Genomic DNA, 144179 nt, shown 5'->3' with positions numbered 1-144179 from the left:
TGGAACTCTCGATCTATTCTGCTCCCCTATGTTTCTAGGGTATATGGATATATATAGGCAAAAAAATCGGTCAGGGGGGCCACGAGGCGGCCACGAGACAGGGGGGCGTGCCTAGGGGGTAGGGCACCCCCCCACCCTCGTGGTGGCCTCGGGACTCTTCTGGCCCACCTCCGGTACTCCGTAGGCTTCTTCTGGTCCAAAAATGATCTCCGTGAAGTTTCAGGTCAATTGGGCTCCGTTTGATTTTCCTTTTCTGCGATGCTTAAAAACAAGGAAAGAAACAGAAACTGGCACTGTGCTCTAGGTTAATAGGTTAGTCCCAAAAATCATATAAAATAGTATATAAATGCATATAAAACATCCCAGATAGATAATATAATAGCATGGAAGAATAAAAAATTATAGATACGTTGGAGATGTATCAGCATCCCCAAGCTTAATTCCTGCTCGTCCTCGAGTAGGTAAATGATAAAAACAGAATTTGTGATGTGGAACGCTAGCTAACATATTTCTCTAAGTACTTCTCTTTATTGTGGCATGAATGTTCAGATCCATAAGATTCAAGACAAAAGTTTAATATTGACATAAAAATAATAATACTTCAAGCATACTAACAAAGTAATTATGTCTTCTCAAAATAACATGGCCAAAGAAAGTTATCCCTACAAAATCATATAGTCTGGCTATGCTCTATCTTCACCACACAAAGTATTTAAATCATGCACAACCCCGATGACAAGCCAAGCAATTGTTTCATACTTTTGATGTTCTCAAACCTTTTCAATCTTCACGCAATATATGAGCGTGAGCCATGCACATAGCACTATAGGTGGGATAGAATGATGGTTGTGGAGAAGACAAAAAAGGAGAAGATAGTCTCACATCAACTAGGCGTATCAACGGTCTATGGAGATGCCCATCAATAGATATCAATGTGAGTGAGTAGGGATTGCCATGCAACGAATGCACTAGAGCTATAAGTATATGAAAGCTCAACTAAAGAAACTAAGTGGGTGTGCATCCAACTTGCTTGCTCATGAAGACCTAGGGAATTTTCAGGAAGCCCATCATTGGAATATACAAGCCAAGTTCTATAATGAAAAATTCCCACTAGTATATGAATGTGACAACATAGGAGACTCTATATCATGAAGATCATGGTGCTACTCTGAAGCACAAGTGTGGTAAAAGAATAGTAGCATTGTCCCTTCTCTCTTTTTCTCTCATTCATTTTTTTATTTGGGCCTTCTTTCTTTCTTTTTTCTTTTGGCCTCTTTTTTTCGTCCGGCGTCTCATCCCGACTTGTGGGGGAATCATAGTCTCCATCACCCTTTCCTCACTTGGGACAATGCTCTAATAATAATTATCATCACACTTTATTTACTTACAACTCAAGAATTACAACTCGATACTTAGAACAAAATATGACTCTATGTGAATGCCTCCGGCGGTGTACCGGGATGTGCAATGATGCATGAGTGACATATATGAAATTATGAATGGTGGCTTTGCCACAAATATGATGTCAACTACATGATCATGCAAGCAATATGACAATGATGGAGCGTGTCATAATAAATGGAACGGTGGAAAGTTGCATGGCAATATATCTCGGAATGGCTATGGGAATGCCATAATAGGTAGGTATGGTGGCCGTTTTGAGGAAGGTATATGGTGGGTTTATGGTACCGGCTAAAGTTGCGCGGTACTAGAGAGGCTAGCAATGGTGGAAGGGTGAGAGCGCGTATAATCCATGGACTCAACATTAGTCATAAAGAACTCACATAATTATTGCAAAAATCTATTAGTTATCAAAACAAAGTACTACGTGCATGCTCCTAGGGGGATAGATTGGTAGGAAAAGACCATCGCCCGTCCCCGACCGCCACTCATAAGGAAGACAATCAATAAATAAATCATGCTCCAACTTCATCACATAACGGTTCACCATACGTGCATGCTACGGGAATCACAAACTTTAACACAAGTATTTCTCAAATTCACAACTACTCACTAGCATGACTCTAATATTACCATCCTCATATCTGAAAACAATCATCAAGTATCAAACTTCTCATAGTATTCAATGCACTTTATATGAAAGTTTTTATTATATCCCTCTTGGATGCCCACCATATTAGGACTAAATTCATAACCAAAGCAAATTACCATGCTGTTTAGGACTCTCAAAATGATATAAGTGAAGCATGAGAGTTCATCTATTTCTTCAAAATAAAACCACCGTCGTGCTCTAGAAAGATATAAGTGAAGCACTAGAGCAAATGACAAACTACTCCGAAAGATATAAGTGAAGATCAGGGAGTAGTCGAATAATTATGCAACTATGTGAAGACTCTCTAACATTTAAGAATTTAAGATTTTGGTATTTTATTCAAACAGTAGGCAAAACTAAATAAAATAAAATGACGCTCCAAGCAAAACACATATCATGTGGTAAATAAAAATATAGCTCCAAGTAAAGTTACCGATGAACGAAGACGGAAGAGGGGATGCCTTCCGGGGCATCCCCGAGCTTAGGCTCTTGGTTGTCCTTGAATATTACCTTGGGGTGCCTTGGGCATCCCCAAGCTTGGGCTCTTACCACTCCTTATTCCATAGTCCATCGAATCTTTACCCAAAACTTGAAAACTTCACAACACAAAACTTAACAGAAAATTCGTAAGCTCCGTTAGTATAAGAAAATAAATCACCACTTAAGTACTGTTGTGAACTCATTCTAAATTCATATTGGTGTAATATCTACTGTATTCCAACTTCTCTATGGTTCATACCCTCCGATACTACTCATAAATTCATCAAAATAAGCAAACAACACATAGAGAACATAATCTATCAAAAACAGAACAGTCTGTAGTAATCTGTAAGTTTCGAATACTTCTGTAACTCCAAAAATCCTGAGAAATTAGGAAGTCCTAGGAATTTTTTTTAATGATCTACTGCAGTTAGAATTGGTATTTTATCGCTCTCTGGTAAAAATGAAAATTATTCTCGTGAGCGCATACTTTTTGTTTTTTACAGCAAGATCAAATAACAATCACCCAAGAAGGTCCTAAAGGCTTTACTTGGCACAAACACTAATTAAAAGCATAAAACCACATCTAAACAGAGGCTATATGGATTATTTATTACTAAACAGGAACAAAAATAATAAAGTTGGGTTGCCTCCCAACAAGCGCTATAGTTTAACGCCCCTAGCTAGGCATGATGATTTCAATGATGCTCACATAAAAGATAAGAATTGTAACATAAATAGAGAATAATGAAGAATATGACTAGCACATTTAAGTCTAAACCACTTCCTATACATAGGGATTTTGTGAGCAAACAACTTATGGGAACAATAATCAACTAGCATAGGAAGGAAAACAAGCATAACTTCAAAATTTTAAGCACATAGAGAGGAAACTTGATGTTATTGCAATTCCTACAAGCATATATTCCTCCCACATAATAATTTTCAATAGCATCATGAATGAATTCAACAATATAACTATCACATAAATCATTCCTTTCATGATCTACAAGCATAGAAAATTTACTACTCTCCACATAAGCAAAATTCTTCTCAATCGGAATAGTGGGAGTATCATAAGAGACTCGAATACTATAAATTGTTTCCACATTAAAAGAGTAATGTTCAGAAAAAGGGTAATCATAATCATGACAAGTTTTATAAATATAATCATCACAGATTTTTATAGCATATGTATCATCACAATAATTATCATAAGTAGCAACTTTGTTCTCATCATAATCGATTGAAACCTCTTCCAAGATAGTGGAATCATCACTAAATAAAGTCACGACCTCTCCAAATCCACTTTCATAATTATCATAATAAGATTCAATATCCTCCAAAATAGTGGGATCATTACTTCCTAAAGTTGACACTCTTCCAAACCCACTTTCATCAATATAATCATCATAAGTAGGAGGCATGCTATCGTCATAACAAATTTGCATATCAAAACTTGGGACACTAAAAATAGCATCTTCATTAAATGTAGCATCCCCAAGCTTGGGAAAAACATTAATTGCAGCAAATATATTCTCAAAAACATCATCTTCATCAAACATAGCATCCCCAAGCTTGGGCATTTTCATATCATAAGCATAATCACTCTCATCATTAATAGTATGGACAGCACCAATAGTATAGCAATTATCATCATCACAAGGAGTAATAGGAGCAACATCATTTGGGGTAGATACCTTTTTACCTTTGCTTCTCCGTCTTTTCTTTTTCTTCTTCACATCATGTGTGGGTTTAATCCTCTTTTTGGAGCTCCTTATTAATGAGATTGGTTGAATAGGAGGCTCCTCCTCGTTACCTGATTCATCATAAGAAATAATAGGAGGATATAGGGAAGTCTCTTCCCTTTCATTAGTATTCTCTTCATCCTCTATTTTTTTTCTTTTCTTGATGTAATTGGCAATATAAGGATTTTCAATGCAATTCACCGCATAATATCAATTTCCTCTAGATCAAAATTAAGAACTCTATGAAGGGAAAATTCTGGAATAACCTTAGATATACGTTTCATTTCTTCATAAACCAAGAGAAAACTAAGTTCATTATGATGTGCAAGGGAAATCAAGTCATCACACTTTTTGGACACGATACGATCATGAAACAATTTGCATTGGGTACTGAAATGATCACGTTCATTGCAAAGTTCACAAGTAGGGCCAAGAAAGTTTAAATTTTCAGCACAAACATCTAGCCTTTCTTGCAACCATTTAGTTTCCAAATACTTATGCCTCTTGCAAAATCTATCTTCCCTATTTGGTATGTAATTGCAAACTCTATGCACTCCACAAAAATCGACATGCTTATAAGAGATATGTTCATCATGACTAGTGCAATCATCATTAGTACTATGGATATTCAAAGATTTCATACTAATAACATTGCAATCATGCTCATCATTCAAAAATTTAGTGTCGTGCATTTTATAGACTTCTTCTCCTAGCACTTGAGCACAATTTTCCTTTCCATCATTCTCGCGAAAGATATTTTAAAAACATGAAGCGTATGAGAAAAACTCAACTCCATTTTTTTGAAGTTTTCTTTTATAAAGTAAACTAGTGATAAAACAAGAAACAAAAGGATTCGATTGCAAGATCTAAAGATATACCTTCAAGCGCTAACCTCCCCGGCAACGGCGCCAGAAAAGAGCTTGATGTCTACTACACAACCTTCTTCTTGTAGACGTTGTTGGGCCTCCAAGTGCAGAGGTTAGTAGGACAGTAGCAAATTTCCCTCAAGTGGATGACCTAAGGTTTATCAATCCATCGGAGGCGCAGGATGAAGATAGTCTCTCTCAAACAACCCTGCAACCAAATAGCAAAGAGTCTCTTGTGTCCCCAACACACCCAATACAATGGTAAATTGTATAGGTGCACTAGTTCGGCGAAGAGATGGTGATACAAGTGCAATATGGATGGTAGATAACGTTTTTTTTAATCTGAAAATATAAAAACAGCAAGGTAAATAATGATAAAAGTGAGCACAAACGGTATTGCAATGTGTTAAAACAAGGCCTAGGGTTCATACTTTCACTAGTGCAAGTTCTATCAACAATAATAACATAATTTGATCATATAACTATCCCTCAACATGCAACAAAGAGTCACTCCAAACTCCAAAGTCACTAATAGCGGAGAAAAAACGAAGAGATTATGGTAGGGTACGAAACCACCTCAAAGTTATCCTTTCTGATTGATCTATTCAAGAGTCCGTAGTAAAACAACATGAAGCTATTCTTTCCGTTCAATCTATCATAGAGTTCGTACTAGAATAACACCTTAAGACACAAATCAACCAAAACCCTAATGTCACCTAGATACTCCAATGCCACCTCAAGTATCTGTGGGTATGATTATACGATATGCATCACACAATCTCAGATTCATCTATTCAACCAACACAAAGAACTTCAAAGAGTGCCCCAAAGTTTCTACCGAAGAGTCAAGACGAAAACGTGTGCCAACCCCTATGCATAAGTTCACGAGGTCACGGAACTCGCAAGTTGATCACCAAAACATACATCAAGTGGATCACATGATATCCCATTATCACCACAGATAAGCACGTCCAAGAAATACATCAAGATTTCTCAAATCCTTAAGGACTCAATCCGATAAGATAACTTCAAAGGGAAAACTCAATCCATTACAAGAGAGTAGTGGGGGAGAAACATCATAAGATCCAACTATAATAGCAAAGCTCATGATACATCAAGATCGTACCACCTCAAGAACACGAGAGAGAGAGAGAGAGAGATCAAACACATAGCTACTAGTACATACCCTCAGCCCCGAGGGAGAACTACTCCCTCCTCGTCATGGAGAGCACCGGGATGATGAAGATGGCCACCGGAGAGGGATTCCCCCTCCAGCAGGGTGCCGGAATGATTATAGATTGGTTTTTGGTGGCTACGGAGGCTTCTGGCAGCGGAACTCTCAATCTATTCTGCTCCCCGATGTTTCTTGGGTATATGGATATATATAGGCGAAAGAAGTCGGTCGGGGGGGCACGAGGTGGCCACGAGGCAGGGGGCGTGCCCCCCACCCTCGTGGTGGCCTCGAGGCTCTTCTGGCCCACCTCCAATACTCCGTGGGCTTCTTCTGGTCCAAAAATGATCTCTGTGAAGTTTCAGGTCAATTGGACTCTGTTTGATTTTCCTTTTCTGCGATACTTAAAAACAAGGAAAAAACAGAAACTGGCACTGGCACTGGGCTCTGGGTTAATAGGTTAGTCCCAAAAATAATATAAAAGTGTATAATAAATCCCGTAAACATCCAAAACAGATAATATAATAGCATGGAACAATCAAAAATTATAGATACGTTGGAGACGTATCAGTCCTTAAGGGATCCCGCATTGTAGAGGGTCAGTGTTCAAAAGACATTATCTTTGATTGAGTACCTTCATGTTATCCCGCCCTGTATGATGAAAACAAGACTGATATGTAATATAATGCTTGCTATTTATTTTGGAATTTTACCTCATGTGCGGTCGTTTTTATTAAATCTGAGAGTTGGCCAGTCGTCAGCTTCAGCCCCCACGTAGGTACTACGGGGGTGTTCGGGATGGAATGTAAACACTCTTGATCCTAGAAATTGGTCCTTGAAAGAGGTGGTTAGCGCAACGAACCAAGCAATCAGACTATGTGGCTTTATCACCCTCACTTAGCCATAGGAGTTTGATAATAGAAATGTAGGCGCAGTCCCTAGTATTCGTTAGTCCAGACTAGGGTGATGTAGACACCTGATTGGGTGAAGGCTGATCCGTCACATAATACGGAAAAACACAAGAGATTTTAACCTTCGAAGAGCTGACCGGCTCACGTTGCATCATGACATTCAGTTTTTGGCTTTCTCTACTAAGGTGCTCATCTGGATAAACCAGGACACAATCGCAGTAGTTCTCCCTTTACTAACCCTAGCCGATAGAGCAGAATGTAAGGTAGTAAGCACAGGAGTCGGGCAAGCCAACTATTGACCAAAGACATGATTCGGAGCCGATGCATATAATGCTTCATTCGGGGGCCAAACTATACTCTAAAAGTGTTCAGACTTGTTGCCATAGTATGGGGCGCAATAAAGCCCCTGGCGAATTATGGCGTACCAAAGTGTATGGATGCAAATAAGAATAGAGAAATAAAAATGAAGTAGTAAGCAAGTGCCACATAAGTTGGGCCGCAAACAGTTTCCATTATAATTTTGATTAATATGTCAAAGCGTATTCGTACAAATAGTGTGATAAGCAACCGTGGCTATTTAACATGCCGAGACCAAGGGGGGCTGCGTACGGGTCCTAAAAACAGGTAGAATGATCGTTAAGAAGAAAATCTAAAGATTTCCCCACACGTCTGTGCTACTTGCCACCTTGGTATATCCGTCCTTCAAAAGGACCAATTATCAGGCCATCGAGAGGGGCGTGTGAAAAGAAACCTGAAAAGGATAAAAAGAAAAGTAGAAGTATGTGTTTCTCAGGAAGGTCGAGCCGTATTGTGGACCATAGTCTGGTTATGCCTCCGTCTCTGCCCATGGTATTTTTAGTGCGTAGTTATGTACGCGCGGTACGTATGCCGCCACTTGGTCGGGACTAAGATGGAGGTCGAATTGCTAGTATAACTCCTGATGAGCCGGACTGTCATGCTGCAGAGTAGTCCGGACTCGTTTGACAGTGTCTAGGAGCTTGGCCGCTGAATTAAAGTTCTGCCTTAAAAGGCCGCTCTATACTTCCGCTGCCAGGGTCACGGCGTGCTCCTCAGTACAGAGGGAGCGCTCTGTGCTTCCATTAACTATTATGACACCACGTGGTCCGGGCATCTTGAGCTTGAGATAAGCATAGTGTGGCACCACATTGAATCGAGCAAACACGGTTCGCCCGAGTAGTGCGTGATAGCCGCTACGGAAGGGGACGATATCGAAGATTAACTCTTCGCTTTGGAAGTTGTCCGGAGATATGAAGACGACCTCCAATGTGATTGAGCCCGAGCAATGGGCCTCTACACCTGGTATAACTCCTTTAAAAGTATTTTTGGTGGGTTTGATCCTTGATGGATCGATGCCCATTTTGCGCACTGTATCCTGATAGAGCAGGTTGAGGCTGCTGCCACCGTCCATGAGGACTCGTGTGAGGTGGAATCCATCAATTATTGGGTCAAGAACTAGTGCGGCTGAACCGCCATGACGGATACTGGTCGGATGGTCCCTGCAATCAAAGGTGATCGGGCATGACGACCATGGGTTGAATTTTGGGTCGATTGGCTCTATCGCATAGATGTCTCTGAGCACGCGCTTGCACTCCCTCTTAGGGATATGGGTAGCGTATATCATGTTCACCGTTTTGAACTGAGGGGGAAACTTCTTCTGTCCCCCTGTGTTCGATGGACGGGGCTCCTCGTCGTCATTCTCGCTTTGCGACCCCTTCTCCTTGTCTTTGGCATTTAACTTGCCAGCCTGTTTGAAGACCCAACAACTCCGGTGGATATGATTGGCTGGTTTATCAGGGGTGCCATGGATCTGACATGGACTGTCGAGTATGCGGTCCAGGCAGGAAGGGCCCTGATTATTTCTTCTATATGGCTTCTTCCGCTGACCGGACCTGGAGCCACTGAATCCGGCATTGACTGTTGTGTCATCAGTATTGTCACCATTGTTTCGATGCTTGTGCCTGTTGCATCGGGGCTTGCCGTTGCTATTTTTGGCTACCCAGGTGCCACGTTCGCTTGCATTGTTATTGCTGCGGGCTAGCCAGCTATCTTCGCCCGCGCAAAAGCGGGTCATGAGTGCCGTGAGGGCCGCCATGTACTTCGGCTTTTCTTGGCCGAGGTGTCTGGAGAGCCATTCGTTGCGGATGTTGTGTTTGAAGGCTGCTAGGGCTTCAACATCCAGATAGTCGATGATTTGGTTCTTTTTAGTTAAGAACCTAGTCCAGAATTTCCTTGCTGACTCTGTGGGCTGTTGGACTATGTTACTTAAGTCATCGGCATCCGGAGGTCTGACGTGTGTGCCTTGGAAGTTGTCGCGGAAGGCGTCTTCTAGGTCTTCCCAGCTGCCAATAGAGTTTTCAGGCAGGCTGTTCAGCCAGTGTCGGGCTGGCCCCTTGAGTTTTAGGGGGAGGTATTTGATGGCATGAAGATCATCGCCGCGGGCCATATGAATATGGAGAATAAAGTCTTCAATCCATACCGCGGGATCTGTGGTTCCATCATACGATTCGATATTCATGGGTTTGAACCCTTCTGGGAATTCATGTTCCATTACTTCATCAGTGAAGCAGAGGGGGTGTGTGGTGCCTCTATATCAGGGAAGATCGTGACGTAGTTCGGATGGAGTCCGTCTGCGGTTTTCGGCCCGAACGTGATTGTGCTTGCCATGTTCGGCTTGATAGTCGTCGTCCCGCATCGGGGCACACCCCTGTGATCCATAGATCGATCTGGCCGGACTTGCTTTATTATTCAGGTCCTACCGCAGGTCATACGTGTATCCCCGAGCTGTTTTATCTCTGCCCTTACAGCGAGGTAGGATGGGCTGGTGTTCGGCTTGAGTTGCTGTTTTGTCCCGGTGATAACCCACAAGTATAGGGCATCGCAACAGTTTTCGAGGGTAGAGTATTCAACCCAAATTTATTGATTCGACACAAGGGGAGCCAAAGAATATTCTCAAGTATTAGCAGCTGAGTTGTCAATTCAACCACACCTGGAAACTTAATATCTGCAGCAAAGTGTTTAGTAGCAAAGTAATATGATAGTAGTGGTAACGGTAGCAAAAGTAATATTTTTGGTGTTTTATAGTGATGATAACAATGGCAACGGGAAAGTAAATAAGCGAAGAACAATATATGGAAAGCTCGTAGGCATTGGATCGGTGATAGAGAATTATGCCGGATGCGATCGATCATGTAACAGTCATAACCTAGGGTGACACAGAACTAGCTCCCGTTCATCAATGTAATGTAGGCATGTATTCCAAATATAGTCATACATGCTTATGGAAAAGAACTTGCATGACTTCTTTTGTCCTACCCTCCCGTGGCAGCGGGGTCCTATTGGAAACTAAGGGATATTAAGGCCTCCTTTTAATAGAGTATCGGACCAAAGCATTAACACATAGTGAATACATGAACTCCTCAAACTACGGTCATCACCGGGAGTGGTCCCGATTATTGTCACTTCGGGGTTGCCGGATCATAACACATAGTAGGTGACTATAGACTTGCAAGATAGGATCAAGAACTCACATATATTCATGAAAACATAATAGGTTCAGATCTGAAATCATGGCACTCGGGCCCTAGTGACAAGCATTAAGCATAGCAAAGTCATAGCAACATCAATCTCAGAACATAGTGGATACTAGGGATCAAACCCTAACAAAACTAACTCAATTACATGATAAATCTCATCCAACCCATCACCGTCTAGCAAGCCTACAATGGAATTACTCACGCACGACAGTGAGCATCATGAAATTAGTGATGGAGGATGGTTGATGATGACGATGGCGAAGAGTTCCCCTCTCCGGAGCCCTGAACGGACTCCAGATCAGCCCTCCCGAGAGAGTTTAGGGCTTGGCGGCGGCTCTGTATCGTAAAACGCGATGAATCCTTCTCCCTGGTTTTCCCCCCAAAGTGAATATATGGAGTTAGGGTTGAGGTCGGTGGAGCGTCAGGGGGCCCTCGAGGCAGGGGGCGCGCCCCCCACCCTCGTGGACAGGTGGAGGCCCCCCTGACGTGGATCTTCCTTCCAGTATTTTTTATATATTCCAAAATAATTCTCCGTTGATTTTCTGGTCATTCCGAGAACTTTTATTTCTGCACAAAAATAACACCATGGCAATTTTGCTGAAAACAGCGTCAGTCCGGGTTAGTTCCATTCAAATCATGCAAGTTAGAGTCCAAAACAAGGGCAAAAGTGTTTGGAAAAGTAGATACGACGGAGACGTGTCAACTCCCCCAAGCTTAAACCTTTGCTTGTCCTCAAGAAATTCAGTTGATAAACTGAAAGTGAAAAAGAAAAACTTCTACAAACTCTGTTTGCTCTTGTTGTTGTAAATATGTAAAGCCAGCATTCAAGTTTTCAGCAAAGATTATGAACTAACCATATTCACAATAACATTTAGGTCTCATGTTTACTCATATCAATGACATAATCAACTAGCGAGCAATAATAATAAATCTCGGATGACAACACTTTCTCAAAACAATCATGATATGATATAATAGGATGGTATCTCGCTAGCCCTTTCTGAGACCGCAAAACATAAATGCAAAGCACCTTTAAAGATCAAGGACTGACTAGACATTGTAATTCATGGTAAAAGAGATCCAGTCAAGTCATACTCAATGTAAACTAACAGTAATGGATGCAAATGATAGTGGTGCTCTCCAACTGGTGCTTTTTAATAAGAGCATGATGACTCAGCATAAAAGTAAATAGATAGGCCCTTTGTAGAGGGAAGAAGGGATTTGTAGAGGTGTCAGAGCTCGGTTTTGAAATAGATATGAATAATATTTTAAGTGGCATACTTTCACTGTCAACATAACAACCAAGAGATGGCGATATCTTCCATGCTACACACATTATAGGCGGTTCCCAAACAGAATGGTAAAGTTTATACTCCCCCTCCACCAACAAGCATCAATCCATGGCTTGCTCGAAACAACGAGTGCCTCCAACTAACAACAATCCCGGCGGAGTTTCGTTTGCAATTATTTTGATTTGATTTGCATAAAGCATGGGACTGGGCATCCTGGTGACCAGCCATTTTCTCGTGAGTGAGGAGTAGATTCCACTCCTCTTGAGAATAACCCGCCTAACATGGAAGATACGGACAGCCCTAGTTGATACATGAGCTATTCGAGCATACAAAACAGAATGTTTATTTGAAGGTTTAGAGTTTGGCACATACAAATTTACTTGGAATGGCACGTAGATACCGTATATAGGTAGGTATGGTGGACTCATATGGAACAACTTTGGGATTTATGGAATTGGATGCACAAGCAGTATTCCCGCTTAGTACAATTGAAGGCTAGCAAAAGGCTGGGAAGCGACCAACTAGAGAGCGACAACAGTCATGAACATGCATTAAAATTAATCAACACCGAATGCAAGCATGAGTAGGATATAATGCACCATGAACATAAATATCGTAGAGGCTATGTTGATTTTGTTTCAACTACATGCGTGAACATGTGCCAAGTCAAGCCACTCGAATCGTTCAAAAAGGATACCACCCTATCATACCACACCACAACCATTTTAATAGCATGTTGGCACGCAAGGTAAACCATTATAAGCTCCTAGCTAATTAAGCATGGAATAAGTAACTATAATCTCTAATTGTCATTTCAAACATGTTTATTCATAATAGGCTGAATCAGGAACAATGAATTAATCATATTTACAAAAACAAGAGAGGTCGAGTTCATACCAGCTTTTCTCATCTCAATAAGTTCATAATATAATCATCATTATTGCCTTTCACTTGCACGACCAAATAGTGTGGATAATAATAATAGTGCACGTGCATTGGACTAAGCTAGAATATTTAAGCATTCAATTCAAGAGAGAAGACAAGGTAATATGGGCTCTTTGTTAGATCAACGATAATGCATATAAGAGCCACTTTAACATTTTAATTATGGTCTTGTCCTCTCGACCCCCAGAGAACAAGAATAGAAATAAAACTATATACACGAGAAAGCTCCCAACAAGCAAAAGAAGAACGAGAAATCTTTTTGGGTTTTCTTTTTAGTTACTACAACAAGCATGGAAAGTAAACTAACTAAAAGCTACAACTAATTTTTTTTCTTAAGGTTTATTAAACACACAAGAAGAAAGCATAAAAAGGGAAATAAACTATCATGGATGATACAGTGAAAAAGTATGAGCACCAACAACTAGCAATGAGTGTGTGAACATGAATGTAATCTCAGTGAGAAATACGTACTCCCCCAAGCTTAGGCTTTTGGCCTAAGTTGGTCTATGGCCATGGCTGGCCTGGCGGATATCCAAAGTTATAGTTGGGGTCATACTGTGCCACAGCCTCGGATTGCCACTGGTTGGCAATCACCTTCGGATCCCACTGGAAATCAGACTGTCGTGGAGCATCAAATTGTGGTTCCGGCTCTGGCTCTGTAGCTGATGTAGGGTTTCGGTACGCGTGAATGGCCTCCAACAGAACAAGGTACTTGCCTGCAGATAAATCAAACAAGGAAGGAGCAGGCAAGGTAATAGTCTCAGGATGATTTTTGCCAAATATTAATTTGTACTTAAACGCCTTTTCCCTATTCTTAACAATAAAATCATGTGCTACCATACTTTTATAATCTAGATAAACAGGAGCCAGTAATTTTTCTTCTTTCTCATCATGCCTAATAGGTATGTTAAAGTGTGCAGCGAGGCGAGAGGCGAAGATGCCTCCAAGGACGGGGCCCTTAGTACGGTTAAGATTTAACCGCTTTGCAACAATAGCGCCCATACTAAATGTGTCATCACGGAACAAGGCATGGCACAAAATAACAATATCAGGGGCACTAAGGTTGCCACAATTTCCGCGACCAATTAAGCATCTACTAGCAAATATTGCGTAGTAACGTAAAACAGGAAAATGTATGCTAGTAATTCGTGCGTCAGAAACCTTCCTCGTTTCCCCTACAGCAATGGTATCAATAAACCCATCCACATCATCACGATGTGGTTCCTCTACGCTGCCCTCGAAAGGGATCAAACAAACCCGACAAAAATCACGAAGTGACATCTCCTTATGCTCATCATATAAATAAAATTCCACTGTAGGTGGTGAGCTCCTAGCATGGAAATGAAAGTTTTGCACAAAGATATTGGTGAGTAGGAGATACTGTTGGCATTGGTCGTGGAGGAAGACGGTGAGGCCTGCATTCTCAGCCAATTCATAGAAATCATCATAAATCTCGGCTGCTCTCAAGAAATCATCACAAGGCCATTCACACGGCTGGACCTCTACGGTGAGAGGGAGATTATACTTGGGCTTCTTGTTCTCTTCACTTTGTTTATCCTTCGAACTTCGGCTCGATGAGCCCCTCAAAAATCTCTTCATCTTTTTCTAAAAATTTCTGAAATTTTTAGTAACTTCAAAATAAAAGTGAACCAAACTCAACAAAATTGATAGCAACTACTCCCACAAGTGCCTAGAGGATATATCATGCATTAAAACTACTTTTGACCATATAAATTTGACGTGCAAGCTCAAGAAGAGGGTCACCTAAGCAGAAAAAATATGCAATGAATAAAGCACTAGAACAAAAACTAATTGGACCATTGGAGGAGTCACATACCAAGGAACAATCCCCCAAAGCAGTTTTTTGAATGGAGCTTTGAGCAAGGAGATCGAAAATGGTAGCAAAATGAGCTCGGACTCGGGTTTGAGCTGGTTGGTGATTTTTGTGGGAGGAAGAAGGAGAGTGTAGTAGCTGGAATAAGTGGAGGGGAGCCACCATGGGCCCATGTGGCAGGGGGCGCACCCAGGGGGTAGGGCGCGCCCTCCACCCTCGTGGTCAGGTGCTTGCTCCCCCTGTTGTGTTTTCAGTGCCAGATATTCTCAAATATTATAGAAAAAATCATATTTAAATTTCAAGGAATTTGGAGAACTTTTATTTTCGAGGTATTTTTATTGCTTGGATAATTCAGAAAACAGATAGAAAATACTATTTTTGCTTTGTTTAATATAAATAACAGAAAGTAAAAAGAGGGTACAGAGAGTTGTGTTTTCTAAATTCATCCATCTCATGCTCATGAAAAGGAATCCACTAACAAGGTTGATCAGGTCTTGTTAACAAACTCATTTCGAGTAATATGAAACCGAAGAAATTTTGAATAACACTATGTTACCTCAACGGGGATATGCACATCCCCAACAATAAGAATATCATGTTTCTTCTTGACAGTAGGAAGAGGAAATTCAAAACCTCCAATAGTAATTGTTGAAATTTTTCCAATAGAATTGATACTGTGGACTTGAGGTTGTTTCCTCGGAAAGTGTACCATATGCTCATTACCATTAACATGAAAAGTGACATTGCCTTTGGTGCAATCAATAACAGCCCCTACAGTATTCAAAAAGGGTCTTCCAAGAATAATAGACATACTATTGTCCTCGGGAATATCAAGAATAACAAAGTCCGTTAAAATAGTAACGTTTGCAACCACAATGAGCACATCCTCACAAATACCGACCGGTATATCAGTTGATTTATCAGCCATTTGCAAAGATATTTCAGTAGGTGTCAACTTATTCAAAGCAAGTCTACGATATAAAGAGAGAGGCATAACACTAACACCGGCTCCAAGATCACATAAAGCAGTTTTAACATAGTTTCTTTTAATGGAGCATGGTATAGTTGGTACTCCTGGATCTCCAAGTTTCTTTGGTATTCCACCCTTAAAAGTATAATTAGCAAGCATGGTGGAAATTTCAGCTTCCGGCATCTTTCTCTTATTAGTAACAATTTCCTTCATATACTTAGCATAAGGATTCATTTTAAGCATACCAGTCAAACGCATATGCAAAAAGATAGGTCTAATCATTTCAGCAAAGCGCTCAAAATCCTCATCATCTTTTTTCTTGGATGGTTTAGGAGGAAAAGGCATGGGTTTCTGAACCCATGGTTCTCTTTCTTTACCGGGCTTCCTAGCAACAAAGTCTCTCTTATCATAATGTTGAATCTTTGATTGTGGGTTATCAAGATCAACAACAGGTTCAATCTCTACATCATTATCATTACTAGGTTGAGCATCAACATGAACATCATCATTAACATTATCACTAGGTTCATGTTCATTACCAGATTGTGTTTCAGCATCAGAAATAGAAATATCATTGGGATTCTCAGGTGTGTCATCAACAGGTTCACTAGAAGCAAGCAAAGTCCTATCATTTTTCTTTTTCTTCCTCTTAGAAGGACTAGGTGCCTCAATATTATTTCTCTGAGAATCTTGCTTAATTCTCTTAGGATGGACCTCGGGATACAAAGGTTCTTGAGTCATTTTACCACCTATAGTCATAACTCTAACAACATTATCATTTTTCATACTATTTAATTCATTGAGAATATCATTCTGAGCTTTAAGTACTTGTTCTACTTGGGTGGTAACCATAGAAGCATGTTTACTAATAAGTTTTAGTTCACCTTTAACATTAGCCATATAATCACTCAAGTGTTCAATCATATAAACATTATGTTTCAATTGTCTACCAACATAAGCATTAAAATCCTCTTGCTTAACCATAAAGTTATCAAACTCATCTAAGCATTGGCTAGCAAACTTAGTAGGAGGGATTTCAACTTTATCATATCTATAGAGAGAATTTACCTTTACTACCTGCGTCGAGTTATCAAGACCATGTATTTCTTCAACAGGCGGCAAATTAAGACCATGCATTTCTTTAATAGGAGGTAAATTCTTAACATCTTCAGCTTTAATACCTTTTTCTTTCATAGATTTCTTTGCCTCTTGCATATCTTCAGGACTGAGAAATAGAATACCCCTTTTCTTCGGAGTTGGCTTAGGAGTTGGTTCAGGAATTGGATCAGAGATTGGATCAGGAAGTGTCCAATTATTTTTCATTAGTCAACATATTATTCAATAGAATTTCAGCTTCATCTGGTGTTCTTTCCCTGAAAACACAACCAGCACAACTATCCAGGTGGTCTCTGGAAGCATCGGTTAGTCCATTATAAAAGATATCAAGTATTTCATTTTTCTTAAGAGGATGATGTGGCACCCCGATCCGCATGGAGCAGGGGGCCTTCGCACCTCAGCTCAGGATAACACCTGACGCACGACAGGTCCATAATACAGCATTCCAGGTATAAGAATATTCATCAAATACATGTATAGAAGATTACATAGTTGATGAATACAATTATCTGGCATAGCTCTAAGGCTATTTAAATGGCAGTGGAAATCTATTTAAATGGCGGCGGAAGTCTTGGTTTGGCAGCATAACAACTCTGGCTGGGCTCCACAACTCACAGGACTGGCAAGGTTACGACCTAGCACGATGGGTCAAGCGAATACTTTGGGTATGACCTACAAAACTGACATGACATGCCAGGTTAGTACATTGAATGTACTTGCAAGACAACCAAATACATAGCATCCAAACAAGCAGAAGACAAGGCAAGAACCAAGTGCATTCAACAACCTATCTCATATAAATTACTGATCATGGCATGATAAAGATCAACTAAGCTTGAACCTCCAAGCATCTACTATCATGGCAATAACATGGCATATCAAAACATGCTTCTAACATGGCAATAGCAAAACATAGCATATCATATCAATCATGGCATAATCAATCCCGGCATGGCATGGCATGGCATCATGAAACTATGGTGAAAATAAACTACTGGTCATATCCAATGCAGACATAGCATGTTAACTTTATGCAACTATTTCCTGTTCTGCCATGGTTCTTTAAATGCAAACAACAACATATTACTCATGTAATTCAATCACTGAGTCCCTCGGACTCTCTTCCCAACGGGTTGCCTTGTAACCAAACGGTGATCTTTCCGGCGATCACAACCACGACCAACACCTAGTCTCCAACAGTGATCTTTCCGGCGATCACAACCAGGACCAACACTTGGTCTCCAACACTCACCGAGACCTCGTCTCGTGATCATATCAAAACATCGCCGTGACTTCTCACGACTATCTCATAGTCCAAGTCACCACATTATTTGTTACACCTCATTCATCAACTTAATTATTTCAGGTTTATCCTCCATTTTGACCAAGACCCGATAGTGTGACCTACTAAACTATGTTGCTATTGATAGACTTTATAAACACTCTGCAGAGGTAGCGCACTGTACCCACACCACAGAACCCATGGCCTCATCATCCCATTCGGGTGGACCAACGGCATTCCAACGAAACCGACCTACTGCCATGACACTCTCCCAGCCACTCCGACTCACTCCCCACTGGGCTAGTCCTAGGTGGCCATGTGTCTACTAAAGACACAATGACCACCGTTGTGGCCCAAAACATAAACGTCCCACACGGGGACACGGTACCAACATTTCAACAACGAGCATACACGGTCATGTCTGCCTACCTGATCAGGGTAGCACACGCCCATGACCTTCCCTCTTTGGAGGAACCGGCGAGAGGCAAGACAATAGGTCGCATTAAGGCCTTCCCATAAAGGCAAATGTGGCTGCACTGAAAAAAAGTTCAATTTGGTGGCACTATGACTCGATCCCATCGATGACGGAGGGGGTTTGTTATTATTAAGTCAATTTATTAGCTTCTCCATCATCATGAACATGGATGCAAAAATGAGCATGCATCATACAAATGCTTTAATAAAATACCGAACTTCTCAAGCGAACAACTACGGCATAAAGAACATGACAATACCAAGTACTTAGCATATCCATGGTGCATTACAATCATCATAGCATTTTATAACGATGTCATGAAAATAAAGTAGAGTAGTGACATGGCATTATCAATAAGAACATTCTAATTAGCATGGCAAAAGGTATTATGAAAACAAAAGCATGCATGATAGTCATACAAAATGACTGCAAACGAAAACAATAAGAAACAGCTATGACTACACACACACACAAGGTGCAAGCAAAGTCAACATGCAAGTTCGGGGCTCGTGATAAGAGGTTGGCTTGCCTGGGGGTTGACAAATACTCCAGGAAGAAGTGTAAAACGATCGCGGAAAGATTTACTGAAAACAGTTCTCTCTCAGAGGGGGCTGTTTACGAGCAATGGCAAAATGGTCATTTTCAGAATGTTCAAACATCAAGTAAATGGTCCCATCGAAAAGGGCTCGACGAACAGAGAAATTGAGCATTGGAATCACCTCATTCGGAGTTACGGTTGAAAAGTTGTGGCCGTTTGTTCGTTAGGCAGAAATCGAATAAAAATATATCCATTTCTGGCCTTAACAGGTGAACATTCACAAACTAAAGGATTCGGCGTTGGGCTGAAAAAGAGAAAACGCATTCCAAGGAAGGCGTCTTTATAATACTGAAAATGTATTTATAAGAGAGGAAACAGACTAGTACGCTTTCAGTAACAGAAGACGTACTCACCCGAAGTACGCTTCCACTTAATCCAGTCAGTGGTCCCGCCACGTCAGCGCTGAGACCATGACAGCCGGGGCCCACGGCATCTTCTCTCTCTCCCGCCTGGTCCTTCTTCTCCAACACGACGCCGAGGCAGAGGAGCGCCGCGGCTCTCGTCGGAGCCAGCGGCTGGCGGCACGGGAGGGCCAGGCGACGCGCGTGGCAGCTCCGCCACTCCACGCCGCGCCCGTAGGTAGCGTGGGAGGGGCTTGGGGCAGCCTGCAGCGCCAGGGCCGTGGAGGTCAGCGGTGACCAGAGACAGAGGGCGCCAGGGTCGGTGGTTGGGGTGACTCCGGTGGGGGAATGAGGTGGGCGACAGGCTAGGGACGGTCGCCGGAGAGTGGTGCGTCCATCCATGGGCTCGGACGGGGCAGGGGATGGCCGGAGAGAGGGGTTTGGCATGGAGGCCATGGACGAACTCCGGCTAAATTGCCGGGCTCCGGCGAGGGATTCGGCCGGGCACGAGTGTGAGAGGGCTCCAGAGGGAGAGGGGAAGGGCTGGCTTGCTTGGGGAGGGCTCGGGCTGGCTATTTATAGTCGAGCAAGGAGAAGACGCGCTGGGCTCCGCCGAGCGAGTCCGGCCGAAGCTCTGCCGAGCTCAGCAGTCACGGGGAGGCACGAGAAGGCGACGAGGGGGAAGTGGACGAGCGCCAGAGAGTCACGAGAAGAGCAGCGCTCGGAGACGAATGAAGGAAGAGGACACCGGGGAGGAAGGAGACGATGCACAGGAGCGCTCACTGTTCGATCATTGGCACGGCTTGCTGGAGAAGAAAACAGAGGGGGCAAGCGGTCCAGTGGGAAGAGGATGGCGAGGGGGAACTGTTGGGCATTAATGGCGAGGCCAGAGCCAGTCGGAGCAGCGCTGCCGACGAGAATAGTGGCTAGACCCCCGTTTTGGGCTGGTTACACTCGTGGTCACCACAGACAAGGCGCGCTCCGGGGTTTTTACTGATGCCAGCTCATGTCTACCACGTGGTCCTTCGAAGAGAGAGTGTTACTACGGTAAAGAAACGAGCAAAGACACAGGGAGTAGAGTAAACCAAGCTCCACAAGTTTGTTGTTGCAAACTTGACCGCATCCTAGAGATAAAACCAGAGGAGTTAAAAGGTAAAATTGATGTCTGGGAGGCTTAGGGTAGAAAGGACTACGGTCCTGGAAATTATGAGGTAATTTGGACAACTATTTACCATAGTTGTTGTACAACTACCAAATGTGACCCAGAAACTGAATCATGAAGAAGCACTCACTAGGAGTGATGGATTGAGCTAAAACTTGGCAAAGCCTGATGATTTGGATACATAATGATGCTGTAAAAATTTCATACCAAATGGGGTTGCCAAAATGGTACTTCCTTCACAGCTATTATTTCTGCCCAAAAACTTCAGAAAACTCCTCACGGCAAATGGCTAGATGAAATGAGCCAAAATCTTGTGGAGATGGATAATATGGATAGGAGAAGGCCTGGAAAAAGTTTCAGCCATAATGGAGTGAGATAAAATACACTTGCTTTACAAACTGAAAATTTTGATAGTAACCAAGAATTGCTCCTGTGCTCACATAGTTCAATGAAATGAACTTAATTTGGGTGGAGGATAATGATTTGGGATACTTGAGAAGATGGAAAAGTTTCATCCCATTTGGAAACTCTATGAAGGTACTTCCTTCACAAAGTTGTATTCTGCTCAGAAACTTTGACAAATTGCACAGGGAGCTAGGATGAATGGATTGAGCTCATATTTGGCATCCATGTGTTATTTATCCATGTTAATCACCCTGACAAATAGCAGCTCAATTGGATTTAGGAATAAAGCACTTCCTTTGCAAAATTTCAGAGAAGGCGGAAACTTGCATTGGATCATGTGCCCAATTGTTGATCTGTGGAACATGAGATAAGGATGGAACTAGTGATTATATAGCAAGGACAAGCTCCAAAATTTATGTGAGAATTTTCTCTGCTATAAAAATGGTAGTTCCTTTAGAAAGTGGCATAAATGCAATATTGGCATTAAATAAGAAAAGGCAATTTTCCTTATTTAATTATGGCCAATATATTTGCCACAGCTTGGATTAGGCATAAGTATAAACTCCACCAATTTTCATGAATTTAGGAGATGGCTAGCTATGCCTTTGGATTTTATTCCTCAGAAAGGCAAGAAAAGGAATAAATCACAATTCAAAAATATTGCATGGGACTTAGCAATATTTTTGCACATCCAAGGATCAGAAAGATAGGAGGATCTCTGGAAACAATTGGGAGGATAAACAGATAAAGGAAAATGATGGCTCCTTTGTAAGCACAATGGACATATCCAAATTCCAGAAATTTGGAATTAGGGTTTGAGAGGGTTGATATGATGCAAATGAGGGCTTGCCCACTGACAAAGACATGAGCAAGGTTTTGAAAGGTTGAAAATGACAAGAATTGTCAGAGTCATCCAGCAAACTCAGGGGAAATATTTTGAAAATGAGTGCCAGGAAGGAAAAATAGCACAAAAATTGATAACCCAATTTCGGGGTTGTTACAACTCTTCCCCCCTTAAAAAAAATCTCATCCTCATGATTTCTAGGGTTATAGCACAGCTGAAAGGATAACCACTCTAGGGAGAACCACGGGGTTAATTTTAACCCTTTTGGTTAAATTCAAACGAGATGGGGGCACCGATAATTGGTACACCCGGGGAGGGATATGGCAAACCTGGATATATCCACCGCTAGGGCCACTCGAGATCAGACTCCTGAAAAATACTGGATGCACCTCAATGAACAGTGACTTCACCTGCTGACACGTGGGTCCAGGGCCCACTGGCAGCCTCCTTCTTCTACCTCCAGCTTGCCGCTTCTTCTTCTTCGTTGCTGGTCCGCGTGCGGCTTGGTGCAGCGCGCATCTAGCTCCTAGGGCGATGAGGACCCTAGTGCCATAGTGCGCGGCGTGCACGGCGCCGGTGCAGCGGGCACTCACGTCACAGGCCAGCACCTTGTCGGCACTGCTCGCGGATTCGCCTCCTGGATGCGGGTGATCGAGCGACGAGAGGTTCTTCTGGACCTCGCTCACCGTACAACGGGGTTCGGCTGTAAAAGATGGCAGCGCAGCTCTCCTCCAACACACCAACACAATGCCGCTCTACTACCTCTTTGGTTTGGACGAGATCGAGCTGAGCTCCTTCGGTGAGGAAATGTTCTTGGCGGCGCTGCGGTTGTTCCTTGTGGTGCTGCTGGGAACGCTCATCGTCTCGTCGATCCTCCTATTGATTCTTATCAGGAATGATCGGGCTCGGGAGAACACGCGGCTAGGTGTGGTGGCTCGAGATGCGGGAGAAGATGGTGCATTGCGTGGTCCTTCGCCGCGCTTGATCCTACGCCGCTTTGCACCGGTGGAGTAATCGCGTGCAGCTGCGGAGCGGGGTGGCGACTTACCTACGCCATGCAAGGCACAGAAGATGGTGGGGATGGGGTCCAGGTGCGAGCGAGGTGGCTGCACCAGCTAGGCATCACACCGGGGTACGAGGAAAAAATTTGTGGATTGCTCCACAAAAGTAGGTGTTAAGGTAGAATCGGAGTTGAAATTTGTATCAGGGTAGATGTACTGGATCGAGGGAAATAAAGTTGGTAGTGTTCCCCCAGAAATGAAATCGGGAGAAAGAATTACAGACGTGGAATTTGCCAGACGGAAATGCCTCTACGAGGTTCTGGATTTGAAAATCTGGCACACGGGGTATGCACAGATAGAAAGGAACATGTGACTTTGCATTCCCCCGAGTACTGCCCGAAGGTACTCGTGGGAGAACCGGGTATGCGTGTAGTATGCAGAATAATCTAAACTAGCAAACAGACAGAGGCAATAGACATGCAATGAAAAACATAGCAGACAAATCATTCTAAGGTGTTTTAATGCTAGTGGGTATATATAATCCTGGTATATATATACGTATACTAGCACGCATTTTATTAAAGACTCGGGACGAGCCAATGTTGTTTGTAGTGTATGTGTTCTACTGATTAAAATCTTGTTAGCACACATTGCCAACCCTATCATACATTTCTGTTTGACTGAGAGACAAACAAAAACAAACTCAAAAAAATCAAAAGCAAGAAAGCAGACATAAAACACATCATACGAGTTACAATAGTGCAAGCATACAACAAAGCACGAATGCGCTACGCGCTACACAATACTACTCACTCCGGGATACATGGTTCTATCCTCATATCAGGGATGAACTGACAGACTGATCATCTTACTGCGTGACCAAGGTCATGCAAAGGACTTGCCTTGCTGGGGCTCTCTGGGAGGACGAAGACTGAGCTAATCTCCATCTTCATCGTCCGAGATCACTATGGGTTAGGGTTCGACTACTCGGGGTGTGGCTGAAATTGATCCAAGCATATGTTGCTGGTGGATCCGAAAAAGAGTCTTATCGAGGGTGATGATGTTTGGCCGAGGCCACAACACAGGCTAAGAGGGTAGCACTGGCTCAGATGGCGTTGGGTGAACAGCTTGAGATGCGAATTTACGAGCCGCGCAATAAGCTTCCTTGACAACTCATACCGCATCGTTGTCCAAGGTTCTGAATTCGGCAAGCATCTTTGAAATCATCATCCCCTGGGCAGTGATATATTGCACCAGGCGAGCGATTGCGGGGTCATCTCCTTGGATAGAGGGAGAAGGCTGAATTCCTGACGCTGTCACCACGGGGAAGAAGCAGAACTCCCTCCGATCTACCACTTGTGGGAACTTGGTTCGGAGGTATAGGATAGCCTCCACAGCAGCGGCCTGAATGGCCAAATAAGTGGTAGGCATGGCTCTACCCTGAAAAACCAACGATTGGCCATCTGCTATGGGACCTGGGCTGATGTGCACCCTTGCATCGTAGCGATGAAGGTGAGGAACGGGTGTCGATTGGAACACCAGGTAATCGGGGCTAGCATTATAGCCAAAGGCTTGGGCGAGCATCTCAGCAAGAAGGGGTGGAAAGCCAGTATGGTTGACGGTGAAGGAAATATGCCCTAGAGGCAATAATAAAGTTATTATATATTTCCTTATATCATGATAAATGTTTATTATTCATGCTAGAATTGTATTAACTGGAAACATAATACATGTGTGAATACATAGACAAATAGAGTGTCACTAGTATGCCTCTACTTGACTAGCTCGTTGATTAAAGATGGTTATGTTTCCTAACCATAGACATGAGTTGTCATTTGATTAACGGGATCACATCATTAGGAGAATGATGTGATTGACTTGACCCATTCCGTTAGCATAGCACTTGATCGTTTAGTTTGTTGCTATTGCTTTCTTCATGACTTATACATGTTCCTATGACTATGAGATTATGCAACTCCCGTTTACCGGAGGAACACTTTGTGTGCTACCAAACGTCACAAAGTAACTGGGTGATTATAAAGGTGCTCTACAGGTGTCTCCGAAGGTACTTGTTGGGTTGGCGTATTTCGAGATTAGGATTTGTCACTCCGACTGTCGGAGAGGTATCTCTGGGCCCTCTCGGTAATGCACATCACTTAAGCCTTGCAAGCATTGCAACTAATGAGTTAGTTGTGAGATGATGTATTACAGAACGAGTAAAGAGACTTGCCGGCAATGAGATTGAACTAGGTATTGAGATACCGACGATCGAATCCTGGGCAAGTAACATACCGATGACAAAGGAAACAACGTATGTTGTTATGCGGTTTGACCGATAAAGATCTTCGTAGAATATGTAGGAGCCAATATGAGCATCCAGGTTCCGCTATTGGTTATTGACCGGAGACGTGTCTCGGTCATGTCTACATTGTTCTCGAACCCGTAGGGTCCGCATGCTTAAGGTTTCGATGACAGTTATATTATGAGTTTATGAGTTTTGATGTACCGAAGGAGTTCGGAGTCCCGGATGAGATCGGGGACATGACGAGGAGTCTCGAAATGGTCGAGACGTAAAGATCGATATATTGGACGACTATATTCGGACTTCGGAAAGGTTCCGAGTGATTCGGGTATTTTCGGGAGTACCGGGGAGTTACGGGAATTCGTATTGGGCCTTAATGGGCCATACGGGAAAGGAGAGAAAGGCCTCAAAGGGTGGCCGCACCCCTCCCCATGGGCTGGTCCGAATTGGACTAGAGAGGGGGGGTGCCCCCTTCCTTCCTTCTCCTTTTCCCTTCCCTTTTCTTCCCTCCTACTCCTACTACTTGGAAGGACTCCCAGTTCTACTAGGAAAGGGGGAATCCTACTCCCGGTGGGAGTAGGACTCCCCTAGGGCGCACCATAGAGAGGGCCGGCCCTCCCCCTCCTCCACTCCTTTATATACGGGGGTAGGGGCACCCCAAAGACACAACAATTGATTTGTTTGATCTCTTAGCCGTGTGTGGTGCCCCCTTCACCATAGTCCTCGATAATATTGTAGTGATGCTTAGGCGAAGCCCTGCGTCGGTAGAACATCAACATCGTCACCACGCCGTCGTGCTGACGAAACTCTCCCTCAACACTCGGCTGGATCGGAGTTCGAGGGACGTCATCGGGCTGAACGTGTGCTGAACTCGGAGGTGTCGTGCGTTCGGTACTTGATCGGTCGGATCGTGAAGACGTACGACTACATCAACCGTGTTGTGATAACGCTTCCGCTTTCGGTCTACGAGGGTACATGGACAATACTTTCCCCTCTCGTTGCTATGCATCACCATGATCTTGCGTGTGCGTAGGAATTTTTTTTTTGAAATTACTACGTTCCCCAATAGTGGTATCAGAGCCTAGGTTTTATGTATTGATGTTATATGCACGAGTAGAACACAAGTGAGTTGTGAGCGATATAAGTCGTACTGCTTACCAGCATGTCATACTTTGGTTCGGCGGTATTGTTGGATGAAGCGGCCCAGACCGACATTACGCGTACGCTTACGCGAGACTGGTTCTACCGACGTGCTTTGCACACAGGTGGCTGGCGGGTGTCAGTTTCTCCAACTTTAGTTGAACCAAGTGTGGCTACGCCCGGTCCTTGCGAAGGTTAAAACAGCACCGACTTGACAAACTATCGTTGTGGTTTTTGATGCGTAGGTAAGATTGGTTCTTGCTAAGCCCGTAGCAGCCACGTAAAACTTGCAACAAACAAAGTAGAGGATGTCTAACTTGTTTTTGCAGGGCATATTGTGATGTGATATGGTCAAAGCATGATGCTAAATTTTATTGTATGAGATGATCATGTTTTGTAACCAAGTTATCGGCAACTGGCAGGAGCCATATGGTTGTCGCTTTATTGTATGCAACGCAATCGCCCTATAATGCTTTACTTTATCACTAAGCGGTAGCGATAGTCGTAGAAGCATAAGATTGGTGAGACGACAACGATGCTACGATGGAGATCAAGGTGTCGCGCCGGTGACGATGGTGATCATGACGATGCTTCGGAGATGGAGATCACAAGCACAAGATGATGATGGTCATATCATATCATTTATATTGATTGCATGTGATGTTTATCTTTTATGCATCTTATCTTGCTTTGATTGACGGTAGCATTATAAGATGATCTCTCACTAAATTTCAAGATAAAAATGTTCTCCCTGAGTATGCACCGTTGCCAAAGTTCGTCGTGCCCAGACACCACGTGATGATCGGGTGTGATAAGCTCTACGTCCATCTACAACGGGTGCAAGCCAGTTTTGCACACGCAGAATACTCAGGTTAAACTTGACGAGCCTAGCATATGCAGATATGGCCTCGGAACACTAAGACCGAAAGGTCGAGCGTGAATCATATAGTAGATATGATCAACATAGTGATGTTCACCATTGAAAACTACTCCATTTCACGTGATGATCGATTATGGTTTAGTTGATTTGGATCACGTGATAACTTAGAAGATTAGAGGGATGTCTTTCTAAGTGGGAGTTCTTAAGTAATATGATTAATTGAACTTAAATTTATCATGAACTTAGTACCTGATAGTATCTTGATTGTTTATGTTTGATTGTAGATAGATGGCTCGTGCTGTTGCTCCGTTGAATTTTAATGCGTTCCTTGAGAAAGCAAAGTTGAAAGATGATGGTAGCAATTATACGGACTGGGTCCGTAACTTGAGGATTATCCTCATTGCTGCACAGAAGAATTACGTCCTGGAAGCACCGCTGGGTGCCAGGCCTGCTGCTGATGCAACTGACGACGTTAAGAACGTCTGGTAGAGCAAAGCTGATGACTACTTGATAGTTCAATGTGCCATGCTTTACGGCTTAGAACCAGGTCTTCAACGACGTTTTGAACGTCATGGAGCATATGAGATGTTCCAGGAGTTGAAGCTAATATTTCAAGCAAATGCCCGGATTGAGAGATATGAAGTCTCCAATAAGTTCTATAGCTGCAAGATGGAGGAGAACAGTTCTGTCAGTGAGCATATACTCAAAATGTCTAGGTATAATAATCACTTGATTCAACTGGGAGTTAATCTTCTGGATGATTGCGTCATTGACAGAATTCTCCAATCACTTCCACCTAGCTACAAGAGCTTCATGATGAACTATAATATGCAAGGGATGGGTAAGACAATTCCCGAGCTCTTCGCAATGCTAAAAGTTGCGGACGTAGAAATCAAGAAGGAGCATCAAGTGTTGATGGTCAACAAGACCACTAGTTTCAAGAAAAAGGGAAAGGGGAAGAAGAAGGGGAACTTCAAGAAGAACAACAAGCAAGTTTCTGCTCAGGAGAAGAAACCCAAGTCTGGACCTAAGCCTGAAACTGAGTGCTTCTACTGCAAGCAGACTGGTCACTAGAAGCGGAACTGCCCCAAGTATTTGGCGGATAAGAAGGATGGCAAGGTGAACAAAGGTATATGTGATATACATGTTATTGATGTGTACCTTACTAGAGCTCGCAGTAGCACCTGGGTATTTGATACTGGTTCTGTTGCTAATATTTGCAACTCGAAACAGGGACTACGGATTAAGCGAACACTAGCGAAGGATGAGGTGACGATGCGCGTGGGAAATGGTTCCAAAGTCGATGTGATCGTGGTCGGCACGCTACCTCTACATCTACCATTGGGATTAGTATTAGACCTAAATAATTATTATTTGGTGCCAGCGTTAAGCATGAACATTATATCTAGATCTTGTTTGATGCGAGACGGTTATTCATTTAAATCAGAGAATAATGGTTGTTCTATTTATATGAGTAATATCTTTTATGGTCATGCACCCTTGAAGAGTGGTCTATTTTTGATGAATCTCGATAGTAGTGATACACATATTCATAATGTTGAAGCCAAAAATGCAGAGTTGATAATGATAGTGCAACTTATTTGTGGCACTGCCGTTTAGGTCATATCGATGTAAAGCGCATGAAGAAACTCCATACTGATGGACTTTTGGAACCACTTGATTATGAATCACTTGGTACTTGTGAACCGTGCCTCATGGGCAAGATGACTAAAATGCCGTTCTCCGGTACTATGGAGAGAGCAACAGATTTGTTGGAAATCATACATACAGATGTATGTGGTCCAATGAATGTTGAAGCTCGTGGCGGATATCGTTATTTTCTCACCTTCACAGATGATTTAAGCAGATATGGGTATATCTATTTAATGAAACATAAGTCTGAAACATTTAAAAAGTTCAAAGAATTTTAGAGTGAAGTTGAAAATCATCATAACAAGAAAATAAAGTTTCTACGATCTGATCGTGGAGGAGAATATTTGAGTTACGAGTTTGGTTTACATTTGAAACAATGCGGAATAGTTTCGCAACTCACGCCACCCAGAACACCACAGCGTAATGGTGTGTCCGAACATCGTAATCGTACTTTACTTGATATGATGCGATCTATGATGTCTCTTACAGATTTACCGCTATCATTTTGGGGTTATGCTTTAGAGACGGCCGCATTCACGTTAAATAGGGCACCATCAAAATCCATTGAGACGATGCCTTATGAACTATGGTTTGGCAAGAAACCAAAGTTGTCGTTTCTGAAAGTTTGGGGCTGCGATGCTTATGTGAAAAAGCTTCAACCTGGTATGCTCGAACCCAAATCGAAGAAATGTGTCTTCATAGGATACCCGAAGGAGACTGTTGGGTACACCTTCTATCACAGATCCGAAGGCAAGACATTTGTTGCTAAGAATGGATCCTTTCTAGAGAAGGAGTTTCTCTCGAAAGAAGTGAGTAGGAGGAAAGTAGAACTTGATGAGGTAACTATACCTGCTCCCTCATTGGAAAGTAGTTCATCACAGAAATCTGTTCCTGTGACTACTACACCAATTAGTGAGGAAGCTAATGATGATGATCATGTAACTTCAGATCAAGTTACTACCGAACCTCGTAGGTAAACCAGAGTGAGATCCGCACCAGAGTGGTACGGTAATCCTATTCTGGAGGTCATGTTACTTGACCATGACGAGCCTACGAACTATGAGGAAGCGATGATGAGCCCAGATTCCGCGAAATGGCTCAAGGCCATGAAATCTGAGATGAGATCCATGTATGAGAACAAAGTATGGACTTTGATTGACTTGCCCAATGATCGGCGAGCCATTGAGATTAAATGGATCTTCAAGAGGAAGACGGACGCTCATAGTAGTGTTACTATCTACAAAGCTAGAATTGTCGCAAAAAAGGTTTTCGACAAGTTTAAGGTGTTGACTACGATGAGAGTTTCTCACTCGTGCCTATGCTTAAGTCTGTCCGAATCATGTTAGCAATTGCCGCATTTTATGAAATCTGGCAAATGGATAAAGAAAACTGCATTCCCTAATGGATTTATTAAAGAAGAGTTGTAATGATGCAACCAGAAGGTTTTGTCAATCCTAAAGGTACTAACAAAATATGCAAGCTCCAGCGATCCATGTATGGACTGGTGCAAGCATCTCGGAGTTGGAATATACGCTTTGATAAGTTGATCAAAGCATATAGTTTTATACAGACTTGTGGTAAAGCCTGTATTTACAAGAAAGTGAGTGGGAGCACTATAGCATTTCTGATAAGTATATGTGAATGACATATTGTTGATCGGAGATAATGTAGAACTATTCTGCAAAGCATAAAGGAATGTTTGAAAGGAGTTTTTCAAAGAAAGGCCTCGATGAAGCTGCTTACATATTGAACATCAAGATCTATAGAGATAGATCAATACGCTTGATAAGTTTTTTCAATGAGTACATACCTTGACAAGATTTTGAAGTAGTTCAAAATGGAACAGTTAAAGAAGGAGTTCTTGCCTGTGTTACAATGTGTGAAGTTGAGTAAGACTCAAAACCCAACCACGGCAGAAGATAGAGAGAGAATGAAAGTCATTCCCTATGCCTCAGCAATAGGTTCTATAAAGTATGCGATGATGTGTACCAGACCTATTGTATACCCTGCCCTGAGTTTGGCAAAGGAGTACAATAGTGGTCTAGGAGTAGATCACTGGACATTGGTCAAAATTATCCTTAGTGGAATAAGGATATGTTTCTCGATTATGGAAGTGACAAAAGGTTCATCGTAAAGGGTTACGTCGATGCAAATTTTGACACTGATCCAGATGACTCTAAATCTCAATCTGGATACATATTGAAAGTGGGAGCAATTAGCTAGAGTAGCTCTGTGCAGAGCATTGTTGACATAGAAATTTGCAAAATACTTTCGGATCTGAATGTGGCAGATTCGTTGACTAAAATCCTCTCACAAGCAAAACATGATCACACCTCAGTACTCTTTGAGTGTTAATCACATAGCAATGTGAACTAGATTATTGACTCTAGTAAACCCTTTGGATGTTGGTCACATGTCGATGTGAACTATGGGTGTTAATCACATGGTGATGTGAACTATTGATGTTAAATCACATGGCGATGTGAACTAGATTATTGACTCTAGTGCAAGTGGGAGACTGAAGGAAATATGCCCTAGAGGCAATAATAAAGTTATTATATATTTCCTTATATCATGATAAATGTTTATTATTCATGCTGGAATTGTATTAACCGGAAACATAATACATGTGTGAATACATAGACAAACAGAGTGTCACTAGTATGCCTCTACTTGACTAGCTCGTTGATTAAAGATGGTTATGTTTCCTAACCATAGACATGAGTTGTCATTTGATTAACGGGATCACATATTAGGAGAATGATGTGATTCACTTAACCCATTCCGTTAGCATAGCACTTGATCGTTTAGTTTGTTGCTATTGCTTTCTTCATGACTTATACATGTTCCTATGACTATGAGATTATGCAACTCCCGTTTACCGGAGGAACACTTTGTATGCTACCAAACGTCACAACGTAACTGGGTGATTATAAAGGTGCTCTACAGGTGTCTCCGAAGGTACTTGTTGGGTTGGCGTATTTTGAGATTAGGATTTGTCACTCTGATTGTCGGAGAGGTATCTCTGGGCCCTCTCAGTAATGCACATCACTTAAGCCTTGCAAGCATTGCAACTAATGAGTTAGTTGTGAGATGATGTATTACAGAATGAGTAAAGAGACTTTCCGGCAACGAGATTGAACTAGGTATTGAGATACCAACGATCGAATCTTGGGCAAGTAACATACCGATGACAAAGGGAACAACGTATGTTGTTATGCGGTTTGACCGATAAAGATCTTCGTAGAATATGTAGGAGCCAATATGAGCATCCAGGTTCCGCTATTGGTTATTGACCGGAGACGTGTCTCGGTCATGTCTACATTGTTCTAGAACCCATAGGGTCCGCATGCTTAAGGTTTCGATGACAGTTATATTATGAGTTTATGAGTTTTGATGTACCGAAGGAGTTCGGAGTCCCGGATGAGATCGGAGACATGACGAGGAGTCTCCAAATGGTCGATACGTAAAGATTGATATATTGGACGACTATATTCGGCTTCGGAAAGGTTCTGATTGATTCGGGTATTTTCGGGAGTGCCGGGGAGTTACGGGAATTCGTATTGGGCCTTAATGGGCCATACGGGAAAGGAGAGAAAGGCCTCAAAGGGTGGCCGCACCCCTCCCCATGGGCTGGTCCGAATTGGACTAGGGAGGGGGGCGCCCCCTTCCTTCTCCTTTTCCCTTCCCTTTCCTTCCCTCCTACTCCTACTACTTGGAAGGGCTCCTAGTTCTACTAGGAAAGGGGGAAACCTACTCCCGGTGGGAGTAGGACTCCCTCCCCTAGGGCGCGCCATAGAGAGGGTCGGCCCTCCCCTCCTCCACTCCTTTATATACGGGGGTAGGGGGCACCCCAAAGACACAACAATTGATTTGTTTGATCTCTTAGCCGTGTGCGGTGCCCCCCTCCACCATAGTCCTCGATAATATTGTAGCGGTGATTAGGCGAAGCCCTGCGTTGGTAGAACATCAACATCGTCACCACGCTGTTGTGCTGACGAAACTCTCCCTCAACACTCGGCTGGATCGGAGTTCGAGGGACGTCATCGGGCTGAACTCGGAGGTGTCGTGCGTTCGGTACTTGATCGGTTGGATCGTGAAGACGTACGACTACATCAACCGCGTTGTGATAACGCTTCCGCTTTCAGTCTACGAGGGTACGTGGACAACACTCTCCCCTCTCGTTGCTATGCATCACCATGATCTTGCGTGTGCGTAGGATTTTTTTTTGAAATTACTACGTTCCCCAACAGACGGCACTTGTGCGGGTTTGAAACTTGGTAGTTTTGAGGGTGCTAGCCATGGCTGGAGTGTTACTAGCTAGGCTTCTCTGCAGGGACATGGATGAATGAGGAGTGAGCGATGTGGCTAGCAGAAAGGGGGCTTTTATAGGCAGCTATGCGGGACATGCCCACATGGTGCGGCCCCTTTCCCTTAATGGCGAAGGGCAAGCGGTGCAGCCGACCAGAAAGGATATGGTTGCTATTCGTTCCACGGATAACTAGGCGGGGATAGCGGGGTGAGGACATGTTGGTCCCAACTGCGCCACCTGTGGATTAACTGTGGCCATGCCGGATGCCAGGGATGGGTAAAATCCCTTAGGGTTATTACGGTTTAATGGGAGTGGTGATCTAATAATAGGATAACCTATGCCAGCCTGGCTGCTCTGATACCATGTCATGTGGCACGCCGATCCACATGGAGCAGGGGGCCTTCGCACGTCAGCCCAGGATAACCCCTCACGCACAACAGGTCCATAATACAACATTCCAGGTACAAGAATATTCATCAAATACATGTATAGAAGATTACATCGTTGATGAATACAATTATCTGGCATAGCTCTAAGGCTATTTAAATGGCAGCGGAAATCTATTTAAATGGTGGTGGAAGTCTTGGTTTGGCAGCATAACAACTCTGGTTGGGCTCCACAACTCACAGGACTGGCAAGGTTATGGCCTAGCACGACGGGTCAAGCGAACACTTCGGGTATGACCTACAAAACTAGCATGGCATGCCAGGTCAGTACATTGAATGTACTTGCAAGACAACCAAATACATAGCATCCAAACAAGCAGAAGACAAGGCAAGAACCAAGTGCATGCAACAACATATCTCATAAATTACTAATCATGGCATGATAAAGATCAACTAAGCTTGAACCTCAAAGCATCTACTATCATGGCAATAACATGGCATATCAAAACATGCTTCTAACATGGCAATAGCAAAACATAGCATATCATCTCAATCATGGCATAATCAATCCCAGCATGGCATGGCATCATGAACCCATGGTGAAAATAAACTACCGGTCATAGCCAATGCAGACATAGCATGTTAACTTTATGCAACTATTTCCTGTTCTGCCATGGTTCTTTAAATGCAAATAACAACATATTACTCATGCAATGCAATCAAACTTGCGCACTGAGTCCCTCGGACTCTCTTCCCAACGGGTTGCCTAGTAACCAAACGGTGATCTTTCCGGCGATCACAACCACGACCAATACCTGGTCGCCAACAGTGATCTTTCCGGCGATCACAACCACGAGCAACACTTGGTCTCCAACACTCACTGAGACCTCGTCTCGTGATCATATCAAAACATCACCGTGACTTCTCACAACTATCTCATAGTCCAAGTCACCACATTATTTGTTACACCTCATTCATCAACTTAATTATTTCAGGTTTATCCTCCATTTCGACCAAGACTCAATAGTGTGACCTACTAAACTGTGTTGCTATCGATAGACTTTATAAACACTCTGCAGAACCCATGGCCTCGTCATCCCATTCGGGTGGACCAACGGCATTCCGACGAAACCGACCTACTGCCATGACACTCTCCCGGCCACTCCGACTCACTCCCCACTGGGCTAGTCCTGGGTGGCCCCGTGTCTACCAAAGACAAAACGACCACCGTTGTGGCCCAAAACATAAACGTCCCACACGGGGACACGGTACCAAAATTTCAACAACAGGCACACAAGGTCATGTCCGCCTACCTGATCAGGGTAGCGCGCGCCCATGACCTTCCCTCTTTGGAGGCACCGGCGAGAAGCACGACAATAGGTCGCATTAAGGCCTTCCCATAAAGGCAAATGTGGCTGCACTGAAAAAAAGTTTGATTTGGTGGCACTATGACTCGATCCCATCGATGACGGAGGGGGTTTGTTATTATTAAGTCAATTTATTAGCTTCTCCATCATCATGAACATGGATGCAAAAATGAACATGCATCATACAAATGCTTTAATAAAATATCGAACTTCTTAAGTGAACAACTATGGCATAAAGAACATGACAATACCAAGTACTTAGCATATCCATGGTGCATTACAATCATCATAGCATTTTATAACGATGTCCTGAAAATAAAGTAGAGTAGTGACATGGCATTATCAATAACAACATTCTAATTAGCATGGCAAAAGACATTATGAAAACACAAGCATGCATGATAGTCATATGAAATGACTACAAACGAAAACGATAAGAAACAGCTGCCACTACACACACACACACAAGGTGCAAGCAAAGTCAGCATGCAAGTTCGGTGCTCATGATAAGAGGTTGGCTTGCCTGGGGGTTGACAAATACTCAGGGAAGAGAAGCGCCGCGGCTCTCTTCGGAGCGAGTGGCTGGCGGCACAGGAGGGCCGGGCGACGCGCGCGGTAGCTCCGCCACTCCACGCTGTGGCCGTAGGTAGCCTGGGAGGGGCTCGGGGCAGCCTGTAGCGCCAGGGCCGTGGAGGTCAGCGGCGACCAGAGACAAAGGCCACCGGAGTAGGTGGTTGGGGTGACTCCGGTGGGGGAATGAGGTGGGCGACAGGCTAGGGACGATCGCCGGAGAGTGGCGCGTCCATCCATGGGCTCGGACGGGGCAGGGGACGGCCGGAGAGAGGGGTTTGGCATGGAGGCCATGGATAAACTCCGGCTAAATTGCCAGGCTCCGGTGAGGGATTCGGCCGGGCACGGGTGTGAGAGGACTCCAGAGGGAGAGGGGAGGGGCTGGCTTGCTCGGGGAGGGCTCGGGCTGGCTATTTATAGCCGAGCAAGGAGAAGACTCGCCGGGATCCGCCGAGCGAGTCCGGCCGAAGCTCTGCCAAGCTCAGCAGTCACGGGGAGGCACGGGAAGGCAACGAGGGGGAAGTGGACGAGCGCCAGAGAGTCACGGAGACGAGTAGCACTCGGAGACGAACGGAGGAAGAGGACACCGGGGAGGAAAGAGATGATGCACAGGAGAGCTCACTGTTCGGTCATTGGCATGGCTCGCTGGAGAAGAAACAGAGGGGGCAAGCGGTCCAGCAGGAAGAGGACGGCGAGGGGAACTGTTGGGCATTAATGGCGAGGCCAGAGCCGGTCGGAGCAGCACTGCCGACGAGAACAGTGGCTAGACCACCGTTTTGGGCTGGTTACACTCGTGGTCACCACGGACAAGGCGCGCTCCGGGGTTTTTACTGATGCCGCTCATGTCTACCGCGTAGTCCTTCGAAGAGAGAGTGTTACTACGGTAATGAAACGAGCAAAGACACAGGGAGTAAAGTAAACCAAGCTCCACAAGTTTGCTGTTGCAAACTTGACCGCATCCTAGTGGTAAAACCAGAGGAGTTAAAAGGTAAAATTGATGTCTAAGAGGCTTAGGGTAGAAATGACTACGGTCCTTGAAATTATGAGGTAATTTGGACAACTATTTACCATAGTTGCTGTACAACTACCAAATCTGACCCAAAAACTAAATCATGAAGAAGCACTCACTACGAGTGATGGATTGAGCTAAAACTTGACAAAGCCTGATGATTTGGATATATAATGATGCTGTAAAATTTCATACCAAATGGGGTTGCCAAAATGGTACTTCCTTCACAGCTATTATTTCTGCCCAAAAACTTCAGAAAACTCCTCACGGCAAATGGCTAGATGAAATGAGCCAAAATCTTGTGGAGATGGATAATATGGATAGGAGAAGGCCTGGAAAAAGTTTCAGCCATAATGGAGTGAGATAAAATACACTTGCTTCACAAACTGAAAATTTTGATAGTAACCAAGAATTGCTCCTGTGCTCACATAGTTCAATGAAATGAACTTAACTTGGGTGGAGGCCAATGATTTGAGATACTTGAGAAGATGGAAAAGTTTCATCCCATTTGGAAACTCTATGAAGGTACTTCCTTCACAAAGTTGTATTCTGGTCAGAAACTTTGACAAATTCAACAGGGAGCTAGGATGAATGGATTGAGCTCATATTTGGCATCCATGGGTTATTTATCCATGTTAATCACCCTGACAAATTGCAGCTCAATTGGAATTAGGAATAAAGCACTTCCTTTTCTAAATTTCAGAGAAGGCAGAAACTTGCATTGGATCATGTGCCCAATTTTTGATCTGTGGAACATGAGATAAGGATGGAACTAGTGATTATATAGCAAGGACAAGCTTCACAATTTATGTGGGGATTTTCTTTGCTATAAAAATGGTAGTTCCTTTAGAAAGTGGCATAAATGCAATGTTGGCATTAAATAAGAAAAGGCAATTTCCTTATTTAATTATGGCCAATATATTTGCCAGAGCTTGGATTAGGCATAAGTATCAACTCCACCAATTTTCATTAATTTAGGAGATGGCTAGCTATGCCTTTGGATTTTATTCCTCAGAAAGGCAAGAAAAAGAATAAATCACAATTCAAAAATATTGCATGGGACTTAGCAATATTTTTGCACATCCAAGGATCAGAAAGATAGGAGGATCTCTGGGAACAATTGGGAGGATCAACAGATAAAGGAAAATGATGGCTCCTTTGTAAGAACAAAGGACATATCCAAATTCCAGAAATTTGGAATTAGGGTTTGAGAGGGTTGATATGATGCAAATCAGGGCTTGCCCACTGACAAAGATATGAGCAAGGTTTTGAAAGGTTGAAAATGACAAGAATTCTCAGAGTCATCCAGCAAATTCAGGGGAAAGTTTTTGAAAAATGAGTGCCAGGAAGGAATAACAGCACAAAAATTGATAACCCAATTTCTCTCTAGCCCTAGCAAGTTGTTCATCAAGAAATTCACCAAGTGGCACAGTAGTATCAAGCATAGAAGTAGTTTCATCATAAGTATCATGCATAGCAGAAGTGGCATCATCAATAACATGCGACATATCAGAATTAATAGCAGAAGTAGGTTTAGGTGTCGCAAGCATACTCAAAACAGAAGGTGAATCAAGTGCAGAGCTAGATGGCATTTCCTTACCTCCCCTCATAGTTGAGGGATAAATCTTGGTTCTTGGATCTTTCAAGTTCTTCATAATGATAAGAAGATATAAATCCCAAGTGACTCAAAGAATAGAGCTATGCTCCCCGGCAACAGCGCCAAAAAATAGTCTTGATAACCCACAAGTATAGGGGATCGCAATAGTTTTCGAGGGTAGAGTATTCAACCCAAATTTATTGCTTCGACACAAGGGGAGCCAAAGAATATTCTCAAGTATTAGCAGCTGAGTTGTCAATTCAACCACACCTGGAAACTTAATATCTGCAGCAAAGTGTTTAGTAGCAAAGTAATATGATAGTAGTGGTAACGGTAGCAAAAGTAATATTTTTGGTGTTTTATAGTGATGATAACAATAGCAACGGGAAAGTAAATAAGCGAAGAACAATATATGGAAAGCTCGTAGGCATTGGATTGGTGATAGAGAATTATGCCGGTGCGATCGATCATGTAACAGTCATAACCTAGGGTGACATAGAACTAGCTCCAGTTCATCAATGTAATGTAGGCATGTATTCCGAATATAGGCATGCGTGCTTATGGAAAAGAACTTGCATGACATCTTTTGTCCTACCCTCCCGTGGCAGTGGGGTCCTATTGGAAACTAAGGGATATTAAGGCCTCCTTTTAATAGAGTACCAGACCAAAGCATTAACACATAGTGAATACATGAACTCTTCAAACTACGGTCATCACCGGGAGTGGTCCCGATTATTGTCACTTTGGGGTTGCTAGAGCATAACACATAGTAGGTGACTATAGACTTGCAAGATAGGATTAAGAACACACATATATTCATGAAAACATAATAGGTTCAGATCTGAAATCATGGCACTCGGGCCCTAGTGACAAGCATTAAGCATAGCAAAGTCATAGCAACATCAATCTCAGAACATAGTGGATACTAGGGATCAAACCCTAACAAAACTAACTCGATTACATGATAAATCGCATCCAACCCATCACCGTCCAGCAAGCCTATGATGGAATTACTCACGCACGGCGGTGAGCATCATGAAATTGGTGATGGAGGATGGTTGATGATGATGATGGCGACGGGTTCCCCTCTCCGGAGCCCCGAACAGACTCCAGATCAGCCCTCTCGAGAGAGTTTAGGGCTTGGCGGCGGCTCCGTATCGTAAAACGTGATGAATCCTTCTCCCTGGTTTTTTTCTCCCCGAAAGTGAATATATGGAGTCAGTGTTGAGGTCAGTGGAGCGTCAGGGGGCCCATGAGGCAGGGGGCGTGCCCCCCACCCTCATGGATAGGTGGAGGCCCCCCTGACGTGGATCTTCCTTCCAGTATTTATTATATATTCCAAAATAATTCTCCGTTGATTTTCAGGTCATTCCGAGAACTTTTATTTCTGCACAAAAATAACACCATGGCAATTCTGCTGAAAACAGCGTTAGTCCGGGTTAGTTCCATTCAAATCATGCAAGTTAGAGTCCAAAACAAGGGCAAAAGTGTTTGGAAAAGTAGATACGACGGAGACGTATCACCCGGCCACATGGTGGTCGATCAGCCGCATTACGCGCTGATGGTACGGGCTCAAGTGCCTCGTCATCGAATTGAGGTAGCAGATTATGCTTCGGGTAACTTTTGGTTGGGCGCTCGAGGCCGTATTCCTCTGCTGCCAGGACATCAGTCCATCTATCGTTGAGCAGATCTTGATCAGCTTGAAGCTGATGTTGCTTCTTTTTCAGGCTCCTTGCAGTGGCTATTAGCCGTTGCTTGAAGCACTCCTGCTCGAGAGGTTCCTCAGGCGCGATAAAGTCTTCGTCGCCGAGGCTCACCTCATCGTCGAAGAGTGGAAGGTAATTACTGTCCTTCGAGTCTTCGTTTGTAGCCTATTCATCAGGGCTAACTTGCCCATCCTCCCGACTGTCTTGTTCAGAGTTTTGCTCGACTGGGTTTTCTTGGTCTTCGGCATCATCCGGAGTGTTGTTGTCTCTCATGTCGGTATTGTTGTCTTTGCTGTGGCGTGATTTAGAGAGGCCCCATCGGCGCTTTTGTTGTATCTCAGGAGGTTTATCCTCTACTGGATTTTTCTCATTATCATCGTCACCCTCCTTGGGTGTATCCAGCATGTACACGTCATATGAAGAGGTGGTCGTCCAGCGTCTGGTAAACAGTGGGTTTTCGGCTTGCTCCTCTCCGGCATCGTCGTCCATACCGTCGATGTCTTCGGAGCCATAATCGAGCATGTCAGTTAAGTCCTCTACTGTGGCGATGAAGTGGGTGGTGGGTGGGACGTAAAGTTCCCCACTCTCGGCCCCTAGTACGGGCTGGGCGTAGTTCGGACGTTGCTCCTCTGTAATCACAAGGGATCACATAATGTCCAGAGCCTCGCTTAAAGGCAAGGTTTGTTGAGGGAGAAAAGAATCCATGGAGTATGGCGGGAAGGGAATTCCTCGGCCGAGCACACACGATGCTGACTCCGAGAGTTCGGAGCTAGCGTTCGGGGAAGAGTCCGGCTTAGTGATGGATGCCGGCGACACTACTTCCTCCGGCTCTCCCGTACTAGGCCTAGTGGCCACAGATAGTTCGGCAGGCTTAGAAATCCCGTCTTCAGTACTGGCGAGGTGCTCCGGCTCTAAGGCCAGAGCGGAGGTTGGGGTCGTGAATCCTTGGCCAAGCGAGTTGGGGCGTAGCTGTCGATCTGCTCTAGATGGCCAAGCGAGTTGGCCCGCAGTGCAAAGCCGCCGAATACGAAGATCTGGCCGGGGAGAAAAACCTCCCTTAGGGCAGCATCGTTGTAGATGATGGATGGAGCCATCGAACCTTCTGGTGGCGACACAGTGGAACTCTCAATGAAAGCACCAATGTCGGTGTCAAAACCGGTGAATCTCGGGTAGGGGGTCCCGAACTGTGCGTCTAAGGTTGATGGTAACAGGAGACAGGGTACATGAAGTTTTACCCAAGATCGGGCCCTCTTGATGGAGGTAATACCCTATGTCCTGCTTGATTGATATTGATGAGTATGGGGGTTACAAGAGTTGATCTACCACGAGATCGTAATGGCTAAAACCCTAGAGGCCTAGCCTGTATGATTATGATTCGCTCTACAGACTAAACTCTCTGGTTTATATAGACACCGGAGGGGACTAGGGTTGTACAAAGTCGGTTACAGGGAAAGGAATCTTCATATCCGCACGCTAGGCTTGCCATCCACGCTAAGGAGAGTCCCATCCGGACACGGGAGAGAGTCTTCTGTCTTGTATCTTCATAGCCCATTAGTCCGGCCCATGTCACACAGGCCGGACGCCCGAGTACCCCTTAATCCAGGACTCCCTCAACTGGCGAAAGCTGCACGGTACTAGAGAGGCAAGTAATGGTGGAAGGGTGAGAGTGCGTATAATCCATGGACTCAACATTAGTCACAAAGAACTCACATACTTATTGCAAAAATCTATTAGTTATCGAAACGAAGTATTACGCGCATGCTCCTAGGGGGTAGATTGGTAGGAAAAGACCATCACTCATCCCCGACCTCCACTCATAAGGAAGACAATCAAAAAATAAATCATGCTCCGACTTCATCACATAACGGTTCACCATACGTGCATGCTACGGGAATCACAAACTTTAACACAAGTATCTCTCAAATTCACAACAACTCAACTAGCATGACTCTAATATCACCATCTTCATATCTCAAAACAATCATCAAGTATCAAACTTCTCATAGTATTCAATGCACTTTATATGAAAGTTTTTATTATATCCCTCTTGGATGCCCATCATATTAGGACTAAATTCATAACCAAAGAAAATTACCATACTGTTCTAAACTACTCTCAAAATAATATAAGTGAAGCATGAGAGTTCAACAATTTCTTCAAAATAAAACTACCGCCATGCTCTAAAAAGATATAAGTGAAGTACTAGAGCAAACGACAAACTACTCCAAAAGATATAAATGAAGATCAATGAATAGTCAAATAATTATGTAACTATGTGAAGACTCTCTAACATTTAAGAATTTCAGATCTTGGGATATTATTCAAACAGCAAGCAAAACAAAATAAAATAAAATGACGCTCCAAGCAAAACACATATCATGTGGTGAATAAAAATATAGCTCCAAGTAAAGTTACCGATGAACGAAGACGAAAGAGGGGATGCCATCCGGGGCATCCCCAAGCTTAGGCTCTTGGTTGTCCTTGAATATTACCTTGGTGTACTTTGGGCATCCCCAAGCTTAGGCTCTTGCCACTCCTTATTCCATAGTCCATCGAATCTTTACGCAAAACTTGAAAACTTCAGAACACAAAACTCAACAGAAAACTCGTAAGCTCCGTTAGTATAAGAAAATAAATCACCACTTAGGTACTGTTGTAAACTCATTCTGAATTCATATTTGTGTAATATCTACTGTACTCTAACTTCTCTATGGTTCATACCCTCCGATACTACTCATAGATTCATCAAAATAAGCAAACAACACATAGAAAACAGAATCTGTCAAAAACAGAACAGTCTGTAGCAATCTGGAGGTTTCGAATACTTCTGTAACTCCAAAACTTCTAAAAACTTAGGAAGACCTAAATAATTTGTATATTGATCTACTACAGTTGGAATTGGTATTTTACCGCTCTCTGGTACAAAATGAAAATTATTCTCGTGAGCGCATACTTTATGTTTTTATCAGCAAGATCAAAAAACAATCACCCAAGAAGATCCTAAAGGCTTTACCTGGCACAAACACTAATTAAAACATTAAAAAAAATCATAAAAAAGGATATATGATTTATTTATTACTAAACAGGAACAAAAAGAAAAGAACAAAAGTAAAATTGGGTTGCGTCCCAACAAGCGCAATCGTTTAACGCCCCTAGCTAGGCATGATGATTTCAATGATGCTCGCAATAAAAGATAAGAATTGAAACATAAAGAGAGAATCATGAAGAATATTACTAACACATTTAAGTCTAACCCACTTCCTATTCATAGGGATTTTGTGAGCAAACAACTTATGGGAACAATAATCAACTAGCATAGGAAGGCAAAACAAGCATAACTTCAAGATTTTAAGCACATAGAGAGGAAACTTGATATTATTGCAATTCCTACAAGCATATATTCCTCCCTCATAAAAAATTTCAGTAGCATCATGAATGAATTCAACAATATAACTATAACATAAAGCATTCTTTTCATGAGCCACAAGCATAGAATTTTTATTACTCTCCACATAAGCAAAATTCTTCTCATTCGGAATGGTGGGAGTATCATAAGAAACTTGAATACTATAAATTGTTGCCACATTAAAAGAGTAATGTTCAGAAAAAGGGTAATCATAATCATGACAAGTTTTATAAATATAATCACCTCTACTTTTTATAGCATAAGTGTCATCACAATAATCATCATAAGTAGGAGGCATGCTATCATCATAATAAATTTGCATATCAAAACATGGGGGACTAAAAATATCATCTTCATTAAACATAACATCCCCAAGCTTGGTACAAACATTAATTGCAGCAAATATATTCTCAAAAACATCATCTTCATCAAACATAGCATCCCCAAGCTTCGGCATTTTCATATCATAAGCATAATCACTCTCATCATTAATAGTATGGACAGCACCAATAGTATAGCAATTATCATCATCACAAGGAGTAATAGGAGCAACATCATTTGGGAGAGATACCTTTTTACCTTTGCTTCTCCGTCTTTTCTTTTTCTTCTTCACATCATGTGTGGGTTTAATCCTCTTTTTAGAGCTCCTTATTAATGAGATTGGTTGAATAGGAGGCTCCTCCTCGTTACCTGATTCATCATAAGAAATAATAGGAGGATATAGGGAAGTCTCTTCCCTTTCATTAGTATTCTCTTCATCCTCTATTTGTTTTATTTTCTTTATGTAATTGGAAATATAAGGATTTTCAATGCAATTCACCGCACAATACATATAAATTTCCTCTAGATCAAAATTAAGAACTCTATGAAGGGAAAATTCTGGAATAACCTTAGATAGACGTTTCATTTCTTCATAACCCAAGAGCAAACTAAGTTCATTATGATGTGCAAGGGAAATCAAGTCATCACAATTTTTGGACACGATACGATCATGAAACAATTTGCATTGGGTACTGAAATGATCACGTTCATTGCAAAGTTCACAAGTAGGGCCAAGAAAGTTTAAATTTTCAGCACAAACATCTAGCCTTTCTTGCAACCATTTAGTTTCCAAATACTTATGCCTCTTGCAAATTCTATCTTCCCTGTTTGGTATGTAATTGCAAACTCTATGCACTCCACAAAAATCGAAATGCTTATAAGAGATATTTTCATCATGACTAGTGCAATCATCATTAGTACTATGGATATTCAAAGAGTTCATACTAATAACATTGCAATCATGCTCATCATTCAAAGATTTAGTGACGAACATTTTATAGACTTCTTCTCCTAGCACTTGAGCACAATTTTCCTTTCCATCATTCTCAGAAAGATATTAAAAAGATGAAGCGCATGAGAAAAACTCAATTTCATTTTTTTGTAGTTTTCTTTTATAGACTAAACTAGTGATAAAACAAGAAACAAAAAGATTCGATTGCAAGATCTAAATATATACCTTCAAGCGCTAACCTCCCCGGCAACGGCGCCAGAAAAGAGCTTGATGTCTACTACACAACCTTCTTCTTGTAGACGTTGTTGGGCCTCCAAGTGCAGAGGTTTGTAGGACAGTAGCAAATTTCCCTCAAGTGGATGACCTAAGGTTATCAATCTGTGGGAGGCGTAGGATGAAGATGGTCTCTCTCAAACAACCCTGCAACCAAATAACAAAGAGTCTCTTGTGTCCCCAACACACCCAATACAATGGTAAATTGTATAGGTGCACTAGTTCGGAGAAGAGATGGTGATACAAGTGCAATATGGATGGTAGATAACGGTTTTGGTAATCTGAAAATATAAAAACAGCAAGGTAACTAATGATAAAAGTGAGCACAAACGGTATTGTAATGCATTGAAACAAGGCCTAGGGTTCATACTTTCACTAGTGCAAGTTCTCTCAACAATAATAACATAATTGGATCATATAACTATCCCTCAACATGCAACAAAGAGTCACTCCAAAGTCACTAATAGCGGAGAACAAACGAAGAGATTATGGTAGGGTACAAAACCACTTCAAAGTTATCATTTCTGATCGATCTATTCAAGAGTCCGTAGTAAAACAACATGAAGCTATTCTTTCCGTTCAATCTATCCTAGAGTTTGTACTAGAATAACACCTTAAGACACAAATCAACCAAGACCCTAATGTCACCTAGATACTCCAATGTCACCTCAAGTATCCGTGGGTATGATTATACGATATGCATCACACAATCTCAGATTCATCTATTCAACCAACACAAAGAACTTCAAAGAGTGCCCCAAAGTTTCTACCGGAGGGTCAAGACGAAAACGTGTGCCAACCCCTATGCATAAGTTCATGAGGTCAAGAAACTCGCAAGTTGATCACCAAAACATACATCAAGTAGATCACGTGAATATCCCATTGTCACCACAGATAAGCACATGCAAGACATACATCAAGTGTTCTCAAATCCTTAAAGACTCAATCCGATAAGATAACTTCAAAGGGAAAACTCAACCATTACAAGAGAGTAGAGGGGGAGAAACATCATAAGATCCAACTATAATAGCAAAGCTCGCTGAGGGAGTCCTGGATTAGGGGGTCTCCGGACAGCCTGACTATATTCTTTGGCCGGACTGTTAGACCATGAAGATACAAGATTGAAGACTTCGTCTCGTGTTCGGATGGGACTCTAATTGGCGTGGAAGGCAAGCTAGGCAGTACGGATATGGATATCTCGTCCTTTGTAACCGACCTTGTGTAACCCTAACCCCCTCCAGTGTCTCTATAAACCGGAGGGTTTTAGTCCATAGGACAACATAGAATCATACCATAGGCTAGATTCTAGGGTTTAGCCTCTCCGATCTCGTGGTAGATCAACTCTTGTAATACTCATATCATCAAGAATAAATCAAGGAGGACGTAGGGTTTTACCTCCATCAAGAGGGCCCAAACCTGGGTAAAACATCGTGTCCCCTGCCTCCTGTTACCATTCGCCTTAGATGCACAGTTCGGGACCCCCTGCCCGAGATCTGCCGGTTTTGACACCAACATTGGTGCTTTCATTGAGAGTTCCTCTATGTCGTCGCCGTTAGGCTTGATGGCTCCTACGATCACCGATAGCGACGCAGTCCCGGGTGAGATTTTTCTCCCCGGACAGATCTTTGTGTCCGGCGGCTTCGCACTGCGGGCCAACTCGCTTGGCCATCTGGAGCAGATCGAAAGTTACGCCCCTGGCCACCAGGCCAGGTTTGGAAGCTTAAACTACACGGCCAATATCCGCGGAGACTTGCTCTTCGACGGATTCGAGCCCCTGCCTTGTGCACCACGCGGTCACGATGAGTACGATCTAGCTCTACCATCGGACAGTGTTCAAGAAATCGCACCGGCAGCCGCTCCGACCCTCAATTCGGAGCCAGTTGCACCATCCATGGATGGGTGGATAGACCCCGTCACGGAGGCCGTATCCTTTGCGGCGATCGAACCGAATATTGACCTTACCCTTCACGACAGCCGTGTTGCTAAACTGCCGGATCCTTCTCCGGCCACGGACTCCGAACCGCCTGTGCTTGTTCCTGTCGAATCCGATCGGGCGCCGATCATGGAGTTTACCTCTGTGGATATTTTTCAGCACTCGCCCTTTGGCGACATACTGAACTCATTAAGGTCTCTCTCCTTGTCAGGAGAGTCCTGGTCGACTACATCCGACAGGATTGGGATGCGGATGACGAAGAAATTCACCCCCACCCACCACCCACTTAGTAGCCACTGTCGATGACTTAACCGACATGCTCGACTTTGACTCCGAAGGCATCGACGGTATGGACGATGATGCGGGAGGCGAAGAGGAACCAATGCCCACAGGGCACTGGACACCCACTTTGTCACATGAGTATACATGGTGGACACACCCAAAGAAAACAACGACGAGGAACGGAAGGACGCAGCGAAGGGTTGTTCCCTCGAGAAGCAGTCAAAGCGGCAGCGTAAACGCTGCTCCAAATCCTGCCTCGGCAGAAATAACAATCATATAGACCCAGCGATAGAGCAGGGTGCACCATTGCCAGACCAGGGCAACACGGGGAATCAAACCGAACAACCCGACTCCGTCGAAGATAACAGTCCGGACGACATCACACAGGACAGGCGCCAGGAGCAACATAATGCCCACCAAAGGCTTGTTGCCACGGCGAGGAGTCTGAAAAAACAGAAGCAAAGGCTCAAGGCTGCACAAGACACACTCAAAATCAATTGGAGTGAAGTACTCAACACTGCAGCAAAGTATGGCAATAATCGCCACACCAAGATCTATCCAAAGCGAAAGTTGCTACCTGAATTTGATGAGGAGGCCTTAGATCCTCCACAATTAAAAAATAAAATGGCCATCCGGTTGGATAGACGACCTCATAGCCAACATAAAGCGGCAAACGACGCCACACATAAACCAGTACACGATCCGCGTAAGGGCTCGCATCAAAAGGATAGCGCAACCAGATCCATCTGTGGACCACGCAGGCGCGCTCCAACATACAATGCAACACAACAAACATCCGAACACCATGGTACGCCCAAATACAGGGGTGCCGCACACCCTCTATGTTTCACCGACGAGGTGCTGGACCATGAATTTCCAGAGGGATTCAAACCCGTAAACATAGAGGCATACGGCGGAACAACAGACCCTGGGGTCTGGATTGAGGACTACATCCTCCACATTCATATGGCTCGAGGAGACGATCTCCACGCCATCAAGTACTTACCTGTAACGCCCTCGATGCGGCTATATCTCCCACGTGTCGAGGCACGACTTAGAGGCATAACCGCATTGAAAGCAATGTCGCAAGTTAGGCAATCATCACAACATCCCATGTAATATAAATAATAAAAGGGGAAGATACATAGTTGGCTTACACTCGCCACGTCAATCAAAGTACATAAAAAAGCATTACAACATTCAAACACTCATGGCCTGGCTACGGCGCCAAAATAAAAGATAACCCAACATGCGACACGGTCCCGATCACCCCCAACTGGGCACCAATACTGATCATCAGGGAAAGACACGTAGTATCGTTGAGAGTCCTCGTCGAACTCCCACTTGAGCTCAAGCGCGTCACCTGGAGCGGAATCATCAGGCCCTGCATCTGGTTTAATAGTAATCTGTGAGCCACAGGGACTCAGCAATCTCGCAGCCTCGCGATCAAGACTATTTAAGCTTAATAGGAAAGGCAAGGTAAATATGTGGAGCTGCAGCAAGCAACTAGCATATATAGTGGCTATCCTGTTCGCAAAAGAGAGCGAGAAGAGGAGGCAAAGCGCGAACGAATAACTAGTGGGCAACCTGCGGCAAGCATTACTCCAACACCGTGTTCACTTCTCGGACTCCGTCGAGAAGAGACCATCACGGTAACTCACACTGTTGATTCATTTAAATTAAGTTAAGGTTCAAGTTATCTACAACCGGACATTAACAAATTCCCATCTGCCCATAACCGCGGGCACGGCTTTTGAAAGTTCAAATCCCTACAGGGGAGTCCCAACTTAGCCCATGACAAGCTCTCACGGTCAACAAAGGAATAGACCTCCTCCCGAGACATTCCGATCAGACTCGGTATCCCGGTTCTTCAAGACACTTCGACAAGTTAAAACCAATCCAGCAACACCGCCCGAATGTGCCGACAAATCCTGATAGGAGCTACACATATCTCTTTCTCAGGGCACACTCAGATTGTCCTAGGTATGGGTAGGCCAGCCCAGAGTTGCCTCTGGTGGCCACCGGCAGCTGACAGGTGGACCAACACTCAGAGGAGCACTGGCCCGGGGGGGTTTAAATAAGATGACCCTCGGGCTCCGGAAACCCAAGGGAAAAAGAGGCTAGGTGGAAAATGGTAAAACCAAGGTTGGGCATTGCTGGAAAAGCTTTAATCAAGGCGAACTATCAAGGGGTTCCCATTATAACCCAACCGCGTAAGGAACGCAAAATCCGGGAACATAACACCGATATGACGGAAACTAGGGCGGCAAGAGTGGAACAAAACACTAGCTGAGAGGCTGAGCCTTCCACCCTTAACCAAGTATATAGATGCATTAAGATAACAAGGCAATATAATGATATCCCAACAAGTAAATAAATGTTCCAACAAGGAACGGTCTCCAATCTTCACCTGCAACTAGCAACGCTATAAGAGGGGCTGAGCAAAGCGGTAACATAGCCAATCAACAGTTTGCTAGGACATGGTGGGTTATAGGTTTGACATGGCAATTTGGGAGGCATAATAAGCAAGTGGTAGTCATCGTAGCATAGGCATAGCAAAAGAGCGAGCATCTAGGAAAGCAAAGATAGTAGTGATTTCGAGGGTATGATCATCTTGCCTGCAAAGTTGTCAGAGTTAACTGGATCCTCGAAAGCAAACTCAACGGGCTCCTCGTTAGCGAACTCGTCTCCTGGCTCTACCCAAACAAGACAAACAAGCAAACGGAACACAATCAACCATGTGCAAAGCTCAAACAATATGATGCGAGGATGTTATGCTATGCAGGATGCGATGTGGGATGCGTATGCAAGATGTGACAAGGAATGCATGAACCTGGCCTCAACTTGGAAATCCAAGTGTGCCACTGGAAAGATGAGATGAAATCGCTTGAAAATGATATAAAGAACGCCGGAATCGGAGTTACGGTTTGGAAATGGCAAGCAATTCAAATATGGCCATGTTCTGCGATTTACAGCAAGTAGCCATCTAAATGCGACAAGATGAACATGCTACAGCACTCAAACATGGCATAAAAATACATGGCAGGGATGCATTCAAGAAGCTTAACAAAAGTCTAGCACTGAGCTACGGCCAATTCATCCATTAACAGGTTCAAACAAGCATGGCAAAAATGCATTTGACAAACAGATTTCAGACTTAGTGAAATTAACACTTGTCTGGAATTTCAGATCAGATAGCACTCTTCGGAGCATGAAAACTATATACTACAGGACCTGAACATGGCAAAGTAAAGCATGGCATGGAGCTACTCAAAGATCTTAACAAAAGTCCCTTAGTGACCTTGAGCCAAAAGGGATCAGAAAATACATTTGCAAGCATGTGAACATGGCAAAAACATAATCAGATCACAGACTTAGTGAAAAACTGGAGCATGCTGAAATAGATATCAAGTAGGCATGTTTACGAGCCTGATGCACTCACTACAGAGCAAGTCATGACAATCTAAGCATACACCCATCAAGAATACACAAAGTGCAAGCTATACATGGCAAGAACAATACCATAGCATGCACGGATCAACTACAACATCCTCGGCAAAATTGCTAACAAGTAGACAATCTGCCCAGATTCACGAAATGACAAAAGTAGAGCTCGATTGACTCAAGCTAGGGTGCTCCATAATTGCAAACAAAGACATGGATGGATAGAGCACTACAAGATTAACAAAACATCCTTATTGATCATCCTCAAAAGAGGCACGGATCACTAGGAAACAACATGAACATATGGCCATATGAGATAAACAGCTCAAGGACTTAGTGGAAATGCTAAGTCCCTGAAATCAGCATTAACAAATGCCTCACTTTGCAAGCTTGTGCTAGTCACCACACACATCACAAAAATACATGGGTTGCACCTCTGGAAAGATGGCAAAACCCTTAACAAAATATATGTAGAGCTCAGGGGCATATCATGCACACATTAATCATGGAAAAAATGACAAAGATCTAAATGGAGCAGCAGATCTGACAATTATCTCAAATAGCACTCTTCCAACAGCATTTCGGGTATCAAGATGAACTCAAATGACAATGATGCAATGAGACGAAATGAGGTACTCTCTGAGATGAACATTTTGATATGCTATATGCGCGAAACGGAGCTACGGATGCGGAGTTATAGCACGATGAACAGGAGAAAATATTAGGGTTTCGGGCAAAGAAAGTCAAACGGATCCGATCCAGATCTGGATCCGGCGCGGGTGGCACTGTAGCAGGGGCGCGCATCCAGAGGATGACCGGCCGGAGTTTGCTCGAGCTCGCCGGAGATGTCGTCGGCCGGAGCGGGGAGGTACTTGGCGCGTGGGAGGAGGAGGCCGGAGAGAGGCCGGAGCTCCTCGGGCGTGCGGCGGCGTGGGGGCGTCGGGCTCCGGCGGCCGGAGCTGCTGGGTCGGGTCGCCGGTGACCTGGCACGGCGGCCGGAGGGCGCCGACGACGGAGAAGAAGGCGGCGGGCGAGGAGGCGCGGGCGGCGGGGAAATGGCAGTCGGGCGGCGGCTCCCTCGGCCGCGGAGGCTCGCAGCGGGCCACGCGGGCCGGCGTGGCTGCGGGTGGCCACGCGCCACGTGGCGGCCCCGGTTGGCTGCGGGCGGCGGCGGCGGCGTGTCTGTTCAGGCGGCGGACATGTCCGACGATGGCGGGCGATTTTTTTTAGGGTTTACAGAGAGGGGATCCGAGATTTGGAATGGGGGGTATATATGGGCATAGAGGGAGCTAGGAGAGTCCAAATGAGGTGCGGTTTTCGGACACGCGATCGTGATCGAACGCTCTAGATGATGGAGAGGGTTTTGGTGGGTTTTGGGCCAACTTGGAGGGGTGTTGGGCTGCAACACACACGAGGCCTTTTCGGTCCCTCAGTTAACCGTTGGAGCATCAAACGAAGTCCAAATGGTACGAAACTTGATAGGCGGTCTACCTGTAGTAAACCAAGGCCGCTTGGCTAGTCTCGGTTCAATCCGGAAATGTTTAATCCCCACACACGAAAGAAAGGTAGAAATGACCACCGGAGGAGAACGAAGTGCCGGAATGCAAAACAGACAACGGGGAAATGCTCGAATGCATGAGATGAACAAGTATGCAAATGCAATGCACATGATGACATGATATGAGATGCATGACAACGATAAAAACACACAGAGACAAAAACCCGAACCCAATAAAATAAATAACTTAAGGCCGGAAACGGCAAGAGTTGGAGTACATATTGGGTAAATCACATCCGGGGTGTTACATTACCCCTCAACCTCAAAGGGACAGCTCGGCACTGGCTTAAAAGCCTCCCCGAAAACTCCATCGGAAGCTGGGAAGAGCTCAAAGACGCCTTTCGGGCAAATTTTCAAGGGACATATGTCCGACCACCGAATGCAAACGATTTAAGTCATATAACTCATCAGCCCGGTGAGTTAGCCCGAAAACTTTGGAACAGGTTCCTCACTAAAAAGAACCAAATAGTTGACTGTCCGGACGCCGAAGCCTTAGCAGCCTTCAAGCATAGCGTTCGAGACGAATGGCTTGCCAGACACCTCGGTCAAGAAAAGCCGAGAACAATGGCAGCATTAACAAGCCTCATGAGCCGTTTTTGCGCGGGCGAGGACAGCTGGTTAGCCCATTGCAGCACCAGCGACCCAAGTACATCCGAAGTCAGGGATGGAAACGGGAAATCACGACGGAGCAAGAATAAGCGCTGGAATAAAGAAGACAGCCCGAAGAGCACGGTGGTAAACGCCGGATTTAGAAGCTCTCGGCCAGGGCAGCAGAAGCCGCCCTCCAAAGGCAACAGAGACAAATTGCCCAGCCTAAACAAAATTCTGGACCAAATATGTCAGATCCATAGCACCCCGGATAAACCTGCAAGTCATACCCATAGAGAATGTTGGGTCTTCAAACAGTCCGGCAAGCTCAACGCCGAACACAAGGGGCAGGATACACCAAGTGAAGACGAGGACGAGCCTCGCAAGCAAAGCACAGGGGAACAGAAGAAATTCCCACCAGAAGTCAAAACAGTCAACGTGTTACACGTGATAAAAGGGAGAAACAAAGCGGCACCTTTAGAGGAACATGCCCCAGGGCCTATCACCGTGGAGCTCCGCCACTGGTCGTCCCAACCGATCACCTTCGACCATCGGGATTACTCGGCAAGTATCCGGCATGCAGGATGGGCTGCCTTGGTATTAGATCCAATAATTTATGGATACCACTTCACCCGAGTCCTGATGGACGGCGACAGCAGTTTAAATCTGATATATCAGGACACAGTCCGCAAAATGGGGATAGACCCAACAAAATTTTGCTGCAGCAATGCTGTTGGAAATATGCCCTAGAGGCAATAATAAATTAGTTATTATTATATTTCATTGTTCATGATAATCGTTTATTATCCATGCTAGAATTGTATTAATAGGAAACTCAGATACATGTGTGGATACATAGACAACACCATGTCCCTAGTAAGCCTCTAGTTGACTAGCTCGTTGATCAATAGATGGTTACGGTTTCCTGACCATGGACATTGGATGTCGTTGATAACAGGATCACATCATTAGGAGAATGATGTGATGGACAAGACCCAATCCTAAGCCTAGCACAAGATCGTGTAGTTCGTATGCTAAAGCTTTTCTAATGTCAAGTATCATTTCCTTAGACCATGAGATTGTGCAACTCCCGGATACCGTAGGAGTGCTTTGGGTGTGCCAAACGTCACAACGTAACTGGGTGGCTATAAAGGTGCACTACGGGTATCTCCGAAAGTGTCTGTTGGGTTGGCACGAATTGAGACTGGGATTTGTCACTCCGTGTAACGGAGAGGTATCTCTAGGCCCACTCGGTAGGACATCATCATAATGTGCACAATGTGACCAAGGAGTTGATCACGGGATGATGTGTTGCGGAACGTGTAAAGAGACTTGCCGGTAACGAGATTGAACAAGGTATCGGGATACCGACGATCGAATCTCGGGCAAGTATCGTACCGATAGACAAAGGGAATTATATACGGGATTGATTGAATCCTTGACATCATGGTTCATCCGATGAGATCATCGTGGAGCATGTGGGAACCAACATGGGTATCCAGATCCCGTTGTTGGTTATTGACCGGAGAGTTGTCTCGGCCATGTCTGCATGACTCCCGAGCCCGTAGGGTCTACACACTTAAGGTTCGATGATGCTAGGGTTATAGGGAAAGTATGCACATGGTTACCGAATGTTGTTCGGAGTCTCGGATGAGATCCCGGACGTCACGAGGAGTTCCGGAATGGTTCGGAGGTAAAGATTTATATATGGGAAGTCCCGTTTTGGTCACCGGAAAAGTTTCGGGTGCTATCGGTAACGTACCGGGACCACCGGGAAGGTCCCGGGGGTCCACCAGGTGGGGCCACCAGCCCTAGAAGGCTGCGTGGGCCAAGTGTGGGAGGGAACCAGCCCCAGGTGGGCTGGTGCGCCCCCCCCCCCCACCAAGGCCCAAGGCGCAAGGAAGAGTGGGAGGGGAAAAACCCTAGGTCCAGATGGGCCTTAAGGCCCACCCTAGGTGCGCCCCCCTCTCTCCCCCCTTGGCTGCCACCCTAGATGGGTTTTGGGGCTGCCGCCACCCCTAGGGAGGGAACCCTAGATGGGGGCACAGCCCCTCCCCTTCCCCTATATATACTTGAGGTATTGGGGGCTGCAAGACACACGAGATCATCTCCCTCTTGGCGCAGCCCTACCTCTCTCCCTCCTCGTCTCTCGTAGTGCTTGGCGAAGCCCTGCTGGAGTTCCGCGCTCCTCCGCCACCACCACGCCGTCGTGCTGCTGCTGGACGGAGTCTTCCCCAACCTCTCCTTCTCCCCTTGCTGGATCAAGTCGTGGGAGACGTCACCGGGCTGCACGTGTGTTGAACGCGGAGGCGCCGTTGTTCGGCGCTTAGATCAGAATCAACCGCGATCTGAATCGCTGCGAGTATGACTCCTTCATCCGCGTTCTTGCAACGCTTCCACTTAGCGATCTACTAGGGTATGTAGATGCACTCCCCTTCCCCTCGTTGCTAGATTACTCCATAGATTGATCTTGGTGATGCGTAGAAAATTTTAAATTTTTGCTATGATCCCCTACAATGGTATCAGAGCTAGGTCTATGCGTAGTTTCTATGCACGAGTAGAACACAAGTTGTTGTGGGTGTCGATTTTGTCAATTTACTTGTAGTTACTAGTCTTATCTTGATTTGGTGGCATCGTGGGATGAAGCGGCCCGGACCGACCTTACACGTACTCTTACATGAGACGGGTTCCACCGACTGACATGCACTAGTTGCATAAGGTGGCTAGCGGGTGTATGTATCTCCCACTTTAGTCGGATCGGATTCGATGAAAAGGGTCCTTATGAAGGGTAAATAGAAATTGGCATATCACGTTGTGGTTTTGGCGTAGGTAAGAAATGTTCTTGCTAGAAACCTATAGCAGCCACGTAAAAACTTGCAATAGCAATTAGAGGACGTCTAACTTGTTTTTGCAGCATGTTCCGTGTGATGTGATATGGCCAAAAGGATGTGATGAATGATATATGTGATGTATGAGATTGATCATGTTCTTGTAATAGGAATCATGACTTGCATGTCGATGAGTATGACAACCGGCAGGAGCCATAGGAGTCATCTTAATTTATTTATGACCTGCGTGTCAACATAAACGTCATGTAATTACTTTACTTTATTGCTAAAGCGTTAGCCATAGTAGTAGAAGTAATAGATGACGAGACAACTTCAAGAAGACACGGTGATGGAGATCATGATGATGGAGATCATGGTGTCATGCCGGTGACAACGATGATCATGGAGCCCCGAAGATGGAGATCAAAAGGAGCAACTGATATTGGCCATATCATGTCACTATTTGATTGCATGTGATGTTTATCATGTTTTACATCTTATTTGCTTAGAACGACGGTAGCTTAAATAAGATGATCCCTCGTAATAATTTCAAGAAAGTGTTCCCCCTAACTGTGCACCGTTGCGAAGGTTTGTTGTTTCGAAGCACCACGTGATGATCGGGTGTGATAGATTCTAACGTTCGAATACAACGGGTGTAAGCCAGATTTACACACGCAATACACTTAGGTTGACTTGACGAGCCTAGCATGTACAGACATGGCCTCGGAACACGGAAGACCGAAAGGTCGAGCATGAGTTGTATAGAAGATACAATCAACATGAAGATGTTCACCGATGTTGACTAGTCCGTCTCACGTGATGATCGGACACGGCCTAGTTGACTCGGATCATGTTTCACTTAGATGACTAGAGGGATGTCTATCTGAGTGGGAGTTCATTAAATAATTTGATTAGATGAACTTAATTATCATGAAGATAGTCTAAATTGTCTTTGCAAATATGCTGTAGATAAATAGCTCACGTTGTAGCTCCCTGTTTCAATACGTTCCTAGAGAAAGACCAAGTTGAAAGATATTGTAAGCAATGATGTGGACTGGGTCCGTAGTCCAAGGAGTGTCCTCACTGCTACACAGAAGGCTTACGTCTTTGATGCACCGCTCGATGTGCAAACCCCTACAACGTCGTCTGTGGATGTTGTGAACACCTGACAGACACATCCTGATGACTACTTGATAGTTTAGTGCACCATACTTTATGGCTTAGAATCGGGATTCCAATGACGTTTTGAACGCCATAAGACATATGAGATGTTCCAAGAGCTGAAATTGGGATTTCAGGCTCATGCTCGTGTTGAGAGGTATGAGACCTCTGACAAGTTCTTTTGCCAACAAGATGGAGGAGAATAGCTCAGCTAGTGAGCATGTGCTCAGAATGTCTGGGTGCTACAATCACTTAAATCAAGTGGGAGTTAAACTTCCAGATAAGATAGTTATTGATAGAGTTCTCTAGCCACTATCACTAAGCTACTAGATCTTCGTGATGAACTATGACATGCAAGGGATGGAGTTGATCCCGGAGCTGTTCGTGGTGCTTAAGACCGCAAAAGGTAGAAATCAAGAAGGAGCATCAAGTGTTGATGGTTTAACAAGACCACTGGTTTCAAGAAGGGCAAGGGCTAGAAGGGAAACTTCATGGATGGCAAACCAGTTGCCGCTCTAGTGAAGGAACCCAAGGTTGAACCCAAACCCGAGACTAAGTGCTTCTATTGTAAGGGGAACAGTCACTGGTAGTGGAATTACCCCAAATGCATGGTAGATAAGAAGGCTGGCAACTTCAACAAAGTATATACGTGTTATTAATGTGTACCTCACTAGTACTCCTGGTAGCACCTGGGTATTGGATACCGGTTCAGTTGCTATTATTGGTGACTTGAAGCAAAAGCTACGGACTAAATGGAGACTGGCTAAGGGCGAGGTGACGATGTGTGTTGGAAGTGTTTGCAAAGTTGATGAGATCACCATCGCACGCTCCATCTGCCTTCGGGATTAGTATTGAACCTAGATAAATGTTATCAGGTGTCTACGTTGAGCATGAATATGATTAGATCATGTTCATTGCAATACGGTTATTCATTTAAGTTAGAGAATAATGGTTATTCTGTTTACATGAATAATACCTTTCATGGTCATGCACCCTATATGAATGTTTCAGTGAACTAGATTATTGACTCTAGTGCAAGTGGGAGACTGTTGGAAATATGCCCTAGAGGCAATAATAAATTAGTTATTATTATATTTCATTGTTCATGATAATCGTTTATTATCCATGCTAGAATTGTATTGATAGGAAACTCAGATACATGTGTGGATACATAGACAACACCATGTCCCTAGTAAGCCTCTAGTTGACTAGCTCGTTGATCAATAGATGGTTACGATTTCCTGACCATGAACATTGGATGTCGTTGATAACGGGATCACATCATTAGGAGAATGATGTGATGGACAAGACCCAATCCTAAGCCTAGCACAAGATCATGTAGTTCGTATGCTAAAGCTTTTCTAATGTCAAGTATCATTTCCTTAGACCATGAGATTGTGCAACTCCCGGATACCGTAGGAGTGCTTTGGGTGTGTCAAACGTCACAACGTAACTGGGTGGCTATAAAGGTGCACTACGGGTATCTTCGAAAGTGTCTGTTGGGTTGGCACGAATCGAGACTGGGATTTGTCACTCCGTGTAACGGAGAGGTATCTCTGGGCCCACTCGGTAGGACATCATCATGATGTGCACAATGTGACCAAGGAGTTGATCACGGGATGATGTGTTGCGGAACGAGTAAAGAGACTTGCTGGTAACGAGATTGAACAAGGTATCGGGATACCGACGATCGAATCTCGGGCAAGTATCATACCGATAGACAAAGGGAATTGTATACGGGATTGATTGAATCCTTGACATCGTGGTTCATCCGATGAGATCATCATGGAGCATGTGGGAACCAACATGGGTATCCAGATCCCGCTGTTGGTTATTGACCGGAGAGTTGTCTCGGCCATGTCTGCATGACTCCCGAGCCCGTAGGGTCTACACACTTAAGGTTCGATGACGCTAGGGTTATAGGGAAAGTATGTACGCGGTTACCGAATGTTGTTCAGAGTCCCAGATGAGATCCCGGACGTCACGAGGAGTTCCGGAATGGTCCGGAGGTAAAGATTTATATATGGGAAGTCCCGTTTTGGTCACCGGAAAAGTTTCGGGTGCTATCGGTAACGTACCGGGACCACCGGGAGGGTCCCGGGGGTCCACCGGGTGGGGCCACCAGCCCTAGAAGGCTGCATGGTCCAAGTGTGGGAGGGAACCAGCCCCAGGTGGGCTGGTGCGCCCCCCCCCCCCCACCAAGGCCCAAGGTGCAAGGGAGAGTGGGAGGGGGCAAACCCTAGGTCCAGATGGGCCTTAAGGCCCACCCTAGGTGCGCCCCCCTCTCTCCCCCCTTGGCCGCCACCCTAGATGGGTTTTGGGGCTGCCGCCACCCCTAGGGAGGGAACCCTAGATGGGGGCGCAGCCCCTCCCCTTCCCCTATATATACTTGAGGTATTGGGGGCTGCAAGACACACGAGATCATCTCCCTCTTGGCGCAGCCCTACCTCTCTCCCTCCTCGTCTCTCGTAGTGCTTGGCGAAGCCCTGCTGGAGTTCCGCACTCCTCCACCACCACGCCATCGTGCTGCTGCTGGACGGAGTCTTACCCAACCTCTCCTTCTCCTCTTGTTGGATCAAGGCGTGGGAGACGTCACCGGGCTGCACGTGTGTTGAACGCAGAGGCGCCGTTGTTCGGCGCTTAGATCGGAATCAACCGTGATCTGAATCGCTGCAAGTACGACTCCTTCATCCGCGTTCTTGCAACGCTTCCGCTTAGCGATCTACTAGGGTATGTAGATGCACTCCCCTTCCCCTCGTTGCTAGATTATTCCATAGATTGATCTTGGTGATGCGTAGAAAATTTTAAATTTCTGCTACGATCCCCTACAAATGCTACCTTTAAAGGAGTAACGCCAGGCCCAGAGGCTCACTGCAGGGGCTCCCTGCTACTAGAGGTTATAGTTGGCTTCCCTGATAACTTCCGCAGTGAAAATTTAACTTTCCACGTCGCTCCATTCCAAAGTGGCTATCAAGCACTACTCGGACGCGAAGCTTTCGCTCGCTTTAACGCAATACCGCATTACGCTTCCCTCAAGCTCAAGATGCCTGGTCCACGCGGCATCATTACAGTAAATGGAAATATTGAGCGCTCCTTGCGCGCTGAAGACGGTGGCGGCCGCCGCACACTAAATGGCCTCACCAACTCAAGCATTTGACAGGTCGTTAAGACCACGGACATGGCTAGAGGAGTCCGGCTCAGCTATATGTAATTAATACAGGTTTGATGGCTATACCCCTATTACAATACAAGGGGCTCAACGTGCGCGCAAAAGTGAGAATAAGGCTCACCTTTACTCATTTTCAACTATATATTGTTTATTTAGTATAACTTAACTTTTGCATGGTAACTTTTCAATTAAGTTCCTCTCTTTTTCAGATGACCATCGTGCTACACCCGTCCAGGATACGGCACAACGGAGACACAGACGCAGACGTGCAACAGGGACCCGTCCCAAGGATTCTTTGTAGATTAAGACCCTGCGTAAACCTTTTTTATTGTCTCTTGTTGATTTACATCCCTCGGATTCTTAGTACAACCGAGAAGGATGCTAACGTCTTGGCATGTGGCCACGCCAGAATAATGCACGTACCTGGACACCAGGGGCTTATTACAAAGGGTACTGTTTAGACCCGGTTTACACCATAAAGACCGAATACCTTAGCGAGTGTTCGGCGTCGCGAGCTTGGCCTTATATGCATCAACTCCGAATCATGTCTTTGGTCAAATGTTGGGTCTGCCCGACTCCTGTGTTTTGCTGCCTTACGTTCCGCTCTATCGGCTAAGGCGACACCAGGAGAACTACTGCGATTGTGCCCTGGTTCATCCGGACGAGCACCTCAGTAGAGAAAGCCGAAAACTGACTGTCATGATATAGCGTGAGACTGATCAACCACTCGATGACTTATTGGAATCTTCGGGATTCCTCCGCATTAACGAAGGGCCGTTTCCCGGCCAGGCATGTACGCACCCCGAATCCGGACAAGTGCGGAGCCACCAGGGGCTATATTGTAGCTCCACTGTCAAACTCCTATGGCTAAGTGAAAGTGTTAAAGCATTATAGTCTGGTTGCCTAGTTCGTTGCGCTATCACCTCCTTATTAGGATCAAGATGTTGGATTAAGTGTGAATACGCGTCTTTTGCGAACACCCCCGCATTATATGCGTGGGGGCTGAAGCCGAGGACTGCAATCTTTCAGGTTATATACATGTATACATAAACGGCCGCACAGGAGGCATCACAATACTTTCGGGCAAAAGTATAAATACAACCTTGATAAATTCAATAAACGTTGTTTTTACAATGGGAATACATGTCACTCAAACATAACATTCTTCGAGCACTGGGCCTCTATCGAACGAGCGCCCTCAAGAACTTCTTCAAAATAGTGCTCGGCAGCCACTCGGCCTATGGCCGAACCCTGTGCCACGACAGTGGTGGCATCCATCTCCGCCCAGTATGTTTTGACACGGGCAAGGGCCATCCACGAGCCTTCTATGCACGCCGACCTCTTCATCGCATTAATGCATGGCACCGCACCAAGGAACTGCTGCACCAAGCTAAAATAGTTGTTCGGCTTTGGCCTTTCCGGCCACAGATTATCCACGACAGACCTCATGGTGAGTCTGAACAATCTATTGAGTTCGGCCCATTCGGCAAGCTGATCAGTCAATGGAAGCGGACGCTCTGGAACATTAAATTGCGACCAGAACAACTTGTCCACTTCACGATCTGTTTGATCTCAGAAGTATTCGGCCGCATCGATAGCGCTCGCTGCCAAGTCCAAATATGCGTCGGCCGAACTCCACAGCCGATCCAGAGGGGCATACCGCAGATCGCCGAACTTCCTCCGCAACATAAAGAGCTTCCCAGCCACAATATCCCCGGCTTCACGCAGTTCCTCCTTCTTTTCTCTCATTGCAGAGCGGGTGTCTTTGGTCGACATTGTGGCCTTTTCGAGGTCCGTAGCCTTCGCCCGGCTTTCTTCTTCAAGAAACTGGCAGCGGTCGGCAGTGTCTTTTAACTTCACAGCCATTTTGGCCATTTTCTCTTTGCTCTCGCTATGCGCGGCCTTCTCGGCTCTCAACTCTTCGACCGCCTTCAAAGAGGCCGCATTACTACTCCTTGCTTGCTCCTTGGCTCGGGCAAGCTCCGCCCGTAGGGCCTCCACGGTGGCAGCTCCATCTGCAGTCACAACACATTAAAGATACTGGCATCACGCTGCTCTTACTATGTGACATTCACTATAAACATCACCTACCATGTGCCTTGTCAAGCCGCTTGTTAACAAGCTCGATATCGGCATCCGCTGCATCCAGTCGCTGCTTTAGTTTGGCAACCCCATCAGTCCGGCTAGCCACCGGAGCTTCAGACACCTGCACATAAAGGCGGTCTGGTTATTACCTGGGACTACGATCCTCTGTTCGCCGCCGTTTTCGACGACAACCAGAGTCTCAGGGGCTACTATCTACACAAGGCACACCTAAAAATGTGCGGTTCTACCACAAATTCATATCATTTCACGTACCTCAAAGCCCATCAGTAGACTCATAAAGGCTTCATGCAACCCGCTTTTGGCGGACGAAATCCTTTCAATCACCATACCCATCAATGTACGGTGCTCTTCTGAGATAGTGTCTCGCCCTAGCAGATCCCTCAGTGCGTTCGACCGCATACCAGACGGTGTCGGATTCTTTTGGTTGCTCTCTTCAAGAGCCGGATACTGGGGACTTCGGGCGACCATAGGATTATCTTCAGGCCTCACCGGATCAGGGGTGACCCTCCGCGATGACACTTCAAGGTCGCCCGCTTCTTGAGCTGGGGAGTCCGGGGGAGGCGTTTCGCTCTCCATCATCTCCGGAAGAAGATCTCCCGAAGACGAGCTCTGCTGAGAAGGGCTCAGATCCGAACTGCAAGATAAATGCTTCGGTTATTTTTCTCAGAAGTAAGGTAGTATATCTTCGCTATTAAGTACTTTTTGATTACTTACAGCTCGTTAGAGGGCTGATCCCCGCATGGACTTTGTGCGGCAAGATCACCCCCCGAGGCAGGACCCTCTGGTGGAGTTTTCTTCTCCCGTTTGGAGACCTTGGTTTCCGGATCTTCAGAGGTAGTCCTCTTCCTCCCCCGGGGCGATGGAACGTCAGATTCTTCCCCTTGGTTATCCTCCCTCACGGAGGCGCTCGTTCCCTCGGTTGGAATAGGTAGCGGTGGAGGCCTGCTTTCGCCCTCTTTATTCCCCCCTTCATCTTCCTTTGACGGCACCGGGCAAGGTGCTGGCTCGAGCATCTTTTCCAGCACTGGATTATCCAAGCCTTCGGGAAGGGGGGCCGAACACCGGATCATCTTCGCCTTTGTTATCTAGTCCTGGTCAAAAAGCGATTCTTCAGAATGACGTCATGATGAATGAAAGACAGTGTGTTTGGCTAGAGGATTACTTACTTGGGCCGCGGTGCGGTTGCTGCTCAGGCCCACGTCCTCGGAGGTGTCCGGACACTCTATTTGGGGTCCGAAGAACGACTTGTACATCTCCTCGTGCGTCAGGCCAAGGAAATTCTGAATAGCGTGCGGTCCTTCTGGGTTGAATTCCCACAAGCGAAGGGGCCGGCGTTTGCAAGGCTGGACTCGATGAACCATGATGACTTGCACTACCATAACCAAACTAAAATCTCCCTCGAAGAGATCTTGGATGCGGCTCTGCAGTATGGGCACATCCTTGGCTGGACCCTAGCTCAGCCCCCTGCTGATCCACGACATCAGTTGTGGTGGAGGGCCCGAGCGAAAGGCGGGGGAAGCTACCCACTTGGCACTTTTGGGAGCGGTGACGTAGAACCACTCCCGTTGTCATAATCCGGACATCTCTGGAAAGGAACCCTTTGGCCACGGAGCTCCAGCGATCTTGCTTATTAATGCCCCTCCGCACGCTGCATGCTGCCCCTCAACCATCTTCGGCTTCACATCAAAGGTCTTGAGCCACAGGCCGAAGTGAGGGGTAATGCAGAGGAAGGCCTCACATACGACAATAAATGCCGAGGTGTGGAGAAAGGAATCCGGGGCTAGATCGTGGAAATCAAGCCCGTAATAGAACATCAAACCCCTTACGAAGGGATCCAAAGTGAGGCCTAGTCCTCGGAGGAAGTGGGAGATAAACACGATGTCTTCATTGGGTTCGGGAGTAGGGACGACCTGCCCTCGGGCAGGCAGCCGATGCGAGACTTCGGCGGTCAAGTATCTTGCCTCCCTCAACTACTTGATATCCTCTTCTGTGACGGAGGAGGGCATCCACTGGCCCTGGAGGCTGGATCCGGACATGATTGAAGGTTCGAAGCACCAGACCTGGGCTTTGGGTGTTAGAACTCGAGGCGCGGGAAGGATTCGATTGAGCACGGGAGGAAAAAAGTAAAAGCCTTGACCCTTTATAAAGAGGGTGAATATCAAGCGTCCTCCTCGTGGCCGTTTGGGACTTGCCTAAAATCTAGGAGTCCTAAACGCGGTTGGGTTACCCACAACCGTATTGATGAGAATCCCGTAATAAGGGGGACACGATCTCTGCTTTGACAAGACGTGTCAAGAAACTGCATCGTGTTATGTGCGGGGCTAGTTAAAGAAAAACGGTTTGAACAATCATCGAGCCATGGCATGATGTCATGTTGCCAAAACGTGTCGGCAGATTAGATTTGTGGAAATGTTATTCTCTCTACGGTGGTATGTGGAACTTATTTTGTAGGGTCGGACACTATCCTTTTATTCGAACTCTTCTGTGGTGTATCCGGAGGAGGAACCCGCCTTGCAATGCCGAAGACAATACTGCGCGCCGAACTGATCATCATTGAAGCCTGGTTCAGGGGCTACTGAGGGAGTCCTAGATTAGGGGGTCGCCGGACAGCCGGACTATATTCTTTGGCCGGACTGTTGGACCATGGAGATACAAGATTGAAGACTTCGTCTCGTGTCTGTATGGGACTCTACTTGGCGTGGAAGGCAAGCTAGGCAGTACGGATATGGATATCTCCTCCTTTGTAACCGACCTTGTGTAACCCTAACCCCCTCCGGTGTCTATATAAACCGGAGGGTTTTAGTCCGTAGGACAACATACAATCATACCATAGGCTAGCTTCTAGGGTTTAGCCTCTCCGATCTCATGGTAGATCAACTCTTGTAATACTCATATCATTAAGAATAAATCAAGCAGGACATAGGGTTTTACCTCCATCAAGAGGGCCCGAACCTGGGTAAAACATCGTGTCCCCTGCCTCCTGTTACCATCCACCTTAGACGCACAGTTCGGGACCCCCTACCCGAGATCCACCGGTTTTGACACCGACACTCGCGATACATAAAGATCGTGTTGAATCAAGAACACGTGAGAGAGAGAGATCAAACACATAGCTACTGGTACATACCCTCAGCCCCGAGGGAGAACTACTCCCTCCTCCTCATGAAGAGCGTTGGGATGATGAAGATGGCCACCGGAGATGGATTCCCCCCTCCGGCAGGGTACCAAAATGGGTCTAGATTGGTTTTCGGTGGCTATAGAGGCTTGCGGCGGCAGAACTCCCAATCTAGGTTATTTTCTGGAGGTTTCTGTATTTATAGGAATTTTTGGCGTCGGGAACAAGTCAGGGGGTCCCCGAGTCGTCCACGAGATAGGGCGGCCCGCCCGGGGGTAGGGCGCGCCTCCCACCCTCGTGGACGGCCCGGGACTCTTCTGGCCCAACTGTTTTACTCCGGGGCTTCTTTTGGTCCATAAAAAATCGTCAAAAATTGGCACGTCCATTGAACTCCGTTTGGTATTCCTTTTCTGTAAAACTCAAAAACAAGGAAAAACAGAAACTGGCACTGGGCTCTAGGTTAATAAGTTAGTCCCAAAAATCATATAAAATAGCGTATAAATGCATATAAAACATCCTAGATGGATAATATAATAGCATGGAACAATAAAAAATTATAGATACGTTGGAGGCGTATCAAGCAGCCATGTCGAGCGACAGCGAGGATGACAGTTCGGCCAGCAGTCTGGCGCCCGATAATAGGTCAACATCGGAATCATCCCGCTTGTCTTCCATGAGTCCGGCGTCGAGCCCAGACCTCGATTATATCCGGATCATGGAAGGGACGCCGCCTCCGGAGTCGTCAGACGACAACTAGACGGATGGGGAGCCGTCGGAGGATGAAGAAGATGACGACGATGATGATGAGGGGGGATGGTCGAACGAGGAGGAGGACGACGATGACAGCAACGACGATGAAAAGCCAACGTTCAGTGGCAAGAAGCGTCTGCACCAAGACGATGTCGCGGGGCCATCCAACAACAACAACAACAACAACAACAACAACAACAACAACAACAACAAGGACTAAATTAAGTAGATTGTATATATCTCTGTTTCTGTTCGCTCATATTAATTTGTTATCTCTATTTATCCTGTCAATCTCATCGCAGACGGTTAGTAATATGTATTCGATAGAGATCTTCTATTATCGCTCACAGATTGGTTTGTTGAACTCTGTGCCCTGACGAGCACACAATTCACCAAAAAAAGACCGTATGGGTTGTCTATAATGATCGCACACAATTCTGATTACTGACATGTTTGTCGGGTATCACACACATCTTATTACGCCGAATCGTTTGTGTTCACCTCGATCATCGCAAACGGTTCATCGGAGCGAACTGTATGTCGTATATCGCACACACCTTGATCTGGTTGTCCATTCTGTTGTTCTGTCTCATCGCAAATAGTTCGTATGGATCAACCGTATGCCCCGCATCGCACACGCAACTAAAATTCGAACCGTGTTTGATGTATCATTCATGGCAAACATTTTGCATCCTTTTTAACGGGTTTTTACATCACCGTTTGTGATTAATGCATCACACACAGTTTCGTAAAAGGGTCTCTGATCGTAGTGTCGCGTTAGCAGCATCCTGCAGTAGTGGTTTAATCTTGCGGTGCTCTATCCCACTGACAGAAAGGGATAATACACGTATTTGTATTATTGCTATTAAGAATAAAATGACGGGGTTATTCATATTAATTGGGTTTACTTTGTCTACATCATGTCATCTTGCTTAAGTTGTTACTCTATTTTCATTAACTTAATACTCTATATGCATGATGTATAGCGGTCGATGGGTGGAGTTATAGTAGTAGATACAGGCTGGAGTCAGTCTACTTGTCTCGGACATGATGCATATATACATGATCATTGCCTTAAATATCGTCATATCTATGCATTTTTCTACCAATTGACCAACAGTAATTTGTTCATCCACCGTATGCTATGCTCGAGAGAGAAGCCTCTAGTGAAACTATGGCCTCAGGGTCTACTTTATCATATATAAACACAAAAATACTCCACTGAATTTTATTTCTAATTTATTTTTGTAATTATCTGTCTACCACTACAAGATTTAATCTTGCAAGTAATCGCCAAGGGGGTTGAGAACCCTCTTGTTTGCTTTGGGTGCAAGTATTTACTTTTATGTATGCAGGTGTTATTCACTAGGCTTTGTGTGATTCTCTTACTAGATTGATAACCTTGATTTTTAACTGATGAAAATATTTATCTTTATTATACTGTACCTCCCTTTTTCTTTGGGGAAATTCCAACACAGCTCACAAGTAGCAACGACGCTGCCGTGGTTCTCGCCGATAGCCAGAGAGACTGCTTCGGGTGTGCTGGTGGATTTGGCCAAGCTCTCTGCGTCGGCCGAGCGTGTCCCGACGGCGGTAGGCGCAGGTGTGAATAGTGGACGTGGCCGTGACCATGCTCACCAAGGCATCCGCGTACTGGGTGGCCACGGGTGTGATCGGCCTATTCACTAGGCTATTCTTTTCCCAAGCTTTCTCTTAGGATTATTATTTTTCAGAAAAGAATAAATGCTCTCTAAGCACTTGAGTTGTGAAACAACTACCTCTTCGGCTCTTCTAAAAATTGTCAATCAATTCACATAATCTGTTCAGGTCCTAAAACCACCAAAAATACACCCAAGCCTCTCAGGAATTTTTGCATTTGAGTCACACCAAAAATTCACAAAATTTTGGCTGGGTGCTAGCCCAATTTCAAGGTGTTTTTAGTTTGGTAAGTCCAAGAAAGGTAATTCAAGAAAGAATCGGGAAAAGGCAAAGAAAAAAACTCAAAATTCAGGATGTTACAATGGGTATATGCGGGTACGCCATTGCCTCCCTGTGCCATATCCGGCTTAACCGATGGGCACAATATTTTTCCATTTATAAACGTATGGATATTTATTTTTCCAAACCCTTATCCCAATAGGATTTTTACTCGCCGGGTTCGCGGGTTGTGCGTACCTATTGCCATGTTCATGCTAGACTTTGCCCTGTGATAAGGAAAGGAACGCGAGTGGTGTGAAGTGATTTGTATAGGGAAAGAAGTGTATAATAAAAATACATTCGTCACGTGCGCTCATATATACGCGCATACTCATCCTATAAACACACACACGCACACCCTACCTCTATGTGGACTTCCAAAAGACGGAGCCGACATATCATCTTAAGATTGATGAAGTCACCAAAAGCGCCTGGTAGTCGACGGGGATGACATCAAGGGTGCCATCATCGCCGACCAGGCAGAAGTTGTGCAAGATTTGCATCCACGCGTAGCCCATCTCCACACCTCCATGGAATTGGGGTCACTGTCCAAGAGACCTCACACCGCCGCCACCGCCGACCGACTACCCAGCGACGTAGCTGCAAATCCGAGGACTGACGACCGACCGCCCGGCAGGTCTTGAACCCGTGAGCACCATGACTTGAAACCTGATGGGTTGAGATACGACTGTCCACCTAGCCATCCAACCACATATTGTTTCGCATAAAAGACATTCGTCCTAGAAGCCGCTTGTTACGTTCATGCTCGTGAATTAAACTGATGATTTGATCTGTTTTCTGTATGCTCCATGAGTATGGAGTAGTTTGTTGTTACGAAACAACGCATGGAGGGTCGACTATTTCTTACGAAAAGAAGGAACAGGAGTGATTTTCCACTTCCCAGCAGCCGCTCTCCCGAAAAAATCACACTCTAGCAGCACGTGCAACGCATCAGCGGAGCAACCGGCGAGCATGCGGGCGTGAAATGCAGACGAGCGAGACGTCGTCGATGACGGGCCCGCAGAGCGTGCCGCTGCCGTCGGACGTGGTGTGGTAGCCCGAGCTGTAGAACACCACCCGCGTGGTGTTGCCGTCCGCCGTGAAGTCGAGCGCGTCGCGCGTGTACCCGCCCGTGCCCTTCGAGTTGTACGGCACGCTCTTGCTCCCGCGCGCCGTGGCCACCTGCACGCGCATGGGCGACGCCACGCACCCGTTGGCCGCGTCGCCCACCGAGAACTGCAGCCTGCACGAGCTGCCGGGGACGGTGGCCACCTCCTGGACCAGCGCGACCTCCACGCCGGCCACCAGCTCCACGGCGCGGGTGCCGTGCGGCACCCGGAAGTGCGCCGAGTCGATGTACTTGACCACCTTGGAGTAGGACATGACCATCCAGCCCGGCAGCGGCGAGGTGTCGTCTTCGTCCATGGGCGGCACCAGGACCCCCCACGGCGAGCCCGGGGTGATGTATGGCCCCTCCTCGAAGTCCCCATTTATCAGCATGTTGTCTGCACAGATCACGTTAATTCCGTCACAAAGAATCGTTTGCTAAGCACAGACGAGATCATCGGAACTTTGTTCTCACTGCGGGTGGCTCGAGGAGGATTGAGCGCTCTAATGGCGACGCAGTCGATGACGGGACCGCACGCGGGGTCCTCCGCATGGTCGTCCCCGTGGTGGATGATGAACGACACGACGCCCTGCTTGGCCTTGAAGGCCCAGGAGTAGGAGTCCCAGCCGCTGCTGGTGTACACCGTCTGGACGGGGAGCTCGTCGGCCACGACGTCGTCGCCGGGGACGACCGACACCTTAAGCCTCTCGGACTGGGCGCAGGTGCGCGCGGCGCTGAAGGTGATGGAGTAGTACTTGCCGCGCGTCACGCTGAGCTGCTGCCGGATGGAGGAGTCGGTGCCCAGCTGCACGGCGTGCCGGCCTTCCGGCACCGTCAGGACCATGTCGCCCTGCCTCGCGCCGGACTCGATGTACTCCACGAAGCCGGTGACCTTCCAGTACGGGATCGCGTTCGCCGCCATCACCCTCGAGCCGTTCATCTGGGACCTGTTGGGCGCGTACTCGAAGTTCCCGTTCAGCAGCGGGCCTGCAGCTCGCATGGCATCGCGTGTCAGACAATGCTAAGACAATGTACCTAACCTAACTGATTAACCATGCTAGGAATAGCGGTAGCTTTGGAGGCTCTCACCGTCTCCGCCCGAAGCAGCAGCTCGTGCGGCCGCGCAGACGAGCAAGAAGAGGGCGCCATTGAGCATCGTCTCTCCAGGCTCCAGCTATGACGATCCTATCGAGTATCGACGGAGTTACTTGACCGTCGAGGAGGTGGGATCTTATAGGCCGGCCGCTGAGGCGTCGGCCCTATTGGGTTGGGCGTCGCCGAACGGAAGGTTCCGTCTATTCCCATGGTCGGCCGGCGCACTGGCCGGGGACGAGGGTGAGGGTGGGGGTCGTGGCCACCGGGGAAGGCACACCCGCATGGATGCGCGAGATCGAGGCGCCTCTCGGTGCTACTAGGGCGGGCATCTCGCCAGAGGCAAAATAGTGGGGTGTCGTGTCGGCCTCGGTTGGGTCTGGGTAGGGTTGCAACTAGGAACCACCGCGGCTAGGGAAGGCACACCTGCGTTGACTCTGCTCACATGGCCATTCTGCTTCTTTGTCAACGCTCCTCCTCGCCGCGCCGCGCGTCAGGGAGTGGCTATCGCGCGCCGCTGCGCCTGGGCACGTGCCCGGGCTCGATGCCGGCGCATACTTGGAATCCGGCGAGCTCCGGTGGCATAAGATCGCCGGAATAGCCAACGGGGATCAGTGCTGAAAAAAAGAACAGTGATCGTTAGGGAGAATCGTTTACTTTAATTGGACCAGTTTTCTTTAGGGCCTTTAGGTTCCTGTGCACCGTAGCTAGCAGCAGGCCAGGGGCCCATCACATTCCCTGTTTGGGCCACAGTAGTCTGGCTCTCGCTGAAAAGCTGATTCGATTGCCATCAAAAAAAAAAAGCTGATTCGATTTTTCCGGGGAAAAAAACAGATTCGATCGCTGTTGTTCGTCTGCTCCAGATCGCAAGCGCGGCAACTGCGTGTCCCTAAGCGTCGCGTGCCCTGCCTCGATCAGAGACGGGCAGGTGGAGCACTGACGGCCGGCGAGTGCCCAACCAGCGAGGGGGGAGAGATGGCGCGGCGCGTGGCCGCGGCCCCAGTTAGGCCACACCTCCGGCGAGCGGCGGTGACAATCTTAAGCGAAAGCACAGGAGCTTTAGACAAACGGTCCTGGCCATGCCCGCCATCATTCACCGGAATGGTGGAGGCGAGTGCCCAACCTGCATACGTAGGGCCAGGAGCCCAGGACAACGAGGCAGAAAGCAACAATGGACAGCTAGGTTAGTTTTTCTCTGTAATTCATAGAGAATTTCTGCAATTAAACTAACTAGCACATATGTCCGTGCGTTGTAACAAGGAAAATTGATGTTTTGCACAAGCATAATGTCCCACAACATCGGATTCATTATGAAGAACATGTTCTAACGCAACATCGTCCTTCTACAAAATGAACATAAAAAATACGTCGTAATTTAGTCGTGTTCATATTTTCTTTGCGGGGCGTAATGTCCCACTGATTTCATTTAAATACAATTCTTTTTTAATGACATTTAAGTATGATCCTTTCATTAATTATCATGAAGTCCTCACCCGTTTTAGGCCTCCTTTGGTTCATACGATAGAAATGTTGTAGGAATAGGAAAAACATAGGAAGTGAGATGACATGCATCTCAATTCCTATAGAGAAAGAGATGTCATTTGATGCATAGGATAGGAATTTTTCCATTGAGTCTTAGGCCTCCTTTGGTTTGGAGGAATTTTGTAGGATTTTCATTGGATAGAATTTCTATATGGAAAATTCCTTCAGAGCTCTTTGGTTTGTAGGAATGAAATCCTATTCCTATGGAGGAATTCTTCCTATCCTTCACATTTCATAGGAAAATAAGGCCTCTTTTGGTTCATAGGATAGGATTATCGTAGGAATAGAAATTTTGTAGGAATGAGATGACGTGTATCTCAAATCCTATGAGTAGGAATAGGAAACGAGATGTCATTTGGTTGACACCAAAGGAATTTTTCCATTGAGTCTAAGCTCATTTTTATTTTCCTATGAAATGTGGAGGATAGGAACCAATCCTATGTAGGAATAGGAATCCATTCCTATGAACCAATGGGCTCTAAAGGAAAAAATCCTATAAAAATCCTATCCTCTAGAATTCTATAAAATTTCTCCAAACCAAAGAAGCCCTAAACATTAGCCTAGACTCAATGGAAAAAATCCTATGGTGTGAATCAAAGGGCATCTCCTTTTTTATTCCTATGCATAGGATTTGAGATGCATGTCATCTCATTTCCTATGACTTTCCTATTCCTATGATTTTCCAATCCTATGAACCAAAGGAGGCCTTAGCTAATGTTTTTTTCCTCCAAAATGTGAAGGATTGATTCCTATCCTATATAGGAATAGGAATCCATTCCTACAAACCAAAGGGCCTCAAAGGAAATTTTCGTATGCAAATCATATCCTATAGAAATCCTATGACATTCCTACAAACCAAAGGAGGCCTTAGTCAGGAATCAAATCCTTCCTTTTCTAGTAGCCCCAACACATTAAGGCCTATAGATCATTTCTTTTAATTATCCTACCTTTTTACCTCAAATCCTTCATGTAGAATTTATTAAGACCACAATCTTTCTAATAGTTATTCCACCGATTTACCCATAATCCTTTCTTTAATTAGCCACATTCGTTTAAATATTATATTTAAGCCCACAATCCTTCCTTTATTAGCTCATTCGCTTAAATAGCTCTCCCTAAATATGAGCCTTGGACCTCACCCTTCCCCATCTACAGGAACGAAGAGCGATTTGTGCGAACCCCGGGCTCTCCACCTCGCCGTTGCCGAATCGGCGGCTCCATCGCCCTCCGCCGGACGCTCCTGCGGCGGGAGGACGGGGAGGCCCGATTTGCAGCGTGTACATAGTATAGGAGTGCCTAGGGAGCCAGCCGGTGACGTCGTGGAGGCGGCGGTGCGACTGGATCGGCTTTTTGCAGGTGTTGGTCTCCCCTTCGACGGCGAAGTTCCGATGGAGCTCCATGGTGGACCAGCTCCTTTTTTCGTGCTCGCTGCTCGGTGGAGAGGCCTTGCATGGTTCCTCCTGTGCCGGAGATCGAGGGATGGTGATTCCGGCAGTTGAAGATCTGGAGAAGGAAGGCGATGTTGAGCGGTGCGACGACGACGACGGCCATTGGTGTAGGTCCTCAGGGACCATTGATCGGAGACTTCCCGTTTCACCCGGGGGCTGATTCGATCCAAGGCGTCAGCGAGCAGCGCGTCACCGGCTCGTCCATGGCGCCGGCGTAGTCGGGTTGCAGAGGGCCTTGGTTGTAATTTCCTTTTCTGTGTGGACCTTTCAGTAATTTGGCCGTTTTAATATCAACTCCTTTTCTCGCAAAATAAATAAATAAACATGATGACTGTCACTCGTATATTTAGAGTGAGTTGGGATTAGTAAATATGAAAGGTGCATAAGTCTTTGGTTGTTACATCTAAGAGATACACAGGAGGTCTTGTGTTCAATTCTCACAATGTTGATTTATTTTGACCCAATTATTTTTCACGGTCTCTCTATGAAAGCCCATAAAAAGCCCATCAACATACAAGTAACTGGCCCAGATCCCTTAACGTGTGTAAACCAAACGTAAAGGACTAAACCAAACCAAGAATACCTATTCCCTTTAATAGTAGGTATAGATATAGATATAGATATAGATATAGATAGATTAATTATGACCCTTTCCAGTTAGGCCTGATTATAAATTTGAAATTTTGCGACTTCTTTGGTCATGTCATCAAGCTTTGGTCATGTGACAAGTATTTAGCGACTTTGTTATTATTTAATTTAATACATCTTGTATGGTCTATTATACTGCACATGATGTTACCAACAACTGGTTTTTGATAGACTATAGTGGAGTACTAGAAGGATTGGGCGTGCTTTGCTGCGCCGTTGCTGTTGTTGGGTTAAAAAGAACTACTTCCTCTGTTTCAAAATATAATGTGTATTAGTTTTTTGAAAAGTTAAATATTTAAAGTTTGATCAAATTTGTAGAGAAATGTACCAATGTCCATAATATCAAGTCGATATCATTGAATTAAGCATGGAACAAATTTTCATATTTTATTTTTTTAGTATTATGGATATCGATGTTTTTGCTGTGAACTTGGTCAAAGAAACAGATGGAGCATTTGGCTTGGCGGGGTGAGGGAGATGATAAAGTGCATTTTCTTTTTATTTATAATAATGCGGTGTTTTGGTAATCCTTTCGCGGTGTGATTATGAGTTTTTCATTAATCAACCATACCTATGCAGGGACGTTTTCTATGTCGGTGGCTACATGTAATGTATTGATGCTACAATATCATATATTGATGTTTCTTTTTTCTTGGTGGTGAGAGGATGCGCGGGGTTGATACCATCGACCCGGTCAAAATTGTGAACCAACCCTAAAATTGAATATTTCGATCAGATGGGAAAGCTCCAAAATTAGGAAGCATAATGAATTAAAAAATTGAATGAGAGGGCTCTTTGAGAGAAAAAATAACAATTGTTGGCCCTGTCAAAATCCGATGATCCAATTTCAAATTGGAGACCTCAATTGAGTTTTAGGCTTCACAAATTAGGGAGCATGAGGAATTAAATATGTGTTCAGGCTTCGACAATTTGCTAGCTCCGCCACTGTCCATGACTGATAGAACAGGTCCAGCAATAACTTTAACGTGTGCCTTTTTTATATGCATACTTTATACTCCATAAGACCATATGACATGACAATATGTTGGTGTAGAGCATGGCAAAGGAAACACAATTGCTTATTTATAGAACTGAGATTCTATTGATTGGTATGCACCACCGGCCAAAGCATCAGGTTAGGGCATCTCCAACATGGACCCTTAGAGCATATACAACAGGACCTCTCGAACCCACCTCATATGTCTGGATGGGTCGCCCGGTACAATTTTTTTTACCCAGACGGACGTCTCAAACGGGCCTCAAACACCCAGGCTAACCGGCACCCCTCATATCCAGCCCAAATATGAGGTGGATATGGGGGCATCCGGGCATGCCCACCGACCCCGCTGCAGGTCGTAGCGGTCCCACCAGCAGCGATAGAAACTCCTCCATCTCTCATCGGTGCAACCAAATTTTAGTCTCACATGGTTGGCCGAGGCGGACGCCACCCGGCTTAAATAGCTACGCCAGTGGATGGCGGCAAGCTTGGTTGTTGTTGTGTAGGTCTATCAATTCTGGCATGTGTGATCGAGATATATTTGATACCAGATTGCATTTCATTGATCGATGATTGTTCATCCAGTGTCAAGTTTGTCTCGATCATATACGTTGATACCTCTGCTACAATGATAGTAGATTTTTTTTGTTTTGATGCATGGACGTGATTCAAAAAAAGACAAGCCGACACCAATGTTCCCTATGTGAAGGATATAGACCTTGACTATGAATCTTCTATGTGATAAACATAGAAGATTCATAGTAAGAGTCCATATCCTTAACAAAGGATGCAATGATGTAAGAAGCTTATCCCTTTTGGACGATCCAGATATTTAAGCTGGTCGACTAGCTCATCAGTCGGCGAGGTGGGACTAATATGGGTGTGAAAATGTTAAGTATGAGTAATTTTCGGTGCCCAGACGGCCCAAGACGGACATGATGATCGACGTGCATGGCCCTACGTGTAGCAAATGTTTTGAAAATAGGATACGTGGTTGTAAATTGTAAAATTGAAGGCAACGCCAAGTCACCGTCGGCAGGCGCGTCCGGACGCGTCCGCGAGCATTTGAGGGTCCAAATTTGCAACCTCCGGTTGTAGATGCTCTTAAACCTCCTGCATAAGTCTGGGCCCTGGAGAATAGTTGTACCTAAATAAAGTTCACTGCTGCACATGAGCAGATCCACACGAAGCAGAGAGGAGGTGGAGTAGGCCGATAACTAGGGGAAGGAGCAGAGTGGGAGAAGCTTTAGGCCGCCGTCTCCACTGGATATGGTGTCTCCGCCGCATCTGTGGAGGCGCCACGGCTCCGCCTCGGATGGTGCAGCCGCCATGAGGAAGGTAGGTGTGGTGGCGCTCGTGACTATGGTGAAGAGGAGGGGCGGTGCATGGGCGAAGAGGCAGGCGCTGCTCGTGGCAAAAAATGTGGGTCGTTCGAGCAACGGGAGGGAGGAGGGGATTGCCGGGAGGTGGCGAGATCGGTGGGCAGCGGCGGCGTCCATGTAGGGGAGTCGAGGTAGGGCGCTGTGTTTTTAAGGGGAATTGCTTGTGAAAATAACGCGCAACGACGACGTAGCGAGCGGATTCCCTTAAAACTGGCAGGAAAGGATACGATTGATGACGGTGATAAATAGTGGTGAATGTTGGCCTAATTTACTATCATCATGCATGGAAACGAATCATCAAGGAAAAGAATACTTCCTATTACTACGCTCATAGGAAGCTTCCTAATCTCTGCTACCAAACAGTTTCCGCCCAAACAAGGAAGGAAAGTTATGGACGTGATGCAGAAGGAAGCAAACGTTATGAAGATTAATTAATCTAGTTTTGATCTTTAGAGATTGATTGTGATTGATTCTTTTACATAAAGACATTACTAAATAACTTGCGTCAGCATGGAAAGTTCTGACCCGTTCAGTTTTTTTCATTGTGTGAGAGGGTGACGCGAAACTAAACCAGTGGGGTGGAGGGAGGGGACAAAAAAAGTCAAAAAAACCCGGGCGAAAGTGGTGGAACGAAAAAAACTTGGAAGCAATCCCACCAACTGCTCCATTAGGAGTAGAGACCTGGACCTCCTTTTCAAATTCCTATGCACGAAGAACGAGACTAAGATTGGTGGCAAAATTACATTATAATTATACTTTTCATGTGTTTGACTTTGATTTGTCCATTAGGATTCCTCTATTTTTCATATTCTTATGAACTTTGCAAAATGCATGTGTTTTTCAATCCTCTGTTTTGCATCTAGTTTTTGTTTCTATGAGTTTTCTGTTTTGCAAAAGTCCACTTGAATTCCTATCATTTTTCTATGTCTTTTCTATTCCTATGGTTCCTTTTGAATCTTGTGAACCAAAGAGGCCAAGCTCATGATGATAGGAAGCGAGAGAATTAGAGATGCATTTGGTTACTAGAAGATGTCACATACAAGGTTCATGTATAAGGACCAATTAGGTCACTACTTTACTTATTATTTTCCACCTTCACGGGGTGATTGGATGCATGCTCCAAAGTTCGAGAAGCCAACCTCCCATGTTTTCACCGTAGCACCATCACCAACCCTTTTAATCACACCTTCTCCAAGAAGCTGGAGTCATTTGAGGATGTTGCGCCATCATAACAAATTCCGTCCTTGCTACTTCTTACAGAATCAAAGAGTGCGTATAGTACTTGTCCTTCATCACTCTTGCACATAGGGACTCGAGGTTAGCTAGTAATCTCCATCCTTGCTTAGTGAGCATAGCGAGTCTTAAAGCATAGAGATCTTTTTAACTGAATGTCCCTCCCCCTTCTCATATTCTTTGACAGTCAACATTTCCCAACTAAGTAGTAAATCCATGTTATTAGCTTTGTCCTAATTCGCCTAGTGCATCTAGTGCCCTTGAGGGTTTTGGATGATTCTATGGACAAAATAGTTAAGGGACTAATGTATTTGTGAGTTTACACATGTACTATTCCCTGAGGATTTGGTTTAATAAAGAGTTTATGACCCCTAAAATGTTGTGGTAGCATTGAAGAATATGAGATGACTATTTGAATCAAATGATGATACTCAATGAGAGTAAAACAGAAGCATGGACTTTGTTACTTGTTTCTTTTGCTTCTACTTGAGTCAATAGGGCAACCCGTACTATCAATGGGGGACAAAGTAAAAGTTAAATCGAAGTATTCTAGCATGTGCTCAATCCAAACCTAAAATCTTCTAGTGAAGACTTTGAGATATATACAATGAGTGATTTTGGCTTCTGGGTTAGAGATGTTATTCTTCTGGTCTCCTTACTTCATTTGCCTCGCAGTATAGCTGGTTGTCTTGTGCAGCAAGACATGCCATGTGAATAACCTACTTTGAAATCCGATCGTTAGCCACATGTTGTGTTGACATTGTGAGTGTGACTCCAATGGTCATATCAGAACCTGGCTTACTCCACCCGCTATAAAGAGCCCTACCACAACCTTAGATGGTTGGCTACTCTGCATGAATCAAGATAGAGATTCTCCGAGCAACTCATTTTCCTCCTGCGGATCTGAGAAAATCCTAGTGAGGAAAAATCCAAAGCCTAAAATGTTAAGTGATTGAGCATCACTAAAGAACTTTAGTTTTATTGAACACCCCTTGTGTCCAATGATTCGATGAGTGATGCTAAAATATGGAAATAATTTGTACTAAAAAAGATACCATTTTCTCCCACTTTTACATATTATCTCTCATCAACGGTTTGGTGATCTAAAAATAGAATTGATCTCATCTACACCCGCATCAACTTCTAAACTTATCATATTGCTTCCCCCGTCCCCTTATCATCATCGACAAAGGCAAGTTGAAAATTCACAACCAAATTGGTATATACAAGAACTCCTATTCCCCAATTGTTTTACTAGTATCTATATCATAGGTAGCTCATTGTTGAAAATCCATGGGGACTCCTCTAATGCTTGTGTTCCCTGGAGGCTTGATAGAAGGTTAAGAATACATTCTCACAAAGACTTATGGAATCAGGGACACCTAATCCTACACAGAGAATTACCAATCCTTCAGTGAACGCCAACTATTTAGAGAGCTATTTCCTATCACATGAGGTTCCAACATCTCAACTTTACCACTTCCAGCCCATTGATCTTCAAGCCTTTCTTGGGCATCTGACAATTGTAACTTTTGTATCAAGCCCTTCACTGTGTCCATCATTGCTATCAAGGTCACACTAGAGAACAAAACTAGGGAAACAAGAGTATTACGAGCATGCACCATAGATTGTGTGGAAGGCTTTTGGTGGAGGAGGTGAAGGTGGGGTCCCATCACCGTCGTATGTAATTGATATAGATATGTGTTATTGACATCATATGACTCTAGACTAGTCTACATACATCTATATACCATATAACTCTCAACGTGCCCATCGTTCGATTGTAGTCACCATTGTCCCCTACCCAATACGTATCCACCACCCTCCTTTTGTAGATTTCTAGTTCCTTTTTAGGCGTGCAATATGCCTCTCCATGTCTCCCAAAGAACTCGAACTCCACTCCTTCTTTTGGCGCCAACCCCTTAAGTTCTTAGCAATTGTGCTCCCACCCTCACACGATATGCATTCAACCATGCATTGTGAACCGTAGCCTCACAATTTTCTTCTTGCAGCCACTTGGTGTTAGAAAAGCTCCATGACCACCCATCCTAATGTGCATCAGATCCTCTTCGACATGGATTGTGATGGGGTGGTGATCATTGTGACGAGGGTCACCACTAATACGATCAACATTAACCATCTTATAGTTTGGAAATTGAGTGCACCATTCATGTGTAGCCACCACCTTTGAAGACTCTCGTGAATGCACATGGATTTTGTCTGGCTATGATTTCTACATGCAAATGGATCTTCCACAAAGCACACTTGGGTTTGAGCTGCCCCACCAACCTTTTCACAAAATAACAAGACTTCATTAAAAAGTCCCCGACGCATAACTAGGGGAGCTTACTATGATGCTTAATATTTCTCAACAATCTCTGCATGGCTTCCCACTCTTTCATCTCGGGTTATCCATACTAGTAAACCTCCGGTGGAACCTATATAATTCAAGAATTGCCACATCAATATGGTATCTCGATATAACCTTGTTTTAGTTGTACAATTCCTCCAAAAATTGCCAAACAAAACACTATGCCCCACACAACTTTTAGCCACCAATTTGACAAGCCAAGATTCCACAAAACAACTATAGAATTCTTCACCTTTGTCCCAAAAAGGAAAGAAAATTGGGGCCCTCCTTCTAGGTATCCAAAAAACGTTGGGTCATTCCCCAAGCCGAGGTAGTCAGGCTGGGCGTTTGGGTTTACCCAAAAATTCGGGTCAGGTAATTTGGGCTTTCAAAAATAATAGTCGATATTTGTCCAAACTTTTTTGATTCTAAGCAATTCAGATATCCAAAAAATCGGGTTTGGGTAATCCCGAATTACCCAAAATACCACACAAAAAACACCGTGTTGCAGGGGCAGCGTGAGGGGCTCTTCGTTCAGCGGCTGGATTCTAGCCGGAGCAAGAGGTTGTCGGGGAGGTGGGACTACACCCGCAGAGGCGGCAAAGCTCGATGGTCAGAGCTCATAGAGATGGCGGCTGGAGGCTAGAGCCGATGAGTGCGTGTCGTTGTGGTTGGTGCTGCATTTGGGAGGTTGGTCGGGCAAGCACAAGAGGAGGAGGGAAGCAGCGACATGAGGGAAGCTCGACCGGAGTGGCCTTGCAGGTCACCTGAGCCAAGTGGCAACCATGCATGGTGGCGGCCGTTGGCTTGCTCGGCAAAGCGTGGGTGTGAGGAGGGGAGGAGGAGTGTGCATGACTAAGTGGTAAACGATCTAGGTTTTGCGAGGGTAGCGACTAGCAAGTAGAGATGCCGATTTGGGCCGAGAATTTTCTTGGTTGTCTATGCGTGCGATAATTATACTGGGTTGTAGAACAAGTCAGGCTATTCAGGTTATTTTGGTACCATGGCCTTATACCTAAATTACCCAAAACATCGGGTTTCCAAAACTTCTATCGATGCAGTGCTCAGGTTTTTCGGGTTTGGGCAATACAAGTTTGGGTTTTTGGGGTTCGAGCTTCGGGTATCAAGTTTTATGCCCACTGTGATCAGGTAGTTCCAGGAGGTAATATGCATTCGTTCTCGTAGGGTTGTCCATGCAACCCCAAGTTCAGATTTTCCTTTTTTCTGGACTTCCATGACTCTCTTTTCTTCTTTGCATCAACTTCCATGCCCTCGCATGTAATTGTGTATTTCTATTTAATGACCACATTCAAATTAGCATTGTAACCTACCGTCTACCGACCTTTTTCTTTTATACACCCCAAGTTTTCTTCATTTTCTTTACCTTCCTAGTTCGGTACGTTGCATGTCCCATGCAAAAGGTTTTTGTATCCTTTCTCTTGACGTGCATGGCCCATGCAAGTCACTTCCCAAAAAAGTCCTTCCGCCTTCCTATCTCCATTCCTCTATCGCCTCCACATCCTTCCCATATGTTGGTTCACTAGGAACCATCTTGTCGTTGCACTCCTAGCCTCTTATTGCATCGACAACTTTTCCATTATCATAGTTCCATCCGCTTGCTTCATATCCTTGAAAATAGTTAGCTTTTATGTTTCCAACTCTAGTCAAGCCCTTCCCTACCCTATCTGTCAACTTCATAATGCTCTCTCTCTCCCCCTCTATCTCTATCTCCCTCTCGTCGCTATCTTGATCAACATTCCAACATGACCAAGATCCATCGTCTTTTCTCCATGAGAGATTGTCACTGCTAGAGCCACAAACCCCACTACCGAAGCTATCATTCCTCATGGAGTCCTCCCCACAAATTCCTCTCATGCCATAGTCCCCACTTTGGAGGTATAATTTCCAACCATTTACCATATTGTTGCACCTCACATTTCTTCATTTTTATTAAGCAACCCTTAATTGTGTGACCAATAACCCCTCTCATCAACGGTTTAAACATCTAGGCCTTCACCCTAGGTCTGGTTAAAAGAGTGACCCTAATCAGAATGGCCAAATTCTTCCTTTTTAGTTTTTATTAAAAAAAACATATTATAGTGTATGAGAATACATGCAAGATGATATTGCCCTATGACCATTCCAACTTCACTAGTAGCGGCTTCTTGAACTTCTCCTATTGCTTTACCTCATTCACTTGTTCGCAATCAATAAAGGCAAGCTCAAAATTCACAACCAAATCAATATACATGAAAACTCGTACTCCTCAATGGTTTTAGTAGCATAAAAATCCCCCATCACAAGTAGATCATCGTCGAACATCCAAGGGCCCTCCTCTGATACTTTGTGTTGCTTGAAAGGCTTGATAGAAGGTCAAGAAGACTTTCTGATCGAGACTTTCGTAGTTAGGGGTAACATATCCTACATAGTGTATTGGTCAATCCTTCAACATTGGCTTTACAAAAAGCAATTTCCACACCGCCTGAGGTTTTATTGTCCCAACATTACCGCTTCCATCCCAAGTGATCTTTTAACCTTTTTTCTTCGATCTGACAATTGCACTTTCTTCATCATGCCTTTCACTCCGTCCATCACTGGCATCAAGGCTGCACTAGACAACCAAGCGAGGAAAACAATTGTATTAGTATCAGGATTGTGTGAAGGGATGTTCATGGATTAGGTGAATGTGGGATCCCGACCCTTCCCTCACAAATCCTGACCAGGATGTTGAAGCGAAGACAAGAAATCGGGAGTATACAGATCACACGGACCAACACATCACAAGAACGGGATGAGTAATATGACAATGATCGGCCTATGGGGCGAAATCAACAACGAAGAGCGAGAACAAAACCCTAGCAAAAGGGTGGGTAGCCACGATTGTGCCAGCTTTTGTTGGTAGACAAGAGTTTCATTGCTATTCAACACTTTGATACGAAGGACATGTGAAATAGTCGTCCTATGTGGGTTGTTGGTAACCAATGCCAAACACGATGGTTGTTGAGTGTGGAAGATAAGGGAAGAGAGAAGAGAGATATCAAGTCATCTCAAAGATTTTTCGGTGGCCTCGCCCCTATATCGATAATACCATCCATGCAATTAATATTTGCATATACATATGGTTGCTTGCTAAAAATTGACTAACTAGGGACAATCCATGGGTTGTCACCCACATACATCATATACGGTTAGACCCTAGGCTCTAGAGTATTCTACAAGGGCGTCTACATACATGCCCTAGCGCACTCTCAACGTGTCTCTTGGTTCGATTGCAGTTACCAGTGTCTGTACCCCCCCACCCCCCACCCCCCTCGCCGTCCCGTTCCCCTTGTTCTTCAGGCTGCCCGCCCGCCCGCTCCTCTCCTCTCCCCCCATTCGCTGGTAAGATCACGCGAGTTGCAAATCTCATCCCCTCTCCATCGTTAGGTCCGGCAGATCTCTCCCCCATAGCCGCCCACCGCCGTGCCCTACATCCGCCGCCTTAGAGTCGCCCGCCGCCCGCCCCAATTCCGCCCGCCCGCCCGCCGACCGCCTCAGCCCCGCCCGCCCTCGCCGTTCCCGTTCTCTCCCGTTCTTCCTCGTCGGCGCGTCGCGTTCCTGCCGTCTATACCCCGTACGCGGTCCTTGTTCATTCGTTTCTTGGTGTGGGGTTTGATTTTATCCAGCGACCGGTTAATAAGTCCCACTGAACCTCACGACTTCTGTTTCAGCCGCTGCGCGCCCGGCACGCCGTCTAGATCCGCCCCTGGTGCCAGGGGTCGTCGGAGGGGTTCCGCTGGGGTCGGGACCTGGGGAGATGACCAGTATCTCCACCAACCAGTTCGGCTCCGGCGGCAGCAATGGAGGGTCTGCCTCCAGGCCGCACGGCAGGGATATGGTGATTTGGACTGAGGAGATGAACGAGTATCTCATCGATGCGCTCATGCACCAGCAGGACATTGGGAACAGGAGTGCCGAGGGCAGGTTCTTGACTGGCGCCTATGAAAGCGTCATCACCGGGGTCGGCGAGAGGTTCGGGGTGGTGATCGACAGGTCCAACATCAAGAACCGTCTCAAGCATGTCAAGGACATGTTCCATGAGTGCGAGAACCTTTTCGATAAGCAGAGCGGGATTAAATGGAACCCAGCGACCCGGAGGTTCCACGCCGACCCTCAAGTCTGGAGGGAATTCATTGAGGTCTGCGTGCCACCAATCAAATGTATATATGTGTTGCGTTTTGCTGACCTGATGTAATTTTTTTTTGCTGTGATCTTGTAGAGAAAACCAGAAGCCAAGAAATGGATGACGAAGACTATTGACCATTACGATAGGTTATTGGAGTTATTTGGTAAGGATAGGGCACCTCCGGCTTCTGAGAACTCGAAAGGTCCTTCGAAAAAAAAGGCGCGAATAGAACCACCAAAGGATAGACCTCAACGTCAGCAGACGTCATCAAATGGCTTTGAGTTAGCAATCGTCCAAGGTTCAAATCAAGTAATGGATAAAAATGAGGTATCGATCCTTGAAGCTTAATAGTTTTCAACCAAATAGTGCATGTTATTTTGTTATGGTTGCTGATCAAAGCAAGCTTACCATGGTGTTGGTCTCAGTGCCTAACTTTAGGTTATCACTTTCTTAGGCAAACCACAAATGTTTGCTTCATCGGTAGATTTGTGGTCTACCATGTTTCCTTAGCGTTATGACCTGCATGTCTTAAATTCAGATGCCACTATTGTGTGACTTGTGATTCGGTTGCCGTAGTTAATATGGCAAGCCATGATTTGCCAAACAGCAAATGTGCCAAAGTTGGCTAGGACCGAGCAGGAGTTGAATCAGGGTCGTTTGCTCACTGGATGCTTATGGGAATATCAGAACATGGATAAATTGAAGCACAATAAGTTACGCCTTTTAGCTTTATGGTGTGACTTCTCTCATAATCTACATGTTCTTGTGCCATTCTGGTACAGTTGCCTGCTTGTACAACAAGTTGTTAATTTGTCAACCTATTTACCCGGGCAAGGTAGCTATCTGAATCGGCCTGTTTGTGTTTCTATATTTGAATATACTTGGTAATTAGGATTCTCCCATGGCACTTTCTATTTGTGAATGAGTTCGCCCTTTGCTCCTAGAAATGAAATTTCACCAGTATTGTTCGGCAGAGTGATACACTTACATAACCTTAAGGCCATGAATAACAACTTACTTGCTTCCATTGTATTTGTATTAATCTTAATGGAGTGAGTGTTATAGTATGTCTCAACTTTATATGGGGAAAAAGCTATTGTATTAAGAAATCCGAACCACCGTAAATATGTCCTAGTGGTAAATGAAATGGAACTTCCTTTTCTCCAATGTATGAATTTCAAGCATTTTCTTAACGTGATTTCTTGGGAAATGTATATCTTAATATCTCCTGAGTTAAGTAGAATTTGAGCTGTGCATTGATTAGATTCTTGTTTCTTTCAGCTGTCTGGTGCTGTGGTAGCAGAAAATAACATAATTGGGGAACTCGATTTATCAGAATTGTGCAAAAGCGAGAATGGCCTTGTTGCCATACCTGTTCATGGTAATGCATATGGCAAGGGTTTGCCCTATGCTCCTGAAAATTGGCCGTCTCCTGGAGATCAGTGGCAATGGAAAGTGGGGAGCAGAATTGCTGCAGGTGGGCACTGGGTGGACAGGTAAATGCTTTTATCAAGGCCTCAATAGGCCGAATTTTAATAGTCTTGCCCAAGCAAAAAATGCATAAATTTATAGAGGGTTAATTTCTCAATTTAGCTTTAGCATATTGACTTACGTTGTGGATTTAACTTTGTACAGATATCTTGCTCCACCCTCGCGTTTTCGTGATGCTACTGGTAAAAAGACGACATTCACAAGTAGACTAAAAGTTGGAGAGTTTATCAAGAGCAATTTTCCAGATGTTGATCCTAGCACATTTTTCTCTATGTTCATATGGAAGATCCCTGCTGCAGAAGGCGGGATTCAAAGAGGTTAGACTTTAAAACCACTGTAGCGTGTAGCATCTAATGAGTAATGGGTGCTTCTGTAAATCAATACATATGATTTTTACCACTCCAGAGCAATTTCTTCCATGCTGTTCCTTTTTTTTAATGTTTGGCCACCTGTGTGACTTACTTTTGGAAGAAATTTAACTTGGTAGCACTAGTTACTATACATACCTGGGGTGCGAGGTTCTTTATTCTCTTTACTTGTATCTACTAAATAACTTCCTTGAATGTACACACTATTCACCTCGGTTCTTGTATGTCAGTATTAGCTTTTATTTTATATCTTTATGTTTTCGGTGGTTTGTTTCATAAGTGAAGTCCGTTGTTTTCCTGCAACTGTATACGGCTCTGTTACAACTAGCTTGTTGCAGCAGCTCCATCCTATGCATGTCCAGCCCATACTTCTATGCTTCATTGAATCTTCACCATTAACTTTGTTATTAACCACTTAGTGGACCTCTTACTAACAAGATAATCCATTGACACGACATTTGACTGTATATAAAGGATAACAACATGATTCGGCAACATTACCTATGGAATTACATGGGAAAGAATGAAGATAATGAGTATGAGGGTCACACAGACGTGTTGTTACGCATTCCACATCTGCAGTCGCTATTATGAATTGAATCTTCTTGTACAATTATCTCTATTGTGCAGCCTATTAGCTGTACCCATATAAATTTGACAACGGTCCTTTTTTTAGGTCTATGGCTAACCAGGGAATTTCTTTAAGTTCAGTTAATTTTCAATAGATGCACATGTTTGATTTTATTATGTATGTGCATGTATCAGGATTAATTTTTATCCCATATTGTTTTTACATGTCTTGTTGGGCCCAGAAAATTACGAGGTGGCTGAGCTGGGCTTAAGTGGTTGCTGAGCTGTGTATATTTCAGCAATCTTTCCTCAGTGTGCACTTGACCTGGACCTGGGCTAGAGTCCTCATAGCCCTCTCCTTAGGCCCACCCTTGCTTGCCAACATGTCCACCCTGAGCGGTGGAGCCATTTGTCTGTATAACCTATCTCTTCCTCAAATCCTAAACCCTAGCCACCACTCTAATTCTTACATCTCCTTCCAGCCTACCACTTGTACTGATGGCTCCCTTCTCCTTCAACTTTGTGCGGCACCACCAATTGAAGCGGTGGCGCTTTCCGTCCCTCCCTCCCCTTGCGCAGAGCTCTGCTCGCGCCCTTGTCTTACCTATCACTCTCAACCCAAGTGACGGTGAGCTTTGTTCTCTTCATTCAAGCGGTGCTTTTCCCCCAATCCTAACTCAGATAAAAGGAAGCAAATCATTTCTCCTCATCCAGGACTGTCATTTAAACATAGCATCTGGATTAATCTTCTGCTTTACTTTTCTTTTTTAGTTTTCTTCATATGTAACCTGGAGAATGCGCGAGGATTTGTCTAGTAACGTAGTGGCATGACATAAGGGGGAAAACAGTTTCTTCATTTGATAGGCTGATTCGTCTGTCTTGATGCTAAAAAAAAAAAGAAGCATCATTGCATTTGCATATTTGCTGTTATGTCAATGTAGATTGTTCATTTTGTGCAGTTCTGTAACACCTTAATATGTGCAGGAGCTCTTCAAGTGGAACGCGTTGAACCTGAAGATGGCCTGGCGGATCCTGATGGACCATGCAAGGCTCGGAATAAGGCGTGCAATCTTGGGAAAGAAGGGTTTATTGAATCATCACCAGCAGGGAATTGTGACATCTGCTGCGTACATCCTGATTTCTGTCGTACATGCTGTTGCATTCTCTGTGGCAAGGCTGTTAACAATTCCTTTGAAGGTTATAGTTACATCAAGTGTGAGGCAGTTGTGGCAGAGAACTACATCTGTGGGCATCTTGCCCACCTTGACTGTGCTCTGAGGATTTTCATGGCTGGAACTGTTGGAGGAAGCATTGGGTTGGATGTGCAATATTACTGCAGGCGGTGTGACAACAAAACTAACCTGATGATGCATGTGGAGAAACTGCTGGAAACATGTCGCTCTCTTGGATCGAAGAGTGAGATTGAGCCAATCCTTAATATGGGCTTGTGCATCTTGCGTGGTTCAAGACAATTGCAAGCGAAAAGTTTGGAGGACTATATGGCATCAGTGATGGAAAAGGTGAGTGATGTATTTTATTAGATCTCAGTAGGATAGTTAGGTACCATGGTTTGGTTAGTACTAGCACTCCTCTGATTGGTGCTAATACTGCGCATGGGTGTACAACTTTGTTTTCAGTAGTCCAAGACTATGGTTTGATAGTGTATTGTTTAATGCAGGTGAATAATGGGGTTGATCTTGCTGAAGTATGGAATATGGAGGATGGTGATGGCATGCCAATACTGAATGCAGGTAAACTTTATTGTTTAGTGCAATTAAGAGAACTTTGAGGGCGAAATGTTTTTGTGGGATTTCAGATAATCATAAAAGGTCCCAACCTAGTTGTAATGGTTAGGACATCTGGTGTTCAATGTAATTCCAATAAACCAAAACTCTGTAGATTATGCAGAAATTGTAGGATCATGATATTCAAACCCATCTGAGGTTTTGCCTACACGCACCATATTTTACTATGGACAAGTAATGCTTTGGTAGCTTATGTAAGTTGTAACTTGCCGATTTTAGTATTTTCTGTCATACCTGTTCTTTCTTCTTTGATGTAGAAATGATTTAACCTCTATGTTTATTGTAATCTTCAACAACCTCAATTATGACATGTGTCAGAACGTTGTAGAACTCAAAGAACAGTTTGTATCTCTGGTGTTCTGCAGTTGTTGCTTCACATATTGCTTGTCCATAACTGGGTTCTTTTCTTATGGCTCATGCAGAAGAAAGTTCCCCACCTATTGCTGGTGTCACAGTGCTAGGGGCTGAGCCACAGTACCCATATCTGACTGATCCAATGGTTGATAATGAGCTGCATAAGGCTGCCGAAAGTGTTCCAATTTTCATTACTGGTGATCACACTGAGATGTCTCTCAAATTTGAGGATGAGATAGATAATTCCCTTCTAGAACTGAAGAGATCTCAGGAAGCAGAATACAGGCTGGCAGAGCAGAAGCTTTATTCTCAGAAAGATTATATCCTCAGTCTGTATCGGCAGCTTGAGTCAGACAGGTCCCAGCTTGCAGATCCTAACCCCGTATCCGATATCTCAAGCTACAGCGTGCTTCTCTCCAACATTACTAACCGAGTGGAGCATGTGAAGCGCGAGGAGGAGAAGTTCCAGACCATGCTCAAAATCTCCAAGGGATTCCGGAAAGCACCGGCGAACATCAAGGAGCACTTTGGGTTGCCGCCACCTGCGGAGTAGCTCGAAGTTTGACTAGCTTGAACTTAGATACCATAGTTTACCCTGAACTGTACATTGGGTATGTTGTCTCTTGTGCTGTTGTACTGTTGTATACCTGTCTCCGACAAGGTGCTGCTCTCTCCAGGGCGCACTGTCAGGCTGCTGTTCTAGGAAGAGTCCCCCAACATCTGAATTGCCAGTTCCAGACTTTAATCGTACATTCTGTCCAGTGATGATTCTGCTGGTAATTTGTGTTTATTCTGTGATTTTCCGACAAGATAGCACCACCATGTTACAGGTTGCTGCTGTCGCAACTGCGAGATTGGGAAAATTTGGCGACCTGGAAAAGGGGAGGCTATTTTTTCTGCATCATGCAGTTGCAACAGCAGCAACCTGGGAAAGGGAGGCTATAACCAGAAAAACACTGCTGCATTTTGTTGTTTCAGTTGCGAGTTCCCGTGATGTTTATCTTGGAATTGTAGTTATGTAGGATTCATTCATGTAGCTGCTGTGATACGAGATTTTGATGCATCTCCTAATAGTATTAGTATATGTTTGGGGTAACGTTTAGAAGGCCTCACTCCTATGGCATGTAGGAACGGATTTGCTCAAACAAACCACACAATTTGTTTTTGACAGTGTTTATTCCTCAAATGTTAATCATATTGTTTACAAGAACATGAGAAATGAAATCAGTGATTGAATCATCCCATAAAGTGGAAGGTCTAGTGCTAAAAGAGTTTTTCGCTAAGCTATCGGCAGCCTCATTCGCTTCTCTGAAGCAGTGAGTAAAGGAAACATTAGCAAATTCCATTGCAAGCTGCTTACACTCCAAAATGATCACCAGTCAACATAACCCCCACAGCACACATACAATCCGACTCCACAACCAATCTACTGCATCCAATATTTGCTGCCAGAATAAGCCTGTTCCTGATTGCAGTCATCAGGTGTGTTCAATTGCTAGGGCACCGGAGATTTAGCAAGATTTTGTAAAGTTTAGGCAGCCAAAAGTTGCTAGCAAATGGACGCAGATGTTTAGGCCCCATTGGAACAAAGGAATTAACATCAATTTTCTTTAGGATTATAAACATGAGGAAATTTCTTCCCTAGAGGCATTTGGATCATAGGAACGATGCTCATACTAGTCTTTTTATGTTCCCATTTTACACTGTCATCCTTTGCGTAAACCATGTTTTCTATCCAAACCAGGTTTCCTGATTTTCGATCCGCAAAGGCCTCGAGGCGTTGTTTCAGATGAAAATAGCTTCTCCCCTCCCAATTCGGTAATTTATAGTAAGGTATTGGAGTTGTTTCAGGCGTTGTTTCAGATGAAAAAAGTTTCAGAAGATATATCTAATGTAGATGGTGATTGATAGAGCAATTCTTGCTCATAAGTTGCTGTATGAGCATTGTGCCTAACATAAAGCTTGTGGTTGGTAGTAAAACATATTTTATTATTATTTTGAGATAGAGTTTGATCCTCAACTATTTCTCAAGATGTATTCTTTTTAGATAATGGCTATTGCCCGGCCTTAGATTGAGGCCTTCAGATTCAAGATTCGAGAAATACTCCATCCTCATCAAAATATAAGACGGAAAAAAAAATCTTATTAGGGCACCTATTCAAGATTCGATCCTCAACTATTGCTCGCGATATCTTCTTACAAAGTTTTGTTAGGGCATCTATGACTGATGTTGAAGAATCAGCGGATGAGTTGTGGTTAGGGGTGAAATGCCACTCGAGCCGGGAGCTAGTTGGTTCTCCCCGAAATGCGTTGAGGCGCAGCAAAAACCTCTGAAATTCCAATGGGATTTTGGAAGAAAACTGTAGTTCTTGGTCACATACCACTGTATATCTTGTGGTTTTCTGTTCCAGTGTTTTTTTAATTCCTATATTCCAAACATGACCAAAGCGTGTCTGAGCGATGCCAGTAAAATTCCCCTGAAATTTTACCAGATTGTATGTTCCAAACATTATGCATTCATACTAGAGGTACTGTGATCAGCCACAGATCAGGGAGCAATCCGATGAAATAGCAGACAGCAGACATCACTACAACCATAAGAAGACGGGATATCCCTACAAATCTCACAGGAAATGAGATGAACCAACCTAAAGCTAAAATCACCCTGGCTGCAGATCAAGTCGGCTTCGCCTGGATCCCGCCGCCGTAGAACCGCTTCTTGGCCAACTTCTGCCGCGCCCGTTTCGCCATAGTCGAGCACCTGGACGCCAGCAGCTCCACCGTGGCCGGCAGCAGCCGTGTGCCCTCGAACAGCACGCTCCTCTGGTACTCCAGCACCCACGTCTCTGGTTCCAGCAGCACCGCCGCTGCCCTCCGGCCCCGGTAGCTCCAGGAGCTCCCGTTGCTCGCCCTCACCGTCGGCAATACGCTCCCGTCAGACCACTGCAAACAGATACCGGACGGACATGGATTTCAGTTATCTGATGCTGGTGGTTCGGGTGATGAAGTAATCTTGGCATTGATAGTGGACATTCTGAATGTCGATTACCTCCGTGACCTTGCCGGAGAGGATGGTGATGTGCCGTGTGGAGAGCGTAGACGGGAGCAGGCCGGAGGTCCGGAGAGGGCTCCCCCAGACGCTGACCTCCTCTGCCGCCGACTTGTATAGCGAGCAGCGCCAATGGAACAAATGCTGATCATTCTGAAAGAAAAGAATTCGTCAGTGAAGAACCGTCTCTGCAGCCAAGAGCAAATTAGTTGACTGACACGCAAGAACGGCGAACCTGCTGGAGTCGCCAGACGGAATCCTTGGAGCTGCAGTTGGAGATCCCGTCGGCGCCGACGAGCTGCCCGACCCCTCGCTCCAAGGAGCGCAGTTTGTGGCCCAGAGCTGCAGGCGCAAGGCGCGCCTCCTGGCCCATCCGCGCGACGGCGTCCGAAGACAGCTTGGGGCCGAACCCCCTGGCGGCGACCTCCGGGACGAGGCCCGTGTCCACCCACAGCAGGAGCAAGAACCCAAGAACCGTCAGCGCGTAGAGCGCCCAGTCGGGCGACGAGGACCTCCGGGCCTTGGCGGCCGCCGCCGCATCCCGCCTCGACTTGGCGGTGGAGCGCAGCGGCGGCGTCCACGGCTCGGTGACCGCGGACCCGGGCGTAGCGAGGAAGAGCGAGCGCGTCCCGGGCCTGCGGTCCCTGGCGGCGGCGGCGAAGCAGCGGCGCGCGGAGGCGGCCTCGGGCGGGAGGAGGTCCCGCGTGGCGTTGATGCTGGCGAGGCAGATCTCGCAGGCGCAGTTGGCGTCCTTGCGGCAGCCGGGGTAGTAGCCCCTGCCGCCGCCCTCGGCCCCGCGCGCCCAGGGGACGAGGTAGGCGGGCGGGGGCGTCCGCGCGGCGGGGTCGGAGTTGGAGGAGCAGGAGGAGGCGGTGGAGCCGGGCGTGACGGTGGTGGGGGTGGCGCTGGGGGAGGCGGATCTCCTCGCCATCGGGGTCGCCGCCCTCCAGGTCTCGTCCATGGATCGGGGTTGGGGGTGGGGCTGGGGTTGGTTTGGGGGGTGGGTTGGGGTTATGAGGGGAGGCGGCGGCGGCGGATTGGGGGCGGAGAGGGAGAGCGAAGGGTTCGAAATTTGAAGTGGATGGAGGGGAAGTGCCCGACGCCAACGGCTTCCGCGAGTAACGGTCGACCCGAGTTTCCTTATGTTCGATGTCGTGGCGCTGACAGGTGGGCCCTGTTGCCCCTTTTATTTTTTCTGGGTTGCGAACACGGGAGAGGAGATGCATCAAGAGGGTGCAGGATGCGGAGGCGTGTGCAATAATGCTATAGCTAGCACCACCTCAGTTTATTTCTTCCGTAAGAAAAAGTCCAGTTTGTTTCTGTTGCAGTTAAGTTTTTTGAAGTAGTCTCTTGGCATTATATCATGGCGAAGTATCGAGTGAAAACTGATTTTCAGTGAAAATCTGGAAACTTGCCGTGTGAGCCATCAGATCTACAAAGAACGGCATAGACCAAAGGTGGGAATTCTAACTGGCCACTTAAACGTCAATTAGCAGAAACCCCCTCTTATCTCAATGATTAGCAGATTACTTGGCCGTATCCAACCTAACTCGCCCCGTACCATGGCGCTGTTGCCGCGGTGAATGCCACGGACACGGAGGTAGGCGGGCATAGCTGACGGGGCTCCCAACTGCGGCGACGCAGCCGTGCACCGTGCCGAAGCTCCCCTCGGCGGGAGCGCAGTCCCGAGAAGCCGAGTCAAGGGACGCGCTGGCGAGGGTGCCCGTGGCGTCGGCCCAGGGAGCCTCCCTCACCGACGACGTGGACCTTGCGGCAAGGGATTGGGACTGCGTAGGAGGCGAAGAGCTCGCCGGCGCAGCCCCGGAGGTGAAGTAGAGCGACACAGCCACGCATCGCTAACAGCACCTCTGAGCTCCATGCGACGCCGTAACGGTGGAAGCACAGCGGCGTCCGGATGTGGCAACCTCGAAGGGCAACTCGGCAGCCGCGGGTTGCCCCCACGCTACGTCGTTCTCTGAAGAATTGTACACTGATTTTGCAGTTCTCTGAAGAATTGTCCAGCACAAACTCTGTTCTCTGAAGTACTTTACCTGGATATGTTGAAGCTTGTGCACGGAAAATTGCTGTTCGGTTGGTGCTGGAGCACACCAGCAAAAAGAAAAAGTTAGTGCTGGAGCTGTGCAATTAAAAAATAGGTACTGGAGTTGTGCAACTTCCTTGTAGTTTTTGAATGTGATTGTTTGCTGGTCATCGACAAACTAAAAATACTTGAAGCTTCTCTCTGCAAATGGTGCCATGAGAGCTCAGGGAGACCAATGTGATGTGTGGCCGTTTTCCTAACTACATGTTCCAGTTCACGGGTAGTGGAAGTAACACTGTGGCTCGTGAGGTCTTAGTAATGTAGGAGTACTAATCATAGATCCGTTGATTACATCAGAAATTCGAAGAGTTGTATGTGAATATATTAGAATAGGAGATGAGGGGAAAGCCACCACACAGAATTGCAACGATCAAAGCAAACAAAAACGAAGATACAGATTACAGAGTTGGACTTTTTTTTTTGACGGAGCTACGGCGGACTTACGTCGGCCTGAACCATTTCATTATAAGATAGAGTACATTTCCAAAGGTTAAGAGTTGGGGGCGAGGGTGAGATTACACTCGGCCAATGAAAATTTAATTACAAGACTTGGGTCATCACACAATAGAAAGCAGAACTGAAATAAAAGGTCAGTTTAAATTTTGCTTCTTGAAACAGAGCACTTGATCTTCAGGTAATCTTCATTTTGGGGTTTCCATCTGCTGCCTTTCTTCATAGATGGTCTCTTGTTATTGTTGCTCCAATACTCTGTGATTTCTTTATAGTGGATTTTTGGGGAACTTAAATTTTTCTTTAGGCTGCACGCTGCAACATTCATTCAGCTAAGGAACTGAATATGAACAGCTAACCAAAAGCTAGCCCAACCCAATTGGCTGCACTAGAATTTGGACGACAGCAAATACAGACCAACAGCTTCGAAGGGCAAGCAGCGCCAAGGTCGGCGGGCTGCCATCGCACTGGGGTGGGACGGGCAGGACGGGCAGCGCCAAGGCCGTCAGACTCGTCGTCGCGTCGGAGCAGCCCCGAGGGCGCCGGGTGGTCGTTGCCTGAGGTAGCGCTGAGGCCGCCGAATCACCATTGCGTGGTGCAGCACCCGCCATCGCGCGGGGGCTCGCCTGGTCGCCGTCGTCGCATTGGTCAGATGAGGCGGCGGCAAGATTTGAGTTAGAACTTGGAAGGATAGGAACGGGTAGAATAAGACAGGGAGTTACCTAATTACTGAAAGAGGGGGTTCTGTGAAAAATGGAGTTAAGTGGCTGGTTAGTGCTCCCACCTTTGATCTCTGCCGCTCGCTATTGATCCAAGGTCCCACGATGGAAGTTTCCAAATTTGCACCGAATTTCAGTTTTCACTTGATACTTCGCCTTATATCATTGGATTGGAAAAGTTAATCGGCAAACTTCTAAATATTGGGACAGATCCGAACGACTCGATCGCGTGCTTGCTTTATTGGGACACAAGACATGGTGGAGGGCGTGCTGATGGCGTCCGTGGCGGTGGGCGTGTTGGTCGTAGACATAGTGGAGGTCCACAGAACGTATTTTTTTCGGCACTTTATAACCAAACATGGATGGCTTTGTCAGAGTCCGGACACTGAGACAAATCGGACTCTTACACTAGTGACGGTGCCAGAAATGTTGTCTTGTGTAGTCAATTTAAAATCATGTAGTCAAATATATGAATTTATACAAATTTGTTTCACTATTCCTACACCTATATGCTAGTTTTATCAAAAAGTTAGGGAGTCAATTGACTACCCTGGCTTCGCCACTGTCTTACACCTATGATCCACCCAAAAGGAAGGCGGTGTCCGCCCTTTTGTAGCATCCCGAGTTGTTTCTGTGACAAAATTCCCCACTCTCTTCTTCCATCCCGCTCTCCATCCAACTTCCGTTCTTTTCTCCGACTTTCTTCTTCGCTACCGCCGCCGCCGCATGGAACCGGACCAGGACCTGGCGGAGATGGATGTGGTGGAGGTGCAGGAGGATCTGAGCATCACCCTCACTCGGAAGATCAACTCGGCGACGCGGTAAAATTGCTGCGTCAAAGCGAAGGCCGCGAAGGAGGCAATGCTCGCGAAGCGGAAGACCGGTGGAGGGCGTGCTGATGGCGTCCGTGGCGGTGGACGTGCTGGTCGTAGACACGGTGGAGGTCGCGGCCAGGGTCATGGAGCTCAGCTGGTGTCGCACACCGTCCAGATGCCGCCATGGACGGGGCATTACAAGGCAGCGTACTACTATGTTGCCAAGCAGCTTGGTAGGCAGTCCACGACAATTGTCGCCGGGCAAGTGACTTAAATCATTGACATCAACATGGGGCCGCTGCTCTTATGCGAGTCTTCTTTGCCACAACTCATTCGGGTGTGGACGACGGACGGTGGACACATGGGTGAGGCTCGTAGATACAATTTAGAGTATCTACAACCGGACCTCTCAAACCCGCCTCATATGCCCGGGCGGGCCGCCCGGTCACTGTCCGATCATAATGTTTTGACCCAGACGGGCTCCTTAAACGAGCCTCAAATGCCCAGGCTGACCGGCAACCACCATATCCAGCCCAAATATGGGGAAGATATAGTGGCGTCCGGGTGCACCCGGGGGCACGCCCTTCATGTTGGACCCGACAGCCCGACCCCTATCCAAATTGCACCAAATCCACCATACCCTTCCTCCTCCTCCCGCCGCCCTTCAACCTTTCCCACGCCCGGACCCTCACCATCCTCCACCCTTGCTCTCAACCCTCACCTCCTGTCCCTATCCACCGCCAGAGATGTCGTCCAGCCCGACCCACACCGTCGCGACGGAGACGCAGTCCGCCTCGTCCGTCGGCAACGTCAATTCATCGGCTACGACTTGCAAGGCGGAGAACATCGCCCGCAAGTTGCGGCAATGCCGGCAGCGAGAGAGGGAAGCAGCGGCGACGTCACATGGAGGTTCAGACGTGGTGGAGCAGTTGTCTCCTTCTCTGTGCCGGATCCCCGCACCCCTTCCCTCCGAGCGCCCGCACGAATTACACCGTCCGACCCGATTGGGACAGAGGATGATCCGACCGCCGGCTGGGCCATTCCGGAGAGATTTGCGACCACGCAGATGCTGGCGGTCGACGTGTGTGACTCGCCGCAGCTCGTTCGGGCGCGAATGAGCACGGGCATCGGTAGTGCCCGGGCTGCCCTCGACATGTTCGACGGAATGACTGAACAAGAGTCGATGTGTTTTCTTTGCTCTTGTCCGATCAGATTTTAGCATAGACCGGCTGCACGCGGAGGAGGCTGCCCGGATGCAGGCAGAGCAAAACGAGCAGGACACATTCCGCCTGGAGAAGGACGCCTTCCGCTCGGAGCAGGCGCCCGGCCAGTGATCCAAGGCCATCCGTTATGCTCGAACATTGATTTCATTTTGCCATCTCTGGTTTGTTGAACAATGATTTGCTTTGATTTCTTTCAAACTTTGGCATTCAGACAGTTTGTACAGTATGATCGACGTGCATGGACTACATGGATTTGAGGATCAGAATTTGCGGTATGTGGATGTGCGACGCAACATTTGAGGGGTGCCCGGTCAGTGCCCACGCGCGTTCGTGGGCGTTTGAGGGGCCGAATTTGCCAAGTCCGGCTGTAGATGCTCTTACATTACAATCTCTTAGTACTTTGTCCTCTCGATACACTCCAACGCAATAAAGCACAATCAGGATGTAGGCTTTTATCTCCTCTTGAGAGCCTGAATCTGAATAAACTTTGTGTCCTTATTATCATGGTCTCAAGATACCGAACTTAGGATACCCTTCCGAGGGATGTGCTCGATTTAGCTTTGACATTTTGGTATTCAGTTTTTCATATCGTTTGAATAAATTCTAAATTAAGTTTCGTTTGCTCATGCGTGTTTTTTGTGACTAGGGATTTCAAATAAGATCTTCTTTTGCGATGTTTTGACGAGTTTTTAAAATTTCGTCAAGTTTCGACCGCTGAAACTCAGTATGAACGAACGAAAAAAAATGCAGGTTTCAAAAACTATAAGTTAAACTTGTTGTGTCCTCACGTGGGATCTAATAACTTTGCGGACCGTGAGGCAATTGAGCAGCCGACAGGCTGGACACGTATGTGCTTTCGCACCTGCATGCCCCAACGAGTTTTCCCCCTGGGTTACACTTTTTTGACTCACACACCTAACCCTCCGCATGATCCAAGTTTAATTGTAGTCATACACACATTTCAACACAATTTCGACAAAACGAAATGAGGATTAGAAAAATTTATGGCGCAAGAGAGAGAAACTTCATTGACAAGCTGAAATCTTGGTCGAACCGCTCGACCTTAAGATTTACGTTAGGCCTTGTTTGACAACAAGGGATTGTGGAGGTTTTGGGAGGAGAGGATTCCAGAGGATTTGGTGAAAAAATCCCCCTCTTTCACCCAATCCCCTTGAAATCTCAAATCCCCCTCTAGCCATACATCCTTCAAATCCTCCTATGTACAAAACAACGTTTGATAGGAAGGGATTGCCATATTGAATTAAAATAGTGTAAAACAGTTAAAAATCTAATCTTGCAACAGTTCTTCACATGAACAACATAATTCTATTGACTTGGAATCAATATATCATCACATACACATAACAGCAGCATATTCTCTCACATCAGCATGCCTTAGAACCAAAAGTGTCTCATAGGTTCTCGGCATTCACACGTCCCAGGCAAGACATGCGTACATGCTGAGAATACATAAGCATGTTGATCTATTTATGCAACATAGAGAAAAGCATCACTTGATGTTCCGCAACGATTGTTGGAAGTGTTGGGGAACGTAGCAATGATTCAAAATTTTCCTACGAGTCACCAAGATCAATCTAGGAGATACTAGCAACGAGAGAGAGGGAGTGCATCTTCATACCCTTGAAGATCGCTAAGCGGAAGCATTACAAGAACGAGGTTGGTGGAGTCGTACACGCAGCGATTCAGATCACGGTCGATTCCGATCTAAGCGCCGAACAACGGCGCCTCCGCGTTCAACACATGTACAACCCGGTGACGTCTCCCGCGCCTTGATCCAGCAAGGAGAGATGGAGAGGTTGGGGAAGACTCCGTCCAGCAGCAGCACGACGGCGTGGTGATGATGGAGAAGCGTGGCATGCCAGCAGGGCTTCGCCAAGCACTGCAAGAGACGAGGAGGGAGAGGGGTAGGGCTGCGCCAAGAGGAAGAGAGACTCATGTTTTTAGCAGCCCCCAAACCCCCACTATTTATAGGAGGAGGGGAGGAGGGTGCGCGCCCTCTAGGGTTCCCACCCCTAGGGGGGCGGCAGCCCTAGATGGGATGGAGGGGGGCGGCCAAGAGGGGGAGGGGCGCGCCCTAGGGTGGGCCTTAGGCCCATCTGCGCCTAGGGTTTCCCCCTTCTCCTCCTAGCTGCGCCTTGGGCCCTGGTGAGAGGCGCACCAGCCCACTCAGGGGCTGGTCCCTTCCCACTCTTGGCCCATGCAAGCCTCCAGGGATGGTGGCCCCTCCCAGTGGACCCCCCGAACCCTCCTATGGTCCCGGTACATTACCAGTGATGCCCGAAACACTTCCGGTGGTCAAAACCTCACTTCCTATATATTATTCTTTACCTCCGGACCATTCCGGAACTCCTCGTGACGTATGGGATCTCATCCGGGACTCCGAACAACATTCAGTAACCACGTACAAACTTTCCCTATAACCCTAGCGTCATCGGACCTTAAGTGTGTAGACCCTACGGGTTCGGGAATCATGCAAACATGACCGAGACAACTCTCCGGCCAATAACCAACAGGGAAATCTGGATACCCATGTTGGATCCCACATGTTCCACGATGATCTCATCGGATGAACCACGATGTCGAGGATTCAAGCAATCCCGTATACAATTCCCTTTGTTCACCGGTAATGTTACTTGCCCGAGATTCGATCGTCGGTATCCCAATACCTCGTTCAATCTCATTACCGGCAAGTCTCTTTACTCGTTCCGTAATGCATGATCCCGTGGCTAACTCATTAGTCACATTGAGCTCATTATGATGATGCATTACCGAGTGGGCCCAGAGATACCTCTCCGTCATACGGAGTGACAAATCCCAGTCTCGATTCGTGCCAACCCAACAGACACTTTCGGAGATACCTGTAGTGCATCTTTATAGCCACCCAGTTACGTTGTGACGTTTGGTGCACCCAAAGCATTCCTACGGTATCCGGGAGTTGCACAATCTCATGGTCTAAGGAAATGATACTTGACATTAGAAAAGCTTTAGCAAACTAACTACACGATCTTGTGCTACGCTTAAGATTGGGTCTTGTCCATCACATCATTCTCCTAATGATGTGATCCCGTTATCAATGACATCCAATGTCCATGGTCAGGAAACCATGACCATCTATTGATCAACGAGCTAGTCAACTAGAGGCTTACTAGGGACATGTTATGGTCTATGTATTCACACATGTATTACGGTTTCCGGTTAATACAGTTATAGCATGAACAATAGACAATTATCATGAACAAGGAAATACAATAATAACCATTTTATTATTGCCTCTAGGGCATATCTCCAACAGTCTCCCACTTGCACTAGAGTCAATAATCTAGTTCACATCACTATGTGATTGTAATGAATCCAACACCCATTGGGTTTGTTCATATCTTGCTTGTGAGAGAGGTTTATTAGTCAATGGGTCTGAACCTTTTAGATCCATGTGTGCTTTGCAAATCTCTATGCCATCTTGTAGATGCAGCTACCACGCGCTACTTTGAGCTATTCCAAATAATTGCTCTACTATACGAATCCGGTTTACTACTCAGAGTCATCCAGATTAGTGTCAAAGTTTGCATCGACGTAACCCTTTACGATGAACTCTTTTACCACCTCCATAATCAAGAAAATTCCTTAGTCCACTAGTTACTAAGGATAAGTTCGACCGTTGTCATGTGATCCATTCCTGGATCACTCTTGTACCCCTTGACTGACTCATGGCAAGGCACACTTCAGGTGCGGTACACATCATAACATACTATAGAGCCTACGTCTAAAGCATAGGGGACGACCTTCGTCCTTTCTCTGTCTTCTGCCGTGGTCAGGTCTTGAGTCTTACTCAATACTCACACCTTGTAACACAGCCAAGAACTCCTTCTTTGCTGATCTATTTTGAACTCCTTCAAAATCTTGTCACGGTATGTATTCATTTGAAAGTACTATTAAGCATTTTTGATCTATCCTTATAGATCTTGATGCTCAATGTTCAAGTAGCTTAATCCAGGTTTTCATTGAAAAACACTTTTCAAATAACCCTGCATGCTTTCCAGAAATTCTACATCATTTCTGATCAACAATATGTTAACAACATATACTCATCAAAAATTCTATAGTGCTCCCACTCACTTCTTTGGAAATACAAGTTTCTCATAAACTTTGTATAAACCCAAAATCTTTGATCATCTCATCAAAGCGTACATTCCAATTCTGAGATGCTTACTCCAGTCCTTAGAAGGATTGCTGGAGCTTTGCATACTTGTTAGCATCTTTCAGGATTGACAAAAGCTTCTGGTTGTATCACATACAACCTTTCCTCAAGAAAAACGTTGAGGAAACAATGTTTTGACATCGTATCTGCAAGATTTCATAAATAATGCAGTAACTGCTAACATAATTCCAGCAGACTCTGAGCATCGCTACGAGTGAGAAAGTCTCATCGTAATCAACTCCTTGAACTTGTCGGGAAACATCTTAACGACAAGTCGAGCTTTCTTAATGGTGACACTTACCATCATTGCCCGTCTTCCTTTTAAAATCCATCTGCACCCAACAACCTTACGATCATCAAGTAGTTCTTTCAAAGTCTATACTTTGTTTTATACATGGATCCTCTCTCGGATTTTATGGCCTCGAGCCATTCATCGAAATCTGGGCCCACCATCGCTTCTCCATAGCTCGGAGGTTCATTGTTGTCTAGCAACATGACTTCCAAGACGGGATTACGTACCACTCTGAAGTAGTACACATCCTTGTCGACCTATGAGGTTTGGTAGTGACTTGATCCGAAGTTTCATGATCACTATCACAAGCTTCCACTTCAATTGGTGTAGGTGCCACAGGAACAACTTCCTGTGCCCTGCTACACACTAGTTGAAGTGACGGTTCAATAACCTCATCAAGTCTCCACCATCCTCCCACTTAATTCTTTCGAGAGAAACTTTTCCTCGAGAAAGGACCCGTTTCTAGAAACAATCACTTTTGCCTCCGGATCTGAAATAGGAGGTATGCCCAACTATTTTTGGGTATTCTATGAAGATGCATTTATCCGCTTTGGGTTCGAGCTTATCAGCCTGAAACTTTTTCACATAAGCGTTGCAGCCCCAATAAGAAACGACAACTTAGGTTTCTCTAAACCATAGTTCATACAGTGTCGTCTCAACGGAATTGTGTGGTGCCCTATTTAAAGTGAATGCGGTTGTATCTAATGCCTAACCCATAAACGATAGTGGTAATTCGATAAGAGACATCATGGTATGCACCATATACAATAGGGTGCAGTTATGATGTTCGGACACACCATCACACTATGGTGATCCAGGCGGTATTAGTTGTGAAACAATTTCCACAATGTCTTAATTGTGTGCCAAACTCGTAACTCAGATATTCATCTCTATGATCATATCATAGACATTTTATCATCTTGTCACGACGATCTTCAACTTCACTCTGAAATTACTTGAACCTTTCAATAATTCAGACTTGTGTTTCATCAAGTAAATATACTCAACATCTACTCAAATCATTTGTGAAGTAAGAACATAACGATATCCACTGCGTGCCTCAGCACTCATTGGACTGCACACATCAAAATGTATTACTTCCAACAAGTTGCTTTCTTGTTCCATCTTACTGAAAACGAGGCCTTTCAGTCATCTTGCCCATGTGGTATGATTTGCATGTCTCAAGTGATTCAAAATCAAGTGAGTCCAAACGATCCATCTGTATGGAGTTTCTTCATGCATATCTACCAATAGACATGGTTCGCATGTCTCAATCTTTTCAAAAACGAGTGAGTCCAAAGATCCATCAACATGGAGCTTCTTCATGCGTTTTATACCAACATGACTCAAATGGCAGTGCCACAAGTGTGTGGTACTATCATTACTATCCTATACTTTTGGTATGAACATGTGTATTACTACGATTGAGATTCAATAAACCAATCATTTTAGGTGCAATACCATTGATGGTATTATTCAAATAAACAGAGTAACCATTATTCTCCTTAAATGAATAACCGTATTGCGATAAACATAATCCAATCATGTCTCTGCAAACATCAAATAACAATTATTTAGGTTTAACACCAATATCTATGGTAGAGGGAGCATGCGATGCTTGATCACATCAACCTTGGAAACACTTCCAACACATATCGTCATCTCACCTTCAGCTAGTCTCCGTTTATTCTGTAGCCTTTTATTTAGAGTTACTAACACTTAGCATCTGAACCGGTATTTTAATACCCTGGTGCTACTAGGAGTACTAGTAAAGTACACATTATACTTCTGTCGACCTTGCCAGCCTTCTCATCTACCGAGTATCTAGGGTAGTTCTGATTCAGTGACCGTTCCCCTCATTATAGAAGCACTTAGTCTCGGGTTTGGGTTCAACCTTGGGTTTCTTTACTAGAGCAACAACTGATTTGCCGTTTCATGAAGTATCCCTTCTTTCCCTTTCCCTTCTTGAAACTAGTGGTTTAACCATCAACAATTGATGCTCCTTCTTGATTTCTACTTTCGCGGTGTCAAACATCGCGAGTTGCTCAAGGATCATCATGTGTATCCCTGATATGTTATAGTTCATCACGAAGCTCCAATAGCTTGGTGGCAGTGACTATGGAGAACCATCACTATCTCATCTGGAAGATTAACTCCCACTCGATTCAAGCGATTGTAGTACTCAGACTCTGAGCACATGCTCAACGATTGAGCTTTTCTCCCTTAGTTTGCAGGATTAAGAAACTTGTCAGAGGTCTCATACCTCTTGACATGGGCACTAGTCTGAAATTCCAATTTCAGTCTTTGGAACATCTCATATGTTCTACGACGTTTCAAAAACGTCTTTGGTGCCACAATTCTAAACTGTTAGTATTACGCACTGAACTATCACGTATTCATCAAAACGTGTATGTCAGATGTCTCCCAACATCTACAAACGACGCTCGAGGTTCAACACACTGAGCGGTGCATTAAGGACATAGCCCTTCTGTGCAGCAATGAGGACAATCCTCAGTTCACGGACCCAGTCCGCATAATTGCTACTGTCAACTCTCAACTAAATTTTCTCTAGGAACATATCTAAAACAGTAGAACCAAAGCGTGAGCTACGACATAATTTGCAAAGACCTTTTGACTATGTTCATGATAATTAAGTTCATCTAATCAAATTATTCAATGAACTCCCACTTAGATAGACATCCCTCTAGTCATCTAAGTGATACATGATCCGAGTCAACTAGGCCGTGTCCGATCATCACGTGAGACGGACTAGTCATCATCGGTGAACATCTTTATGTTGATCGTATCCACTATACGACTCATGTTCGACCTTTCGGTCTCTTGTGTTCCGAGGCCATGTCTATACATGCTAGGCTCGTCAAGTCAACCTAAGTGTTTCGCATGTGTAAATATGGCTTACACCCATTGTATGCGAACGTTAGAATTTATCACACCCGATCATCACGTGGTGCTTCGAAACAACGAACCTTCGCAACGGTGCACAGTCAGGGGGAACACTTTCTTGAAATTTTAATGAGGGATCGTCTTATTTATGCTACCGTTGTTCTAAGAAAATAAGATGTAAAAACATGACAAACATCACATGCAAATCATAAAGTGACATGATATGGCCAATATCATCTTGCGCCTTTGATCTCCATCTTCGAGGCGTGGCATGAACACCATCGTCACCGGCATGACACCATGATCTCCATCATCATGATCTCCATCATCGCGTCTTCATGAAGTTGCCTCGCCAACTATTACTTCTACTACTATGGCTAACGGTTAGCAATAAAGTAAAGTAATTACATGGCGTTTTCATTGACACGCAGGTCACAAATAAATTAAGACAACTCCTATGGCTCCTGCCGGTTGTCATACTCATCGACATGCAAGTCGTGATTCCTATTACAAGAACATGATCAATCTCATACATCACATATATCATTCATCACACCCTTTTGGCCATATCACATCACATAGCAAACCCTGCAAAAACAAGTTAGACGTCCTCTAATTGTTGTTGCATGTTTTACGTGGCTGCTATGGGTTTCTAGCAAGAACGTTTCTTACCTACGCAAAACCACAATGGTGATATGCTAATTGCTATTTACCCTCCATAAGGACCCTTTTCATCGAATCCGATCCGACTAAAGTGGGAGAGACAGACACCCGCCATCCACCTTATACATCAAGTGTATGTCAGTCAGTGGAACCAGTCTCACGTAAGCGTACGTGTAAGGTTGGTCCGGGCCGCTTCATCCCACAATGCCGCCGGATCAAGATAAGACTAGTAACGGTAAGCAAATTGAACAAATCATCGCCCACAACTGCTTTGTGTTCTACTCGTGCATAGAATCTACACATAGACCTAGCTCTGATACCACTGTTGGGGAACGTAGCAATAATTCAAAATTTTCCTATGAGTCACCAAGATCAATCTAGGAGATACTAGCAATGAGAGAGAGGGAGTGCAGCTTCATACCCTTGAAGATCGCTAAGCGAGAGTGTTACAAGAACGCGATTGGTGGAGTTGTACATGCAGCGATTCAGATCGCGGTCGATTCCGATCTAAGCGCCGAACAACGGCGCCTCCGCGTTCAACACACATACAGCCTGGTGACGACTCCCGCGCCTTGATCCAGCAAGGAGAGAGGGAGAGGTTGGGGAAGACTCCGTCCAGCAGCAGCACGACGGCGTGGTGATGGTGGAGGAGTGTGGCACGCCAGCAGGGCTTTGCCAAGCACTGCAAGAGACAAGGAGGGAGAGGGGTAGGGTTGCGCCAAGAGGGAGAGAGACTCATGTGTTGGGCAACCCCAAAACCCCCACTATTTATAGGAGGAGGGGAGGAGGGTGTGCCCCCTCTAGGGTTCCCACCCCTAGGGGGGCGGCAGCCCTAGATGGGATGGAGGGGGCGGCCAAGAGGGGGAGAGGGGGGGGGGGCGCCCTAGGGTGGGCCTTAGGCCCATCTGCTCCTAGGGTTTCCCCATTCTCCCCCTAGCCGCGCCTTGGGCCCTGGTGGGAGGCGCACCAGCCCACTTGGGGGCTGGTCCCTTCCCACTCTTGGCCCATGCAAGCCTCCGGGGCTGGTGGCCCCTCCCGGTGGACCCCCCGAACCCTCTTGTGGTCCCGGTACATTACCGGTGACGCCCGAAACACTTCCCGTGGTCAAAACCTCACTTCCTATATATTATTCTTTACCTCCGGACCATTCCGGAACTCCTCGTGATGTCTGGGATCTCATCCGGGACTCCGAACAACATTCGGTAACCACGTACAAACTTTCCCTATAACCCTAGCGTCATCGGACCTTAAGTGTGTAGACCCTACAGGTTCGGGAATCATGCAGACATGACCAAGACAACTCTCCGGCCAATAACCAACAGCGGGATCTGGATACCCATGTTGGATCCCACATGTTCCACGATGATCTCATCGGATGAACCACGATGTCGAGGATTCAAGCAATCCCGTATACAATTCCCTTTGTTCACCGGTATGTTACTTGCCCGAGATTCGATCGTCGTGTTGGGGAACGTAGTAATTTCAAAAAAATTCCTATGCACACACAAGATCATGGTGATGCATATTAACGAGAGGGGAGAGTGTGATCTACGTACCCTCGTAGACCGACATCGGAAGCTTTATGACAGCGCGGTTGATGTAGTCGTACGTCTTCACGGCCCGACCGATCAAGCACCGAAACTACGGCACCTCCGAGTTTTAGCACACGTTCAGCTCGATGACGATCCCCGGACTCCGATCCAGCAAAGTGTCGGGGAAGAGTTCCGTCAGCACGATGGCGTGGTGACGATCTTGATGTTCTACCGTTGCAGGGCTTCGCCTAAGCACCTCTACAATATTATCGAGGAGTATGGTGGAAGGGGGCACCGCACACGGCTAAGAAAATGATCATGTGGATCAACTTGTGTGTCTAGGGGTGCCCCCTGCCCCCGTATATAAAGGAGCAAGGGAGGAGGCCGGCCGGCCCTAGGGCACGGCAAGGAGGAGTCCTCCTCCTCCTAGTAGGAGTAGGACTCCCCTCTTTCCTACTCCTACTAGGAGGGGGAAAGGAAGGGGGAGAGGGAGAAGGAAAGGGGGGGCGCCGCCCCCCTCCCCTAGTCCAATTTGGACCAGAGGGGGAGGGGCGCGCGGCCCACCCTGGCCGCCCCCCTCTCTCTCTCTCCACTAGGGCCCATAAGGCCCATTACTTCTCCCGGGGGGGGGGGGGGTTCCGGTAACCCTCCGGCACTCCGGTTTTCTCCGAAATCATCCGGAACACTTCCGGTGTCCGAATATAGCCGTCCAAGATATCAATCTTTATGTCTCGACCATTTCGAGACTCCTCGTCATGTCCTTGATCACATCCGGGACTCTGAACTAACTTCGGTACATCAAAACTCATAAACTCATAATATAACTGTCATCGAAACCTTAAGCGTGCGGACCCTACGGGTTCGAGAACAATGTAGACATGACCGAGACATGTCTCCGGTCAATAACCAATAGCGGAACCTGGATGCTCATATTGGCTCCCACATATTCTACGAAGATCTTTATCGGTCAGAGCGCATAACAACATACGTTGTTCCCTTTGTCATCGGTATGTTACTTGCCCGAGATTCGATCGTCGGTATCTTAATACCTAGTTCAATCTTGTTACCGGCAAGTCTCTTTACTCGTTTTGTAATATATCATCTTGCAACTAACTCATTAGTTGCAATGCTTGCAAGGCTTATGTGATGTGCATTACCGAGAGGGCCCGGAGATACCTCTCCGACAATCGGAGTAACAAATCCTAATCTCGAAATACGCCAACCCAACATTAACGTTTGGAGACACCTGTAGAGCTCCTTTATAATCACCCAGTTACGTTGTGAAGTTTGGTAGCACACAAAGTGTTCCTCCGGCAAACGGGAGTTTCATAATCTCATAGTCATAGGAACATGTATAAGTCATGAAGAAAGCAATAGCAACATACTAAATGATCGGTTGCTAAGCTAATGGAATGGGTCATGTCAATCACATCATTCTCCTAATAATGTGATCCCGTTAATCAAATGACAACACATGTCTATGATTAGGAAACATAACCATCTTTGATTAACGAGCTAGTCAAGTAGAGGCATACTAGTGACGTTTAGTTTGTCTATGTATTCACACAAGTATTATGTTTTCGGATAATACATTTCTAGCATGAATAATAAACATTTATCATGATATAAGGAAATAAAATAATAACATTATTATTGCCTCTAGGGCATATTTCCTTCACTTCCACCATAGGATCATCACGCTTCTTACCCTTCTTTGATTCCTTCACATGCTTGTTATTTGAAGCAGCAACACCACCTCTTCGTGTAGCATCTCTTGAACCATCACTTGGGGCAGCACCTCTTGGACCATCACTTGGGGCAGCATCTCTGGGACCATCACTTGGGGCAGCATCTCTTGGACCATCACTTGGGGCGGCATCTCTTGGATCATCATACATGTGTAAATCATCATCATATTGATTCAGGTCAAAGAGAAGGCATTCTTCTCTCTTTCAACTTCGGGATCACCATCACTCACTTGTGTAACCTCAGTTGATGTGAAATTGAAGTTACCTTCTCCTATATGCCCTGCACAAACACCCAAGTTATCATTAAAGGCCACACAGCAATGAAAATTCATTATAAAGGTCAACAAAAAGAGAGGAAATGAAAATCCATTCAACTCAGTAACTCACCATCATACAGATCACCAAGCTTATCGTAGAGGGGAAATGGCTTATTCTGGAACCTAGCTATTTCTGGCCATGTCTGTATATATAAAAGAAATGATTTATCAAACTTAGATTGCTCGAAAACAAGATTGATTACAAAAGAATGGAATGCAAGTCATCAAGTTTTGCAAAGACAAAATGCACTACACTAGAACTTACAGTCATCAAGTTTTGCCAAAGATGCGCGTCAGCATCTATCATGTGTGTATGATAGTTCCAGCTGACACCGCTCTGTTTGCGAGCATCCTTAATAAGTCGGTATTGAGCTTTCAAGTCTTTCTGCTTTTCCTGAATCTGTATCTTTGTAAAATTAGTGTGGCCATATCTTTCATGAAATAAATCAGCCATCCTATTCCACGCTTCGGTTGACCAACCATTCTGTCCCCTATGGTACGGAGTGTTGTGCTCCTGAAGTATCTCAACCAAACACTTTTCCAAAGATGGGTTCCATTGAGCTCTTGGCTTTTTAACTACACCAACACAAATTTACATTGTTCAAACTTAATGCTCAACATGATAAGAGGAGTTACTATCATTCAATTTGAAAACAAATAGTTGTAAACTTTAGGAGGACTAGTGAAAACTTCCAACAACATGATAAGAGTGAGTTATTCATTATCTATAGTAGAGTGAGTTGTGTGACCTACATCTGCTAATTTATTCTCTAATTTATACTCTACTAGTCCTTATGTCATACCATTGACGAAACATAACAAGTGAGCAGCACTTCTTTTGGGAAAACTGTCAGCTAAATAATACTCTAGTGGTCTATATACCCCTGTTATAGACTTGTTTCTGCTATAATGCACCACTACATGTAGTATTGAAAGATATCATTCACCAAACATAACAACAAGCACAAAACTTAATTGGCAAGATCTGAGAAATGGAGATTAAGTAGACCAAATACCTCTTGGAGGTGTCTTTTTAATTTTGGGTGATGGCTTCTTGGCACCGTGTGAAGCTTTTTTCCCACTTGCTTTCATGAGATTGTACTTTGGGGACCCCTTTGGATACATATCTGCATTTCAACACACACTACATTATTAGATGATGAAGACAAGAGAAGTTAATTAATTAGTATATGTATATATATCATAAAAACACACACCATCATGTTGGCTATTTAGGATGGTATGCTTCCCACATTTGCATTGCGATTTCATCCCTTAGAGTGTTCCCTAAGTCGTTGCTCCCATAGTTATTCTCGTCGCCATTCGGGAGATCAACAAAAGCATTTGGCGCTATGTTATCGGGCTGGTTGTCAAGCCAAGTCTGGTCACCATTCTCCATTTTGATGATATTGTGAAGAACTGCGACAGCTGCGGGAAGTTTCACTTGGTTCTCGATTGAATGCAGTGTGCCGACATGAAGAATTGGGAAGCGCTTTTCAAGAATTCCTAGGGACCTTTCCACATGGTTCCCTAGAACAGCATGCCGATGATTGAACAATTCCTTGTGGTTTTGTGGCTGAGGATGTCCATGACCAAATTCCTTCAAATGATACCGGACACCCCGATAAGGTGCGAGAAATGACAGAGTGTTTTCATAACCCCCGTCAACTAGGTAAAACTTTCCCTCAGGTACTTTAAATCCCTTGCTCATTGTAGAATGAAGAACCCTCGCATCCGTAGCTGAACCCTCCCAGCCACATGATATGAAAGTGAATTTTAAATCGAAGTCGCATGCAACCATAATATTATGACTCAAGGTACCCTTCCTATTCCGAAATGGAGCAACAATCCCAGGTGTTGCGGTTATAGGAACATGTGACTCATCAATGGCTCCTAAACAGTTCTGGAAGCAAAGATTGCAGGTCAATAAAGAACTATTAAGTTAGATAAGAAAAGGAATTGTGGAAGCATTAAAAATGGAAACCTGGAAGTAAGGATAAAATCTTGTGTCGGTGGATATTTTTGGATGTGGCTCATCAATGTTTGGAGGCTTCGGAAATAGACTAGCTAAGACAGGGACGATGTTGAAGAACTCATTGATGTACTCATGAAATGTTTGTCCACTATGCTGAAATTCTAGCTGGAGATCTTCATAAGATGCGTTGTGAGACACCATGTACAGGAAAAAGGCGAACTTCTCCTCCATCTTAATTCTTGTATCGGATATCAGATTTTCTCTTCTAAGATAAGATGCCAAAGCCCGAAAGATATGTGGCTCCACCCTATAAGCTATGAGGCAATTCTTAACATGCCCTCTAAGGATATCGTCAACACGCTTCTTGCCATATAGGATAGAGCTATGTCGCTGTTTTCTCTCGACTGGTCCTCTATTACGCATTCGATGCAATACAGGCAGAATAAAGGACATCATATCTTCATCATCCTCACTTCTCCTCTTCCTAATTCGATCGATAATATCGGAGTTCATCTTGGCACTAAAACTAGAGTAAACAAGCAACAAATAAGAACTATATTCATAAGACATACAGAATGATCTAGAATATTATTGAAAGTGCAACTATCCCTAGGTGGTTTTGGTAATTCATAACAACATATAGCTCATTGAGCTAATGCTATTCCAAGATGACTATTTCAGGAAAGCTCAATGATTGGCATGGCATGGATGTGAAAGTGGAACCCTCAAAATGCTAAGGACAAAGGATTGGCTCAAGCTCAAAAGCTCAAGACTCTTCATTTTATATTTTAGTGATCCAAGATCACATTGAGTCTTTAGGAAAAGCCAATACTATCAAGGAGGGATGAGGTGTTGCTTAATGAGCCTCTTGCTTCATGTGCTTAGTGATATGCTCCAAAACCCTCAATTACTTTCCCATATCCACATATGACCTAAACCCTAAGCCAAACTCGGTCCTACCGATTCTTTCTATCCGGCGCCACCGAGTTTCACTTGTCATAAGCCACTGCCAAACCCTAGTAATTCGGTTCTACCGATAGGGATCTCGGTCTCACCGAGATGGGATTGTAAACTCTCTGTTTCCCTTTCGTAACTTTTCGGTCTCACCGAAAGAGCGAATCGGTCCCACCGAGATTGCAATGTAAATTCAGTGTTTCCTTTTTGTAACTTTTCGGTCTCACCGAAAGAGCAAATCGGTCCCACCGAGTTTGCCTGACCAACTCTCTGGTTAGCTAATTACCAAAATCGGTCTCACCGAGTTTGTGTAATCGGTCTCACCGAGATTACGTTATGCCCAAACCCTAACCATATCGGTCCTACCGAGTTGCATGTCAGTCCCACCGAAAATCTCTAACGGTCACTAGGTTTACCTTTTCGGTCCGACCGAGTTTGTTTATTCGGTCCCACCGAGATTGGAAAACTGTGTGTAACGGTTGGATTTTGTGTGGAGGCTATATATACCCCTCCACCTCCTCTTCATTCGAAAAGAGAGCCATCAGAACACATACACAATTCCAACTCATATGTTCTGAGAGAGAACCACCTACTCTTGTGTTGAGACCAAGATATTCCATTCCTACCATATGAATCCTGATCTCTAGCCTTCCCCAAGTTGCTTTCCACTCAAATCTTCTTTCCACCAGATCCAAATCCTATGAGAGAGAGTTGAGTGTTGGGGAGACTATCATTTGAAGCACAAGAGCAAGGAGTTCATTACCTACACACCATTTGTTACTTCTTGGAGAGTGGTGTCTCCTAGATTGGCTAGGTGTCACTTGGGAGCCTCCGACAAGATTGTGGAGTTGAACCAAGGAGTTTGTAAGGGCAAGGAGATCGCCTACTTCATGAAGATCTACCGCTAGTGAGGCAAGTCCTTCGTGGGAGATGGCCATGGTGGGATAGACAAGGTTGCTTCTTCGTGGACCCTTTGTGGGTGGTTGCTTCTTCGTTGACCCTTTGTGGGTGGTTGCTTCTTCGTGGACCCTTCGTGGGTGGAGCCCTCCGTGGACTCGCGCAACCGTTACCCTTCGTGGGTGGAGCCCTCCGTGGACTCGCGCAACCGTTACCCTTTGTGGGTGGAGCCCTCCGTGGACTCGCGCAACCGTTACCCTTCGTGGGTTGAAGTCTCCATCAACATGGATGTAGGATAGCACCACCTATCCGAACCACGGGAAAAACATCCGTGTCTCCAATTGCGTTTGAATTCTCCAAACCCTTCCTTTTACATTCTTGCAAGTTGCATGCTTTACTTTCCGCTGCCAATATACTCTTTGCATGCTTGCTTGAATTGTGTGATGATTGCTTGACTTGTCCTACAATAGCTAAAATCTGCCAAGAACTAAAATTGGGAAAAGGTTAAGTTTTTATTTGGTCAAGTAGTCTAACCACCCCCCCTCTAGACATACTTCCGATCCTACAAGTGGTATCAGAGCTTTGGTCTCCATTTGCTTTGATCTCCATAGCTTTTGGTGGTCATAGCCTTGGTTTCACAACCTAGGAGAGTATGGCATCTAGCGAGGGAAATTATCACCGTAGAGGTCCTTACTTTGATGGTACTAATTTTGCTAGTTGGAAGCATAAAATGAAAATGCATATTCTTGGACATAACCCCGCCGTTTAGGCTATTGTGTGTGTTGGTTTGCAAGGTGACTTCTTTGATGGGAAAGAACCAAACCGTGAAGCTACTGCGGATGAGTTGAAGATGTTGCAATACAATGCTCAAGCTTGTGATATTCTCTTCAACGGATTGTGCCTCGAAGAATTCAAGAAAATCAGCCGTCTTGAGAATGCAAAGGAAATTTGGGACACTTTGATTGATATGCACGAAGGTACCGACTCCGTCAAGGAATCCAAGTTGGATGTGCTTCAAAGCCAACTTGACAAGTTCAAAATGAAGGATGGTGAAGGTGTCGCTGAAATGTACTCTAGGCTTGCTCTCATCACAAATGAGATTGCCGGCTTAGGAAGTGAAGAGATGACCGATGGATTCATCATCAAGAAGATTCTAAGAGCCTTGGATGGAAAATATGATACCGTGTGCACATTGATCCAAATGATGCCCAATTACAAAGATCTCAAGCCAACGGAGGTGATTGGAAGAATTGTTGCTCATGAGATGTCACTTAAGGATAAAGAGGAACTTCACAACAAATCAAGTGGTGCCTACAAAGCCTCATGTGAAGCCCCTACATCATCAAGTGAGAAACAAAACTTCAATGAAGAATTGAGCTTAATGGTGAAGAACTTCAACAAGTTCTACAAGAGTAGAAGCAAAGATAGAAGCTTCAAGTCAAGGTCCTACAATGACAAAAGATCTTCTAGTCGAGAGCGAAACTGCTATAGTTGTGGAAGACCCGGAAACTATTCCAATGAGTGTACGGCTCCCTGCAAGAGAAGAGAAGATTCTCCAAAAAGAAGAAGCAAAGAATCACCACCAAGAGAGAGAAGGAGTAGAGATGATCGTTATGAACGAAGATACTCACGGAGAAGCAAGGATTCGGAAAGGAAGGAAAAATCATCAAGGAGCTACACAAAACGAAGACATCAAGCTCATGTTGGTGAATGGGTATCCGGCTCCGACTCCGACAGCCACTCTGAGAGAAGTTATCACTCCGACTCCGAAGATACTCAAGATGAAGGTGTTGCCGGTCTAGCACTTGTGTCAACCAACTCCTACGACATCATTGACTCACCAAATGAAGGAATTGGAAGATGCTTCATGACCAAAGGTCCTAAGGTAACACACCCCGAGTATGTTGATTTCAATAGTGATGAAGATGACTTGTTAGGTGATGATTTGCTTGTTGACAACTCTAGTGATGAATACTATGATGAAACGTCAATTAATCATGCTAATCAAGATAAAATGAATGACAATGATAAGGAGAAGATTGAGGCTCTAACTAAAGAACTAAACACTCTTAAGTTAGCTCATGAAACTATCTTTGAAGATCATTGAGAACTTTTAAGAGCTCATGAGAAATTACACTTTGAAAAGCTCAATCTTGAGCAAGAGCATGTTTTCTTAAAAGCAATCAATGATGATCTCCGCAAGAAAAGTTCTCCTTACATTGCCAAGCGTTTACTCTTATCCACTTACATGCCTCAAGTCAAGTCTAGTAACAAGAACAAGAAAGATTCTTCCTCTAGCAGTAACAATGATCATGCTAAATCCAATATTGTTGCTTCTAGTAGTTCTCTTGATTCCACTAATGATTCTCTTAGCCAAGTTACACTTGAGCAAGAAAATAGCTTATTGAAGGGAATTATAGAGAAAGGAGTGTACAAAAGCCTTGCCGAGAGTAAGCAATTCGAGGAAATTGTGCGCAAGCAAGGAATGCACCAGAAGAATCAAGGTGTTGGTTTTGAACGAAAGTTCAATGCCAATGGAGTTGAGTGGGAAGAAGATCAATACCCCAAGACAAGGTTTGTTCCTCAACAAGAAAAGTATGATACTTCTTTCAAGGGGACACAAGCTCAAGATGATCTTCCACCACAAGACTACAAGCAAAAAGGCAAGGACATGCTTCAAGAGGAAATTGATGCATTTGAAGAAGCTCCTAAGACCTTAGTCAAGTGGATTCCCAAGACTACTTCAAGTTCCACTTCATCAAGTACGACTACAACTCCAAGGATTCCCATCAAGATGGTGTGGATCCAAAATAAGAAGAACTAGAGAGTTCTTGAGGGTGACTCCGCCAACATACTTCACTCTTATCATTTTGGCAAGAACAAGTGCAATCAACTTCCACATCTTGCACTAGTTCAAGGAGTCACAAACCCTCTTGTTGGTAAGACAAGGGACAAGGTAACCTAAAAGTTTTCATGGACATCATCTTGTGTGTGCATCACTCTATGTCTATGGATATCCTTGTTTGTTCCTTGCGGGACTAACCCATGTAGGTATTGAAAGTGCAATTCACTCAAAGGGATAGCTCCAAGTGATCTACATCAACATTGAGCATCCACATCTTCAACATCTACATGAAGTCATCATCGACAAAACCCGAGGTTAGTTCATCCCTCTAAGGGGGGATATCACATCTAGGGGGAGCTTTACTCTAAGACTTGAGCTAAAGCAACTCTAAAGATGTGAACACAACAATGCTTTATGTAAAAGTGGTAACCCCACTTGAGCTTAAACGATGAGTATGACCTATGATCAAGTGTTCTCACTTGACTCCTAAGTCAATATACTCATATATAGATGACCTTGTCATCGCAAATTGCTTGGTAGATGCTAGAATTGGTTGTGCATGTCTTGTCACATATTTCATTTGCCATCTTATTGTGTGAGCATGCTGGTTGCATATTTTACTCATTCGAGGACATCCACTTGTTGTTTTGATTGTTCGGTTTTATTTCCTTTTGCCAAGTGGATGGACAAGAATGCCTAAGAACCTCCTCTAGCTATCTATGCTTTTCTCGTCTCAAACTCTATTCATGCTACATCAGAAAATTTGATCAAGTCAGATTCGAACCACTCTGTGTGAGGAGCGCTTGGAGTCCCCGATTCATCATAGACTTAAACTTCCAAAACCTCTTTATGATTCTCGGTCTGACCGATACCCTACTTTCGGTCCTACCGAGATCATTAAGTTGATCTATGTTTTCGATCTCGGTGCAACCGATTTGAACCATTCGGTCACACCGAGTTGCAATAACTGTGTACAGTTTTGCATCTCGGTGCCACCGAGTCGTTCCACTCGGTCACACCGACAGGGTCGGGCTATATATAGTCACGGGCAAAAAATTTGGAAATTTCTCCGAACCCCTTCGCCCGCGCGATAGCCTGCTCTGCCAACTTGGTCTCCGGATCGTCTCCTTGCCGACAGCCGCCTCCAGTCGCTGGTCTCCGTCGCCGTCAACGGCAATTCAACCCCGCCGTTGCCGCCGTAGCGAGTCTCTGCCGAACTAGGGTATGGACTCGATCTTTGTGCTATTCCCCAATCCGATTCTTAGCACATTGTGATCATCATGATTCTTGCCACGTTTGTTAAACTTCTATCCAGTCAATGAACTCGTAGATTAGGTTTAATTCGAAAATTTTAGGTTAGGTTTCCGCCGAAACCATCTCGGACCCACCGAGTTGAAAAACTTGGTCCCAACGATTTAGCTTATGCCATTGCACAAGTGAGACTCGGTCTAACCGAGAATTACTTATCGGTGTGACCGATTTTGGAACTCTGTGAAACCCTAGCAGTCTCGGTGCCACCGAACTGTGACTCGGTCTGACCGAGTTCACTAGTTTAGGTGCCAAAACTACTTCGATATCACCGAGTTTAGAAATCGGTAGATCCGAGATGCTTTCAGTGGGAAACTAAAACTAAGTTTTTGAATTATTCTTTTGCAAAAATCTCTGCATTTTATGATGCTTATCCACTCTATCTCATCTATAACCTATTCACAGGGTCAGCAGTCAGAGTTTGCATCATGTCAGACCAAAGTGATAGCCAGAACTTGTCAGAGTAGCAAGTGCAGATGAGTGAGGGCACTAGTCCCTCAAGTTCCTCAGATGATGGCAGCAGGAGCACCCCTAGCAATCTGCCTAAAGCTACCACAAGATAGAGAAAGAAGAGAACCTCAGACTCAGAAGATGAGGATTATGTTGGAAATATGCCCTAGAGGCAATAATAAAAGTATTATTATTATATTTCCTTGTTCATGATAATTGTCTTTTATTCATGCTATAACTGTATTATCCGAAAATCGTAATACACGTGTGAATACATAGACCACAATATGTCCCTAGTGAGCCTCTAGTTGACTAGCTCGTTGTGATCAACAGATAGTCATGGTTTCCTGGCTATGGACATTGGATGTCGTTGATAATGGGATCACATCATTAGGAGAATGATGTGATGGACAAGACCCAATCCTAAGACTAGCACAAAAGATCGTGTAGTTCATTTGCTAGAGCTTTGCCAATGTCAAGTATCTCTTCCTTCGACCATGAGAGCGTGTAACTCCTGGATACCGTAGGAGTGCTTTGGGTGTATCAAACGTCACAACATAACTGGGTGACTATAAAGGTGCACTACAGGTATCTCCGAAAGTATCTATTGTTTTATGCGGATCGAGACTGGGATTTGTCACTCCGTGTAAACGGAGAGGTATCTCTGGGCCCACTCGGTAGGACATCATCATATGCGCAATGTGACCAAGGAGTTGATCACGGGATAATGTGTTACAGAACGAGTAAAGTGACTTGCCGGTAACGAGATTGAACAAGGTATTGGATACCGACGATCGAATCTCGGGCAAGTAACATACCGATAGACAAAGGGAATTGAATACGGGATTGATTAAGTCCTTGACATCGTGGTTCATCCGATGAGATCATCGTGGAACATGTGGGAGCCATCATGGGTATCCAGATCCCGCTGTTGGTTATTGACCGGAGAACGTCTCGGTCATGTCTACATGTCTCCCGAACCCGTAGGGTCTACACACTTAAGGTTTGATGACGCTAGGGTTATAAAGGAAGTTTGTATGTGGTTACCGAATGTTGTTCAGAGTCCCGGATGAGATCCCGGACGTCACGAGGAGTTCCGGAATGGTCCGGAGGTAAAGATTTATATATGGGAAGTCCTATTTTGGCCACCGGAAAATGTTCGGGATTTTTCGGTATTGTACCGGGAAGGTTCTAGAAGGTTCCGGAGTGGGGCCCACCTGCATGGGGGGACCCACATGGACGTGGGTAGTGGGGGCAAGGCCCCACACCCCTGGTCAAGGCGCACCAAGATCCCCCCTTAGAAGGAATAAGATCATATCCCGAAGGGATAAGATCAAGATCCCTAAAAAGGGGGGATAACAATCGGTGGGGAAGGAAATAATGAGATTTCTTTCCTCCCACCTTGGCCAACGCCCCAATGGACTTGGAGGGCAAGAAACCAGCCCCTCCACCCCTATATATAGTGGGGAGGCGCATGGGAGCTATACACGAAGTTCTGGCACAGCCCTACCTCTCTCCCTACTCCTCCTCTCCCATGGTGCTTGGCGAAGCCCTGCTGGATTGCCACGCTCCTCCACCACCACCACGCCGTTGTGCTGCTGTTGGATGGAGTCTTCCTCAACCTCTCCCTCTCTCCTTGCTGGATCAAGGCGTGGGAGACGTCACCGGGCTGTACGTGTGTTGAACGCGGAGGTGCCGTCCGTTCGGCACTAGGATCATCGGTGATTTGAATCACGACGAGTACGACTCCATCAACCCCGTTCACTTGAACGCTTCCTCTTAGCGATCTACAAGGGTATGTAGATGCACTCTCTTTCTACTCGTTGCTGGTCTCTCCATAGATAGATCTTGGTGACACGTAGGAAAATTTTGAATTTCTGCTACGTTCCCCAACAGTGGCATCATGAGCTAGGTCTATTGCGTAGATTCTTTGCACGAGTAGAACACAAAGTAGTTGTGGGAGTTGATGTTGTTCAATATGCTTACCGTTACTAGTCCAATCTTGTTTCGACGGTATTGTGGGATGAAGCGGCCCGGACCGACCTTACACGTACTCTTACGTGAGACAGGTTCCACCGATTGACATGCACTTGGTGCATAAGGTGGCTAGCGGGTGCCAGTCTCTCCCACTTTAGTCGGAACGGATTCGAGGAAAAGGGTCCTTATGAAGGGTAAATAGCAATTGGCATATCACGTTGTGGTCTTGCGTAGGTAAGAAACGTTCTTGCTAGAAACCCATAGCAGCCACGTAAAACATGCAACAACAATTAGAGGACGTCTAACTTGTTTTTGCAGGGTATGCTATGTGATGTGATATGGCCAAGAAGAATGTGATGAATGATATGTGATGTATGAGATTGATCATGTTCTTGTAATAGGATTCACGACTTGCATGTCGATGAGTATGACAACCGGCAGGAGCCATAGGAGTTGTCTTTATTTATTGTATGACCTGCGTGTCATTGAAGAACGCCATGTAAACTACTTTACTTTATTGCTAAACGCGTTAGTCATAGAAGTAGAAGTAGTCGTTGGCGTGACAACTTCATGAAGACACGATGATGGAGATCATGGTGTCGTGCCGGTGATGATGATGATCATGGAGCCCCGAAGATGAACATCAAAAGGAGCAAAATGATATTGGCCATATCATGTCACTATTTGATTGCATGTGATGTTTATCATGTTTATGCATCTTGTTTGCTTAGGACGACGGTAGTAAATAAGATGATCCCTTACAAAATTTCAAGAAGTGTTCTCCCCTAACTGTGCACCGTTGCTACAGTTCGTCGCTTCTAAGCACCACGTGATGATCGGGTGTGATGGATTCTTACGTTCACATACAACGGGTGTAAGACAGTTTTACACAGCGAAAACACTTAGGGTTAACTTGACGAGCCTAGCATGTACAGACATGGCCTCGGAACACGGAGACCGAAAGGTCGAGCATGAGTCGTATAGTAGATACGATCAACATGAAGATGTTCACCGATGATGACTAGTCCGTCTCACGTGATGATCGGACACGGCCTAGTTGACTCGGATCATGTAATCACTTAGATGACCAGAGGGATGTCTATCTGAGTGGGAGTTCATAAGATGAACTTAATTATCCTGAACATAGTCAAAAGATCTTTGCAAATTATGTCGTAAGCTCGCGCTTTAGTTCCACTGTTTAGTTATGTTCCTAGAGAAAATATAGTTGAAAGTTGACAGTAGCGATTATGAGGATAGTAGAAAGCTTATGTCCTTAATGCACCGCTCAGTGTGCTGAACCCCAAACCTCGTCTGTGGATGTTGTGAACATCGGACATACACGTTTTGATAACTACGTGATAGTTCAATTAAATGGTTTAAGTAGAGGCACCAAAGACGTTTTCGAAACGTCGCGGAACATATGAGATGTTTCGAGGGCTGAAATTGGGATTTCAGGCTCGTGCCCACGTCAAGAGGTATAAGACCTCCGACGATTTTCTTAGCCTGCAAACTAAGGGAGAAAAGCTCAATCGTTGAGCTTGTGCTCAGATTGTCTGAGCACAACAATCACTTGAATCGAGTGGGAGTTGATCCTCCAGATGAGATAGTGATGTTTCCCCAAAGTCATTGCCACCAAGCTGCTAGAGCTTCGTGATTAACTATAACATATCAGGGATAGATATGATGATCCTTGAAATATTCATGATGTTTGACACCGCGAAAGTAGAAATCAAGAAGGAGCATCAATTGTTGATGGTTGGTGAAACCACTAGTTTCAAGAAGGGCAAGGGAACAAAGGGATACTTCATGAAACGGCAATTCAGCTGCTGCTCTAGTGAAGAAACCTAAGGTTGAACCCAAACCCGAGACTAAGTGCTTCTCTAATAAGGGGAACAACCACTGGAGCAGCATTACCCTAGATACTTGGTAGATGAGAAGGCTGCCAAGGTCGACAGAAGTATATTGGATATACATTATGTTAATGTGTACTTTACTAGTACTCCTAGTAGCACCAGGGTATTGGATACCGGTTCGGTTGCTAAGTGTTAGTAACTCAAAATAAAAGCTACGGAATAAACGGAGACTAGCTAAAGGTGAGCTGACGATATATGTTGGAAGTGTTTCCAAGGTTGATATGATCAAGCATCGCACGCTCCCTCTACCACCGAGATTGGTGTTTGCGTTGAGCATAGACATGATTGGATTATGTCTATCGCAATACGGTTATTCATTTAAGGAGAATAATGGTTACTCTATTTTTGAATAATACCTTCAATGGTCTTGCACCTAAAGGAATGGTTTATTGAATCTCGGTCGTAGTGATACACATTTTCATGCCAAAAGATATAAGATAGTAATGATAGTACCACTTACTTGTGGCACTGCCATGTAAGTCATAATGGTATAAAACGCATGAAGAAGCTCCATGTTGATGGATCTTTGGACTCACTCATTTTTGAAAAGTTTGAGACATGCGAACCATGTCTATTGGTGTATATGCATGAAGAAACTCCATGCAAATGGATCGTTCGGACTCACTTGATTTTGAATCACTTGAGATATGCAAATCATACCACATGGGCAAGATGACTGAAAAGCCTCATTTTCAGTAAGATGGAACAAGATAGCGACTTGTTGGAAGTAACACATTTTGATGTGTGCAGTCGAATGAGTGCTGAGGCATGTAGTGAATATCATTATGTTCTTACTTCACAGATGATTCGAGTAAATGTTGAGTATATTTACTTGATGAAACACAAGTCTGAATTATTGAATGGTTCAAGTAATTTCAGAGTGAAGTAGCAGATCATTGTGACAAGAGGATAAAATGTCTATGATATGATCATAGAGATGAATATCTGAGTTACGAGTTTTGGCACACAATTAAGACATTGTGGAAATTGTTTCGCAATTAATACCGCCTGGAACACCATAATGTGATGGTGTGTCCGAACATCATAGTTGCACCCTATTGGATATGGTGCGTACCATGATGTCTCTTATCGAATTACCACTATCGTTCATGGGTTAGGCATTAGAGACAACCACATTCACTTTAAATAGGGCACCACGTAATTCCGATGAGATGACACCGTATGAATTATGGTTTAGAGAAACCTAAGTTGTCGTTTCTTAAAAGTTTGGGGCTGCGACGCTTATATGAAAAAGTTTCAGGTTGATAAGCTCGAACCCAAAGCGGATAAAATGCATCTTCATAGGAAACCCAAAACAGTTGGGTATACCTCCTAATTCAGATCCAAAAGCAATATGGATTGTTTCTAGAATCGGGTCCTTTCTCGAGGAAAAGTTTCTCTCGAAAGAATTGAGTGGGAGGATGGTGGAGACTTGATGAGGTTATTGAACCGTCTCTTCAACTAGTGTGTGACAGGGCACAGGGAGTTGTTCCTGTGGCACCTACACCAATTGAAGTGGAAGCTTATGATATTGATCATGAAACTTCGGATCAAGTCACTCCCAAACCTCGTAGGATGACAAGGATGCGTACTACTTCAGAGTGGTACGTAATCCTGTCTTGAAGGTCATGTTGCTAGACAACAATGAACCTACGAGCTATGGAGAAGCGATGGTGGGCCCGGATTCCGATAAATGGCTTGAGGCCATAAAATCCGAGAGATGATCCATGTATGAAAACAAAGTGTAGACTTTGGCAGAACGGCTCGATGGTCGTAAGGCTAATGAGTACAGATGGATTTCAAAAGGAAGACGGACAATGATGGTAAATGTCACCATTAAGAAAGCTCGACTTGTCGTTAAGATGTTTTCCGACAAGTTCAAGGAGTTGACTACGATGAGATTTTCTCACTCGTAGCGATGCTAAGAGTCTGTTGGAATTATATTAGCGATTACTGCATTATTTATGAAATCTTGCAGATAGGATGTCAAAACATTGTTTCCTCGACGATTTTAATGAGGAAAGGTTGTATGTGATACAACCGGAAGGTTTTGTCAATCCCGAAAGATGCTAATAAGTATGCAAAGCTCCAGCAATCCTTCTAAGGACTGGAGTGAGCATCTCGGAGTTGGAATGTATGCTTTGATGATGATCAAAAATTTTGGGTTTGTACAAAGTTTATGAGAAACTTGTATTTCCAAAGAAGTGAGTGGGAGCACTATAGAATTTCTGATGAGTATATGTTCTTGACATATTGTTGATCAGAAATGATGTAGAATTTCTAGAAAGCATATAGGGTTATTTGAAAGGTGTTTTCAATAGAAAACCTGAATCAAGCTACTTGAACATTGAGCATCAAGATCTATAAGATAGATCAAAATGCTTAATAATACTTTTAAATGAGCACGTACCTTGACATAATCTTGAAGGTGTTCAAGATGGATCAGTCAAAGAAGGAGTTCTTGCCTGAGTTGTAAGGTATGAAGTTAAGACTTAAAGCTCGACCACGGCAGAAGAAAGAGGAAGGACGAAGGTCGTCCCCTATGCTTTTATCATAGGCTCTCTACAGTATGCTATGCTGTGTACCGCACCTGAAGTGTGCCTTGGCATGAGTCAGTCAAGGGGTACAAGAGTGATCCAAGAATGGCTCACAGGACAGCGGTCAAAGTTATCCTTAGTAACTAGTGGACTAAGGAATTTTCTCGATTATGGAGGTGGTAAAAGAGTTCGTCGTAAAGGTTACGACGATGCAAGCTTGACACCTATCCGGATAGCTCTGAGTAGAGAGACCGGATACATATAATGGAGCAATAATTTAGAATAGCTCCAAGTAGAACAGTTGTTTGGAATAGCTCCAAATAGAGCGTGGTAGCTGCATCTAGGAGATGACATAGAGATTTGTAAAGCACACACGGATCTGAAAGGTTCAGACCCGTTGACTAAAACCTCTCTCACAAGCAACATGATCAAACATAAAACTCATTGAGTGTTAATCACATAGTGATGTGAACTAGACTACCGACTCTAGTAAACTCTTGGGTATTAGTCACATGGCGATGTGACCTGTGAGTGTTAATCACATGGCGATGTGAACTAGATTATTGACTCTAGTGCAAGTGGGAGACTGTTGGAAATATGCCCTAGAGGCAATAATAAAAGTATTATTATTATATTTCCTTGTTCATGATAATTGTCTTTTATTCATGCTATAACTGTATTATCCGGAAATCGTAATACACGTGTGAATACATAGACCACAATATGTCCCTAGTGAGCCTCTAGTTGACTAGCTCGTTGTGATCAACAGATAGTCATGGTTTCCTGGCTATGGACATTGGATGTCGTTGATAACGGGATCACATCATTAGGAGAATGATGTGATGGACAAGACCCAATCCTAAGACTAGCACAAAAGATCGTGTAGTTCATTTGCTAGAGCTTTGCCAATGTCAAGTATCTCTTCCTTCGACCATGAGAGCGTGTAACTCCTGGATACCGTAGGAGTGCTTTGGGTGTATCAAACATCACAACGTAACTGGGTGACTATAAAGGTGCACTACAGGTATCTCCGAAAGTATCTATTGTTTTATGCGGATCGAGACTGGGATTTGTCACTCCGTGTAAACGGAGAGGTATCTCTGGGCCCACTCGGTAGGACATCATCATATGCGCAATGTGACCAAGGAGTTGATCACGGGATGATGTGTTACGGAACGAGTAAAGTGACTTGCCGGTAACGAGATTGAACAAGGTATTGGATACCGACGATCGAATCTCGGGCAAGTAACATACCAATAGACAAAGGGAATTGAATACGGGATTGATTAAGTCCTTGGCATCGTGGTTCATCCGATGAGATCATCGTGGAACATGTGGGAGCCATCATGGGTATCCAGATCCCGCTGTTGGTTATTGACCGGAGAACGTCTCGATCATGTCTACATGTCTCCCGAACCCGTAGGGTCTACACACTTAAGGTTCGATGACGCTAGGGTTATAAAGGAAGTTTGTATGTGGTTACCGAATGTTGTTCGGAGTCCCGGATGAGATCCCGGACGTCACGAGGAGTTCCGGAATGGTCCGGAGGTAAATATTTATATATGGGAAGTCCTATTTTGGCCACCAGAAAATGTTCGGGATTTTTCGGTATTGTACCGGGAAGGTTCTAGAAGGTTCTGGAGTGGGACCCACCTGCATGGGGGGACCCACATGGACGTGGGTAGTGGGGGCAAGGCCCCACACCCCTAGTCAAGGCGCACCAAGATCCCCCCTTAGAAGGAATAAGATCATATCCCGAAGGGATAAGATCAAGATCCCTAAAAAGGGGGGATAACAATCGGTGGGGAAGGAAATAATGAGATTTCTTTCCTCCCACCTTGGCCAACGCCCCAATGGACTTGGAGGGCAAGAAACCAGCCCCTCCACCCCTATATATAGTGGGGAGGCGCATGGGAGCTATACACGAAGTTCTGGCACAGCCCTACCTCTCTCCCTACTCCTCCTCTCCCATGGTGCTTGGCGAAGCCCTGCTGGATTGCCACGCTCCTCCACCACCACCACACCATTGTGCTGCTGTTGGATGGAGTCTTCCTCAACCTTTCCCTCTCTCCTTGCTGGATCAAGGCGTGGGAGACGTCACCGGGCTGTACGTGTGTTGAACGCGGAGGTGCCGTCCGTTCGGCACTAGGATCATCGGTGATTTGAATCACGACGAGTACGACTCCATCAACCCCGTTCACTTGAACGCTTCCGCTTAGCAATCTACAAGGGTATGTAGATGCACTCTCTTTCTACTCGTTGCTGGTCTCTCCATAGATAGATCTTGGTGACACGTAGGAAAATTTTGAATTTCTGCTACGTTCCCCAACAGATTATGTGGCAGAAGAGGAAGCAACTTCCATGAGAGTTGAGCCAGCACAGGGCATAAAACCAGGGATGAAGATCAAAAGGCTAGCAGGCAGGCAACCTATGTCAAAGGCCAGAGCTTCAACTGAGAAGCCCACTCCCATTGAGCCAGTTGCTGCTGAAGGCAAGAAGAGGAAAGAAAGGGTGAAGAAAACTATAGCCAGAGTGCTTGGCAAGGCTTCCATCATGGAAGATGAGGAGGAAGAAGAAGAGGTAGCTGCACCAGCACCTAAGGCACCCAAGCTGATGGGTGATGCCATAAGAACAGGGGCAGCTGCTTCCAAGGCCAAGCTAGCTCCAAAGCCAAAGCCAAAGAGGAACACAAGAAGCATCCCAGCTACTGAGAAGAACAAGGCCCTAGTGCCTGAAGCTGCAGAAGAAGAAGAAGAGAATGTTCTTAGAAAGCTCAAGCCCAAGATCCCAGACCACAACGATGCTCATCCTGTGGCTGAGGATATGAAACTCAGGAGAGATTTAGGGCTCCAGAAGTGGAGAGAAGCAGACCCGTATGCTTCAAGGAGAAGGACTGCAGTTGACTACAGGTTTCACACCAAGGAGCAACAAGACTTTTATGAGACAGTGCTGCTAGACAAGAAGCCAATTGTCTGTGATATGAGATGGGTTGATTGGCAATACATCAAGGACAACGAAGAGTACTACCCTGGAGTGCAGGACAGCTTCAAGGCATGTGGAGTAGAGGACTTTGTTGGGCAGAAGCTCACAAAGTGGAACGAGGAACTCATCATGCAGTTCTACTCCACAGCCCATTTCTATCCAGATGGCAGGATTGTATGGATGTCAGAGGGTACGAGGTACCAGTCTACAGTTGCTGAATGGGCTCAGCTGATTAATGCTCCAGAAGAGCATGACGATGACTTGGACATTTATGCCAAGAAGAAGATGGACCACAACTCAATGTCAAACATGTACAAGGAGATTCCAAATGAAGCACTTGATACGTTCAAGTTTGGCTCAGTACACTATCTTCTGTCAGGGCTGCCAACCATCAACTGGATTCTTAGGCACACCCTATTGCCCAAGTCTGGAGATCACAAGATGATCAGGGGCCACGCAATTAACTTGCTTCATATCTTTGACGTGCCACAGAAATTCAAAGTCATGAGCCTTATGATTGAAACAATCAAGAGGACAGCAGCAGACCAGAAGAGGAGCTGTGGATATGCCCCACAGATTCAGGAGCTCATCAACTCTAAGATGGGCACGGGGTACTTATTGGACAAGGAACACCTGCCCATCCGTCCAGATTTTGAAGATAATCAAGTGGTCATGACTGAGAATGAGCCATCATCTGCCCAAGCACAAGCCAAGAAGGAGAAGGCGAGGAAGGAGAAAGCTGCCAAGATGCCTACTCAAGAGGAGGCATCTGAATATTTCCTAAAAACCAAACAAGAGCAGCTTGGTTACTTGATTGCATCCACCCCGCGGATTGAGCAAGGACTAGCTACCCTAACTCAGAACCAGGCAAGCTTAGAGAGGATCATGGAACAAAAGTTCTATGACTTGGATGTCAAAGTGACAGAGATTCAGACTGTAGTGGAGCAGCTCCAGGATGACATGCAGGAGAGGAGAGGCAGGACTACAACTGATGCCTTTGCCAGAGTGCCACGAGGTCCAAGGTCGTCTGCAGTGCCAGTTGCTGACCCCAGAGCCACCACGTCTGCACCAGCTACAGCCTCAGTTCCACCAGCTCCAGCGTCCACTTCAGCCTCGACTCCAACCACGTCTACAGAAGGCTTCGTCCTTGGAGTGCTCCGGACTCCACCACCACCTGAAGATCAAGCCTGAGTGTCGACTTAGCACTATGCATTTTCTAGGAACTTTTTGGTAACTTGTTGCCAAAGGGGGAGAAAATGTATAGATCATAGGCTTCGAGAGAGAGAGTGTTGCTTTTTTCTCTCTTGCTTTATTTGGTGGTTTTTCGAACTTTGTTTGCTTTTGAGTGCTTGAGATACTATGTCATTGCTCGTGAGACATTGATGATCATGTGTTTGATCATAAGCTACACTTATGCATGCTTGATATATCTTATCTATCTTATGTGATCATTCACTATTCTTGGTGATGAGTGCATGTATTTCATTCTTATCGTTTTAAGCGCTCCACCAAGATGTATGTGACATGGAAGAGTAACCCATGACTTAACTCTTTGTGCATTTGCAGTCCAAAGAAAATTTTAAATATGCACAAATTTAGGGGGAGCTCTCACTTGTCACATACTTCTCAAAGCGACGATATATTTCATGCTTATTATCATTTGTCGAAGCTTTGATCTATATGTTGTCATCAATTACCAAAAAGGGGGAGATTGAAAGTGCAACTATCCCTAGGTGGTTTTGGTAATTCATAACAACATATAGCTCATTGAGCTAATGCTATTCCAAGATGACTATTTCAGGAAAGCTCAATGATTGGCATGGCATGGATGTGAAAGTGGAACCCTCAAAATGCTAAGGACAAAGGATTGGCTCAAGCTCAAAAGCTCAAGACTCTTCATTTTATATTTTAGTGATCCAAGATCACATTGAGTCTTTAGGAAAAGCCAATACTATCAAGGAGGGATGAGGTGTTGCTTAATGAGCCTCTTGCTTCATGTGCTTAGTGATATGCTCCAAAACCCTCAACTACTTTCCCATATCCACATATGACCTAAACCCTAAGCCAAACTCGGTCCTACCGATTCTTTCTATCCGGCGCCACCGAGTTTCACTTGTCATAAGCCACTGCCAAACCCTAGCAATTCGGTTCTACCGATAGGGATCTCGGTCTCACCGAGATGGGATTGCAAACTCTCTGTTTCCCTTTCGTAACTTTTCGATCTCACCGAAAGAGCGAATCGGTCCCACCAAGATTGCAATGTAAATTCAGTGTTTCCTTTTTGTAACTTTTCGGTCTCACCAAAAGAGCAAATCGGTCCCACCGAGTTTGCCTGACCAACTCTCTGGTTAGCTAATTACCAAAATCGGTCTCACCGAGTTTGTGTAATCGGTCTCACCGAGATTACGTTATGCCCAAACCCTAACCATATCGGTCCTACCGAGTTGCATGTCAGTCCCACCGAAAATCTCTAACGGTCACTAGGTTTACCTTTTCGGTCCGACCGAGTTTGTTTATTCGGTCCCACCGAGATTGGAAAACTGTGTGTAACGGTTGGATTTTGTGTGGAGGCTATATATACCCCTCCACCTCCTCTTCATTCGAAAAGAGAGCCATCAGAACACATACACAATTCCAACTCATATGTTCTGAGAGAGAACCACCTACTCATGTGTTGAGACCAAGATATTCCATTCCTACCATATAAATCCTGATCTCTAGCCTTCCCCAAGTTGCTTTCCACTCAAATCTTCTTTCCACCAGATCCAAATCCTATGAGAGAGAGTTGAGTGTTGGGGAGACTATCATTTGAAGCACAAGAGCAAGGAGTTCATTACCTACACACCATTTGTTACTTCTTGGAGAGTGCTGTCTCCTAGATTGGCTAGGTGTCACTTGGGAGCCTCCGACAAGATTGTGGAGTTGAACCAAGGAGTTTGTAAGGGCAAGGAGATCGCCTACTTCGTGAAGATATACCGCTAGTGAGGCAAGTCCTTCGTGGGCGATGGCCATGGTGGGATAGACAAGGTTGCTTCTTCGTGGACCCTTTGTGGGTGGTTGCTTCTTCGTTGACCCTTTGTGGGTGGTTGCTTCTTCGTGGACCCTTCGTGGGTGGAGCCCTTCGTGGACTCGCGCAACCGTTACCCTTCGTGGGTGGAGCCCTCCATGGACTCGCGCAACCGTTACCCTTTGTGGGTGGAGCCCTCCGTGGACTCGCGCAACCGTTACCCTTCATGGGTTGAAGTCTCCATCAACGTGGATGTAGGATAGCACCACATATCCGAACCACGGGAAAAACATCTGTGTCTCCAATTGGGTTTGAATTCTCCAAACCCTTCCCTTTACATTCTTGCAAGTTGCATGCTTTACTTTCCGCTGCCAATATACTCTTTGCATGCTTGCTTGAATTGTGTGATGATTGCTTGACTTGTCCTACAATAGCTAAAATCTGCCAAGAACTAAAATTGGGAAAAGGTTAAGTTTTTATTTGGTCAAGTAGTCTAATCACCCCCCCTCTAGACATACTTTCGATCCTAAAATTATATCATCAGTGTGCCAAGATGTGCAATGACCAAGAGCTATCAAGTATGATATACTACTTCGGCAATGAAACAAGCTCAAGAGGCCAAGAAGCTTATGTAGCTTACCGAAGTTTGGCGTGGCAACAGGTTCCCAAGAAGGAGGTAACTCGTCCACCCCAACAAGGATCCAAGCGGCAAGCTGTGAAAATAAGAGTCAAACACATTTCATCATAAGTATTATAAGTAGCAAAATTTCATCATTATTTCTAATCTGACGACACACACATTTGAATAGAAACATCGTAGGATGGTTTGTTCCAATACATGCAGAAGATGGACAATTAGAATCAAGACCAAAATCAAAGAGACTTTTCCCTTGAATAAACAACAACAATCAGGTATAAACTACATTCATTTCATCAGGTCAATTCACCGGCAAGGGAAGTAACAGGTTTACGCTTGTTGAATCCTAATTATTCTACATAGATTTATAAACTCTGCAAAAATATATAGCCTAAACTCTAGCTTGCAGATATGGTTCCCTAGATTATAAGGATGTAGTAAATGAAAGAAATATTAAGATACAACAATTCTAGGAACAAAAGAGACACGTCCTATATGCAACTGAATGTTTGCTGCAAACATTTGTAGCCTAAACTGAATGCTAGTTCTTTTCTGGGCCGCACCGCTCATTCCATTCCTAGGCTTCGATTACATGGGCTGAGCAGTTTGTTGCTACAACACACCAAGATTACATGGGCTTCAATGGTATAGACACCTCTAAAGTCTCCAAGTAGATTAAAATCAAATATAACCAGAAATTGCAATCTTGTAAAAGCAGTGCACTAGCCAGTGAGTTCTAATTGCAGATGACTTCACACTACTAAGTGGTGATTGCGATCATGTACTTTTCTATAGCAACTTTTTCTTTCTTCATAAGAACAAATACTGTAAACCATCTTTTGTCTATCTGCATCCTATTTTGTACTAGTGTAGTTGTTATCATGGTACATCTGAGAGTAAGAATCGTTTACTAACAATTGCAAGAGTTGAAAGTAAAGATTGGAAACAGGAAAAACAGATACGCATCTCCCTTTTGAACGTGTTGCAATCAGGAGTACTGCTGCATTGGTCTGATATTCGGGTTGAAACTTTGCAGGTATCCTCCTGATGGCGACAAGCAAATGCTGGCCAAGCAGACAGGCCTAACAAAGAATCAGGTAAGCAGCAAAGCTGGTCACTGTTGCCGCTACCATGTCATTTTGTTTCTGGAGCTTGGTTGACATGTTGGGTTAATAATGGCGGTGCAGGTGTCGAACTGGTTCATCAACGCGAGGGTGAGGCTGTGGAAGCTAATGATGGAGGAGATCCACAACCTGGAGATGAGGTAGGTCCACAAGCACCCGCCGCACGACCAGGGCTAGCAGCACGGCGTCCACGACCAGTCTCACCAGCACTCGTCGCAGTAGTAGCAGCAGCGCAACGGCAATCGCTCCGAGCCCTGCGACTCGCACCCCGGCAGATTGAGACAAATCTCGACCTCTAGGGTTAGGGTAGAAGAGGACGACGTTCTTGGCAAGCTAGCTGGGTAGGAGACGCCGTTCTTGGCGTGCTTGCCGGTGAGGACGAGGCGGACGGAGGGCGTGCGGGAGGTGGCAGCCATGGAGAGGATGGGGAGGGGAGGGGAAGGGCTGCGGTTACTCGCCACCGGGGAGAAGTACAATATGCCGGAGGAGATCACCGGCGTCGAGGCAGCGCGGCGTCTTGGGGAGTCGTTGTCGGCGGCGTCTTGGGAGGAGTCGTCAGCGGCGTCTCGGATCGGGCGGCGGCGCGAGTGGGGCGAGCAAATCCTCGAGAGGGGCCTCGAGGGTTCTGAAACGCGTGAAAACTGATGGATCGACGAAGAATCGAGAGGGTTGAGCCGTCGAAACCCCGGGTACCAAATGGGCCAACGGGTATTTGCGAGGATTCTGGGCCACACAAGGAATACCCGCTCGAAACTCCTCCAATCCACGCGAAACAAACGAGGCCTTAGGATTAGAACACGAGTATCCTATTCTTACTAGCTCACGAGCCCCATGGGGCGGCACCGGTGCCGGATCGGATCCACGACACGAAGTCACTCACAGCCTCACAACCATCTTTCTAGATGGCCCTCAGGACCCACAACCATCTTTTCAGATGGCCTCACAACGTTTGTGTTGTTTCTAGCGCACAAATCACATTACCTACGAGATAGAACATCAGACAAACGTGATGCTTCAGGCCAGCATGCAGCAACGAGCGCCATGTGATGTGCCCTCTTGGCGCACGAGCACTATTAGTATCTCCCACTTAGTGTTAAGGCAAAAGATTTATCATTTTCATTGATTAAAAGAGAAATTTTAAAAAAACCCACCAAGCGGGTAGAAGAAAGTCTACTCTCACGACATCATATTACACAAATGGCGAGAGAGGCCACAAGCGCCCGAAGTCAGGCCTCGGCTTTGATCCTAGCGGTAACCGAGGTCACAGCGGCAGCGGTATTCTTAAACCATATACTAGTATATACGTCGGTTCCTTGTAAAAGGGTGTGAGTGACACCGGCCAGTACGTGTCGGCACCGCCATACTTTTACTTGGATTTTCCTCCTTTCTCTCTTTCGTCAGCTTGTTTACAAGTGTCGGACAATTTTTGTGTTTTGATCCTTTTCTGATAGTTGTTTCAGATTTGACCCTAGTTTGTAAAAATTTTAGAATTTGACCCTTTTCCTACCGTCAGATCCAGTCCTTGGCGGTAGGGTATAACAGCCTACCGTCAAGATCTTTGGCGGTAGAAAACTTATCTACATCAGCAGCACGGACCCCTACCGCCAAACACGATGGCGGTAGCCTATATAACCCTACCGTCAAGGTGTTCGACGGTAGGTATGAATACACACTGTATCTGATATTTAGGAAAAATTTGCAGTAGGGCATGCAACCCTACCGCCAGAAACCTTAGCGATAGGCTGTTATTATTTTTTTGAGCTGGGCGGTAGGCTGTTATACCCTACCGCCAAGGACACCGACGATAGGAAAAGGGTCAAATCTTGAAAATTTTGCAAATTAGGGTCAGATCTAGATCAACTTACGAAAAAGGGTCAAAACACGAAAATTGTCCACAAGTGTCAGCGTCGCATAGAATCTTCTATGAACCCGTTGTTCATCTTGGAAAGCTTCTGCATTTTTCTATCTGTGATTCTCGAGTGTCGTTGTCTCTGAGGTAAGGAGCTGATGAGCTCCTCCTTTTGACTGGAGTGCGTGACCATGCATATGATCCGTTGTTGGTGAGAGATCCATGTTCTAAAGTTTTTCTTTTTCTTTTTGACATCCTGAGTAGAGACGTCCGTGTTTATTAACTTTGCTCCGAAGGAAGCACTGGTCTCGACTCGATTCTTTTAGGCTAGATCGAGACCGGCCATCTTGGACGTTCCGTTAATCTATTATACGCGTAATTGGGTAGAGCCAACGAAAAGCTAGCGTATGTGCATTTTCTCCAGGACACGGTCGCACTCGATTGGTTGCTCATCTAGTACTGTTGATGGTCTTCTCGTTTTGTCAGACATGCCCATATAGCAGCCGACACATCGAACGATTGTGTGATAGTTCGTGTGCCCGAAAACGGTCAAGTGCATGCATGCATGCATATGTGGTGCTATCAATCTACTCCCTTCGTTTTAAAATATAAATCTTTTTAGAGATTCTATTATAAACTACTCCCTCCGTTCCTAAATACTTGTCTTTCTAGGCATTTCAACAAGTAACTACATACGGAGCAAAATGAGTGAATCTACACTCTAAAATATGTCTACATACATCCGTATATAGTAGTCATTTGAAATGTCTAGAAAGACAAGTATTTAGGAACGGAGGGAGTACATACGGATGTATATAGACATATTTTAGAGTGTAGATTCACTTATTTTATTCTGTATGTAATTCATAGTGAAATCTTTAAAAATACTTATATTTAGGAACGGAGGGAGTATTATGCATGAATCATGTCTGTCTTTTTTACTTAAGTAGAAATTTTACTGTACACACTGGCCATCAGGCCATGTAAGAAGAGTTTTTTTTTTCATTTGAAAGGTAGTCTCTTCCGTGTCCTGCGAGGGGGAGGGGGGCTATGAAATTGTAGAAAATCCTGAATCTATGTGAAACAGGTCTGGCACCTGATAGTGAGAAATCTGAAGGAGTAGGCTGTAGGCAAGACCCTTCAAGGAGACACGTGGAGGGGTGTCTGTTTAGGGATCTGCTTCTCAGAAAACTGAGGTCACCATTATTGTGGCTGATCAATTTTCTTGGGCTGAAGCTACTCCTGACGCTGACTATGGAGGGGTGACTTTGACGGAGTACTTGATTAAGAATCCTGGAAGGAGTGACGAGATTTATGTCATCAGGCTCTAGTTGGAGAGATCCAGTTTTTGCTTTCTACTCCTAGTTGTTTCTTCTAAATGTTTTAACACTGGCACTTTGTTCTATTCTGGTACTTATAGTTGCCTTTGAGGCAGGTTGGATTTGATGTTGTATTGTTGGTTTTGTTTTCTGCTACTCCCTTCGTCTCATAATATAAGGGTGTTTTTAACACGTACAAAATTGAGGGCGAGACCCTGTTGATCGAACAAAACTGTACTGTACAAAGGTTAGTAGCGGCATTGGAAAAACGGAAAGCCTAGTCTCCCTGCGGCATTATGTTGCTCAAATGGTTCGCTCCCGCTAGTCGTCAATTTTCTGCTACCTCTTTTATCAAAGAGAGAAAATGATCCTCGGTATTGTTTCGTTGTGGCTGAAAATCCTAATATTTGTGTCATTCCAAATTTCCCAAGATATCAACATATAGAGCACGAAGTCAAAGGCCTCTATGACTCTAGCTTTCTTTTATATAGGTCGAGATATTTGTCCATGTCATGCCCACTCCTTCAATCACAGCAATGTAGGAGAGAGCGTCGAAGGAGACTCTCTCCTAGGCATTGAAACATTTCTTTTGTTCGTTCTAACCCATCGAAAAGGTATCTGTGTCATGGAATCTTTGTTTTCAAAATGTTTTTTTTTACGACGCTACGGCGGGCTTATGCCGGCCTGAACCATTTCATTAATAGATAAAAGAGTACATTTACAAGGCAGAGACAGGGAAGGGGGGTTGAGAGTACAAATCAATTAAGCTACAATCTCATAGATAAGTGGAACAACATGGTACTCCAATCTCAAAGAAGGTGCAGAACTTGCTCATTGGAGCATCTATTAGACCAAAGCATGAGGTCGTCGGCAGCCGAGCGGGCTACGAGGTTGATCGGTTGAATTTCATTCCGAAAAGCTTTGACATTTCTTCTTTTCCAAATATTGCACAGAATAGCAATGATCACCATAGAGCGAGGTTTGTTGGATAGGCCCTGTCCCCAGAGCTGGTGTAGGTCCGTTGGTAGCATGGCAGTAACTGAATTTAGCTCTTCCCAAAACGGATGCAGGTGGTGGCAGTGCAGAAGGAGGTGAGTGATTGATTCTGTATCCGGGCAGAAGGGGCAGCAGGCGGAGTTTGTTAACCCCCTTTTCAATCGTCTTTCGTTGGTGAATAGCCGGTTTTTGTGTGCTAGCCATAGAAAAATTCTGCATTTGTTGGGTGCATAGTGTTGGAAATATGCCCTAGAGGCAATAATAAATTAGTTATTATTATATTTCCTTGTTCATGATAATCGTTTATTATCCATGCTAGAATTGTATTGATAGGAAACTCAGATACATGTGTGGATACATAGACAACACCATGTCCCTAGTAAGCCTCTAGTTGACTAGCTCGTTGATCAATAGATGGTCACGGTTTCCTGACCATGGACATTGGATGTCATTGATAACGGGATCACATTATTAGGAGAATAATGTGATGGACAAAGACCCAATCCTAAGCCTAGCACAAGATCATGTAGTTCGTATGCTAAAGCTTTTCTAATGTCAAGTATCATTTCTTTAGACCATTGAGATTGTGCAACTCCCGGATACCGTAGGAGTGCTTTGGGTGTGCCAAACGTCACAACGTAACTGGGTGGCTATAAAGGTACACTACAGGTATCTCCGAAAGTGTCTGTTGGGTTGGCACGAATTGAGACTGGGATTTGTCACTCCGTGTAAACGGAGAGGTATCTCTGGGCCCACTTAGTAGGACATCATCATAATGTGCACAATGTGATCAAGGAGTTGATCACGGGATGATGTGTTACGAAACGAGTAAAGAGACTTGCCAGTAACGAGATTGAACAAGGTATCGGGATACCGACGATCGAATCCCGGGCAAGTATCGTGCCGCTAGACAAAGGGAATTGTATACGAGATTGATTAAGTCCTCGACATCGTGGTTCATCCGATGAGATCATCGAGGAGTATGTGGGAGCCAACATGGGTATCCAGATCCCGCTGTTGGTTATTTGTCGGAGAGTCGTCTCGGTCATGTCTACGTGTCTCCCGAACCCGTAGGGTCTACACACTTAAGGTTCGGTGACGCTAGGATTGTAGGGATATGTATATGCAGTAACCCGAAAGTTGTTCGGAGTCCCGGATGAGATCTCGGACGTCACGAGGAGTTCCAGAATGGTCCGGAGGTAAAGAATTATATATAGGAAGTGCTATTTCAGCCATCGGGACAAGTTTCAGGGTCACCGGTATTGTACCGGGACCACCGGAAGGGTCCCGGGGGTCCACCGGGTGGGGCCACCTATCCCGGAGGGCCCCATGGGCTGAAGTGGGAAGGGATCCAGCCCAAAGTGGGCTGGGGCGCCACTTCCCTCTAGGGCCCATGCGCCTAGGGTGGAAAAACCCTAGGGGAAGAGTCCCAAAGGGGGAAGGTACCCCCTAGGTGCCTTGGGGAGGAGGGACTCCTCCCTTGGCCGCCGCCCCCTAGGAGATTGCATCTCCTAGGGCCGGCGCCCTCTCCCTAGGCTCCCTATATATAGTGGGGGAAGGAGGGCCTCTCAACATACGCCTTGGTGCCTCCCTCTCCCTCTCCAACACCTCCTCCTCCTCCATAGAGCTTAGCGAAGCCCTGCCGGAGTACTGCAGCTCCATCACCACCACGCCGTCGTGCTGCTGCTGGAGCCATCTTCCTCAACCTCTCCTCCCCCTTGCTGGATCAAGAAGGAGGAGACGTCGCTGCTTCGTACGTGTGTTGAACGCGGAGGTGCCGTCCGTTCGGCGCTAGGATCATTGGTGATTTGGATCACGACGAGTACGACTCTCATCAACCCCGTTCTCTTGAACGCTTCCGCGCGCGATCTACAAGGGTATGTAGATCCACTCCTCCCTCGTTGCTAGATGACTCCATAGATAGATCTTGGTGACACGTAGAAAAATTCTGAATTTATGCTACATTCCCCAACAGTGGCATCATGAGCTAGGTCTATGCGTAGTTTCTATGCACGAGTAGAACACAAAGTAGTTGTGGGCGTTGATTTTGTTCAATATGCTGACCGTTACTAGTCCAATCTTGATTCGGTGGCATTGTGGGATGAAGCGGCCCGGATCGACCTTACACGTACTCTTACGTGAGACTGGTTCCACCGACTGACATGCACTAGTTGCATAAGATGGCTAGCGGGTGTCTGTCTCTCCCACTTTAGTCGGATCGGATTCGATGAAAAGGGTCCTTATGAAGGGTACATAGCAATTGGCATATCACGTTGTGGTTTCTGCGTAGGTAAGAAACGTTCTTGCTAGAAACCCATAGCAGCCACGTAAAACATGCAAACAACAATTAGAGGACGTCTAACTTGTTTTTGCGGGGTATGCTATGTGATGTGATATGGCCAAAAGGATGTGATGAATGATATATGTGATGTATGAGATTGATCATGTTCTTGTAATAGGAATCACGACTTGCATGTCGATGAGTATGACAACCCGCAGGAGCCATAGGAGTTGTCTTAATTTATTTATGACCTGCGTGTCAACATAAACGTCATGTAATTACTTTACTTTATTGCTAACCGTTAGCTGTAGTAGTAGAAGTAATAGATGACGTGACAACTTCAAGAAGACACGATGATGGAGATCATGATGATGGAGATCATGGTGTCATGCCGGTGACGATGATGATCATGGAGCCCCGAAGATGGAGATCAAAAGGAGCAATATGATATTGGCCATATCATGTCACTATTTGATTGCATGTGATGTTTATCATGTTTATGCATCTTGTTTACTTAGAACGACGGTAGTAAATAAGATGATCCCTCATAATAATTTCAAGAAAGTGTTCCCCCTAACTGTGCACCGTTGCGACAGTTCGTTGTTTCGAAGCACCACGTGATGATCGGGTGTGATAGATTCTAACGTTCACATACAACGGGTGTAAGACAGATTTACACACGCGAAACACTTAGGTTGACTTGACGAGCCTAGCATGTACAGACATGGCCTCGGAACACAAGAGACCGAAAGGTCGAGCATGAGTCGTATGGTAGATACGATCAACATGAAGATGTTCACCGATGTTGACTAGTCCGTCTCACGTGATGATCGGACACGGCCTAGTTGACTCGGATCATGTAATCACTTAGATGACTAGAGGGATGTCTATCTGAGTGGGAGTTCATAAGATGAACTTAATTATCCTGAACATAGTGAAAAGGTCTTCGCAAATTATGTCGTAGCTCGCGCTTCAGTTCTACTGTTTAGTTATGTTCCTAGAGAAAATTTAGTTGAAAGTTGATAGTAGCAATTATGCGGACTAGGTCCGTAAACTGAGGATTGTCCTCATTGCGTCATAGAAGGCTTATGTCCTTAATGCACCGCTTAGTGTGCTGAACCTCGAACGTTGTCTATGGATGTTGCGAACATCTGACATACACATTTTGATAACTACGTGATAGTTCAGTTAAACGGCTTAGAGTTGAGGCACCGAAGACGGTTTTGAAACGTCGCGAAACATATGAGATGTTTCGAGGGCTGAAATTGGGATTTCAGGCTCGTGCGCACGTCAAGAGGTATAAGACCTCCGACGATTTTCTTAGCCTGCAAACTAAGGGAGAAAAGCTCAATTGTCGAACTTGTGCTCAGATTGTCTGAGTACAACAATCGCTTAAATCGAGTGGGAGTTGATCTTCCAGATGCGATAGTGATGTTTCTCCGAAGTCATTACCACCAAGCTGCTAGAGCTTCGTGATGAACTATAATATATCAGGGACATATATGATGATCCTTGAGATATTCGCGATGTTCGACACCACAAAAGTAGAAATCAAGAAGGAGCATCAATTGTTGATGGTTGGTGAAACCACTAGTTTCAAGAAGGGCAAGGGAACAAAGGGATACTTCATGAAACGGCAAATCAGCTGCTGCTCTAGTGAAGAAACCCAAAGTTGAACCCAAACCCAAGACTAAGTGCTTCTGTAATAAGGGGAACAGCCACTGGAGCAAAATTACCCTAGATACTTGGTAGATGAGAAGGCTGGCAAGGTCGATAGAAGTATATTGGATATACATTATGTTAATGTGTACGTTACTAGTACTCCTAGTAGCACCACTGTATTAGATACCGGTTCGGTTGCTAAGTGTTAGTAACTCGAAATAAAAGCTACGGAATAAACGGAGACTAGCTAAAGGTGAGCTGACGATATGTGTTGGAAGTGTTTCCAAGGTTGATATGATCAAGCATCGCACACTCCCTCTACCATCGAGATTGGTATTAAAACCTAAATAATTGTTATTTGGTGTTTGCGTTGAGCATAGACATGATTGGATTATGTCTATCGCGATACGGTTATTCATTTAAGGAGAATAATGGTTACTCTGTTTATTTGAATAAAACCTTCAATGGTCTTACACCTTAAATGAATGGTTTATAGAATCTCGATCGTAGTGATACACATGTTCATGCCAAAAGATATAAGATAGTAATGATAGTACCACCTACTTGTGGCACTGCCACGTAAGTCATATCGGTATAAAGCGCATGAAGAAGCTCCATGTTGATGGATCTTTGGGCTCACTCGTTTTTGAAAAGTTTGAGACATGCGAACCATGTCTATTGGTGTATATGCATGAAGAAACTCCATGCAAATGGACCGTTTGGACTCACTTGATTTTGAATCACTTGAGACATGCAAATCATACCACATGGGCAAGATGACTGAAAGCCTCGTTTTCAGTAAAATGGAACTAGAAAGCAACTTGTTGGAAGTAATACATTTTGATGTGTGCAGTCCAATGAGTGCTGAGGCGTGTAGTGGATATCGTTATGTTCTTATTTCACAGATGATTTGAGTAGATATTGAGTATATTTACTTGATGAATCACGAGTCTGGATTATTGAAAGGTTCAAGTAATTTCAGGGTGAAGTTGAAAGATCGTCGTGACAAGAGGATAAAATGTCTATGATATGATCATAGAGATGAATATCTGAATTACGAGTTTGGCACAGAATTAAGACACTGTGGAAATTGTTTCACAACTAATACAGCCTGGAACACCATAGTGTGATGGTGTGTCCGAACATCATAAATGCACCCTATTGGATATGATGCATACCATGATGTCTCTTATCGAATTACCACAATAGTTTATGGGTTAGGCATTAGAGACAATCACATTCACTTTAAAAGGGGCACCACGTAATTCCGATGAGATGACACCGTATGAACTATGGTTTAGAGAAACCTAAGCTGTCATTTCTTAGAAGTTTGGGGCTGCGACGCTTATGTGAAAATGTTTCAGGCTGATAAGCTTGAACCCAAAGCGGATAAATGCATCTTCATAGGACACCCAAAACAGTTGGGTATACCTCCTGTCTCAGATCCGAAAGCAATAAGGGATTGTTTCTAGAATCGGGTCCTTTCTCGAGGAAAAGTTTCTCTCGAAAGAATTGAGTGGGAGGATGGTGGAGACTTGATGAGGTTATTGAAACCGTATCTTCAACTAGTGTGTGGCAGGGCACAGGAGTTGTTCCTGTGGCACCTACACCAATTGAAGTGGAAGCTTATGATAGTGATCATGAAACTTCAGATCAAGTCACTACCAAACCTCGTGGGATGACAAGGATGCGTACTACTTCAGAGTGGTACGTGATCCTGTCTTGGAAGTCATGTTGCTAGACAACAATGAACCTACGAGCTATGGAGAAGCGATGGTGGGCCCGGATTCCGAAAATGGCTCGAGGCCATAAAATCCGAGAGAGGATCCATATATGAAAACAAAGTGTAGACTTTGGAGAACTACTTGATGGTCGTAAGGCTGTTAGGTACATATGGATTTTAAAAGGAAGACGGACAATGATGGTAAGTATCACCATTAAGAAAGCTCGACTTGTCGTTAAGATGTTTTCCGACAAGTTCAAGGAGTTGACTACGATGAGACTTTCTCACTCGTAGCGATGCTAAGAGTCTGTTGGAATTATATTAGCGATTACTGCATTATTTATGAAATCTTGCAGATAGGATGTCAAAACATTGTTTCCTTGATGATTTTCTTGAGGAAAGGTTGTATGTGATACAACCGGAAGGTTTTGTCAATCCTGAAAAATGCTAATAAGTATGCAAAGCTCTAGCAATCCTTCTAAGGACTGGAGTAAGCATCTCGGAGTTGGAATGTACGCTTTGATGATGATCAAAGATTTTGGGTTTATACAAAGTTTATGAGAAACTTGTATTTCCAAAGAAGTGAGTGGGAGCACTATAGAATTTCTGATGAGTATATGTTGTTGACATATTATGGATCAGAAATGATGTAGAATTTCTGGAAAGCATATAGGGTTATTTGAAAAGTGTTTTTCAATAGAAAACCTGGATTAGGCTACTTGAGTGTTGAGCATTAAGATCTATAAGGATAGATCAAAACGCTTAATAGTACTTTCAAATGAGCACATACCTTGACATGATCTTGAAGGTGTTCAAGATGGATCAGTCAAAGAAGGAGTTCTTGCCTGAGATGTAAGGTATGAAGTTAAGACTTAAAGCTCGACCACGGCAGAATAGAGAGAAAGGACGAAGGTTGTCCCCTATGCTTAAGACATAGGCCCTACAGTATGCTATGCTGTGTACCGCACCTGAAATGTGCCTTGCCATGAGTCAGTCAAGGGGTACAAGAGTGATCCAAGAATGGATCAAAAGACAGTGGTCAAAGTTATCCTTAGTAACTAGTGGACTAAGGAATTTTCTCGATTATGGAGGTGGTAAAAGAGTTCGTCGTAAAGGGTTACGCCGATGCAAACTTTGACACTAATCCAGATTATTCTGAGTAGTAAAATGGATTCGTATAGTAGAACAGTTATTTGGAATAGCTCCAAATGTAGCGTAGTAGTTGCATCTACAAGATGACATAGAAATTTGCGAAGTACATACGGATCTGAAAGATTCAGACCCGTTGACTATAACATCTCTCACAAGCATAACATGATCAAACCCAGAACTCATCGAGTGTTAATCACATGGTAATGTGAACTAGATTATTGACTCTAGTAAACTCTTTGGGTGTTAGTCACATGGGGATGTGACCTTGAGTGTTAATCACATATCGATGTGAACTGGATTATTGACTCTAGTGCAAGTGGGAGACTGTTGGAAATATGCCCTAGAGGCAATAATAAATTAGTTATTATTATATTTCCTTGTTCATGATAATCGTTTATTATCCATGCTATAATTGTATTGATAGGAAACTCAGATACATGTGTGGATACATAGACAACACCATGTCCCTAGTAAGCCTCTAGTTGACTAGCTCGTTGATCAATAGATGGTTACGGTTTCCTAACCATGGACATTGGATGTCGTTGATAACGGGATCACATCATTAGGAGAATGATGTGATGGACAAGACCCAATCCTAAGCCTAGCACAAAGATCGTGTAGTTCGTATGCTAAAGCTTTTCTAATGTCAAGTATCATTTCCTTAGACCATGAGATTGTGCAACTCCCGGATACCGTAGGAATGCTTTGGGTGTGCCAAACGTCACAACGTAACTGGGTGGCTATAAAGGTGCACTACAGGTATCTCCGAAAGTGTCTGTTGGGTTGGCACGAATCGAGACTGGGATTTGTCACTCCGTGTAAACGGAGAGGTATCTCTGGGCCCACTCGGTAGGACATCATCATAATGTGCACAATGTGATCAAGGAGTTGATCACGGGATGATGTGTTACGAAACGAGTAAAGAGACTTGCCGGTAACGAGATTGAACAAGGTATCGGGATACCGACGATCGAATCTCGGGCAAGTATCGTGCCGCTAGACAAAGGGAATTGTATACGGGATTGATTAAGTCCTCGACATCGTGGTTCATCCGATGAGATCATCGAGGAACATGTGGGAGCCAACATGGGTATCCAGATCCCGCTGTTGGTTATTGACCGGAGAGTCGTCTCGGTCATGTCTACGTGTCTCCCGAACCCGTAGGGTCTACACACTTAAGGTTCGGTGACGCTAGGGTTGTAGGGATATGTATATGCAGTAACCCGAAAGTTGTTTGGAGTCCCGGATGAGATCCCGGATGTCACGAGGAGTTCCGGAATGGTCCGGAGGTAAAGAATTATATATAGGAAGTGCTATTTCGGCCATCGGGACAAGTTTCGGGGTCACCGGTATTGTACCGGGACCACCGGAAAGGTCCCGGGGGTCCACCGGGTGGGGCCACCTATCCCGGAGGGCCCCATGGGCTGAAGTGGGAAGGGATCCAGCCCAAAGTGGGCTGGGGTGCCACTTCCCTCTAGGGCCCATGCGCCTAGGGTGGAAAAACCCTAGGGGAAGAGTCCCAAAGGGGGAAGGCACCCCCTAGGTGCCTTGGGGAGGAGGGACTCCTCCCTTGGCCGCCGCCCCCTAGGAGATTGCATCTCCTAGGGCCGGCGCCCCCTCCCTAGGCTCCCTATATATAGTGGGGGAAGGAGGGCCTCTCAACATACGCCTTGGTGCCTCCCTCTCCCTCTCCAACACCTCCTCCTCCTCCATAGAGCTTAGCGAAGCCCTGCCGGAGTACTGCAGCTCCATCACCACCACGCCGTCGTGCTGCTGCTGGAGCCATCTTCCTCAACCTCTCCTCCCCCTTGCTGGATCAAGAAGGAGGAGACGTTGCTGATCCGTACGTGTGTTGAACGCGGAGGTGCCGTCCGTTCGGCGCTAGGATCATCGGTGATTTGGATCACGACGAGTACGACTCCATCAACCCCGTTCTCTTGAACGCTTCCGCGCGCGATCTACAAGGGTATGTAGATCCACTCCTCCCTCGTTGCTAGATGACTCCATAGATAGATCTTGGTGACACGTAGAATTTTTTTGAATTTATGCTACGTTCCCCAACACATAGTTCTTCCAAATGGCCATTTCGAAGGGGTCAATTGGCTTGGTGATCCAAACAGCCCTGTAGGCTGATTTGCAAGTCATAGGCTTGCCATCAAAACGTCCCGTTCGTTTG

The 144179-nt window shown here is 45.1% G+C and overlaps 3 protein-coding genes, 2 long non-coding RNA genes and 1 pseudogene across 6 annotated transcripts; 1 reads left to right on the top strand and 5 right to left on the bottom strand.

Annotated features, from left to right (window-relative positions):
• Positions 1-19226: 19226 nt before the first annotated feature.
• Positions 19227-20462, bottom strand: LOC123107820 (uncharacterized). The gene is made up of 3 exons (XR_006451766.1): positions 19649-20462; positions 19417-19539; positions 19227-19308 (listed from the first exon to the last, which is right to left on the bottom strand). It is a non-coding gene; the product is annotated as an uncharacterized lncRNA (long non-coding RNA).
• A 48140-nt stretch (positions 20463-68602) lies between these two features.
• On the bottom strand, positions 68603-70371 carry LOC123107819 (uncharacterized). Its single transcript, XM_044529727.1, has 3 exons — positions 70031-70371; positions 69416-69928; positions 68603-69338 (listed from the first exon to the last, which is right to left on the bottom strand). The coding sequence occupies exons 1-3, from the start codon at positions 70095-70097 to the stop codon at positions 68785-68787; spliced, it is 1134 nt and encodes a 377-aa protein (XP_044385662.1). The 5' UTR covers positions 70098-70371; the 3' UTR covers positions 68603-68784.
• A 12538-nt stretch (positions 70372-82909) lies between these two features.
• LOC123105007 (uncharacterized) lies at positions 82910-89184 on the top strand. Of its 2 annotated transcripts, none has more exons than XM_044526966.1 (8): positions 82910-83014; positions 83344-83810; positions 83892-84125; positions 85080-85294; positions 85434-85606; positions 87212-87747; positions 87906-87978; positions 88455-89184. In XM_044526966.1, the coding sequence occupies exons 2-8, from the start codon at positions 83430-83432 to the stop codon at positions 88937-88939; spliced, it is 2097 nt and encodes a 698-aa protein (XP_044382901.1). In that variant the 5' UTR covers positions 82910-83014; positions 83344-83429; the 3' UTR covers positions 88940-89184. The 2 variants fall into 2 exon arrangements, with proteins under 2 accessions (XP_044382901.1, XP_044382900.1); XM_044526965.1 differs by having other exon boundaries at positions 82969-83246.
• A 1700-nt stretch (positions 89185-90884) lies between these two features.
• On the bottom strand, positions 90885-92454 carry LOC123107818 (uncharacterized). The gene is made up of 3 exons (XM_044529726.1): positions 91671-92454; positions 91436-91588; positions 90885-91329 (listed from the first exon to the last, which is right to left on the bottom strand). Exons 1-3 carry the CDS (start codon positions 92394-92396, stop codon positions 91063-91065), a joined length of 1146 nt encoding a protein of 381 aa, XP_044385661.1. The 5' UTR covers positions 92397-92454; the 3' UTR covers positions 90885-91062.
• Positions 92455-97443: 4989 nt separating this feature from the next.
• On the bottom strand, positions 97444-108869 carry LOC123101591 (uncharacterized; annotated as a pseudogene).
• Positions 108870-108944: 75 nt separating this feature from the next.
• On the bottom strand, positions 108945-129966 carry LOC123107817 (uncharacterized). The gene is made up of 3 exons (XR_006451765.1): positions 129901-129966; positions 109432-109542; positions 108945-108991 (listed from the first exon to the last, which is right to left on the bottom strand). It is a non-coding gene; the product is annotated as an uncharacterized lncRNA (long non-coding RNA).
• Between the last annotated feature and the right edge of the window lie 14213 nt (positions 129967-144179).

Source organism: Triticum aestivum, chromosome 5A (assembly GCF_018294505.1).
Source record: "Triticum aestivum cultivar Chinese Spring chromosome 5A, IWGSC CS RefSeq v2.1, whole genome shotgun sequence".
Classification (NCBI taxonomy): Eukaryota; Viridiplantae; Streptophyta; class Magnoliopsida; order Poales; family Poaceae; genus Triticum; species Triticum aestivum.
This window is presented reverse-complemented; position numbering and strand designations above follow the sequence as displayed.

Coding starts and splice junctions, on each gene's coding strand:
- LOC123107819 (XM_044529727.1), bottom strand. CDS start 70,097: ATGCTCAATGGCGCCCTCTTCTTGCTCGTCTGCGCGGCCGCACGAGCT. Junction 69,929..70,030: donor TGCTGCTTCGGGCGGAGACG/GTGAGAGCCTCC, acceptor TGCGAGCTGCAG/GCCCGCTGCTGAACGGGAAC. Junction 69,339..69,415: donor TCCTCCTCGAGCCACCCGCA/GTGAGAACAAAG, acceptor TGATCTGTGCAG/ACAACATGCTGATAAATGGG.
- LOC123105007 (XM_044526966.1), top strand. CDS start 83,430: ATGACCAGTATCTCCACCAACCAGTTCGGCTCCGGCGGCAGCAATGGA. Junction 83,811..83,891: donor TCTGGAGGGAATTCATTGAG/GTCTGCGTGCCA, acceptor GTGATCTTGTAG/AGAAAACCAGAAGCCAAGAA. Junction 85,295..85,433: donor GGTGGGCACTGGGTGGACAG/GTAAATGCTTTT, acceptor AACTTTGTACAG/ATATCTTGCTCCACCCTCGC.
- LOC123107818 (XM_044529726.1), bottom strand. CDS start 92,396: ATGGACGAGACCTGGAGGGCGGCGACCCCGATGGCGAGGAGATCCGCC. Junction 91,589..91,670: donor CCGTCTGGCGACTCCAGCAG/GTTCGCCGTTCT, acceptor CTTTTCTTTCAG/AATGATCAGCATTTGTTCCA. Junction 91,330..91,435: donor TCTCCGGCAAGGTCACGGAG/GTAATCGACATT, acceptor ATCTGTTTGCAG/TGGTCTGACGGGAGCGTATT.